General features: G+C 42.1%; 2 protein-coding genes across 3 annotated transcripts; one reads left to right on the top strand and one right to left on the bottom strand.

Annotated features, from left to right (window-relative positions):
* Positions 1-17,316: 17,316 nt before the first annotated feature.
* Positions 17,317-84,033, bottom strand: Trappc3l (trafficking protein particle complex subunit 3L). Its single transcript, XM_063253866.1, has 6 exons — positions 83,731-84,033; positions 82,582-83,050; positions 78,739-78,836; positions 75,586-75,685; positions 20,530-20,715; positions 17,317-18,252 (listed from the first exon to the last, which is right to left on the bottom strand). The coding sequence occupies exons 2-6, from the start codon at positions 82,621-82,623 to the stop codon at positions 18,133-18,135; spliced, it is 546 nt and encodes a 181-aa protein (XP_063109936.1). The 5' UTR covers positions 82,624-83,050; positions 83,731-84,033; the 3' UTR covers positions 17,317-18,132.
* On the top strand, positions 22,830-78,212 carry Calhm5 (calcium homeostasis modulator family member 5). 2 transcript variants are annotated; one of them, XM_063253864.1, is made up of 2 exons: positions 22,830-23,486; positions 76,734-78,212. In XM_063253864.1, exons 1-2 carry the CDS (start codon positions 22,830-22,832, stop codon positions 76,752-76,754), a joined length of 678 nt encoding a protein of 225 aa, XP_063109934.1. In that variant the 3' UTR covers positions 76,755-78,212. The 2 variants fall into 2 exon arrangements, with proteins under 2 accessions (XP_063109934.1, XP_003466537.2); XM_003466489.5 differs by lacking the exon at positions 76,734-78,212 and adding an exon at positions 26,871-30,597 and having other exon boundaries at positions 22,840-23,486.
* Positions 84,034-110,938: the final 26,905 nt, after the last annotated feature.

Genomic DNA, 110,938 nt, shown 5'->3' with positions numbered 1-110,938 from the left:
ATTTTTACCTTCCCACTAACAACAGCTCACAGGAGTTCAGTTTCTTCATGTCCTTACCAACCCTGGTTATATTCTTTATTTTTCTTTATTTTTGATGGGCAGCCATCCTAATGAGTGTGACAAGTATCTCACTGTGGTTTGGTTTGCATGTCTGTCATGATCAGCAATGCCAAACATCCTTTGCTTATGTTTATTTTGGGGGGTAGCTTCTCACTACATCAGCAAGGCTGGCCTCTCTCTGGTGATCCGCCTCAGTTTCTGGAGTGGCTGGGGTCACAGGTGTGCACCACCATCCCCAATCCTGCCTTTTAAATATTGAATTGCTCCAGTTCTTCATAGATGCTGTGCATATTAACTCTTGCTATGTGTCCAATTTGCAAATATTTTATTCTACTCTTCTGTTGATTGTGCCCTTTGGTGCACACAAGTTTTCAATTTTAATGTAGTCCAGCTTGTTCCTGTCATCAGTCTCTATGCTTTGGTGTCATATATAGAATCATTTAAAATCACAAATATATTAAAGATTTATACAAACAGTCTCCAATTCAAATTGTGTACTGCACACCTTTTATAGCTTAATTTTATTAAACTTAACTTTTTATCTCTTTTTTTCTTGTGACAAAATCTCCAGCCCTGATAATACCAACACAATTACCATTTCTTCTTATTTGTACCAATATATATTTTGAAAAGACTCAGAATAATGCTGTCAAAACTACCATACCAATCTGATTACTGAGGGAAATTTGGTACTGTACTTTTTATGTTTTGTTGTTTCTTTTTGTCTTAAAAGTGTATCAGCTGAAACTGTGCCATCAAATCACTGAGCTTAAAATCCTTTGCATTCCTTCTTCTTATACAGTGCCACGAGATCAATATGCAGTCAGGTTCATTTCATTTCTCTCTCATCTGTTAGGAATTACTTTGTTTTGTTCTTTTTTTTTTTTTTTTTTTTTTTTTTTTTTTTGCCTTTTTCCTTTTTATTGGTACCAGGGATTGAACTCACAACTGCCTGCTTACAAGGCAGGTGCTTATGCTGCTGAGCTAAATCCCCAGCCTCAGGAATTAATTTCAACTTACAATGTTTAGATACTGTGAAATGATTATACAGTTACAAAATCAAACCACTTAGTTTATATTTTGAGAAGTCTACCTTTTTTCCCTTATTGCTTCTGCTAACCTTTTAAAATTGTGTTTGTAATATATAGTAGTATATATATTTGTATATATAGTATATATAGGTACATATATATTTGTATGTATAGTATATATAGTTGTATATATATTTGTACATATAGTATATATAGTTGTATATATAGTATAATTAGTTGTATATATATTTGTATATATAGTATACATAGTTATATATAGTATAATTAGTTATATATATATATATTTGTATATATAGTATATATAGTTGTATATATATTTGTATGTATAGTATATATAGTGGTATATATTTGTATTTATAGAATATATAGTTGTATATATAGTTGTAATATATAGTTCATAATATGTTTGCAATTAAATACATATATATACTATAGTTTATTCAATCAATCCTCTATTGATACACATTTTGTTACATTTACTTCTCAGCTCATACAAATAGTCTAATGCATATATCTACAATTATTATTTTGCATATTTTATTAATGTTTTGTGAACAAGTTCAAAGAAAAATGAAGGTTTTATTTCTTCACAAAGTTATTTGATATATATACTAAAATATTGTAATACACTAAAAATGCAATACTATTATACTAATATAACTAACAAATGATAGCTCATGCTCCAGAAGGACAAGAAGAGAAAGCCATTGTTGGGGTGCTAAGGCAGTGGTGTTGTACAGGGAAAGCAAGTTGATTCATGGGAGCTTTAGTGATGGAGCCAGACAGTGGCAGAGGTCAGATATTTAGCATTAGATCAAATTACACCACCAAGCTTGATGGCATAATAGACATTTTTGTCGTAGCTATTTTAAGATGCCTCTAATTTATCTATGAGGGTCTACAAAGCCTCTTTTAGTAATATACCCACACCCATCCTACTGTACTCCCCATGGCTTTTAATTTTAAAGCTTCTGCCCTCGGGAGAGGAAGCCTCTGGGATAAAGGATGAGTAGAATGAAGAGCACTCACCTTATTTCTTATAGAAACCCCGTCGCACTGGAAAATTAAAGCTTAACTCAGAAATCGTGTGGCAGAATGGTGTTCACTGGCCTGGTCCTCGCTGTCTCTGGCACAGTCCGCAGTCCTGTGTCTGTCCAGCCATTCTGCATAGTCCCCGGGGCGGTGAGTCTGCAGTTACAAAGACACCTTCCATCTGTCTGTCTGTCTTTATTTTAGCTCAGAATTTCACAGGGAACTCACTGCACAGGTTTATGGACAGAGGGGCAGGAATCGGTGGGAGCCAGGAGGAGTGGAGCTGGGACCTGGGACTGGAGGAAGGAGATAAAACAGCAGGCCCAGCGGGATCCAAAGCAGATCCGGAGAGGTCACTGGGTCTGGCACAGAAAGTATCTTTACTGACACTGGCGGGCAAAGGCTGGTGAAGTAAGCACTCAGCGTAGGAGATAATGGAGGTTCACTCTGGGCCTTCAGCTCCCTCAGGAATGTTCAAGGTTGCTTTTTCCCAGAGTGCAGGTTTCGTTTATCTGGGGCACAGAATCAGAACGACTGAACTGCTTAGCACACACTCTGAAAGTCCTCTGCAGTTCTATGCCATGGTCCAGGGGGTCTTCCTGTCCGTTCCAGCTGAGCGCAATTCGCGAAGGCTGGATAGGTGAGGGGTACCACCCACTCGGGACTTGCTGGGTACTGCCTCAAGGCCAACGAGGGCTGAGGAGCCAGAGACAGAGGGGCCGAGTTCACAGAGCTTTCAGGGAGCCGCTGTCTCCTGGGAAGCTGCAAACTGAGGCCAGTTTGCCTTTTGTCCTTTTCTAAATTTGCTTTGTAGCTTGTTATTGCATCAGCGCATTTCCCTTTGTCTAGCAAGAGAGCTTCAGGCACTTATACTCCCGGTGAAAGCAGGGACCAGACACCCAGGCTTTTAAGGATGTCACTGCATCTGGCCTTAGAATGGAGGTGACTATCGGTTCATGGGTTTAGAAACACTAGCCCGGCAGAGCACGCTGTAAATGTCAGTCCTGCTAGTGAAGATGCAGCTGCTCATCTCCGAGACGGGCGGGGCGTTCACAGGAAAGCTGAGAACCAGGCGAAGCTACCTGTGGCAGAAGCCTCCTGAGCCTGAGGACTCCCGCACCTCTGCCTCTTGGCGGCTTCCAGGACCACTAAGACAGAAGTGCTAGGGGGCCTGGTTCTGGACTGAGCTGATCAAGCGGCAACATGCAAGTAATTATCTCAACACCTTTCACTTCTTTTTGTTCCACCAGCTCTCACTAGACTCTTAGTACCTAGAAAAGACAAAAAAAAAAAAAAAAAACACCAAAAAACACTCAGAGATAGAAACAAGTCTTACTGTTCATTTGTTTACAGTACAGGGAATTGAACCCAGAAACTCACACGCCAGACTAATTCTCTACCACTGAGTGAACACTCCTGTCCCTGAACACGCATGGGTGCTGTAGATGGAAGGGGATGATGAAAGCTGTATCAGAATTAAACGTTAAACATAATGGGAATATATGTGTACATTAATTACATTTATTTATAGTCTTCATTTTATCAGCTGTACAGCCTAAAGCTGCCATTATCCTGTTTAATCAATAGTAAAATACATAATCATGCCCATCTATATATTCCTCAAGTTGAGATACCTATTGTGTATTGATCAGGCCTGTAACTTCCCAAATGAGTGGATGGTGAAGGTTTAAATAAAGGAGACAAGCCTCATGATTTTAGAGCTCCAGGAGGATCAAAGCCCTCTAGCAGAATTTGAGATTATCTGGGGGCTGAGGGAAAGAACTTCTCTGGGTAACCTGTATTTATTTAGTTTTCAAACAAACAAAGGGGATATTGAGGAAAGTGCAGGGAAACTGAGCAGGACCTTGGGAATCAGTGCAAAGAGTTTCCCAAGTAGTAATTATGCTGATTAGGAGAATTATCTTATCTCAAGATTGACATTCACAGCAGGAGTGAGACACAGCTGTGAATGTCAGACTGCAGCTATCCTCTCTATCTAGTTATTTGGGGTTAAACCAGGCATCTTCAATTGTGGCCTTATCTTGTCATTTGAGGCATCACTGCTGTCAAAGGCCACTACAAGCCTCAGCCAGGACCAGTGATCCACAGAGGTTTACTTACTATGAATCCACTGCACATCTCTAGACAAGGGGCCCAGGCCTGGTACAGACTCACAAGTAAGCACAGAAAGCCAATTGATTAATGTTAATTCCTGCTCAGAGCTGCTTTGTAGTGGTCTCCATCACCTATCAATCAGATAGTAATTGTGATGGAATTTCAAGGAAGTTTTTAAGACCAAAGCAGCAACAGCAGCAGCAGCAGCAGCACACAGGCCAGGAAGGCTGGTGAGCAGCTGCAAGGCGATGCTGGTAGTGTGAGTGTGCTGGGGGTGTGCAGGGCTTCCCCATCAACAGGAGCCAGGGACCTCAGTTGTGCACGTGTGTTGGAAGGGTTAGTAACAGTAAATCAGGAGCTTAAGCTAAAGCTGCCTTGTGTCCACTGCACTTCATAGCACCAAACCCACCAGATCTGCATCCTCTTGTTATCTTTGCATCATGGCTCAATCTTTCATTTGCCTTCCCTAATGTCACCGTCACTGTCACTGCTGCTGTCACCATCACTGTCACTGGCCAATGCAGTTAGCTGCCCAGGGCTTCCTTTTGCTCTGGGTCCATTGCACAGTCTGTCTTGCTCTCTAGGTGAGACTCTCACAGACAGGTGAGCTGAGGCACTCACAGGCTTCACAGCCTCCATGGCCTGGGCAGGACTTCTAGGGGTTCGATTGTACTTCATGAAAAGTCCCAGTGTTTTCTAGGTTTCCTGGAATCTTCCAGCCCTTAAAAAGAGGACAGCTGTGCAGCTGGCAACACTGGCTGGGAGCAGCCTGTGCAGTTCTTGGCTCTCGTACGTAGATTTGGTGTCAGTGGCACAGTCAGCAAATACCACCTGAAGCTGTGGTGGATGTTTAGCACTTGCTGTGAGCCTCAGGATTTTTTCTCTTTGGTCACTGTGAAATGTGTGGCCATATGCTTTCCTATCTTTCCCACTCTGAGGAATCATTTCTAACCAGTTGGCCACATCCAAGGCTTGGAGATCTTTCAATACTTGGAAGCGGGAAAAGAACATCAAAGGTACCAAGTCCTTATTACACTTTAAGATGACATCAATTTAGACAAAGCAAACTGAAGAATTTGGAATAATAGAAATTACACTGAGCTGGGCATGTGGGCACATGCCTGTAATCCCAGCACTCTAGAGGCCAAGGTAGGAGGATTTCCATGAGTTTCAAGGTCAGGCTGGCCCACATAATGAGTCGAAGACCAGCCTGAAATAAATAAGGCCTTGTCTAAAAAACAGTAAAATAAAATTAAGAAATTACATTGATAATCATATCTGATGAATTCTCTGTGTCTCTTGTGTTTAAAATGCAATGTACTCGGTAAGCAAGATCTCTGAAGGACGAGCAAACATTCACAGCCAGCTGAAAAACTTTTCATTACCCAGGTCCATTGGAGAAAATTGCTTTCCTACTAATTCGTTCATTATATGCTAGATGGTGAGAGGTGTCCTTTTGAAGAGCTTGCATGCCATAAAACGCCTGAATAAGAAGATGACATGTTGTAAGCGAGGGTTCTGTTCCATTGGCTTTTGTTTCACCTAGGTCTGTAAGGCTGGCAATTTTCCAGATGCATAAAGCCTTTGTAGAAACTTCAGAATTATATTAAAAGTCTGTAGATTTGGCCTCAACTTCTGTGAGGCCATGTGTTTCGGCAGACAGTGTATTATTCCACTTTTACTCCAATCTTGCATTGACTATCAGTACTATTGCTTCAGTCAATGCATTGAGAGTGTGAGCATCAGCATGGAGTCTGTTTTAACAGGTCTGTGTGTAGAGCTAATGCCTGTCTATGAGCTTGATCCTTCACCGTTACGTGGATCACTATACAGCAGGAATGAATATTTTTTCTGGATTTGGTCAGTATTGTCCTTTGATCAAGCTCATGACCTTGTGCTTGCTAGACAGGAGTGGTCCACTGAGCTACATCCCCAGCCCAGCGTTGTCATTTCTCAACCAAGTAGCAGACAATGAACGACCATTCTTCCCCTTAGATTTTCTTATTTTCCTCTGTGGCCTCTTCCAATTCTTCTGGCCATTCAGTCTGTTGAGAATGATATTTGGCAGGGGGCTGTTGATCACCACAGTAACCCAATACATGCAATGGATTGGCTCCTGCTTGCAGGATCTGATCAGGCATGTCCACAAAAGCTTTGACTCATCTAAGCCTGATTCCTTGAGGGCAGGTTTGCTTGTAATCTTTTATTTGGGGTTCAGAGTACTCAGGCATTAACTATAGTACATGAAATTCAACGATTTCCTTCTGGAAGTGTTTGTGACGTGAATACTAAACTTTGCTGCATTTTCCCTGGAGTTCTTTGCCAAGACTGCACGCAGGATGCTGGTGTGACATAAAGATCATCTTGAAATCCATAAGCCGCGGGATTGATAATGAGAAGCCTCTCTTGAATTCTAGGAAGATCCAGGGCCACTACCGGTGTGGAACTGAGAACGGGATGTGGAGGCCCCTTTACAGTGGATGCAAGCAAGCAGCTGAAGAACAGTCGCTTTATCCATTGCATCAGTTCCTTCAGTCTTGGAGACCTTTATTTCCAGTACAAAATCTGCAATTGTATGACCATTTACAGCCACCTGCCCCCTGACCCATAAGTAGTGAGCAGATGTGATCACTGCCATCTTTCAGTTCTTTGCAAAGCATGCTGGGAGAACATGACCTCATCTTTTTCCATCACACTGTAAGCAGAGGGTCACTAGCCCTAGGGTTGGATAACACTCACACCTCTTCATCCTAAGCAGAACCCTGCCAAACCAATCAGTGAACTGATTCACTAACCGCAGGCTCTTAATCCCAGCCTCATGTATTCACCTCTGAAAATAGCCAATGACTGCATGAGGCTTGGGGGGACATCTAGACACAAACCTTAACAACTATCAAGTGCACCAGACCGTGCACCAGAGACTGAGTAGGTGCTGGGATATGAATGAGATATCTTTTAGTCAAAAGAGCATTTACAGACTAATTGGGGAGAAAGACGTATAAAAAAACTCACAAGGTTGAGATATGTGGGAGGAACTATCAGAGTCCAAACAAGTGGTCCTGAATTGTAAAGCTACAGAGCTTTTAAACAGAGAACCACAAAAAGACATCCGGCTGGAAACAAGAGATGAGGAGGAAAACCTCTCAGTCTAGAGATGGAGTGAGGATTAGACTGGGGTGGATAAGGAACAGGGTCTGGAGATGATACCCTGTGGCCCTCTGAGAGGTCTGGGGCCTGGATGTCTCGCTGTCTAGTTGATGCATTATAGAGATCACTTGATGCCAGTGTGGAGAATGTGGAGAATAAAACAGGGCAGAAAGAACTTGCTGGGAGAAACCAACGAGGAAGCAAGGTTAGAATACAAACAAGGCCCCCAGACTATGAGAAAATGAAAGATGCAGAACAGTTCAGCGTGGAGAAATGAAAGAACTTGGTGATGACTTGAATGCAAGTGGTAAGAAAGGAGGGGGTCGGAGATGAAGATGAAGGTTTTAGTTATGACAATGGGGTCACTAACTGGGAATACTGGAGGAAAGAAACAGGTCGAATGGGTGGCAAAGGCAGTAATTCACTGGATAGATAAGGTGTTTCTGAGATATCTGGAGTGACAGTAGGGAATGAGAGAAGGTAGACAGGCAGGGTAGGAAAGGAAGTTACCATCCAGGAGAATTTTACACCTTGGAAAAATGTCAACCATGGTTTCCTTAGTATAACAGTTAGTGAAGGAGAGAAATTGGAGGGTGACAAAAGCCACTGAGAGTCATTTGCCACTGAAGTGCGGCAGAAGAATCAGGAGGAAGGAAAGTCTCTGAGGAGCAACGGGAGAAAAGTACCAGGAAGGGAGAGCTCAGGATGTCAGGCCATGCAGACAGAGGGAGGGACACTAGGAATAAAATGCTGGCTTTATCTGGCAAGTGAGGATGAACTTGTGATGGTGAGTAAAACTCAGTAGCATGTGGGATCAAAACCAGACTGCAGTGAAGAGAGGAATGAATGACAAGAGAGAAGAGGAATTAACAAGCATAAGACCAACGGGTGCCGTTCATAAAATACCTAATCTTCCAAGAAGATGTTATCATCATCCATTTTCTCTGAAGGGAGGGGACGTACCCAAGCTGCTTAGCGGTGTCAAAGCTGGTGAGCATTCGGCCACACCATTTTTAAAGAAAGTTTTCCAGTGATCCAGCATGGTGGCACGGGCCTGTAATCCTAGCCCTCAGAGGCTGAGGCAGGAGGGTGGCTGTGAGTTTGAGGTAGCCTGGGCTACAAATAAGTTCAAGGACAGTGAGAACTGCATAGTGAAATGCTGCCTCTAACACAATGCGCACGCGCGCGCGCGCACACACACACACACACACACACACACGTTGCCAGTGGTAGGAGGCTTTGTGGACTGTTAGGGAGGAGGAATCGAGGGGCTATTCTTTCCAGGATGGTGGATGTGAAAACACTTTTAGGCTTGTGAGTAGGAGCCACTGACAGACAAAGAGAAACACCTGATACAGCAAGGTCCCTGATGAGGTGACAGCACCTGGGGACCTCTTGCTGTGTTGCTCAGTCGCCCAGGCTGCCTCTACTTTGTGATCCTCCTGTCTCAGCCTCCCAGAGCGCTTAGGTTACAGGCCTGTGTCTCCATCCCCAGCTGTGCTAATAATTATTAATTCTTTTGCTCTTTCCTAGAATCCTCTCCATGGCTTCAGATCAGATTTTCAAGAATCAATTTATCAATTAAAAATTATATCATCTCCTGAAATTTTCACACTGAACATTTATCTTTGTAGCTTTTTCCATATCATTAATGCACCTTCAACTCCTCTGGAATCCAGAGGACGAATCTCTGCCAAGAGTGAGCTGCCCAAGGTCCTGCGTAGAAATACAACCTTAATTGTCCACTGAGTCTGGAGAAGTTGGATTCTTGGTGCAGAATCCCCCCAACAGCAGCCAGTCTGGCGACTGTTTACCCTCACGCATTCACTGTGATCTCCCTCCATCCTGAAGAACGCTACTCAGCAGGTCCTCAGAGAAACATCAGAAAATTTTTTTTCGAGCTTTCTAATGGGTTGAAAAGTGCATTGTTTTGACCTGGAGCTCTTCCAGACTGTCTGAAATGTGAAATGATATAGGCGGCTATAAAGTAGTTACAGACTGTAGTTTTTTGAGGGGGACAAATGCCAATAGGGGTGACAAATTCTTTTTGTCGGTTTTTAGCATTCTTGCGGCAGTAAAAATTGTCTCTGGGATATTTTATTTATTAGTCTAGATTTTATGCCACTTTTCCTTAGATCACTTTTTATTAATGGCTTTAGCCAGCTTTCCCCGTTTCTTTGTCATCCCTGGGACAGGCACCATGTAAGTCTTGACTGACTCAGCTTTGCTGGATTTTCAGGATGAAAGCTTCTTGTGGAAACTGCACTGCATAACACAGCACACCGTCCAGCTGCCCTGCTGCCTGTGGAGACGGAGAAAAGCTTTATTCCTGACCCACAGGGAGCCTGAGTCAAGGCACCCATCAGGATACGGCCCCCTTTGTGTTGCTGCCTCCATGGGGAATCACTCATTACCGCACGGGAAGTAAAGGTCACTGGGTGCCTGTGTGATCGTTCAGTCTGAAGCTGGGTTATTTGCTGCTTTGGGGCCATAGGAGTACAGATTGTGTCCCGCAGCAGACAGTGTGTTCATGTAGCCTCTGCTCACCTCCACCTCTTGGAAGACCCTGAATCTTGCTTCGTAGTTGAAAATTAAGGCCAGTGATGATGAGAGTCAAGTATTCTCCTAAGCCCCGCGAAGGTGACTCAGCTTCATTCTGTGTTTCTCAGGGGACAGTGTCATCTTTCTGCTGTTTGGCGTTAGACCTGTCTTCTGTGACTGGGACCCTCCCCTGCCCTCCTCATAACCCTGCTTCACCATCTCCTCCCTCTCTCCTCTGTTTTCAGTGCCTGACTTCTGAAAACATGGAAAAGCAAACCGCACAGCTCCGCACTGGGATCTCAGCCTGTTTCCATCCGTGGTCCAGGGCCCTAGAGGAATCGTCTTGGGGTAGTGTCATGGCTCGTGCTGACTCCGCAGCCCACCCAGGAGGCTCTGCCTTCGCCCTGCCCGGAAATTGCTCTGACACAGAGACCTTCTCTACACCAGTCCCGGGGTCCCTGCTGGCTTAACTTTCCTGGCTTTTCTGGATCACCTAGCATTTCCAGACACTAACAGCTCCTTGGCTTCCTGGTGCCATTTTCCACCTTTATGTACTTTATGTACTCCCAATAAGGGAGGTGATGGTGGTGGTTGTGGTGCTGAACCAAATCCTCTCAGTATAGTTTAGGCTGACCTTGAACTCACCATGTAGCCCAGGCTGGCCTCGAACTTGGAATAATCCTCTTGCCTTGGTCTCCCGAGTGCTGGGATTACAAGTTTATGTCATATAGCCAGCCTGCTTCTTTGCTGCTGACTGAAACACTGGCTTCCCTGTGTTTTTCCCTATTGTCTCTCGAGTGGTGGTAATTCTCAGGATTTTGTCTTTTTCCCCCGTAAGATTTCTCAAGTCCTTACTGTCTCTGGGTGTTGCCTTCTGTATCTACTGCTCTTACTAGGATTCTTTTTGGATCCTTCTTGCTGGTTTTTTTTTTTTTTTTTAAGACAGGGTCTCACTATGCATTCCAGGCTGGGTTTGAACTCACTACGTAGCCCAGGTTGGCTCTAATTGCAGTGATCCTCCTGCCTCAGCCTCTCGTGTAATGTGATTACAGGTGTGTGCCACCATCCCTGGACTGACCCCTCTTCTGAGTCCCTGGTCTCTCTGAATCTGGCTTACTGATCTCTTTCCTAGGCTGGTCCTCCTCCCCTGCTCCCTCCACTCACTGGGCCCTGTACTTGGGAGTCATCACCAACTCCCTTTGTCTACCAGCCTCCTACTTTAATGCACTTAAAACACTGGCAGATTTAGTTCCTTTGTAGTTTCACAGCTAAGGTCTTCTTTCTCTTTCTACTAACTTACATAGACTGCTGTTTTAGCACCTGACGAAAATGTTAATTAAATCTAAATTCAAGCAATCAGCCTCTCCAGGTGTTATAATGTTGGGTACACACATATCACTAGAAACTGGCATTTCCTCTTCAAAGTCATCAAAATCTATGTGATTCGTCTGCTCAGCTAAAGTCGCTGAACTCAGTCTGCTGGTTTGAAAGATTTGTATCTTGGGTCAGTTTTTGAAATCAGAAGATTGTTCTGATCTTGGAATTCTCAAGAGACTCCTGATAAAAGTTTTGAGTGGAAATAATTGTAACAAAAACATGAGTTTTTCTTTTCTTTTGTGTTAAGTACCACCGAATCCACACTGTACCTGTGGATTTTCTGCCTGTGGTATTTTCCTTTCTGGGTCTTGGTTGTTAAGTAGATGCCTACAGGAGCTTTTTCCTCACAGAGAGGAAGAGAGCTTACAGATCAAAATTTAAGTCCAAATGAGCATTGAAAAATATAACAAGGAGTGATCTATTTCATTTGCTATTATCCAATATGTTGCAAATTGTCTAACCTATCACCTATTGATCATGAAATGTACTTCAATACATTACTATTAATAGGGATTTGAGATTTAGAAAATGCATTATTTTGGATCCAACTTATTGGAAGTAACAAAAATGCTACTCTTGTAAAGAATATTGTATTTACTGGGTCACAGAAGCTTCCAGAGGCAGGACAGATTTGCTCCCTCCCTCCTTCCCATTCTCGTTCTCTATACACTGGTGATTGAAACCAGAGGCTTTGCACTGAGCACTTTTTTTATTTTGAGACAGGGGTTCTTGCAAAGTTGCCCAGGTAGAACTCAAACTTGGTGACCCTCCTGCTTCAGCTCCCCAAAGTGCCAGATTAACAATATGTGCTATCAGCTCCCAATTTATTCATGGTTGTCCTTTTTCTTATGTCAGCAGCAACCAAAGCTGAGAGAGAGAGAGAGAGAGAGAGAGAGAGAGAGAGAGAGAGAATGAGAATTTTCCAATCTCAAAGAATGAAATTATAAGGACAGAACCAATGATTGCCGTCTGAGGAGTGTCTTGAGTGGATTGGCTTAGATTTGGCTGGCAAAGGGGTGGATTTAAGCTGAAATTAGCCGCTGTGTTTAAGTAATGGAAACAAAGCCATGAACACAGCTGATTTTCCTTCAGGTTTGTGTGTTGCCCTGTTTTAGGGTTGGCACCTAAACAGGAAAATGCCAGTTTGTCAGGAGGGGAGGGATAGAGCAGGTCAGTACCAGTCCAGAGCACAAGAGTATTTAAAAGAAAGGAAATGGAAGGCGCTTTAAGGGAGAAGTCAAGGGTGGCAGGAGAATTCCTTAAAAGCAAAGAGAAACGTAAGTAGTGGTGACAGGGGCTGCTAGAAGACAAATGGAGGATGAAAGAGAAGAAGAGCACAAGAAGTTTGAATTACAGAAGACAGAGTCTGAGGTTAGGGGATGAACAGGAACACCCTCAGGACATCTGTGTCTTGGCAGTTTGTAGTGAAGACTTTTCAACTTTTCATTTGCTTTATCTCCTCTCTAGTGAAATGCTTGAAAAATAAAATTTTGCTGATGATGTTGGTGGGTTGGCCTTATTTTTAGTTCCGGGGTTATTGAGGTGCTTCTTTCTGTCCTCTTCACAGTCCAGGACGTTTATATTTGTAATCCCGTGGAAAAGTTATCAGAGTCCTGGGGAGTTAATTCCAGTCTATGACCTCCAGTGCAACCCATGGCGAGAAACGGGCAGAGAGCTCGACCCAGCGCCTAACTCAGATTTTATTAATTTGTGAAGAAGGGGGTGGCTAGAGGATGAGTAATGGCGAGAATGGCTTACATGAGTATAGAGAGCTCAGCTAGCTGGGAGGCCAGTAAACACTTCCTCAATAAGCAGAAAGAAGGATATGCAGAAAGACCAATCGGAGGTAGCATTTAATGTTAAGGGGGCGGTGCTTCAGCTCTGAGGTGCAAGCTTTTCTGCCCTGGGAAGTCATGGTCTCTTATCTTGAGACTCAACCCAGGGACAGTCCTGGAGCAGTACCTCTGCCAACCCATGTGCTCACCCATTCAAAGGGAGACACTGAAAGCCAGGAAACAGTGAGTTGGCTCCCAAGATCACACAGCAGCACTTCAGCCAGCCCTTTTACATTGTTTAGAGCCAACTGAAGGGAAAAGAAAATACCTTAGCCAGCTCTGTACATATCAGCACACAGAGACAGGGCCAGGCTTAGCTAAAGTGGAGGGAATTTACAAAAGTTTGAATATTTTCTCACTTCAAGCACTTGATTTTCCACATTTCTGCTTGGTTGGGTCTTTGGTAATCAGGGAGAACAGTGCCCTTCTCCACAACAGGCCTCAGCAAGTGCTAAAGAGATCCTAACACGTGAGACTGAGAGGTCTGAAGGGTCAGTCAACAAGCACACAGGACACTGTGGGAAGTGGTTCTGATTCCTGGCAGCTGGACTCAGTGAGTGGCATACAGCTTTGGTGGCAATCTGGTGGCTTCATTTGAACAACACTAAACTATCTGTCTGCCCCAAACATTGCCAAAATGATAAAGTGAAATGTCTGTTTTGATCAAGATTTGGGGTTTTTATGAAATAAAAATATAATGTGATCTTATAGTCATGTAGAACATATGTTTGCAGCTAAGAATGAGGGGCGATCTTTGCTTATTGATTATTTGGGTCATGGTTCAGTTGGAGAGAACACATTTCATGGACTCTGACAAGTCTCCTTCCACTGGTTTCCCTTAGCTTGCTTGCTTTCTTTCTTTCTTTCTTTCTTTCTTTCTTTCTTTCTTTCTTTCTTTCTTTCTCCTTCTCTCCCTCCCCCTCTTCTCATTCTCTTTCTTTCTTTTTTAAAAAATTTTTCCTTCCTGTTATGGTTTGTGTCTAGATGTCCCCCCAAAGCCTCATGCAGCTATGGGGATGGACTTTTGGGGGGATGGATTTTTCAGAGGTGGCTGGATCTGGAGTGTGTGATGCTGGGCTTGGAGGTGTATGATCATTCTACTGATTGGTTTGGCACCATGCTAATCCTCACAGCTTGGATAGAGGAGGAAAGGGGCAGAAAGGCGCTATGACAGTCAATGATTGATTTTGCTGTCTTCTTCCTGCCATGAACTTTTCTCTGCCATGTGTTGCCCTGCCTTGAAGCCAGCCCATTATAGACTGAAGCTTCTTCAAATTGTATTTTATCTCAGCAAGGAGAAAAGTAACTGCAGTCTCCTCTCTTCCTCTCCGTGGTGTTAGGTCCTCTTTGTTCTCTTTTTCTGTGTGTGTCACAGGTGAAGAAGGTACAATTGTTCACTGGGACTTCTAGGCCAGGCCAGTGATGACCATTGTATTGTTAGACATAGTAATTACCTCAAATGTCACCAATGTGACTAAATTTTCGACTTAGTTTAATTTAAACTGACTTAGATTTTAAAATGAAAACTGTAAACATCACTATTCACAGTTTTACTGCTTTAGAAAGACTACATTTTACTACATACTGAAAGTTTACCAGTGAATTGTGATGTGCTAAAAGTGTAAAATGCATGCTAGTATCAAAAATTTCGTATAAAGCATCCATGATGAAATAATGCTTTAAATAATTGATACAAATGAAATAAATTATTCAAATTAATACTACCTGTTTACAGTCATTTAATGTGGCTACTAGAACATTTAAAGTAATATATATGGCTCTAATGAATTCTAGTGAACTGCACCTTTTAGATTCTCAACATTCCTCAGGATGGAGAACACAGTATTGTTATTATTATTATTATTATTAATTATTATTATTAGGTACCAGGGATCAAACTCACAATGTCCTGCCTGCCAGGTAGGTGCTGTGCCACTGAGCTCTCTCCCTGGCCCAATGGAGAACATATTAAATATGAACAAGTCATTCTTTTAGATCTATAGGTCATCTTTCATGGCATCATCAAAGCCAAGATAACCCCTCCCTCCAGGCAGAGATAACAAAGGACAGGGAAGACTCCATCTTGAGCCATCACTAAGAATATCATCAGATTAAGGTGCCTTTAGGTGGGCAGGCGTTGATAGTTGGAAAACAAAGCAGGGATGAGCAGACTGGCGAATGCCTCGGGTAACAGAACATTTTCAAGAGAGCTACTTGAGTGCTGATTTAAGGAGGTACTTCAACGTGGGTCTCTATTTGTTCCTGGAAAGGTAAGAGCACTATAGACAAAAGGCAAGTTGATTAGATGGTAGAAAACGAGTTTTTGGATGGATTGAAAGTGAGCCCTCTGCTGGAGGTACCTGTTTAAAACAATGACACCACGATATCTCATCCAGTACCAGGTATCTTCTTCCAGATCCTGTTCATGTCTGTGTCACAGACCTGAAGATCCTTTCTTTGGTGCTGCAGCTGCTCCAGGCCCCCTCTGGCCTGTGAGGGCGACCTCAGTGGCCCAGAGATAGCTAGGTAGAGGGGAACATCTCCTGTGGCCTTCTAGCGTCCCCAAGTGTAGAATTTTTGTGCTCATCCATGTCATTTAAACACACTGATACTGTTTTAGATATTTATCGTGTCTGATCTTCTCATTTTGAGAGAGAGACAGAGACAGAGACAGAGGGACAGAGATAGAGAAAGGGGCTTTATACAGGGTCAGCCACCAGTCAGAGTGAGCCAAAAGACTAGAAACAGAACCCACAATGGGAATCCTGTTCAATTGTTATCCAAATCACTTCACTAGCAACTTGGTTGCTTTCTGGTTGTTTTTGCAGTGTTATGAGTCAAGTTCAGGGTATTACGCATGCAAGACAAGGGCTGTGCCACCAAACACCCTCAGTTCCGGTTACATCATTTCTAATTTATGGTGCCAGAGTAATTCTAACTTTCACTTTTGAGTTTCTGCTTTGTAATGGTGATCTGATTATTGTTTAGTTAATCCACGATGTCTGTCTTTCTTTCTTTCTTTCTTTGTTCCTTCCTTCCTTCCTTCCTTCCTTCTTTTCATTCTTCTTTCTTTTTCTTTCCTTTTTTTATGTTATTGGAGATTGAACCCAGGGCCTTCATGCTAAACTACAGCCCTCCCCTCTCCCCCATGCTTCTCTTTTTTTTAAGACTAAATCTTGCTATGTAGTTTAGGCTGTCTTTCAATTATTATCTAGCCCAGACTGGCCTTGAACTTGCAGTGATCCTCCTGCCTCAGCCTCTCGAGTGCTGGGATCACAGGCATACACCGCTACACCTGGCCATAGTCCCTCCTTTCATTTCTTATTGAGTCCGAGCCTTCCCAAGGCTGGGTTCAAATATGAGGTCCTCCGCCTCAGTATCCCAAAGCATTAGAACTGAAGGTGGAGGCACCTACCCAGGAGCATTTTCAACTTTGTTTTATTTTATTTAGTTAGTTTTTTTTGAGGGCAACTGAGGGCAAGAATGCCCAGTGGGCCTCTGCCCAGCTCCACAAATGAAGCATTTTAATCACAGGCTCTCCAGGTTCCAGGCCCTGGCAGCCTTGTCCCAGCCTAGGGGAGAGGAGGGCCGACTCCAGGGGAGCCACAGAGGCTGGTCCTGGGCACTCTTGGGTTCTGAGTGGCCGGGCCAGGCAGACAGCAAATTCATGAGGCCCTGGCCCACTGGAGAAGGCAGCATGGGTCACTCTGGAGGTCCAGCTCCCAGCGATCAGGATGGGGTCAGCATTACCACAGCTCTGTTCATAGAACAGCAGAGCCTCTGGGGTGTCAGACTGGGGTGTGCACGGGCCTTGTAGATCATCCTCCCCTCTACCCAGTTTCTGGCCTTTGCACTCACTCGGGAAGGATCAAGGCACTGGTGATGTGTCTCAAAGTAGGGGGCAGCGGCACCTATAGGGATGGCACAAAAAGAAAGGTGCAGAGAGCTGGGGGCAGGGTTGCTAACCTGAGCACAGGGCTCCGGGCGCCAGGTGCAGAGTGCAAGCCAGCAGGTCCCACCTGCTGCTGCAAGTGGCTTTTGGTACGGAGAGAGATCAGGTGGGGGAAGTGCTGGCTGCCAGCCTTGAGTTTTAAGTATGTCCTTGTCACAGACAAAATGCACTTTGGAAGAGTTTTAGGGCTAAAAATGACAGCCAATTTTCACTTTTGTTCCCATTTTTTATTAGTGCATATTTTTGATGCATAATAGATACATTCTTCCTGGGGAATGGCATATATACATATCACCTGTTGAACCTTTTCAGTAAAATTTCTCAGTTCTTGCAAACTGTGAGGTAAGGAAGTCTTCACACAGAACATTATTTACCCCTCGCCTGAAAAGAGTTCCCAGCTGACCGTCAGCAATGTTCCTTGGCAAAAGAAAGAGGTAGATAACACTATTGTAAAAAATAAATTTAAAATTAAATGAATGAAAATTAAATGCTATTTTTAAATTCTTCAGAATTGATATCCAAATAAATACCTTGTCTTGATTGTCAGAACTGATATCCAAATAAATACCTTACAAACCAAACTTTTGTCTCCTAAAATTATAAAATGAAATATTACTTGCGAACAATTGTTCATACTTTCTTAAAAACAAAAAAGTGTCATGAACGGAAGTGTTTCTACAGAGCATGTCATAGGTAGTATCTAAAAACTGTGGCTATTTCATGAACTTATGCTGTATCATTTCACTCATTTTTCCAGCGAAGAGAGACCCCAGGGTGGGCTGTGACATGCGTGGTGTTCATGCTTGTCATCTACACGGGGTTATTTGCACATGAAATCTTGTGGATGGGAGATGAAACTGTGTGATTTATAAGCAAAATAAAATCCTCATGCTCTGCACGTCAGATGTCTGGCTGATTTATAAGCCATTCGAAGCCCATGCTGTAAGGCAAGGAGACAATTCTGTGGCTGTGTGCGTCAGCTCTGCAGCCAGCCTCCCTGCGGTGCTCAGGGTGCTGACCTTCATTTTCTCCGCTGGGACTTCCTCTCCTTTGGCTGTTTTAAAAACGTTATTCCTATTTCCGTCACACGGTCGCCTTTTAGTCTGTCTTGCAAGAAGGTGACATCAGCAGCCAAGTGAACCTAGGGGAGAAAGTCAGACCTTTAAAAGAAAAGAAAAGAAAACCTCTCAAGCTTTCTCAGTCTCTTTTCACACCCTTTAGCATGCTCTGCGTGCACAGGTATACAGGAAAGCCTCGTGCAGATGAGGGCCTGGCAGGACGACCAAAGACTGTTAAAGGGTTGCTCTCAAGGTGATTTGCCATAGGTCATTGTCATTAGCTAAACAACACAGCCACTTACTTGAGCGGCACTTAGCAATCACTTATGGCTTTAGGGATCTACGAAAAAACATCAACTATGTAAATTACAAATACAAATTAAAGACTGAAATTATAGATGTGCATATTTAACATCCGGGCCTTCTCTCTCTTCATGAAGCATTTCCCACGTCTTTCAGGGTTTTCTTCTCTAGTCATTAAGATGTGTCCACATAAGGCTGGCAGGATATTGCTGACCCACCCTAACAGGGTATTTATTCAGTTATTTCAACTCAATAAATAAGATAAATAAATGAAAGTACCTACTAGAGACAAAGAATAAATGTTCTGTAAACTCTGTAGCTCTCAAAATCATCTAGTAACAAATGCTGGTGGGGCTTTGGGGAAAAATGAACACTTTTGCACTGTTGGTGGGAGTACAGACTGATGCAACCACTGTGGAAATCAGTGTGGCGATTACTCAAAAACTAGGATTGGAAGTCCCATTTGGCACAGCTATCCCATTCTGGGCATTTTTTCAGAAGAATTGAAAACATCATGACACAGTGATATACATGCACCTGTGTTTATAGTAGTTATTTGTAATAGCTAAATCTTGGAAATAGCCCAAATGCCCATCAACTGAAGAGTGGAGAAAAAAAATATGGTCTTCTCATACAATGGAATACTACTCAACTATAAATAAAGATAAACTTGAGGCTGTATAGGTAAATGGATGCAATTAGAGAGCATACTCATTGTGAAATAAATCAAACTTCCATGGTTGTCTCCCTAGTGTAAGAAACTGAAAGAGTAAATAAGATCCAAAAGGTACAACAGATATTTTGTAAAATGGAAAGAGACTGCTCAACTGGGATAGAGGAAAGGAGAAAAGAAGGAAGGGAAATATGTATATATGATATATATCTATATCTATATATAATAGCTAAGCAAATTGTACTGCTCATTCTATTAATTCATTGAGAGGAACAGTTAGTGCTTATATTGTTTGATCAATTTAGCATGCCTATATCTGCTAATCTGAGCAACTATTTTGAAGATAATATGCAATATAATAAACATTGTTAATTTCCTACTATCTTGTTTTGAAATTCTATATGATTTTTATTGTTTTTTTCTTTTATTTTTTTAAATAAAAAATTAAGGCAAACAAAGTGAAAAATGCCTAGATCTAGCAGATGATGAATTAGTATTTATTGATGCTTATCTTACGCATTTCCTTCCTTCATGAAAGAATTCTAATCTAGAATTTGATAAAACAGATCTACATAGGCCAAATTATCCAGCTCCCATGGTTTGCAAAACCAATTGGTTCTATCAACCAATAGAAGGACGCAGATTGCAAGGGGACAATATTTAAGTTAAATTTATCCTCTACTTTATCTCCCATAATGTTTTTTATGTCTTTGTCGAAACCTGACAGAAAATTAAAATAACAAGGAAACTGTTGAAGCTTTTTGGATTCTTAGGTCCCTGTGAGGTCTGACACCTGCTTGTCATTCAATATATATAATAATAATCCACTGCTGTCTGTAAACCCTGGAAACTTCTTTACCTGTTTTTCATTTAGTTTTATGGTTTCTCCCTTTGCCTGTGAGCTCCCAGAATTCTCTTTCCTTTCCTCAATATTATGCTCATTGGTGTAGACAAGCTTCAAAAAAATGTTAGGATCAAAGCATGGAGGGATGTGTGAGGAATATATCATTTCTATAGCTTCACGCTTTTGGATTGATTGTGACTTTATCTTTCCCCTAATTACCATGAATAATTTAAAGCTATAAGCACAGGGGATCGTTATCAAGTAGCTTAATACATGTCTAGGGTTTGTCTACCACCCGGCATCTTAATAGTGAAGATTTTGAAAATAAGAATGTTAGCCCAGTCTGACAACTTGGCCGCATGTGTCTTAAGCTGTGAAAGATTCTGCACCACCATGTCCCAGCTGAGCTGCTCCCAGGCTTCTGATTCTCTGCAAGCATGAGAGATAATAAATGTTCGCTATCTTCAGTTGCTATATTCTGAAGTAGTTCCTTACACTGCACCGAGCAGCTGTGCACCTGGTAAAAGAAACACATGTTACCATTTCCAGGGCCCCTCTGATGATCCCGCAGAGTAAGTTGCAGTAGCACAGAGAAGATCGTCCAGCAGGGAGCTCTTCCACAAACTCTGATAGAGGGTTCTTGTCTAGAATCAGTGAAAATGCATTTTTGCTTGAATTGTTACAGGTGACACTTGGCGTAACTCCCAAGTACATCTTGAAAGCAACCTGATAAAGATTAAAAAAAAAAACAATTACTGTCACTTGATCTAATACAAACATCTATTAACAGGACAACCAAATACCCTGTTCCAGGTATCTCAGCCTAACTATTAAGCAGATAAGAGTGTGCAATCAGCACTTCTGGGGTCACATCTAACTTTGCAACTTATCATGTAAAAGAAAATGCCCCCCCCCCACCAAAGCTAGTGTCCTTCAGTTTATGGTTGCCCAGGTAACAGTTCCTGTTCCACTTCTGGTTGCTTCTGGTCTCTTAGATACAGCTGGTGACTCACTGCGATGCACTTTGTATAAACCAATCCCCAATTGACAAGCCATTCTGCTTCTGTACTTCCTGCTTGCCTATCCTACATACGCCCTAGACCACCAGAGCTCAGGTGTGATGTTCTGGGGGTAATACCGATCAGTGTCTGTCATGTAAAATAAATCTGCCTCTAAATCCTGGGTGCAGTTTTGGTGTTTCTGTCTGTCATTGCATCCAACTCTATGCCATGGAAGAGTCTGAAATCTATCTAGGTTTTTGGAAGATCCTCCTAGTGCCTAGGAAGAGGCTGAAGTAAGAAAGAAGAAAAGGACTGCAAGATAGAACCTAGGACTGCCAAGTGTAATGAGCAAGTTAAACAGAGATCATGGTCATATTCCTGCAATGACAGGTCTCTGAGGAGGCACAAAGCGTGAACATAAAGAGCCATAGTGTGATTCCTGTTTTTGTGAAACTAGATGTTTAAAAGAAATAATGTCCAATAATGTGAGCTCCCAGTGAAGTGATGGAAACCCATTACTGCCTGTTTTTCCTAGGACTTGGAAAGATCTACAAATATAGAAATGAACATTATTGGACATTATTTCTTTTAAACATCTAGTTTCACAATGAGTAAACTGGTCCTCCGAGAAGTAAAAGAACACAATCAAGACCATAAATTGGTCCCTTGGCTCCCAGTTTAAATCCTGGATTTTTCACACAGCTCTGGACATTAAAAATTATCAATTAACAGAAATTTATCAGTTTAGGATATCACCTTTCAAATGCCTAAATTAATTTTAAAATTAAAAGCAGTGGATAGCAGAGAAATGGAAACTATTTTCTTAAATTATTTGTAATTTGAAGTACTAAGAATGATCTTTCTCTTTTTTTTCTTTCATTCTTTGCACAGATACTCACTGTACACTGGCTGATTAGCAAGTCCCTGGCAGATGGTGGGAGTTCAGTAGCCATTTATAGAGCAAATTATTGAATGAATATCTAATCTATTTTTGATAACATGCTGAGACCCAGAATACTTGGGTACTGAGTGAGCCTTGCTAGGGAGGCAAGCTGAAGAAGCAATAGAGCAAAGACGTCCTACACAGTAGGGACCTGTCACAGCAGGACACTCCACCTCCACGGGAGGCTCACGGGATGTCTGTATCAGTCAGCTTGTGGACGATGGGGAACCCTAAAGATGTGAACTGGCAAAGGCAGAATTAGATTTCTGTTTTAGAGGACTCTCCTTCATGTTGCATGGAAGAAGAATTTAGGGTTAGAGGAGGTGAGCACGAGGTCAGGGGGAGATAAACCAGTCAAGAGCTCACCATGATAGTCTAGGAAGGAAATCATGAGGACTCGTTTTGTTTTTTCTTGAAACCTCAATCTTTCCTTAAACATTCCCATATAAATTTCAAATATCACCAATACTCAAATGGTTTAATTTTCTAATACTACCCAGTTTTTAAAACTTGGAATCCCTGCTCCCAAATCTGAAATCTTGTAGCAAGAGAAAAAACTTTCATTGTGAAACTCTGGGTTTGGAGATCACATTGAGCTCCCAGTGAAGTGATGGAAACCCATTACTGCTCTGTTGATTTATCTTGCTGTAAAAGTTCCAGGCTATTACTTGTACAAGAGAGAATTTCTTTCTGATTTTTTAGCTTAAGCCACATGGAAATAATACATAAAAGGAGGCTGTGCATTTTGATTTGCTCCACTCCTCAGGGTTTAGACGGCGGGGACACAGCCCAGTATCCACCAGTAGGAGGCATTATCTGAACACAGTTGGGAAATGTGCATTCCTGGGGAATGACATTGTTTTCTTATCTGGCTGAATTTAGCCTGAGACTTGAGGATGTTTTTTCTAATGAACAAAGAGCTCCACCCTCATCGCTGCCACAGCCACAGCCACGGCCTCTGCGTCAAAGGCAAAGGTAAAGCATTTTCCAGGAACTCTCTGTGCACCTCCAGCATGGATGCTTTTCAGCCCATCGTCAAATTCTTTCTTAACCAGAGAACTGCAATTGGCTACAGCTTCATGGCTCTGCTGACTCTGGGCAGCGAGAGGCTCTTCTCCCTCGTGGCTTTTAAGTGCCCCTGCAGCAATGAGAACATGGCTTACGGGCTGGTGTTCCTTTTTGCGCCTGCCTGGGTGTTACTGATCCTAGGGTTCTTTCTGAACAACCAGGCATGGAGGCTTTTCACAGGCTGCTGTGTAAACCCCAGGAAAATCTTCCCCAAGGGCCACGGCGGTCGCTTCTTCTATGTCCTTGGCCAGATCACTCTGAGTTCACTAGTGGCTCCAGTGATGTGGCTTTCTGTGACTTTGCTTAATGGAACTTTCTATGAGTGTGCCATGAGCGGGACGAAAAGTTCCAGGATCCTGGATCTGATCTGCAAGGGCAAGCCCAAAGAGTGCTGGGAGGAACTTCACAAGGTGTCTTGTGGCAAAACCAGCATGCTGCCTGCCGACAACGAAGAAGTCAGACTATCCCTGCAAGCCCAGTCTCAGGTGAGTGCAAACTTGCCCTGGCCCAAGAGTGAACTTTTCCACCTGTCCTACTTTCAGCCAGGGCTGAGCCTGAATATGCCAGGGTATTTTGAAACTAAGTGCAAATAACGTGATGTTCCAGTAACATTAGGACAATCTCGGGGAGGGTTTTCTGGACTCTGGCTGGCTCAGTAGAATTGCTGATTGGACTGTATCTTTCCGTTTCCAGAAAGAAAGTATCCTTTGGGTTATGCACATGTAAATACTTAGGTACTTTAAAACTGTCTCTCTGGATTGACTTTTGTAAATAATGCATAGCATTAAATCATGAACTGAGTGTTAATGGCTGACTGTACTTAAAAATTACTACTTTCTATTATTCATTTAAACCGGTTCCTCAGAGAAACACAAACAAATGTGTGCCTATTAAAATACAGCTGAAAGAAATAAACTAATATTTTTAAAAGCTGCATGAAATATAATTAGTGTAGCAATTCCCTTGAATGGTTTTGAGTCACTGCTGTTTCTATGGACAGACACTGTGGAGATTGAGAATTCCCCATTTAAGCTCTGACTTAGGATCTTTAAATAGCTGTCAGGGAAAAGTGGCCGTATTCTCCAGAGAGATTAGGTCTTTTATTCAATGTGCTGTTGAACTAAAGAAGTTCTTACGTTACTTGAGACTCTCAAAATTCAGGCTTATTTAGCAGGAGGAAATCATAGCTTCACCTAATTGGTGTAGAGAAGTAGGTTGTCAGCTCTCCAGATAACCTGAACACAAATCCAATGAATAAGCCTTGGATTTAGGAAAAGACAGACATCCTACATGCATTCCCCAAACCAAAACAAGCAGTCCCTGAAAATAAACAGATTTGCATTTGTCAGGAATAATATTTGTTTCAAGGTAAATGAACCAAAGTGGTATACTTTTAATTTTTCAATAAGGCGTTGGATTTATAACATATCAAGCAAAGTCTGTTCTTAAAATCATATATTCTAAAGCCGTTGACAGTGAAGTCATATTCTCTCCATGGACCAATAGGCCAAAATGTCTTTTCTTCAGTGTGCAAAGCACATTCTAGATAAAACATATAAGGGTCCCTTTTGTGGAAGGAAGGTATTAATTACAAATGTTATGACAAAATGAATAATTTGTCATAGTCATCAGGCATCCAGGTCCAATCAGGCAGTGCCACACACACACACTTATCACTGTGTAAGCTTTTCTTCTCTAAACACAGACACAAGACTTTAAATCATGCTCATTCTGTCATAGCAGTCACCTGTTGACTTTTCAGCAGAATGAGAAAGACCTGGGGCTGATTCCTATGGGAGGAGACCTGAGAGAGCTGTGACAACAGCAGGTGCTGACCGTGACGCTCAGATAGGCGGCAAGTAACACACAGTCTGGGCCAGTACCTGGGCGTGTGGGTGGGGAAAAGTACATTCACCTGTGGGTGGAGTAGGAGCACGGGAAACTCAGCTGGATGAATCTCCATTCTTATGGGTGCTAGACTGGAGCTGTAGAGAGAGCTCAGCTGTGGAGGTGAGCTTGGGATAGTGTGGCGTACCATCCTATAGTCCTGTAGGTCCTTGGAGTACTGGAAGGTTTACAGCCAATGGACATAAATGGACATAAGACTTATAACAGGTATTTCAAGTTGATGAGAAAAATTTTAGGGTTTGGGGAAGGAGGCTGATGCGAAATGGGGTACAACTGAGCACTCCCTTGAGGGGGCACCCATCACACTCTTGTTGGGCCTGGGGTATAGTGATGGGGGTAGTAGGATGGCAGATGTAGTTTTTTTTTTTTTTTTTTTTTTTTGTCTTTTTCCTTTTTATCGGTACCGGGGATGGAACTCACGACTGCCTGCTTGCAAGGCAGGCGATTATGTCGCTGAGCTAAACCTCCAGACCCTTCAGATGAAGTTTCAATCAGGACTCCAATGGCCCGATGCTAAGGTCATGCAGAGGCGGAAAGGCATCAGAAGTCGATCACATAGTTTTGTAACTCAACTACAGTTAGCTCAGATTCTGAGAAAAGATAGCCAAGAAGAGGACCAGCTGTGGAGATCAAGGAAGGCAGGTGATGAAATAGAAAGGAAGACCTGAGGTAGACAACTACAAGTCCAGGAATGATGTAAGCTAAAGACGAACACTTTCCCATGACAGTAGCTGTACCTAACTCACAAATCGTAGGAACAGAAGGAGATTTTGAATTCAGCAATGCTTTTACACAAATGAATATACATTTGAAAGATGGCAGCAGGTGATAGTAACTGCCCTCACTGACGGCACTTGTGTGTCCAGCATTATTTGCTAGATTCCCCCAAATACCCTCCGAGATGGGGCACCCTCATCTTACATTTGAGAAACAGAGACATAGTAAGGGGAAAAGAAGGTTTACAGCCAGCTAACACCCATCCAAGGTAAGTGTTCACACGAAGTATAAGAGCCTTCCCTGCAGCCTCACGTCTGAGCCAGATTTTGGAGCCCTTGACCTGGATGGAGCACATTTGCAGTTCTGCTAGGGTCTAAATGGATTCATTCACAGTTTACTGTTTCTATTCTCAAATGAGCCCATCTATTAAAGAATACTAAGGTCATTCGATGTTTTCAAAGAGATCTGTTAGTTGGGCAAATATAAATTTAATACCATCTATAAAAAATAAGCTGAACCACAAAAAATATGTAGAAGATGTGATGAGCTATGGAGCCTTTCTTTTTAAAATTAACAGCAAAACAAAACAGAAGCATAGGTACATTTGTATTATGAAAAGAGTTTGTTTTTTAATTGCTAAACTTCAGAACAAATAATCTTCATGGTTTGGAGTGATGTTTTTTTCTTAGCATCTACACAGACTTTAAATTCTGAGAGCTTTGCCCTCCTTTGTGCTGGGTTTGTCTCTCTTTGCCACAGTGAGGAGTGGCCTTTGTCCCAGAAGGTGCTACTCTGTCACCAGCGTCACATGGGAAAACTGAGCCGCTAGCCTTATATGCGTTTGTCACTGCCTGAGAATATATGGCTAATAAATTGGTCAGGTGTGCTCAGAAGGCCACAGTGACTCCTACAGAATTCACTTCTCTAAAGGATAACACTATTTGGGAATTAAATTTATCCAATTCCTGAACGATTCACATATTTTTTTTTTTACTGTTTTCCATTTGCTGGCTTTCTGCTTATTTATGGTTGTCATAGCAACTGTATTGGATAAGAGAATAAATATTAGATCAACTTTATTTTGGTTGACTAAAAAGTACTTTCCAATCACCATAAATGATTTCAAATGACGTAAGATAAGGACTGTGGTGTTGATTTAGCTATACACTTTCCAGTAATACTGCCTCAGTGCCCTGAGATGTGATTTTGCTTTCACATGTCCTCAATATCTGTTTCTTCCTAAGATTTTAGGATGGTTCCTGATTTGTTCAGCATCTTTCTTCTCTCTGCTCACCACTTGCTATGCGCGCTGCCGGTCTAAAGTTAGCTATCTGCAGCTGAGTTTTTGGAAGACGTATGAACAAAAGGAAAAGGAGCATTTGGAAAACACATTTGTGGACTACGCTGACAAGCTGAGTGAGAGGAACCTGAAATGCTTTTTTGAAAACAAGAGGCCAGATGCCTTTCCCCTGCCCACCTTTGCCGCCTGGGAGGCTGCTTCGGAGCTGCATTCTTTCCACACAAGCAAGCAGCATTACAGCACCCTCCACAAGGTGGTGGATGATGGTCTGGAGCCCTGCCCCCAGGATGCTGAGACTTCGATGATTCTCGTAGGCACTGCCCAGGATCTGTAGCTGCTACCCTGCCACGGACTCACAGCGCTCAGCAGTGCATCTGTTCTGACAGCCTCCAGGGGAACCCACACCAGGCTCACATCTCTGTATTTTTTTCTGTGACAAAAAGGGAAACGTCTTTGAAGTTCTCAAGCACAGTAAATGTCAGGATGTGATCAAGCTGACGCAGATAATGAGCCTGCCTGGATGAAGGACTGGGTGCAGGAGGGGCAACCATTGGTCCAACTTCTAAGATTTTACGATTTAACAAATAGCTTTATGCAAGACGCTCTGCCACTCTGTAAATATGATTCACGCATTCTGGAGGCTGAAGCAGTCACTTTGGAGGGAGCTAGATACTCTGACTGTGGATGACAGGATGCAGTGACATCTGAGGCATTGTCAGTGGGAGTCCTGGAGTTGTACAAATCCAGCCTGATGTGACCTGTGCCTTTTAAGGCATGTGAAATTCTCCCATTTAAAATTCTTTCCCTTAGAGTCAAAAGGCCCCAGTTCTCAAGAATAACCAGCTACAAGAACATGATGTGTGAAATCCGAAGGTCTCTCTATGCACTCACTGTGTGCTGGAAGACCATCCCTGGAGGGGAGACATATCATAGTGTTGTGGACCCTGGACACCACTGCCTTCACAGAGAAGTTTCAGTTTCTACACACATATATGACTGCACCGATATAAATACAAATAATATACATTTAAACACTTTGCTCAACCTAAAGGTTCATTTATTATCTTCTAATTTAAATTAAAAACATTCTCATGGGCCCTCATGTGGCACACTGCCTAGTATGCTACAAGTATGTCTCAGTCAGTCTGAGTTACTATAACACAATGCCACAGCCTGGGAAGCTTATAAACAACCCAGATGCATTTCTCACAGTTCTACAGATTGGGAATTCTGAGATCAGGTCACTGCATGTTTGTGTTCTAGTGAGGGCCCCCTTCAATTTGCAGATTGCTGGATCCTTGCTGAATCCACCCACAGTGGGAAGAACCATAAGTTCCCTGGGATAGGACACTGATCCCATGTCTGAAGGCTCTTCCCATATGATATAATTACCACTCAAGCCTTGGAGTTTAAGGTCTCGACACATGAGTGGGGTGGAGTGTTACAAATATTAATACTGTAGCAGGGTAAACTGTTCTGACTCAAGTATTACTAGCACCAAACTATTTTGCAGTTTTGCATTTATCAAAAATGATGCAAATTTTGCACTCTACTATGTGATATACATTCACACTGGTGAGTGTGTGTCTGTGTCCACATGCCTGTATGCAAAGTTCTCCTTGAGTGGAATTACGCTTCAGTAAGGACAGGCCCGGTTTTTTACTGTGGCTCACCCCTGGCATCACTGGAAGCCATAGCTGCAGGTTTGAGAAAGCTGGATATTAGCCCCTTATTACCATAAACCATGATGACAAACTGGGGCTCCGACCCTATAGAGCCAATCTATGACACTGTGTCTTATTAGAAGAAACTTGTGCTCTGTCTTCATGCTCACTCCTGTCACGGAATTTCTACCAGCCTTGGGGTCACCACGATGTGCCTTTTTGTATACCAATGAGATGACAGCTGTGGGATGGGAACTGGTTGCCGGAGGAATTGCCATGTGATTACAAGGTTGAAACTTTTAGCCCTATCCTCAAACCTCCAGGGAATAGAGAGGGGCTGATCATTGAGTTGGTCACCTTGGCCATTATGGTAATCAATCATGCCAACGTAAGGAAGCCTCCACAAAAACTCTCCAAAGGTCAGGATTCTGAGAGCTCTAACACATGGAGGGTAGGATCTGCAGAGGAGGCACAGAAACCCTCTGACCCTTCTGCCCACACTTGGCTCTAAGCATTGCTGCCATTAGGCTGTGCCTGACTTGTGTGGTATGTGAAGCAAGTAACAGTAAGCTAAGCACTTTCCTGAGAGCTGAGAGACACCCTTGCATATAATGGAGCCTGAGGAAGGGCTCATGAGAAACTGATTCACAGGGGAAGGAGGGAGGGAGAAGATTAGATACGAGAGGGGCAGAAGAGATGCAATAAAGAAAGAAAAAATTCATCAGAGAGAAATGCTTCTTTTTAGCCCTTCTTGGCTTGGAGCTCCTCTTCCCTTGAGTGTCTGCCAACTTGGAAAAAAGCAGATGGGAACCAGCCTCACTCTGTCCATCTCCTGGGCTGGGTGAAAGGTTAGAGAGGCAGTTCTACGAAAGTGGCTTAGTTACAGCAAGCTGCCAGTGATGGAGCTGGCTCTGAGCACCCGAACCCCAGAGGCTTTCTGCAGTTAGATAGTGCACACTCATGGCAATCACTGCCTCATTCAGGAAGATTCATGCTGATTAAAAAGAAGCCAGCAGCCTCGGGTACTTTTTAACTGCAGCTTAGTAAGCAGCAGAGTAGCTCACCCTCCTATTCCGAGCATGACTCATCCTAGCATGAGTTGGGTGCTTCTCCTGACTCCTGGTCTTAATTCCTCCAGAACACTGCTTAAACTCAGAAAGGAAAGCAGGTGCAAGGAATTGTATCTGTCAGGGCTAACTATGGAGGCAATGGATGGAGACAGGGTGGACCAGTTGGTGTCTGCCCTTGATGTCCCTAGGAACAGGTACCCACCAAGAGGCATGAAAGCCAGCTGGTTTTGGTAGGGGAAATTTCAGAAGAGTGGACAGTTGGTTGCCTTAGGTTGGGCAAGCGATGTTTAATACAGGAAGCCATGCATAAGTGACTTATTAGTAAGGAATGTGCTCAAGAGAAACCTGCTAGCAGGATGGACACAAGGAAGAGTGAGGTTTCAAGTGAAGGCTCAGTCTGCTGGGGAATTAAGGGTCACTGGCACCTTTCCCTGGGGTCTATAGACTGCTAACTAGGGCTTCTTCCCCAAGGGGAACTGGGAGTTTTGGTGTGCCTGTGAGTCATTCCTGAGTAGCGGTGGTCCAGGGGGTGACCCTCCAGAAAGGCTTGCACCACAGTAACTGAATGATGGACATCCTGAAATTAAGTATCTGGAGAGGATGTGGAAGGGTCCCATTCAAATCTGCTATTCCGGCCTCCTTTAGGTCTAGAAGCGAAGCATACAGCAACAACCCTGGACTACAGCCAATCAGAGTCCAGGTCGACTTGCTTTTTAAACTTCTAATTTCCTTTAAAACCCAAAGACAATAAATGTGGGTACCATGTCTTCTTGTATGGCCATTGTTCTAATACATAAAGGAAAAGGGGAGGAGAATGCTCAGTGGTATACCTTGATGTATTTGCATACAAGGAATATATACAAAGAAAAAAATTCAATGACATTTAACACCTATTTCATGAAAATTATCCTATGAATAAACTGTGTATAAATGTAAAGGATTCTTTTTTTTTTTTTCCTGTGAAGTTCTTACTTGCTTGGTCAGACTGTGCTGATAGACAGCAGGTTTTCAACACACTCAGCCTTATTCATATCCAGTGGAGAAAGGGAAAAAAAGTTTTTATCAAAGAATATAAAAATAGACATTGATAGAGAAATTGTTACATAATTCAGTGCATTGTTGCTTTAAGAAATACTTTGATGTGTGTATTGTGTGTGTGTCCAAGATAATGTTTCAAAAATATGTAAGTTTTCTACTTGGGACCTTTGAAACGTTACTGAAATGTGTACATTTAACAGGAAAATGATGATGTTACTGATTTCAAGTATGGTACTTAATTTCAATTAAACATAGTACCCTATTTCAGATTTACTGTAAACATTGGTTAAGATTCTAGAGTTTCCAGGAAACTGCCATCTCTCCTCTCTTCTCAGCTGGTCTATTTTAACTAACTTGAGACAAATTCCCGTATAGAGGATAAGGTTTGTTTTCGTTCACGGTATTGAAAGTTGCAGTCCATGGCCACTTGGGCACCTTGTTCTGAGCTTGTGAGAAGGCAGGATCGCATGGCAGGATTGCACAGCGGAGCAGAAGCACCCACCTCATGATCAGGAAGTAAAAGAGAGGAAAAACAAGGAGCTGGGGTCCCAATGTCCCCTTCAAGATACACCCTAGTAATCTCAGACACCCCACTGTGCCTACTATTCCTAACATTCCCTCCAATAGCAACTGGAAACAAGTTCTTTATCCTATGGGCCTTCGAAGGGCCTTCTAACAGATGCAAGCTATTCTGTTTAGACTTTGGTGGTTCTGAATTCTCTAAGGCTTGTATCTCAGTTTCTGATGATTCTCTCTCAGTTTTCTCTGTTCTAAAAGACAGATAATAGTTTCTTTTATGAATTTACTAGTTTTTGAATTAATTAAGAAGAATCTAGATGGTTCATAGAAGAGGTTAGAAGGGAAAAGCTTGTATCACTGGCTCTCAGTATTGGCTGTGTTTTGGAATTTGGGGCAATCTCATTGCTAATCTCAATGTCTGGTACCACCCTGAAGATCCTGATATAATTATTCTGGCTTGGGACATGGACGTTGGCATTTTTTAAATCTAAAGCGATTCTAATGTGCAGGCACAAGAGAGAGCTCTACAAGACTCTACGTGAGAAGTTCATGGAGGTAGGAAGTTGTGTGAAGCTGCAGTATTTGAAATGTTACCTGATTTTCAAACAGTGATGTGTAATAAAGGTTTAACAATTAGTTCTCTGGGAAAAAATCCTAATTTTTCCAACTGCCACATTGCAATCACAAGTTACCAAGGTGATATTCCTGTATGCCCAGGTAGAAAGAGATACTAACTATAGTCTTCATAGAACACATATGAGCTTCAAAGAAGGTTTTACAATGGGTTTCTTTCTATTTTGGGGGTGATATTGGTTCTAGCCAAACCAACTTTGGAGCATTTTTGGTACATCCATGTGTTATTTTAACAAAGCTTACCTAGTATGTTAGGCATGGTTCTCCAGAAAGAATCAACACTAGGTGAACCCAGCAGAAAGGAATTCTGGGAATTAACTCACATAGTTATGGAGCATAAGGCATCCCAATATGCCATCTGCAAGAGGAGAAACGCAAGAGTGGGTAGCCTAGTTCATTCCAAGATCTGAGAATCGGGAGAATCAGTGCAAGTCTGAGTCTGAGGCCAAAGGCCAGAATATCTGGAGTTGTGATGTTCAGAAGCATAAGCTAGTCAGAGAAAGAAAGAGACAGAAAGACAGACAGAAAGAAAGAAAGAAAGAGAGAGAGAGAGAGAGAGAGAGAGAGAGAGAGAGAATCTCACAGCTCCAATTGTTTAACTTACTTTAGCGCAGGCATAAGACACAGGAGTAAAGAGCCCAATTTGGAAATTCTTAGACCCAGTACACATGGTGTGGAAAAGAATGGGAGCACAATCCCTAGCCAGAGCCAAAGGCCCCAGACTTAAGGTCTTAGTAGCACCGTTCCAGCCAACTCCAGATGTTTAAGACAACCAGGGTGAGGCTGCAGGCTTTCTAGAACAGTGTCCACTATGTCCTATGCAAATCCTTGAGGCAGAAAACCATGAGCTTAATAAATGTCTGCTAGATTAAATTGCAAAATTCGGGGGCAATAGGAAATAATACATAGCCAAACTTTAATAAATAGAATTCAGAACTTATACAAAAAGAAAATCTAGATGCAAGTTTTATTTATACATAGATTATACAAAGACTGCATAGTTTTTCCCCCCAATGTTTTCTTTTTCTTTAGGATCCAATTAGCTGAATTCTGTCATGATTTAATAAATGCTGACCATGTGCCTTTTCAAAATTAGCTCCACCAAAGCCTGAGATGCTCTTTTAATTATTTTTGCTTAAATTTTGTTTGAAAGAAGCACATTGCTGTGGGCTAGATCCTATTTAAAATAAGTATGTATAGTGTTGGGAGGAGTAAGAAATTGAGCTATTATTTGTCATTATGACTTAGGACAAAAATAGCAGAGGGGTAGGTTGCAGAGTGGGTTGGCCTTGAGGAACCTGGAGACAGACTGGCCTCCAAGTCTCGTTCTTCCTACTGTTATCTTCAGATCACCAGCATCAGCATCCTGAAGCAGCTTGCCAGAGATGCTGAATCAGACTCTGCCCCGGACGTGCTGGTTCAAGCCTGTATTTTCACAAGAGCTTAGCGGATTCCTATGCAATTTAAATTTAAGAAACACAAGTGCAGTAGTCCTCAAACTGAGCACATGTCAACATCACCTGGAGAGTGTATTAAGGTGTAGATCGCTGAGCTCTCATCTCCAGGCTGTCTGATTCGGTAGGTCTGGAGTAAAGCCAGGTGATTCGCATTTCTAGCAAATCTCTGGTGATACCAACATGCCAGCGTTGGTGCAGAGACCATACCTTAAGAACGGTGGCTCAAAAGCATAGAGTAGGCCACTCCAGGGGGAGCATCCTAGTAGAAATTCAGAATTTTGGTCTCTGTTCCAGAACCATTCAAACGGACATCTTTGCTATGATGTATCAATCTGTTCAAGACCTGGGGTATCTCTCTATTGGCTTAAGAATACTTTTTACATTTTAGGAATATTTTAAAGTTTATTTCACAGAAATTTTACATATGCCTCATACATTTATTTGTATTTTTTGCCATTATAAATGGTTTTGATTTTCCATGTTAGCTTCTTTTTAATTGCTAGCTGAACATAAGAAAAGCTATTGTTTGTGTATTATCATTTTATGCTTATCACCTGCTCATTTTATTATTTGTAGAGTTTTTGCAGAATTGGAAAAATATACATTCTGCAGCCCTTCTGAGCTGTGATGAGGTGAATGGCTTTGCTCTCCATGTGTTCCTGACATGAATTCTGCCTTCCAGAGGCTCAAAGTGATGGAGCCAAACAATCCTGGACTGAACCACCGAAACCATAAACCCACATAAACCTTTCTTCCTTAGAATGCTTTTCTCAAAATCTTATCTCAGCCCCAGAAAGCTGACTAACATATTGGTGACTTGGTTTTTCATGGATCAATGACAAAAAAACAGGAGTATAGATGTGATATAAAACTTAATACCTAAACATCACATGTGAACTTTAATTATGTCTGATTTGCAATAATGAACTATAGGAAGAGATGTTTGAAATGTTTAGGGAAATATGAATGAGAATTAGATCTATCACCTGACTATGCTGGATTTTCTTTAAAACATTCCATCAAAAAAGGAGAGAGTTGCACAATGAGGCAAGCCTGGAAAAATATTGATACTTTTGATCCTAGAAGGTAAGTATATAGGATTCATTGCATTATTAGGTTTACACTGTATAAATCTGAAAATTTTCATAGCAGTCATATAACACAATAAATGATATGCTCTCCTCAGTTCTTTTGCTGAAATGGTGCTGATTACTTCCCGCTTGGCTAGAGTTTAGTCTCTGGTATCATTCTCAAAAAAGGGTTCATGGGAATGGTACACCCTGAACCCTTACATCTTCAAACTGTTGACCTCTTTTATATGTGCGGAAAGCTTGGCTGTTCCACTCTTTCTCTCTTCGAATGTGCCCTATGTTATTGTGAGCAGTCTGACTCCATCTCTGTTTTGATTACTAGTATGATCCTTTTGCCTGTGTCCCCAGTGTTTTTTCTTTGTTATTTACTCTTTAGCCGATAGATTTGTAATATATGGTGATTAGATTCAGTCAGGGGTGGTGCACACAGGGGTAACATCTAGCTCAGTTTTATTCCCCACCTTAGCACCCTCTTCTCTCCCTCCTTCCATGCATCCCCTTCCCGTCTCCACAGAGTTCACCTCCCTGCCTCTTAGCACGTTTCTTTTATTTTTCTCTTCATGACATTTGTGTTCTGATTCTCTCATATTACAGAACCAGGTGACAGTCAACCTTCTGTGACTGACTTGTTCCAACTAGAAGTATGGTCTTGAGGTGAATCATTTTCCCACAAATAACTCAAATGTATTCTTTTTCACAACTGAGTAGTACTCCCTTTTGTATAGATGCCACATTTTCTTAATCCATATATCTGTTGAGGTGCAATTTCTATGATTCAGCCATTGTGAGTTGTGCTGCTAAAAATATGAGAATGCATTTATCAACGTAATATGGTGATTTTGACTGCCTTTGGGAAGATATCAAGAAGAGTTATATCCAGGACAAGTTGAATTTTTAGCTTTTTGAGGAATCTTCATGCTGATTTCCATCACGGTGGTTCTAGTTTACATTCCCACCTATAATGCTGAAGGTTTCTTTTTCTGTATCACATTGCCAGCCCTTATTTTTTTTTTTGAGTCCTTGATAACAGCCATTCTTATTGGAGTTAAGTAGAATCTCAATGTTGCTTGGTTTGCATTTTAATTAATGGTCAGTGATGCTGGACATTTCCTCACTTGTTTATTGACCATTTGTTTTTCATGTTCTGAAAACTGTCTATTCATTTCAATTCCTCATTATTGATTGGATGTTTTGTTTTGGGGCATCAATTTCTTTCGAGTTTTATATCTATTCTAGATTATTAACCTTCCCCATGAGGAGTAGCTTGCAAAAAATCTTTCTATTCTGTAGGGTGTCTCTTCACATTGTTGATTGTTTACTTCACTGTGGAGAAGTTTTAAATTTGATATAATCCCACTTCAGTTGTTATTATTTTTTGTGCAGTTGGGCCCTGTTCATGAATTTCTTGCCTATGTATATGTCTGCAAGCAGATTCTGTGTTTGTTTTTATATATAGGTCTGTGACCCATTTTGACTTGATTTTAGTGCAGCCTGAGAAATAAAGATTAAAATTCATTCCTCTGAACGTGGAGAAGCAGTTTTTTCAGCATAATTTCTTGAAGAAGCTATCCCTGGCTTATATTTTTGGCCCATTTGTTAAAAATAAGATGGGTGAAGGTCTTTGGAGTTTTTTCTGAATCCTGTATTCTATGCCATTGGTAAAATGACAGTTTTTGTGCCAGGACTACACTGTTTTAACTGTAGTACCATTTAAAATTTGAGATGATAATTAATGCCCTCTGCCCTGCTCTTTTTTGCTCAGAATTTTATCAGCCTTTTTGGCTCTCTTCTGATTTCATGTGAATTTTAAAATTGTTTTGTCTTATTCTGTGAAAAAGACAATGATATTTTGATTGTAATGTATTGTTTATATATAATTTCTGGAAATAAGGCTATTTTGATGATGTTGGTTCTACCTATCTAGAAATAGGGAGGTGTTTCCACTTTTTTTTTTTTTTTTGTCTTTTTCCTCGAACTCACGACCACCTGCTTGCAAGGCAGGTGCTTATGCCGCTGAGCTAAATCCCCAGTCCCTGTTTCCACTTTCTAATGACCTCTTCAATCTCTATTTTTGGAGGATATATATATATTTTTTCAGCAGTCTTTCACTTTCTTGGCTAGGTTACCTTCTGTGCGTTTAATTTTGTTGAAAGCTATTATAAACAGGATTGCTTCTCTGATATTTCAGTGGGTTCACTCTTGGGATATAGAAATGTCATCAATTTATTTTATTTGTGCCATATCCTCCCACTTTGCCGAATTTGTTTTCTTTTTTCTTTCTTTCTTTCTTTGTTTATTATTCGAGGAGTCATCTGGTAGAGATATTTAGATTTTCTAAGTAAAGAATCTGGGAACAAGGATAGTTTGATTTCTTCCTTTCTTCCTTGAATCTATCTTATCTCTTTCTCTTGCTTGATTGCTCTAGCTAACATTTCAAGTATCAAGTTGAACAGAAGTGGTGAGAGTGGAAAGTCTTGCTTTGTTCCTTATTTTAGAGGGAATGTTTTAGCTTTCCCCAGTTCAGTATGATTTTGGCAGTGGATTGGCAGTGATAAAACGGCTTTTATCAGTTTAAAATAAGGTCATTCTCTACTATTTTAGTCAAGGTTTTTGCATGGAAAATGCTGGATTTTGCCAAAGGCCTTTTCTGCAGTTACTGTGAATATGACATAATTTTTCTTACTTTTGTTTTCATACTGTATTGTGTTTATCAATTTCCATGGTTTTCTTTTCTTTTTTAGTTTTCGAGACAGGCCTGTACTATGTAGTTCAGATTGGCCTTGACTCACTGCAGTCCTCCTGCCTCAGCTGGGATTACCGGCATGCGCCACATGCTGGGCTCGATTTACATTGTATCTTGAACCATCCTTGCATACCTGGGATGAAGCCAACATGGTCACGATATATAATATTTTCAACAATTGACCGTATTGTTTGCAAGAATCTTGTTGAGGATTTTTGTGTCTATACTCACTAAGAAAGTATAGTTCTGTATTGTTCTGTAGTTTTCTTTCTTTTTTGAATTCTTGTTGGTTGTAATAGATAATGCTGGCTCCAGGAATGTGTTTGTCAGTGTTTTTTTCTATCTGTGTCACAGACAGTCCTGAGGGGTATGCCCTCACAGCATTTTTACTTGATATGTGTCCAAAAATTTTGCTAACTATTCTTTCAAATAGGTCACTCAGATAAATTTTTCTGCTACAGCATACACCCTTTCACTGTGGAGAGTCATTTTGTTTTATTTGCAGAAAATTGAGTGAGGCTTCCCCCTTCTTCTTCTTCTTGCTCTGTATGATTCTCAAGAAACTGCAGTAATACTGTACCTTGGTTTATGAATGCTTCTATCTGCAGATAATTCAGTCACAAATAAAAGGATTCTGCAAAACTTTGCTTGTGTTGCTCAAACTCTATGTTGGGTGACAAACTCAACCACAATCCTCTTTCCCACACAAACACAAATGCAGCTATCTTCTCCAAGATCATACAACAAATTAAGTTTGTAAACTGAGACACCGCTATATACGGTTTTGGTTTCTGAACTAGACCACTCCACTCTTCCTACTGGAACTTTATTGATTTAACGTCAAAAAATATACGTGTAGCTGTGAGTGTTGATTTATCTAAATTTCACAAGCACACCAGGAGGAAAGTTTTATGGTTTCCGCTCTTGTAAATCACACTGAAGTTCAAAAGGTTTAAAGCAGCAGCGAAGACCCTGCTAAGTTACAGAACCTAAATTTAAGCTGTGTTTTCCAATTCTTAACTTCTGTCCCACAAAGTCTTGATTGGTCCTTTAACCTTTGAAAGGCCATTTCCTCGTTTGTAAATAAGGATGCTGAATCAGTGTCTCAAAGATTCTTTCCACTCTGTCACCTTAAATCTGACACCCTGTGGCAGGTAAACTCCTGGTCAGTTGGCTTGCTTCAGGTCCTCCTGGGAAGGCCCTCCTGTCCTTTCTCTCATCCCTCAAGCTCTTTCCAATGCTATACAGCTTTTTCACATTGAATTTTATACATTCAGGACACTTCTGCTCAAACTGTGCATGTCTTGGATGGATGAGGCCAATTTCCCAGTTTATTTTTATTTCTTTAGATAAAATGACAGTCGATTAAAGGAGGGATTTTCAGCAATGGAAGGTCATGAAAGATTGCGAATATTCCTCCCTCAAACTTAATTTTTATGTAATTTAGAGCTCATCTTTCTTTTTGTCTGACCAAATATCTCTTATACCAATGCCAGAAAGAAATTATTTTTCTTTTATGTTTATCAGTATCCATTTGAAGTATATAAACTTTCACAAATTTTAAAATGTAATGAAAATTGAGATTGAAATGGGGAAAATGAATTACTTAATTTACCTCATCATGTTCACTGGGTCATTTCAAGGAACAGAATAAACACAGCAAAGTCAGTTCAGGAACCGAATAACGCGAAGAACAGACTTCAAAATGTGTGCACACTTTGGGAGGGGATGTAACCCACAGAATCACAACTGTCATGGTTTATGTCTGTGGCCCCCACGCCTTATGAGTTTGCATTGTGTATTTGATTGGTTCATTGTCTAGTGCTTAGATTGATGGTGTCAGTGCTCCACCCACATAGGGGTGGAGCCAGGATGTAATGTAATGGCAGGAAGAAGGTGGGTCTTGCTCTTTTGCGGGTTTCTGCCTTGCTGTTTGCAGCCACAATGAACGGTGGCCCAGCCATGCCACCTGTCTTGGAGCCAACTGAGTGTGGACTAAAACCTCCAAAAACCATAAGAAATAAACCTTTCCTTTCCCAACTTTGGGCTTCAGGTATTTTGTCTTAGTGACGAGTAAAAAGTAACTAAGATAATGACCAATTGCGTGGTAAAAACAATCTAGATTTTAACATACAAGAGTGTGTGTCTGCAGGAATATGGCTGCTGATGATTTCAACAGAACCATTATTTCTTCCAGTGCTTTCGCTGATATTTGTGTTACGGGAGGAAACATGAGGGATAGTTATCAGGGTTTTAAACATTTGCTTCCTTAAACACTTGGCCAAATGTGAGTCTTACTGGCTTTCTGTATGAAGCAAAGCATTTACACTGGCTATAGAACAATGACCATATTCTTTAGAGCCAAGGTTAAAAACACAGCATTTCTCTGCCCTCTTTCTCCAGAGATAAGCTGGTCCTCCCAACCACAATGGGGTGGGTTTTATTTCAATCAAAACTCTTCAGCCTTTGTTCTGTCTTTAGAGTGTTTTCTACTTTTCCAAGTGACACTTATTTCACTTGAAACATTCTACGGCATGCACCTAGAGGCCCTGGGCAGTATGATACCCCTACTCTAAACATGCATGGTATCTGTTTGGTACAATGAATACTTGGGGCAACATTAAAAAAGGCTAATGCCCTGGCTGATTCACAAAGAACATTATTTAATAGGTCAAATGTAAGCCTTGAGCATAAGAATTAGTTTTGCAAAGCTCCAGGAGATTCTATAGAACAAATAGAGACTGACAACCATGATTCTGGACATGCCAAGAAGGTCAGGGAAATTCTGGACCAAAACTTATTTGTGGCATGGCCTGAAAGAGTGACTCCAATCTAGCCAGCCTTCCTGGGGTGTGTCAGGCACAGAGATCTATGGAGGTTTTCCCTTCAGAGTATGTGCTCCGTAGTTTTCATTTTCTGGTAGGAATTTTATATTGAACAGTTAAATCAGGGCAACTCATTTGGGGCCCTTCAGGAGCTATTCCTCAACACATTTTCCTACTCCAAATAGATAATTAAATAGTTACATCAAGGAGGTGCTTCCAAAGCTATTGCTATTTCTACTTCCCATGTTTAAAATTGTTTCAAAAGAGTTGGGTTATGCCACATCATCTTGACATAAGGCCCTTGTTTTGAGTTAAAGTCACTTGAAAAACAGCAGGTGGAAGGTTACTCTCAACTTCATGCTATTTAGTCAGGAGATCAGATTCCCATGTGAGCAAGTGCCTTCCTTATATTACAAGGAAAGCATCATCTTATCATCAAGGGCTTGAAGTTGAGCTGAGTGAATTCTGTATAAACTTTTATTAGAATAATTTATCTTATATAACTATATTTTCTTTATGCTCATTGGAGTACTATTCTGCCTTGAAGACGTATAAATGAGTCATTGGATGGGTGGATCGCAAGAATATAATGTTAAGTGAAATACAGTGGGCCTAAGTTACAAGCAGCCTGACATACGAACAACTTGGGTTATTATCGGGTCCTGACTTAGATCCCCAATTTCCCAAATGAATGTATGGTGGAGGTTTAAATAAAATGAGACAAACTGCATGATTTTAGGGCTCCAAAAGGGTCAAAAACCCTTTAGCTGAGCCAAGACTTTAAGGGCTAAGTCAAAGACGTCTCTGGATCAGCCCATTTTTATTAGGACAAAGGACAAAAGGCAAGGAAATGGAGAAAAGCACAGGAAATGAGCACTTGGGAGTAACTTCAAACACTTCTCCAAGTAGTAAATTATGCCAATTTAGGAGAACCCTCTTATCTCCAGGATGACATTTATGGTAGGAGTGCGAATGCAGGAGTGAGATTCCTTCAGCTGCTGTTTCTATTTACATAATTAGTGCTGGAGCCAAGGTGTCTTCAGCTGTGGCCTTATCTTGCCCTTTGAGGTATCTCTGGCCTCACAAGCCACTCCAGGCCTCAGCCAGGACCAGTGATTCATAGAGGTTCACTTACTATGAGTCAGCTCCCATCACCAGGCAAGGGCCCAAGGCCTAGGACAGACTCACAGATAAACATAGAAAGCCAATTAGTAAAATTGAAATCCTGCTCAGAGCCGCTTAGTAGTGGTCTCTACCAGGTTGTGAACGGAATTTTGGTATTAACTTATGCCCAAAGTCTTTAGTTATGACCCAAATGTCAGTCTCTTGTGTTTCTAGATGGTTTCAGGTACAGATCTAACCCTTGGAGAGTTCTGGAAGAAACATTACAACATCCTGTATGGGGTTAATTGAGACATTCTGGGCAATATCTCACTAGGACACTGAGATCTGCCTGTTTACAAGAGAGAGGCTTTGAAGGCTGTGCAGAGGAGCTGGAGCCTTCAGTAGACAACCTGCATTACAAGCAGCCCTTGGGAACAGACTGAGTTCATAATGTTGAAACTTGGCATAACTGATGCCATCTTGAGCCCTGCATTTGACTAGTGCCCTGTATTTGATCTAGGCAAATGGAAAATTACTCAGGTGTATAAGTGCCATGGGAAAAGCAGAATGAGCTGCACCCACAGAAGAAAAATTAACCTGCTCAACAAAGAAGCAGGATAGAGGTGTCACCCAAAACTAATGTAAGATTCTAGCTAAATTGTTTCCAGCAGGATGTCTTTTTGTGGTTCTCTGTTGTAAAAGCTGTGTAACCTTCCAGGTTGAGGCCACTCGGTGAGACTGTGAAACGGGGGGAGGGGGGTCTGTATACGAGTGGTCCTGAGCTCAGTTAATTAATTTTCAAATTTATCAGTTTGGCTGCTTGAACTCCTATAGTGCTCACAAACCCACTTCAGTAAGTCAAGGGTCCACTATAAATCAGACACAGAAATTTAAATATTGCCTGGTTTTCTTATATGAGAAACCCAAAATACAAGCAAATTAAACAGCAAAATGTAAGACAGAACATAGGAAACAAGATAAATGTTTTAAAATAGAGAATTGGAAGATGGCGGAACAGTAAGCAACAAAGTAAAAAACCTCTCTGAGAAAAACAGCCCAGAACCTGGAATAGAGCATTCTGGAGAAGGAAAAGCAGGAAAGACATAGGTCCCCTTGACCAAGGAAGAAACTAAAGTGAGAATTGAAGCCCACAGATAGAATTTTAAAAAAGAAAAACTTGAACAGAAGAAGGTGGTAGCTGGTGCCGCTCTCATCAGAGCCAGTCCCACTGGGCCAGAAGCACTGTTGGAACCCAGAGATGCACGGGCACAGTGAAGCTGGTGGCAGGCAAGCCTGAAGGCTTTGGTGAGGAGATGTAAGGGAAGAAGAGAGCAGCAAACCAAAGAACTGCACTGGCTGATGTTTCCGAACTCATGCAACTGCAACTCAGCAAACTTCTCAGGTTCCCACTGCTTTGACTTGCCACCGGAGCCACAGTAACACTGGGGTGTGGGAGGTTGGGGATTGGTGAGACTAATGGAGAGTGGAGCCGGTAGGGGACATGCATTGACCTGCGGTGTGTCGGAAAAAAAACCCTTCCATGGGAAAGGGAATGACATCTTGGAACCAGGCAGGACTGGCAGAAATAAGGTACTGAAGAGACTTCAGTCAGCTATTCCTTTCCCAGATGGGATTGGTGAGATGTGCTTGGCCTGGGTCACACCCCTGGCTGGGAGCCAGTAGGGTGTCCCAGACCAGTTCCCTACGGAGCTGCACACACTAAGGTGTGGTGAAGGCCTCGGTGGGCTGGCTGACCCGGAGAGGAGAGTCCAACATATGCCATCCCTATTTGTACTTCAATAGCACACTGGAGTAGGTAGGGTCATCCAACCAGCATGCTTCAGACTCAACAAAAACAAAGGGACTGGGGCCTTCTTTATGTGCCTGTATGGAAGAAAGAAAAAATATGAAAAGAGGAAACAATAAGAAAAAGCCTCCAGCCCCAACCCAGAGAACATTGATCCAAGAAAGGTAAATACAAAAGAGATTGAGGACAGCAAACATGCAATATCAGACATGGCATCAGTGGACATAAGGCAATATCTTTGGAATCTCATAGACGAGTTCAAAAGTGAAATATTTAACCAAGTAAAGCATGATTTAAATAGATTAATAAAAGAAATGCTAAGCACATCCCAAGAAGTCACAGAAGGAAGAATGGAGGAGCACAAACAAAGGGAAGAACCATTTAATGAAGAATATAAAGAAAATATAGAATATATGAAGCAGATTCAAAGAGATTAACAGGAAATTTAAAAAACTCCATTGAAATCTGGTAAAACTGTTTGAAAGAAACTAAAGATAGATTATCCAAACTGGAGGACAGTTTTGCAATGTGGGATTATGAAGGGAAAAACTTTTTAAAGATAATAAGGAAATAAGCAGTAACAATACAAAGGCTAGATGATGACAAGAGGATCTATAACTTAAGAATAAAGAACGTGAATCAAGAACCAGGGGTACAAACAAAGGAACTACAAAGGCTATTCACAGAAATAATTAAGGAAAACTTCCCAAACATAGGAAAAGGAAATGGTATTCAGATGTATGAGGTATATAGAACTCTAGTCACCTACAACCAGAACAGAGCCACACCCAGGCATATATAATCAAGATCCCAGAAATTCAATATAAGAACAGAATATTAAAAGCTGTTAGAGACAAGAAACAGATCACCTATAAATGAAGGCCCATCAGAATTATGACAGACTTCTTGATACAAACCATCAAGTCAAGAAGGGCTTGGAGCGAAATATTCCAAGCCCTACAAGAGAATAACCTCCAGCCCAGATTGATGTACCCTGAAAAACTGTCTCTGGAAAGTAATGGAGAAACAAGATGCTTCCAAGGCAAAGAGGAGCTGGGGAAATTTGCAACCACCAATCCAAGTCTACAGAAAACACTGAAGGACATTCTAGAGAGAGAGAGAAAAGTACCAGGATTCCAGAAACAGTGGAAGAGAGACCTCAATGAATGGAGCAGAAAGTAGAATGAAGAAGATAAGTAGTCAACTAATGGCAAACAAAGAGCATAACAGAAATGAGGCAGAGAAGGTTGGCTATAATCTCTAATCTAGATGGCCTTGATATACTAAGAAAAAGAGAAACACAGGAAGAGTAGATCAGGAGGTAGGGTCCACTGAGATGCTCTTCATAGGGAATATAATTAACCTGAAAAAGGATATATGGACTGAAAATCAAATATGAGAAAGCAATGCTCTATGTGACAGGAAACCAGAGAGTAAAAGGAGCAACTAGACCAGCATTTGTGGATAGGTTGAGACACACTTTAATAAGTAAAGGAATATAATTAGAGATCAAGTCCAAGAGGGAGAAGGTTTGGAACCACTTAGGTAAACAGCAGATTCTGCCCCCCTCCAATTTGAAACTGAGGGTCTAGGTGAGACCCAAAAATGCACAGAGCACCTTGGGGAAGTGAAAAGGGAGGAATGGTCTTTAAAAAGATGGCAGGAGATATTGTTAATAGTGTATCAAGAATTAAAACCCATATTATTCACATCATTCTGCTTAGATAGATTTTATTCTGTCCCAGTTTGTCTACTTGCATTAGATTTGAGGGCACAGACAGCAATACCCAAAACATCAGGATATGGCAGAGTAATCATCTTTAATTTCCTATTAACTTAATTTGGAACCCAGTATAAGTCATATAAGTATGACTTATACTGGTTTATCATGACTGATCTTAGTTAAATCTGGTTTGATTGCTGTTTGGTATCAACAGATTTTATTCAAAACTGATATGATTGATAGTATCAAGTCTGAGAGTATAGGCAACTACATTGAAGATGACAAAATTCACTACCATACCCATTCTGGTTTGATTACTATCTGCTTTTGAAGTTTTATACTATATATAAAGTTGTGTTTTTATTAATGCTGTTATGTACTGAATATTCAATTATACTATGATGATATGGCCAATTCTATCGAAGATAACAAGAGACAACACAATAACCATGGTAGAACTCCTTGTACTGTGGTTTTATGTCTTTTTTGTTTCATGTGTTTATAGGAATATGTTTTGTTTTGCCTTGCTTTGTTTCTCCCTCTAATTTAGAAAGGTTAGAAATACATGTTAAGACTCATGCATGCATAGAACAGTTTATGAGAACTGATCTTATGACACATGATGAAATGAACAAATACTATGAAGAAAAAGAGACACTAAAGTACCCAGTGCTGATTCCGGAGTGTCTTAATGTGAAACACAGCAATATTATTATTCTTTGTTCAGAGTGATATTAGCCTGCTTGGGTTTGTTCAATCTCAGCATAAATGAAGATATGGATAACTACATGTATGTTTAAGTGTATAGGACTGATAACCATATTACTAAGTTTTTGTTGGATAATTAAACAGAACTGGTTGCAGTCTCACTGTTTGAATCCCCACTTTGTATGCTCCACTTTTGTATCTTGAATAACTATTTGTAGGAGGACAATCTGTAATCATCATCTAGTGATTTCTTACTGTTTATTCTTTCTTTGAAGCTATATATTATTTCTAGCCATTTTCTGTTTTTAGTCTTTATTTAAATAAAATTGAAAAAAAGAGAATTGGGGAGAGATAGTGCGGGTAGAGGAGGGAGGGGAAAGGAAGAGAAAGAAAAGAGTTAACCTGTGCTATGTACACATACCAACTCGTAACTATGCGCTGCTAACATGTACTTATAGAAATAGAATTAATGAGTAACTCTTACCCTCCAGCCTGCCCTGATATTTTCGTTGCCTTCTGGCAGTGTCCTATTCTCTATCCAATTCCTTGGCTCTCTGTTTCCTTATGAAGGTTTTCAAAGCCAGTTAAAGCTATTCAGTAACTTCATTCGCCTTCCTCCTGTTGCCCTATCTTATGTCCACAGTTCTCAGGCCCAGCACAAAACACACAAACAAAAAAATAGCAGAGGTAAGGTTTGCCTCCCCCACAGTTTCATACCATTCTCTCATGATCTTTATCCAGCAAAGTTAAGCAATAATGATTAAACCAGGAATTGCAAACTTAGGGCAGCCTGGTTTCACTGCTGAGATGGAAAGTCAAGTCTCCCCAGGGGCTTTCTCGGGAATGGTGTCAAACAGTGGGGTGTCTAGGAAGAAGATGTTCCAGGTAAGTCCTGGTCACAAACAGGAGGGTGAGCTGTGTATTCATGAGCGAGGGGAGAGGAACGCTGAGTTTAGAAGCTTGTAGATTTCTCTGCCAATGAAACAGTAAGAGATACTTGTCTGTGACTAAGGGGGAAATATTTTTACTTAAACGCAACTGCAACTAAAGTTTAGGAGTAATTTTCCTGCTCGTCTTCTCCTTGGATCCCTTCCATAAGCAGTCCAATTATTTGGCAGACTTGTGGCTGAACATACACACACACACACACACACAGAGAGAGAGAGAGAGAGAGAGAGAGAGAGAGAGAGAGAGAGGAAAACTTCCTTTTTGATTCTCCAGCCCTGCCAAAGTATAACAGAGAACAGACGCACAATAAGTGTGTGTGTATGGGGGGGGGCTAGTATGGCCCTGGTTGCCTACTCAACTGGGAGAATCAAGCCGAAGCAGTTATTTTTGTTTTAAAAGTTTCCTGTTTTTTAGTAAAAAATCTGCCACAACCCCACCTCCAATGGAAAAAATTCTCAAACTATTTTTTGGGATGCTTTTGCTGTTAATATTGTCATTTTTCAAATACTGAAAATATGACCACAGAGAATACTTTCATTTGTTTCCATTTCTCTTGGCTCAAAAAAAGCTCCCAAGTAGAAACCTGGCCTGGCAGTCAGCTGTGATGCTTGCTAGCTCTGGAATGCTGGGTTGTGTTGAGCTGACTTCCATGGAATTTGATTCCTGTTTACCAAGGGCTCCCACTTATTTTAATATATGGGAGAAAACGTGGGGAAAAAGGAATTCAGTGGGCTTCTATGATTAGGTTGTGAGTCACCCTTTGAAAAAGAGGGCTAACAAAGAAAGATTTTTATGTTTAGGCTTAATCTGGTTAGCTTCCAGTTCTCCAGTGGAGGATTAAGGGAGGAAGGCTGAGGTAGCATTGCCACTAAAGCATCCTGGGTCCCTAGTAGCAGTCCTGGGTCGCTCCAACAGGGAGACTGCACTGAGCGGGCGCTCTGTGGCCTGATTTCCGGTCTCCACCCCTGGGACTGGAAACCTGGATTCTCCACTCTTGTCGAGACCCTTCTCACTACCAGTGGAGCTTTTCACCCGGCTTCTCCTCAGCCCTCAGTTCCTAGCCTGGTGGTGATGCCTGGGTCTCGCTCCTCACCTAGACCCTGAGGGCTCTTGGCTGGGGAAGGGAGCACATGCAATAATGATTAAACCTGCAGGAATTATTTTGGCATGAGATAGTGTCCTAATTAGTGCTGTGCATAGGGGTCGTTTTTCCCGGCAGAGTGATAATTCCTGACTGTCTGATTGGGGTGAAGTAAGTGGTGACCACTCGCACCGTGTCCCTCCCTGCATAGTGGGGCTCCTGCAGGCCGTCTAGGTCTCCTCTCTAGGGTGGAGGAGATTTGGGCTGAGCAGAAGTTTTCCCACCTCATCATTGCCCGCAGGAGGTATGTGGACAACACAGAGCCTCCTCTCCTGTCCTGGACAGCCGGGGTGCCCTAACCTAGTGGGGCCACATCCTTGTGCTCCCAGCTGGATAGGGTGAAAGCTCAGCATTAGGGTCTCCTTTGCAGGATCATCAGCAAAATGCAGTGTAAGATGCTAACAGAAAGAAGGGCGAAGGCCGTGCAGGAATTAAGAGGCGCCTGGTTCCCTTCGCTCTGGGAGCTACTGGCTGCATCTCAGCCTCTCTTAAGCAGGCTGCATCGGAGAAAAAGGGTGGGGTGGACCAAAGAAGGAATGGACCGCAACTGTAAAACCGAAATTTGTATTTTCATCTCAATAAAAAAAAAAATTGGACAGGACAGACACTTAGCTCCCATTGCATGCAGAGCACTGTGGGGGCCCACGATGCAGCCTTGGGCAGTGCTGGTTGTGTTACACTGAGGTTTATACCAAGAATTGTGAAGCACGGAGGATTTTCAGGAAAGTATTTGTGTTACCCATGCACATTATCTAGGAAATGAAGGAAGTCAAGTATTAACCAGCAATAAAAGAAAGGAGAGTAAGTAAAATATAGCAGCATAAATTACAATGCAATGCTGGTTTTTTTAATTTTTAAAAGAGAAAGATGAAAATAATCTTAAGAATACTGATACTTGTGACTGAAATAAGCCAGCCTGGTTCAAATTCATTTTATTTGGGCAGTTCTCCTATTCACATTTAAAAAAAAAAAGGGGGTATCTCTGGTTTTGTTTGAAAACAAAGCCAAAAAAAGACACTTTGGGCTGGGGATTTAGCTCAGCGGCATAAGCACCTGCCTTGCAAGCAGGCAATCGTGAGTTCGATCCCTGGTACCGATAAAAAGGAAAAAGAAAGAAAGAAAAAAAAAAGAATTGGAGAAACATATAGAAAAAAAAGTATCAGGGAAAGAAAGCATGCCATAGGATTAGAGAATCAGAGAAAACTTATCTTTTATGATTGTACCTTCCTAAACTCAAAATAAAGAAACCTGATACTATTCTCTTAGGAGAATTTGTTTACCTCTCTGTACCAAAGCTCATTGTTCTGAGAAATATCTGCACCACATTGCTAATGGTCTGAAATATTCACATTCAGCTGACAGTGTGGTTTCAGTTAGGACTGTTCCTAAGGGAAGCATTTTAATAAATTGTTTATGTGATTATCATCTGCAAAATGTACAACACAGACAGTTCTTTCTACTTAAGAACTTTCTAGATAGCACACCAAGTACAGCCTGCGACACTGGTTTTTTCCCCCCAAATTCCAACGTCTGGAACAAAGGAAAGCAAAAGCAGTCTCAGCAAGATAAATTAAATAAAATTCCTCTATTGCTGTTATTAATTTCCTATAAAAGAGGAGTAAGGTATTTGAAAATGACTTGGTTCATTTTGGAAATCTCAGAATGTCTTTCATCCCCAGGTCTCCTTCCCGCCCCTATAATGGTGTTCTCTGAGCTGTCATCCCGCCATCCGGCCACAAGTAATGGGTCAGAGTGGGGACCTGACAGCCCAGCAGTAGTCCGTAGTTTGGCTACAGGTATACAAATGACCTGGCAGGAAAACCCTACCCAAGGGAGGCTAGTGATCGGAAGGAGAGAGGCTCTTTTAGGGCTGTCAACTTGATATGCATGGGGAAAGGCACTTAATATCTGGAGGAAAGAGTAGGTAGGAGCCACGAGGCAGAAAAGTCGGTGCAGACCACAGCTGCTGGGACAGAGACAGTAAGATGAGCCAGCGGTGAGTGAATCAACAAGATGGTAGAAGAGGAAAGCAGGAAACCCGCATGGCAAGCTGCTGCAGCACACAATGGGCTGCAGGGGTTTTCAGTTTTGTTTATTTTTGAAGCTTATTACATCTGCAAATATCCTTCCGTTAACTCCTCTGACACACACCCAATTGCTGGCTCTCTAAAGCAGTCTGTCTCGTAGGAGATGGTTCTACAATGAGTTTTAGGACACTTTGAAACATTTTTTTCATAATAATGTGAAATGCAATGTGAGCAATTTGATTAACCCCTTGATGTTTGTAATTTGTAAGCACAACTTACTTCAGAATAGACGAATGAATCTCTTCTGAAACATTCTGTCTATTTCAGGTAGACAGTGGAAAAATAAATATTTCAATCAAGTTACTAAGATGAGGTCATGGTCTATTATTATTTAAAGAGAACTGGCAACTTTCCTGTCTAAGATCCTGCTGAAGTTCAAATCCTGTTGCAGATTTGTTTTTGTGAACCCTGACACTCCTGGAGCTCTGGGTTTTCAATTTAGTGAATCCAAACCTTGGAACTATGAGGAGACCTATTCTGGACCGGTGCTGGAAAGTAAAGGATAAAAGGCAGATGCCTTTAACATAGAGCTACAGTTAATATGAATCACTGCTTTCATCTGGACTGCACAGAAGAGGAAGCTGTATAGATGTGTGAAATGATCAAGTATTTTTAAAAGTCACTTCAACAACATTTAACAAGAGTCTGTAGTGTGTGGCAGCTTCTTAAACTCCACAATCCCTGAACTGTCCCTCCCCTTACAGATGTGGCAGGGAAATGAAGTGACAGAGAAATGCAAGATAATTTCGGCAGATGATAGAATTAAGTATCAAATTGAAGTTTGCATGTACTAGTGTCACTTAGGGACAGTGCGTTTTCCAGTTTTTCTGACAGGGTTTTGCTGTGTTGCACAGGCTGGCCCTGAACTCAAATGACCTTGTCAAATTGGGGCTACAGGCACATGCAATCATCCCCAGCTCTTTTTCTAGGCTTTGTGAGACACTTCTGCTTTAGTCAGATGGGGAACAGAAACATATATGGCAGCTCCAGTCTCATTCCATGCAAACCAACTTCTGTTTGGCGCAGACAAGTCCTGTAAATGTTTTAGAGAGTGAATTTGGTGAAATTAAAGTCTATGTGTTCCTCATATAGGTGATGAGTCAAAGTCTTGAGCTCCTACTGTGGTGACATCTGAGGTGCCAATCTGCAACTGTACCCTGTGTGCCACTGCCTAGAGAGTACTATGCCAGAAAGGCCAGCCATCTTCTAGGATTCTTGGCTATAGTATCATGTAATAGCATTTATACCAGTAATAAAATAGAGAACTTATAATCATGAGACTGAGAGAGAATATAGATTTGATTATCAGAGTTAAGAAATTTGTAGAAGAGATGTGGCAACTGGCAGATTTCAGTGTGCAGCAGAAACTCCTTACTTCAAAAGAACAGTTTATAGATGGAAGATGGTGGTATCATCTATTTTTTATTCTTATGTGCAGGATGTTAACACTATCCTGTCAAGAGAAGGTGGATTCTTCTTTCATCCACCCAGCTAGAGTTGCACTGAGAGACAGGATGGGAAAGCTGGTGGGCTGGGGTCAAACACAAGTGTGCAGATGTAAAAAAAAGTTTACAGAAATAAGCAATAGTCACAATACCTCGTGTTTCTATGCTGGTTTTCAAAAAACTGGCTCAATATAACAGCGATTCTTCACAGCCCTGTTTGAAATGCTCGAGTTAGATCCTACAAACATTCTTCCCTTGCCAGTAGAAGGTGATGTAGGGCCAGTGCTCCAGATCTGGCTCTATTGTGTCTTTTCTTACTTTGCCCCCAATCAGGTGACAGGCAGTGTGCAGGGTGCCCGGTGGCTTTCCTTTCTGATCTGCTACTGATGGTTCCGTAAAGGAAACTGTAAATGTAAAGAGAATTTTAAACTTGTAAGTCTGCCACTATACTAAAGGATGAGAAAGGCAGGCCGGCCTGTTCCCATAGTTAGAGAGTAGAAAACCCAGTTAAACTTGGCTCTCATTTTCAGTGATGAATAGGACAGAGCGGGCTGCATGAGACTGAGCCTACAGGAACCCATGGTCACTGCTACAGTCAGGGGAAAGCCAGTGACTTTGATGGTGGACAGAGGAGTAGAGCATTCTGTTGTGACTCAGCCTTTTGCACCTTTGATCTCCTGTCAGGTGCACATAATGGTGCCATTTTCTCAGTGACACCACTCAGGAAAGGTTCTGCTGGAGCAGCACCTCTGAGACTGGTGAACATTTTGTTAAACATGAATTCCTGTAAATGCCCGAATGCCCTATTCCTCTCTTGAGACAAGATTTCCTCTCCAAACTTGTGGCAGCGATTTCCTTTGCTCCAAAGCAGCTAGCATCTCTCATGCTTAAGCCCGCAGCTCCAGACTTGCTACTGACTCTGTGCCCCAAGAGGAGGAATGGCAAATACACCAGAAAAAACACCCAGAGACTATAACCCTGAGATTTTAAAAACCATCTTTTCAGATGTGTGGGCAAAGACTTATCAGTGGGGCTAGCCATTAACTATGCACCTCTGATAGTTGGATTCGAAGTTATACCAGTCCTGTGGTTGTCAGACAATACCCAATGTCATCGGAAGTTGCTCGGGATCCTGCTCTATGTCTCCAGGTTAAAGCAAGCAAAAATTCTAACAGACTGTCAATCACCATGGAATATTACCCTGCTCCCAGTAAAGAAGTCATCTGTTCCATCCCGTGGCCCAATTGTGAAAGGAAACTTAGAGAACTCCTTGGAGCAGCTGGATTTTGTAGGACATAGGTGCCTGGGTTTACTGAAAAGGCAGGGCCACTGTCTAATATGTTAGAGAATCCCACAACAGAAAGAGAGGTAAGCCCTTCATGAACCGGAGGTAGAGAAGAAGGGCACACCAGGAAGCAAGCCCAGTCTGTGAATTAGCACCATGAATGGGCCGCCAGAGGACTGGGACAGACAGACCCCAGCCCCTTCCAGTGCATGGGCTGGCAAACAAGAGGAACCAAGCCCTCACCCCACTCCTGTAAGCGACCAGTTTATCTGGAGAAACTCAGGCTGTGATGATAGCTGTGGAGGTGAACTGCAATTGGATGCCTGTGTTGCTTTGGTGTTTCACTAACACTGCAGGTTCAGGGCCAGAGGTCTGATGATAGGCTCAGAGAATAGCGGTATATAGCATGGCATCTCAGGGGGATCTCCTTCTGAGGGGTGCACATTGTTGATTCCCTATGGTCTTGTTTTGGAAGTCCTATATCATTTCCATTGTTTGTTGGAAATTTTTGTTTTCTTTTTTTTTGTTTATGTCAAATCCGATGGCAGGAGCAGCTATTTCAAAGATAGCAAGAAATATTATGGTAGCAATTTTATTATTTGCTATTGGATTATTTTGAAATCCTTTATGGCATTCATTGTTTTGTTTTTATTGTTTCTATTCTATTTGTTCTGTTTGATTTTTACTATGTCTGAAGTCATCTGCGGCTATTTTGAAGACATCAAGAAGCATTATGGTAACTATTGTTGATTTTGTAATGTTTTGAAATTCTGTATCTCTTACACCTGTTTCTTTTGATTGGTTTTATTCTGTTTTATCCCTTTAAAATAAAAATTTTTAAAAAGAGAGAGGTGATGGGCTGGAGGTTTAGCTCAGCGGCATAAGCACCTGCCTTACAAGCAGGCGGTCGTGAGTTCGATCCCTGGTACCGATAAAAATGAAAAAAAGACCAAAAAAAAAAAAAAAAGAGAGAGAGAGAGGTGATTAATTGGACTTTAGAAGAAACTGAAGCCTTCAAAAAGATCAAGAGGGCTTTAGCATTGGCTCCAGCCTTAAGAATTCCAAATGTGACCCACCCATTCATCCTGTTTATTGGTGAAAGACAGCAAATTGCTTCAGGAGTCCTGACTCCAATGGTAAGATGCTGGGAAAGGCCAGTTGCTTCCCTGTCTAAGACTCTAGACTCGGTATCAAAAGCATGGCATCCCTATTTGCGAGTGCTTGCTGCTACCACTTCTTTGGTTAAGGAGGCAAACTAATTGAATGTGGGGTAGAACCTAACTGTCCAGGTGCCACGCATTGTTTTTGACACCATTGGGGCAGGGTCACCACTGGATCCTGAACAGCCACACCGCCCAGCACCAGGACTGCTTGTTGGAAATCCCTGGCTCACTTTCCAGCCAGTTAAAGCTCTGAACCCAGCCACCTATTTGCCCACAGAGCTCACAGAATCAGACCACAGCTGCCTTATGCTGACAGGAGAGCTTTTTGTGAGCCAATATGATCTTAAAAGGGAGCCTTCCACCCTGTTCACAGATGGAAGCAACTCAGTTAAGAATGGACAATGTAGGGCTGGCTATGCTGTCGTCACCACCAAAGAAATACTTCTGGCAGGCCCTCTTTCCCAATATTGGGCTGCTCTGACTCTGGGCATTCATACAAGTCTTCAGCTGGGCAAAAGATAAAAAGATACAGATTCCAGATATGCCTTTGCCATAATTCATGTTCACGGGATGCTTCACAAGGAGCATGACATTCTGACAGCTGAAAGAAAACAAATTCAGAATAAAGATGAAATCCTCCAGCTTTTGGCTGCTATATGGAAACCCAAGAAGGTGTCTGTCACACATCTAAAGGTAAAAGGCACCGTTGCCCTTGGAAATCCGAAGGCAGATGTGGCTGCCAAAATGATTGCAGAAGGCTCAACATGTGTGGACAATGACTGGGTTCAAAACTTAGTGGTGGGGCATGAGCTCTCACCAAAGATTGTTCTCAGTCTATGCTGAGGCCCCCTGTGTTATACTAAAAAGGAAATAAGATGGGCTCAACAGGAAGGAAGAAATGTAAGTCCAAAAGGAGTCTGGGCTCTTCCAGATGATTGAATGATCATACCAAAAGAGTTAGCTTACTCCTGGGTAAAATATCATCACGACATTGTCCCTGGAGGTAAGACTGCTTTGGCCAGCTTCTGAGTCACTTCTACTCTTACGGTTGATGTATAGTGTCAACCTGAGAAGTTTAGAGATTTAAGAGACTCAACAGGGAGCCAGGATCCTTACTCGTTAGCTATCCTTAGCCTGTGCAGGAGGAGAGCACAGAGGTGGTGGGAGTGTTACACCCACCCTGGGTGAGCATAGCTTGCTTACAATATAAGGGAGAAGAAGAGGCTTGTTCTCCTCCTCCTTTTGCTCTGGCTTCTGTTGCTGGCTGCTGTTTTGAAGTGTTGCCCCTGTGCTGTGCCACCCTGCCTGGGATCCAGCTGATTATGGGCTGAAACCTGGGTATCAGGTATTTTGTCTCAGCAGTGAGAGAAAAGTAACCAAGACAACTATTATATCCCAAAATTGAAGTCAATTTGTGCAGCCATCTGTCAAAGATGCCAAATTTCTGCAAGGAAAGAAGTCCCAATAGGTCCACTATCACCACCTTGAACTCGGCACATGGGGCTCTTTTCAGGACCTCTGAGTAGTCTTTACTGAAGTTAGAGCATGTCAAGGGTGCGAATACATATTCACCCTTTTTTGTACTTATTTTCTGTGGATTGAAGCATTTGCCACTGGGACTGAAAAAGCCTCTGAAGTATGCAGAGTGCTATTCAGAAAAAATATTTCTAGATACAGTCTGCCCTTGACTCTAAACAATGACAGTGGGTCCTCGTTTGTAAAAGAAATGACCCAGAAGCTGGCCAAAAGATAAAATCAAATGGGATCTCCACACTACCAATAGATCCCAAAGTTCTGGCAAACTAAAACCAGTAAGCCAAATTCTGAACACAATACTAACTAAATATGACCAAGAGACTCAGGCACCATGGATAGTGTTGCTATCCTTGCCCTCCTGGCGGTCAGGACACCACCAGGACCCACTGGATCTGCCCCTTTTGAAGTCCTTCTTGGGAGATCCCCACCTTTAATCAAGGACCTTCAGGGAGACTTACACTAGTTGAGAAATATCACCTGGCAGGAGTAACTTATTCAGTTGGAAAAAGCTTTCTTCCAGATAGATAAAACACAGCAGAAAAGGCACTTCTTCCCATTGATACACTGGCTCATACTCGTAGCCTGGGTGACATGGTCTAGTTCTAGATTAGAAAAAAGACCCTTTGTCTCCAGGGTGGAGGGGCCCATATCTAGTAATTCTGACCACTCCCACTGCAGCAAAGGTAGCAGAAATCTGCCCCTGGATTCATCACAATAGTCCCTGCTGACAATTGTCAGAAAGCCTACCCAGATGAGTCAGCCCCCATGACTACCCTGAAGAGACAATGCACTCAAATCCCTGCCCTCGTCACCCTCACCCATGCATGTGAGTCAATGCATGGCTGAAGACTGAATGGAACTGTACACTGGAATATATGTAGCCTAGATGTTATGTTATTCAATTGAACTTTTAGTCTTTTCCTCCCATTAGTCTTGATATTTGCTGTTATATAATTTGCACTGTGTCTCTAGTCCAAATGGAGGGGAATCCCACAGAAAGTTACCTTTGTTCTTTTCTATCTTGTTGTAGTTATTGAACTAAGTGTCCTTAAGTGTTTAAAATGATTCTCCAATGGATAACATGCCTAAACATCATAGAAGCATATGACATTCAGAATGTCAAATTCAAATTTATGACTGGAGCCCTGTCATAACTCTTAATCAGACAAACTGAGACTCGTCTCAACCTAAAGTGTATGTTTTTTCTAATGCTTGCCGGGATCAAGCTGACACTCCAAATTTGGAAGTCTGTCACTACTCCTCAGGGTGTGGAGGATTAAATTGGCCATGAGAATGTCACTCTAATAATAAGTATGTCTGTCCAGAATGGTGACAGACCCCAAAGTTTTGTAACACCCTTTTTTCTTTTATGGTCTGCCTGAGATGACACTCTGTCATAGATTGGGTGGAACAGAAAGCAACCTTCTAACTAAGCTCTCCTCCAGTCCGACTTGTCTACTGGCAACCCTTATAGCACATTATTTCAGATCCTTCCCTTCGAAACTCTTCATCAGGTTGCTGAATAAGAGTCTAGGTGGATGGTGGGTACAAAACCCATGGCTTGTTTTAAAGATAATAAATCTGGGTGCCGCATTGCCTCCATCTCACATTAAAATTCCTTCCCCACAACCACCACTGTTCCCACTGGCCCTGCCCGTTACAAATCACACAAGACTTCCAGATCCTGATCTGTGGTGCCACATCAACAGCGCCCATCGGGTCCTCCACGCTGTAAACCCAAAGTTGGGTGATGACTACTGGCTCTGGGTTCCCCTTTCAGGTCTTTCCTATCGAGCTCTAGGCCTAATCCAGAATAACTGTAAACTCAGTTCTATGAGTGTGCCTGGTCACTTTCTCCAGTCTCACCCTAGGTTAGTGGGGGAAGCACCTCTTGCTTCCCGGATTCCTCTAAGTGCCAAACTGTCTCTACTGGCTGAATAGACGTTTCAGTTGTTGCTTCAGTTTTCCTGGCAGCTCCTCATGGAGCTTTCTTTGTTTCGATCGGGTTCACCAAATGTTTGATAGTGCTACAGTGAGTCTTGTGCACTTGCTTTTCTGGTACCTGACTCCTTCCTCGTTTATTCTGGCCAACAAGGTCCTGCACATGCGCGCCAGTCACGTCGGAAGCATGACTCTGTCACACTGCCCATTCTCAGTGGAACAGCAATAACAGGAATTTAGCCCTCAGCGGGCCAACAACAATATTCACAGCTAAGTGCCCAGATAGCAGGAGATTTTTGCCAACACGAAAAGCTCAATAAACACACTGCAAGGCCAAACACATTCTTTAGCTGCAGTGATTTTCCAATATCACAGGGCTTTGGAGCTCCTGACAGCCCAATATGGGGACACTTGTCTTATTAAGCATAATCAAATAGTGTGATTACTATGTCACAAGTCAGGGATAGAACAGAAGACTCCTGAGATCTGTGGGAATGTCTCAAATGCAGGACTCAAAATACCATGGGAGGGTCTTCATGTTGGAGCTCTCTGCACTTTCTCTCTTCCTGGACAGGAGCCTTGCTCAGGCTGCTAATAACCTTCATGTCGGTTCTTATTTTAGGCCCCTGCATGATTCAATTTCTGATGTGTTTTCTGTCTAAATGATTTGAGACCACACATCAACTTCTTTTAAAGGCCACTTCCTCCTGTCAGCTTCTTAAAACTGGGGAAGAGAAGTCTTCTCTTTAAAATAAGAGGGAGGGTGATGAGATATAAAGTAAATTGTAAATGTAAAGAAATTTGAAAGCTTTTGAAAATTTGAAAGCTTTTTGTAAGTCCCACTATATTCAAGGTAAAGAAAGGCATGTTCTCATATCTAGAGAGCAGCAAAACTCAGTTAACCAATGCCATTCCAATGCCAGATACAGAATAGAAGATAACTCAGACCAAATTGCAGCCTGTTATGCTAGACCATTCCAAGGCTTCGGGGAGATATTCAGAGACAGCTCAACCCAGTCTAAGACGGTGATTAATTCCTCCTGCTCACCCTGTCTTAACCTTTCAACTATGGAATAGAAAACCCCCAATTAACTTGTCAGATCCAAACCTGCCTAGCAAGATGTGTGAAAAACCAACCAAATTTAGAAAGTCCTGTTATCAGCCATCCTAATCTTCCTGCTAGTGTTTTGTATTTCCTGTTAGCCACATACGCAAGTGTTTTATTAACCCAAGATGGGACTGATGATTTGGAACTGAGGTTCCTTTCCAGTCTTGGCCCCTATTTCATTGCCCATCAGTCTGGCTTAGAAACCCAGTGACCTTCTCCACTATCCATGGTCTGCCACCCCACCTTCCTCTCTTGAATTTGGACCTTGGGAAGAAGAACCTCCTTAACCCTCCTTCCATCTCTGTGTTGCCTTCCTATTTGCAAAAGATCTACCCCCTTGTTTCCCATCATCTATATTTTATTTTGTTATTTAATTTATTGATATTTTGGATTTCTCATATAAAATAAACCATAAGCTGGGTCTTATTTATTACACTTAACATTATAGTGTCAGGGTGTATCAGTTTTCCTACAAATGATTCCAGTTTATCCTTTTTTATGTCTAAGTCCTCCCTTCTATTTGAATACCATATTTTCTTTATCCATTTGTTTGTTGATGGACTTATAGGCAACTTCCAGGTGCAGCTATTATGAATTATGTTGGTATAAACATGGGTATGCAAATATCATTAATGCTCTTAACTATTTCATGAACATACCGAGAAGAACATACCTAGCTCTGTTGGACAGAATTTCTAACTTTAGTTTTCTGAGGAATCTCCATACTGATTTCCTCAGTGACTGTAGTAGTTTATTCTCAAACCAATAATATACAAGGGTTCCACAAAGGTATACTTAAAAAAAGAATTAACCTGTGAAATAATCACTGGTATAAGTTCAAAAGAATTAAATTCTAAGGGGTTTTGTTTTATGTGTGTCTGACAATAATACAAGTCTCAATGACCTTATCAGTAAAATGGAACTAACAATAGATGTCCTTTTAATTTCACAAAGTTCTTGAATTATAGATAGCTAAGTTATTTAGGAATACCTTAGGCAGTGAGATGGGGTTGGGCCCTTGAGAGGTCAGTGCAAAGACAATTGTGGCTGGAGGGGGGATTCTTTAGAGATCAGGCAAAGGACAGAGAAATGACTACATCCAAGTAATTTTCCTAGGGGTGAACAGCGGTGATTGATATTCTAAGCAGGCATCAATCACCTTGGGGTAGAGGATTAAACCTCCTTAACCTAACCCTTCCAGGACAGTCCTTGTCTGCTCCATCTTTTTGTATGTGACCTGCTTCCCCATTTGACCCCATTTAAATATTACCTAAGTGACTATAATCTTATTGGTCCATCATGGTTTTGTCTCACTTCATACCCACCCTGTGATTTTCTATTGGACCAATGCTACCTAAGCCACTATGTTAGTATTTTTTTTTTTCTTGGTACTGAGAATTGAACTCATGACCTTGTACTTGCCTGGCAGGCATTGTGCCACTGTGCTATATCCCTGGCCCTATCCTTATAATTTTGTTGGTTGATTATAGTTTTGTTCAGCCTTAGACACAGCTCACCTCATGGTTTTACTCTATAAAACTCCCTCGAGAAGTGGGGTCCTTGGCCATCTACTCCTGTCTCTCTTAGAAAGAAAAGATTCTTTCTCCCAATAAATTCCTCCTATTCCTGTTATTCCTACAATTCACTCTTCAATTTTAGAGAATTCAAACTCAGTGTATTGGACATCTAATGGGTTAGGAGTTTCCTTACATTATTGGAGGTCCTATTATTGTTGGGGAATTCCGAAGTCAAACAGAAAGGAAGACTCTGCACCAAGGAGAAAAGAAGGCAGTGTTTAGGCAGTGTTTACACTAGCAGACTGTTTCAGGATCACTCCCAAAGGCAGCAGCCCTGAGTTAACAAAGAGTTTAGTTTATATACCATTTAGAAGCGGGACATACTAAGCAAATAACATGCATTGAGTCATACATTGACAGGCAGGGTAGTTTTAAGCAAATTTGTTGAAACAAAGTAATTATGTATCATAATATAGAGCCACTCTGGGAACAAGTGTTCTGGGGACCCTTACAGAGTGAGCATAGTTAAAGGTGTCCTTAACTTGCCCAAGGTGTGTTAAGGCATAGACAATTACTCTGACTCAGTGCTTATCAGAGGTACACAGCTTGGAATGATCCCAAAAGAGTCTGCTGGGTTAGGGTTAGGGTTAGGGTTAAGGTTAGGTTTAGGGTTAGGGATAGAGATAGGGGTAAGGTTAAGGTTAGGGTTAGGGTTATCTCTGTAGTGCAGATTCTTTCTTTGTTTGACTTAGTAATTTTTCTGCAGCAATAAGACCTCCAAATCATACAAGGAAACTGTAACTTCCAGCCTACCATATGTCTGATACACTGTCAAGGTCAATTGAAGTGAGCAGTAGAAAGTTGGTCAGAGAACTCCAATTGCTAATTTGTATCATGAAATACCTATGAGTTTTCTATTTTACAAGTATGTTCTTACATTATAATTGTGCACCAACACTCTATCATCCCTGTGTCACTTATAATGAAAGTAGAGATGATACATAAGAAATATTTTCAATTCTTGTGAACAAAGCCCCTGTATCATTAATGTTTCTCAATACTGTGTTATATTACAGCTAATAAATCAGTTATTCTTCGGTATTCACAGAGAATTGCCACAGGAAAGTGCCAAGATAACCGGTAGATACCAAGACCTCTTGCTATTCAAATCCTTTATACAAAATGGTAATAAGATGTGCATGTAACTGTGAGTGACCTCTAGTTTATGACACCTAATTCAATGTGCATGCTACCTAAATATTTGTTATACTGTATTACTCAGAAAATAATGACATGAAAAAGACCATTCATGCTCTGTCTCAATTTTCTCTTCAAGTTCTTTTTCTTTTGGTCTGTGGTTAGTTGGTTTGGAGACGTGGACCCATAGATATGGAAGGCACCTATGGTACCTCTTACTAACATTTGTAGGCATACTTGTGGGCAACATCACAAGATATAAGACATGTGACAACATCACATCTTATAACTGGATCTTTATTTTTCAGGAATTGGAAAGTAGAGTCAGCCTATCATCCCTTTTTTACGTGTAAAATATAATCCAGACTAAAGATGGTCTGATCAGTGATTTGGCTTGGGTCATGACATATCTTTTTCAACCACCAGATGGCAAAATCTGAGGATGAACGCACATTAGAAGAATGTGCAGGCGGCCTAGTGACATAGTGACCTTCCCTTTGAACAAGGTGCAGTGAGGGAGAGGGGATGATATTAGTACCAGAAGTTACACAAGCTTCATCTTCCAAAGCAGAGGAACAGAGTGAAATGTGGGCTACTTGCAGTCTTTTGTGAACGCACGCAGGGGTATCACTCCTGGTAATACATTTCTTAGCCAGTTCTCCTCAAATGCAGGTTTGTTCTTTGCTTCTCTGCAAGTAGGACAGAGATCGTGAGTTCTGTGAAGGCGCAGTTCTGGAGAAGGATGGATGCTGACAGTGTCTGCCCAAAGAGATCAGCCGGACAAAACTTACAGCTATGGGATTCTATTCCTCACTCTGCTCTGCTCCAAGGGCAGCAAGTGACCACACTGCCTCTGGTTTTGCCCTAGTTCTTTATAAAACAGATGCAGTTGTTACTTGCTACCTGCATCTTCTGCGAGTGTTTTCAAGGATGAATGACATAATGTTGTCAAAAACCAGATCTTTGCATAGAAGCTGCTAAGTATAAGCAAAGCACCCTGGGTGGATCATGGCCCTTCACCTGCATTACAGCGCTGCTCAAATGGACAGTGTCTGCCGTATGCAAAGGACCATTTTTCCAGAGACGTGAAAATCATCAGAAGGAAGATAATCAGGCTTCTGAAGGAAGCTGCAAAGGCCAGGAGATGAGTGGCCTGCAGCAGAGCGGGTTGCAGGGGATGGGACTGATCTCATGGAGCAGTAGAAGTGAACCTATTGCCCAGAATTTTATCTGACGCCACAGTGCCTAACAAGACGTGGAAGGATTAGAGAAGATGCACATGTTTTTAACTTCATGTAAAACAAACTCATTTCTAGTCCACTAAAATTTTGCAGTTAGGAGAGCAGATATCTTTAAAAGGTACTTTATTTCTTTCAAAAGCAAAATATGCTTTCTGAAATGGTGTACATTCTTTGGGAATTTTTGTTTCTTTTTGTCTGAGACAGGAATCTGTGGTCTTTCTTGTATACTTCATATAATATTTCTAGATTCCCCTTCAGCCTTTTCTTCTTTAATGTTACACATATACAAGGCTCTGGTTCTGCTTCCATTCTGAAGAGTTTATTGTCAAGTCAAAATGCGTAGTGGCTCCTGAGAGGGGTTCAAGGAGCCCTTAAACATGCTGGGTACCTGAGAAATAACCTCAAACTCCTCCTTCTGAAGAAAACTCTCTTCCCAAGGAACCTGAACAAAAGAGGGCTTTTCATTCATTCTTTCTCCTTTTCTCTTCTTTCCTTTTACTCCTCTTCTTTTTTGTCCTTCTTCTTTTCTTATGTCTAAACTAACCTTCATTGATTATTACTGAGTAAAAATTCCTGGTTAGGCCTCTAATAATCCTATACTATTCTTGACATAATTCCTTGGGATTTCGGTTTGTGCTTTTCCTGTGTCTGATACACACGAAGGATACCTGAGAGAGGACCATGGATAACAAGGAAGTTTTGTGTGACTTCCACCATCTTAGCCACCTCTGAAAGTAGCTTTTATAAGTGTTTGTTAGCAGCCATGTGAGGATAATAATATTTGTAGGCAATTATTTCTTTTTTACGTTTAATTCTTTTTTCACTAGTACATGTTTGCGGTACATAAAGTTTATATTCTTTGTGGAAAACTGGCATATGGACACAACACAATTGAACTGAATGATTCAAATTGTATTAGTTTACATTCCCACAAAGAAGGTAGAAATTAGTTCAGTGGAGCACCTGCCTTGTATGCATGAGGTCCTGAGACTGATTCCAGATACCCCCAAAAATGTAGAAAGGTTTTTCCCCCAGATTTTTAATTTAATCTTCATTCCTTTTTAGATGACTTGATGATGGTCATTTTTTCTGGGTTTGGGTGAAATCTCAGAGTTAATTTTAATTTGCATTTCTTCAGTGGTCAGTAAAGCTGAACATTTCCTCATATATTTATTGGCCACTTGGCTTCTGTGAGTGGCTACTCACTTGCTCAGTTTTTTACTGGACCTTTTATTTAGGGAGTCTAATTTCTAAAATTTCTTAATATTAGATATTAATCCTCTGTATGAGGAAGGTGGCACTGTATTTTAGCATTCTGTGTGCTGTCTGGGCACTCTGCTGGTTATTTCTTTCACTGTACAAAATCTTTTTAATTTGATACAATCTGACTGGTGACCAGACTTCTTTTAGAAGCTCCTTGACTATGGCTTCAAGGGCTTTTCCTATTTCATCACCTCACAGGCTAAATATATCTTTTTATACATTTAACTATTTGATCTATCTTAATTTTAGTTTAGTGCATGGTGAGAAATACTGATCTACATTCAGTCTCCTGCAAGTGGAGAGCCAGTTTTCCTATCACCATGCATTAAAGACACTGTCTGTCTTCCAGTGTAAGTTTTTGGCCCCTTTGTTAAAGATCAAAAGTCGAAGGTTGGCCCCTATCTTCTATCCTGCGCCATTGATCCATATGTCTGATTTTGTACAGTACCATTGTATGTTCATCACCGAGCGTGTGTAAAAGAACTTCAAGTCCAGAATTCTGATGGCTCCTTCTTTGCTCTTGTCACCCAGCATGGTGTTTTATTCTGGGTCCTCTGATTCCAATGGAGTTTTAAGATTGTTTTCTTCTGTTCTGTTGGCATTTTGATTGGGAGCCTATCAAATCTGTATATGAATTTTGGAAACATGACCATTTTGATTGTATTTGTCCTGCCTATTCAGGAATAGAGGATGACTTTCCATCTTCCAATGGCCTCTTTGATTTCCTTTTGCAGGATATTGTAGTTTTCTCTGTAGAGGCCTTTCACTTTCTTATTTAGGTTAATTAGAAAGTATTTAATTTTTATTGGTGGTGATGTGAATCATATTTTTCCTAATTTTTTTCTTAGTGGATTCATTATTGGTGTACAGGCACGCTACTATTTCCATGTTAATTTTATCCTGTTTCATTACTGAATTTGGTTATTAATTTTAGGGGTCTTTTGGTGGAATTTTTTGAGTTTTTTATGGAGGGGATCATGTCTGTAAAAATTAATTTGACTCCTTCCCTTCCTACTCATGCCCCTTTTATATCTTTTTCTTGCTTAATTGCTCAGGCTGACGTTTTGATAACAAGTTGAGTAGGTATGGTGACAGTGGACATCTTTGTCTTGTTCCTGATTTTTGAGGGAAAGCTTTCAGTGTTTTCCCATTTAATGTAAGTTTGTCATAAATGGTTTTTACCTATAGCTGTTTTTTCAATGTATTTATTATGAAAGGATATTGGATTGTATCAAGGGCTTTTTTGAGTCTATTGAGATGATTGTGAGATTTTTGTTCCTTCTTTTGTGCATATTTAATCATCTTTGCATACTTGGGATGAAACCTACTTGTTCACGACGTATGCTCGTTTTATGATTTGTTGTATCTTGTTTGCTAATATGTTGTTGAGGATTTTTGCATTCTTATTCAGTAAAGAGATTGGTGCATAGTTCTATTTTGTTTGAATCCTTGTCTGGTTTTGGAATCAGGGAAAATCAGTTTCTAGGAGTGACTTGGGGAGAATTTCTTCTCTTTCAAATTCATTAAAAAGTTTGAAGAGCCAAACATTGTGGCACACATCTGTAATTCCAGCACTTAGGAGGCTGAGGCAGGAGTTTTCCCATGGGTTCAGGGCCAGGCAAGGCTACAAAGTGAGTTCAAGGTCAGCCTGAACTGTATAGTGAAACCCTGTCTCAAAAAAAAAAAGCTTGAGGAGTTTGATATTAGATCTTTCCTTAAGTTTTATAAAATTCAGTGTCAAAAGAGCCCTGGCTCTTCTCTTATTGGTAGAATTTTTAGTGTTGGTTCAATATCACACCTGCTATTGGATTATTTGGAATTTTAAAATATTTTTGGTTCAGTTTTGGTAATTAATATGTACTAGAAATCTATCCATTTCTTCTAAATTCTCCAATTTTTTAATATGCGTTGAAAAAGTAATTGTCAAGGATTTTCTTGATTTTTGGCAGTACCCAATGGGATTTTACTTCTTTCATTTCTAATTGCTTTCATTTGGGTTTTTTCTTTTTTTGGTTAGATTGGTTAGAATTTGTTTATCGTATTTATTTGTGTAAAGAACAAACTCTTTGATTCATTGATCCTTTCTTTTTTGTCTCAATTTTGTTGATTTCTTCTCTGGTCTTTATAATTATCTTTCTCCTACTATTTCTGACCACATATTTCATAAAGTGACTTCTTCCTTACTAGAGAAAACTCTTATGTTTCTCTAATTAAAATAAATATGTGAAATCATCTCTAGCAAATTCACACAAACCTTTCAGCGACTGGACTGTACTCAGAGCCAAGAACAGTAAGGGAACCGGAGAGTCCTCAGGTGTCACTGAACTGCTCTAACTGGAACCCAGTTAGGTCAACAGCCAGCTTTGTCTGGGTCAAAGACGTGAGCTCTACTTTTCCAGAGCAGGTCAGAAAGTTATTCCAAATGCTCAGAAATGAGAATGTACAGGACTCTGCTCCAATCTGGTTTATAGATTAAAAAAATCTTAAACATCTATTTTTAAACATAACCAAATTTATCTTTAGATGGGAAAATATCTGTCTCACAAATATACAAACAGTTCCAGAGAAAAATATTACAACTGGTTCCTGTAACATATCTTTAGAAAGGAGCTCCCCCCTCATCAGTTTTTAAAATAATTTTGTTTTTCAGGCACCAAAGAATAAATAGCAATCTTTAATGTCTGAGTCAAGTTTCATTGTTCACTATGTGATCACTATGTGATTTTCAATCAGTCAATGTTCTGTTTAAGTATCTGCAAGCTAAGCTTTTTAAGATGTTCATCATTACACAGTTTTATGCAGACAATGGGACGGGTTGGACAAATGTCAAGGGTCAGTCATTCATAAACAACCTGACCACCACTGCTGGAAGACTGGGACTTACTAACAGAAAGGGCAAGGAAATTCAGGGAGACCGGAGCATGCCTGTAACCCAGCACACAGGGAAGTGAGGCAGAAGAACCAGCACGTCCAAATGTAGTCTGGCTAACTTAGGGCTGGGGATGAAGCTTGGTATAAAGGCCCTGAGTTCAAGATCTAGGACCACACACACACACACACACACACACACACACAGCTCAGGGGAACTACCAAGTAGGATGAACCAAAACAGCTATCTACCTTTATGTGAGTGGAGAGTAACATGTTTTTGACCTTAGAATATAATTTTGACCATAGAATGGGTTTAGTGAAAAGTTATCTTATTTTTCAAACCATTGCTTCACTATCTTATGTTCTGCCAACATATATGGAAAAGATGCTCAAAATATGCTTAAGAAAAAAGGCCAGGCACATTCCATCATGTGATCTTTGACAAAGGCTCAAACAACATTTGCTTGCGGAAAGAGAGGCTCTCAATAAACAGGCTGGAAAAGTGCTTATGCACAGGCAGAAGGTTGAATGTAAGCTCCTATCTCTTGCCATGAACTAAAGTAAGATCAAAATGCATCAGAGACCTAGCTATTAAAGCAGAAACAGACTTCTGGGGAGATGGCAGAACAGTAATGTTAGATCCCCCTGACCCTCATCTGAGAGACAGCACAATCGTCACGGCAGCAATTCAAAACTGTACCCAGTTCAAAATGCATCCCTCCTTCTTCCCAGAAGCCCCTATGGCTTATTCCTCCCAAAAGTCTTTGCCAAAGCTCATGCTTGTAAAGATTTACCCAATGTCCTGCACTCTCATGAAATAAATCAGCTCACATCAGCTCCCAGAGCTCTTCCCCCATCAGAACCTGCCCTTTGTCTGCAGAGAGCCACCACAGCCTTCTCTGTGGTGACTCCCTCGGTGTTCCCCCTCATTAACTCTTTTCTTATCTAGTTACCTCCTCTCTTTTAACATTCTGCACTGCTCTAGACTGAATACAAACTTTCCACTCAATCAAGTAAGAATAGGAGAAAACAGCCTCTTTAAGAGAAACAGTCCAGATGCTGGAATATAGCATCAGGGGGAAGATGATAAGGAAGAAAGTGGGTCTCCTGGACCCAGGAAGAACCTAGTGACAATTGAAGCCCACAGAGAGAGTAAAAAAGAAAAACTTAAACAGTGAAGGTGGTAGTGGCAACGCCTTTACCCAGAGCTGGACCCACAGTACAAGAGGAGCTGCTGGAACCTAGGGACACTTGGTCACAGTGACGGTGGTGGCTGGCAAGTGTGAAGGCCTCTGCCAAGAGACGCTGTGGTGGAAGGGAGCAGTGGACGCTGAGGACTGCACTGGCTGGCGGTGAGTGCAGAGAGTTCATTTCTCACATGGGAGACAGCCATTGGCCAGGAGCCATTCTGGAGTAGTCCAGGGTAAACCCGGAACCAGAACTACAGTCAGCTCCCTCCAGCAGCTCCCAGCTGGGAGCAGACTGGTGGAAATTGCTTGGACTGAGCTCCACTCCTGTGTGTATTCCAACAGCCATCACAAGGCTCCCCTAGCCCTAACCCTAACCAGTTTGGCCTGGAGGTGGCAGCCAGCTCCACCCCTTGTGTACTCTTAACAACCATGGTGGAGGTTTCCCATCCTTAACCAGCTCATAGAGAGGTGGCCACCAGCCCTGCCCCCCACGGGCACTCCAGCAACCATCATTTTAGGTCCACGACAGTACCTAGCTAGGATGCAGAGACCAGCACTGTGTGCAGTCCTCCAGCCACCAGTGAGCCAAAGCAGGCTGAGAAAAACAGCAGACAGCCCTGCACCAGTGGACACAATGGTCACCATCAGATGCTCATAGCCAGCACTGGCCAGGAGAACCAAATAGTCTTGCTTCAGAGACATTGTAGCCAATGTGGGAAGTGTCTGGAGCCCCACTACCCGCTTGTCCAGAAGAACCCAGGAATATGTCAAGACAAAGATGCAAAAGGGAGACTCTTTTCTCCAACCCAAGCAGAGCTGGGCCAGGAGATGTAAGCACAGAAGAGATTGGGAGTTGCAAACCTGAGCTTTCTGAAGTAACAGCAACTAAAGTAAAGAAACAACTTCATGAGGCTATAAAAGAAATTAGAACAGAAATACCATCTCAGGTAAAAGAAGAAATAAAAAACGATAATGAAAGAATTGCCAGGCACCTCTAAAGAAGATATAGATGGAAGAATAGAGGATCATAGGAAAATGAGGGAAACCTTGAATGAAGATTATATACAAGACAGAATACATGAAACAGATTCAAAGAAACAGCTAGGAAATTAAAAACTCCATTGAAAGCTGGCAAAGCCACTCAAAAGAAACTGAAGATAGAATTTCAAACCTTGAAGACAGGTTTGCAGCTTGTGATGGTGAAAGGAAAGATCCTTTAAAAAAAAAAAACAAGGAGCCAGGAAGTAGCAATTCAGCAGCTACAACACAACCCAAAGAAACATAACTTGAGAGTAATAGGTGTGAGTAAAAAAATCAGGGGTCAACACAAATGACATTAAAAGTCTACTTGCAGAAATAATGAAAGAAAACTTCCCAAGCATAGGAAAAGGAAATGACAGTCAGCTAAATGAGGACTATAGAACTACAGCTAGCCATAACCAAAATAAATCTACACCCAGACATATAATGATCAAGATCCCAGAAATTTAACACAAGAACAGAGTATTAAAAGCTGTCAGAGCAAAGAAACAGATCACCTATAAAAGAAAACTGATTAGAATCACCGCAGACTTCTCAACACAAGCCATCAAATCAAGAAGAGCTTGGAATGAAATATTTCAAGTCCTAAAAGAAAACACCTTCCAACCCTGGTTGATGTACTTGCAAAACTATCTTTCAAAATTAATGGAGAAAGAAGATACTCCCATGACAAAGAACAACTGAAGGAATTCATGATGATCAAACCCACCCTACAAAGAAGGCTGAAGGACATTCTAGAGAGACAGAAAAAGGACCATAGTTTCAGGAATAGCAGCAGAGGGGACTCTCTGAGCAAGGCAGAGCATGGAATGGAGGGGAAAAGTAAACAGGCAACAGCAGGAAAATAGCATGACAGAGATGAGCCAGTGCATGTTGGCCATAATCACTAATACTAATGGCCTCAATTCACCAATAAAAAGAAAGGCAGAGTGGATTAAAATATAGGGTCCACCAATATGCTTTATACAAGAAACACATTTATCCCAAAAGGGGTTCATAGACTGAAAGTCAGAGGAGAGACAAAAATGTTCTATGTGACAGGGAACCAGAAAGAAGTGGGAGTAGCCTGCCTATCTGTTGCAGACTGGTTAAGGAAGTCATGGCATTTTTATACAATGTAAAACCACTCAGCTATAAAGAAAAATACCCTGGAGGTTTTTGTAGGTAAATGGGTACAACTTGAGATCGTGCTCATGGGTAAAATGGTTCAGAGTCACATGGGTGAATATCATGTTATCTCCCTAGTATAAAAACTAAAGGGGTTAGTGGGATCCAAACTGTACAGTGCACCCTGTGAAAGTGAAAGGGGAGGAATTATTTAAAAAGGGAAGGCAGTGGCCATTATTAATCTGTTATCATGATTTGAAAGCCATATTGTTTTCATTGTTCTGTTTAATTTGGTTTTATTCTGTTTTGCTTTGTCTCAGTTTATATTTGATGGCATGGACAGCTATTTCAAAAATAAAATATATTATGGTAACCATTTTTTATTTCCTATTAACTTGTTTTGAAGCCCTGTATTGCTTTCATTGTTTTTTTTGACTAGTTTTATTCTATTTTGTTTTGTTTGATAGTATTATGTCTGATGGCATAGGCAACCACTTAGAAGATAACAAGATGCATTATGGTACCCACTATGGTTTCCCTATTATTTTCTTTTGAAATCCTGTACTGCTTCCATTGTTTTGTTTTTATTGGTTTTATTCTGTACTATTTCATTTGATTTTATTATGCTTGATGATATGGAAAATTCTTTTGAAGATAACAAGAGGCATTATGGTAGCCATTATTGATTTCCTTGTATTTTGTTTTAAAATCATGTATCACATTCATCATTTTGTTTTGATTAACTCTATTCTGTTTCATTTTGTTTGGTTTTATTCTCTTCAAAATAAAAAAATAAAGCAGAAACAATCTGATGGAAGGTAAAATAAATAAAATTCATGAAACTATGTGAATAGTGTGGTTTTACGAACAGAACACCAGTTGTACAAACAATAACACCAAGGGTCCACAAATAGGATTAAAAAGCTTCTGCACGGCAAAGGAAACAAACATAGAGTAAAGAGACAAACTATACTATGGGAAGAAATTTGGTAGTGAATAATTCTCAGACAGTGGGATAATATATACAATGGACAAGAAACTAAAAAAAAAAAAAAAGAATAGACTTCTCTAAATATAAGGTCCAATCACAAAGGGAAACTGAAATGAGCATTTTTAGTAGAAGATGTGCAAGTGGCCAAACAACACATGATGCAAACATTCAACATCTTATTCCAGTAAAGATGGCAGATAGATAAGAGCAGACTACAGAGGCTCCCTGGGACAGACAATGCAGTTGTCGAAATAACACAGCATGGGGAGTCCTGGACAGAGGGAGATGGATCCTCTCAACCCAGGAAGAAAGTAAAGTGAAAATAACCACTCAAAATGCAGTCCTGGGGCTACTATTGAGGCAACTAAGATTCTGTGCTTTTATGTGCCCAAATTCCTGCTGCTTCGACTCATTGGAACTGCAGTCACACTGAAGTCACATTGAAGTTGGAGGTGGCTTAGCTCAAGGGAGAATGGAGTCAGCCAGCAGCAGACCTGCATTGACTTGCGGTGAGTGTCAGGAATAAAACCCTTCTATGGGAAAGGGGCACCAATGAGATGACATTTTGGAATTGGGCAGGATTGGCAAGAACAAGGAACAGCAGTGACTTCAATCAGTTGTTCCCTTCCCAGATGAGACTGATGGAGTGAGCTTGGCCTGGATCATACCCCTGGCTGAGACCCAATAAGTTGTCCCAAACCAATTCCCTATGTGTGGTGCACACTAACACAGTGAAGGCCTCGGCAGGTTGACTGACCCAGAGGGAAGGAGCCAGCATGTGCCACCCTGGTTTGCACCTCAATAACACACTGGAGTTGGCAGGATCACCTAGCCAGCACATTTGAGAAGAACCATAACCAACAAGGAAAGGGACTGGGACTTCCTCTATACACCTGTATGGAAGAAACCAAAAACATGAGAAGAGGAAGCAACAAGAAAAAGTCCTCAGCCCCAAACCCTGAGAACATTGATCCAGGAGAGGTAAATACAAAAGAGATTGAGGACAGCAAGCATATAATATCAGACACAGCATCAGTGGGCATAAAGAGATATCTTCAGGACCTCATAGATGAGCTCAAAAGTGAAATATTTAACCAAGTAAAGCAAGATATAAATAGATTAATAAAAGAAATGCTAAGCACCTCTCAAGAAGACACAGATGGAAGAATGGAGGAGCACAAAAAAAGGAGAGAAGTGTTTGATGAAGAATATAAAGAAAACATAAAATACATGAAGCAGGTTCAAAGAGATTACCAGGAAATAAAAATATCCATTGAAAGATGGCAAAATTACTTGAAAGAAACTAAGAATAGATTGTCCAAACTGGAAGACAGGTTTGCAATGTGTGATCATGAAAGGAAAATTTTCTTAAAAATAGCAAGGAAACAGGCAGTAAAAATACAAAGGCTAGAAGACAACAGGATGATCTATAACTTAAGAATAAAGAATGTGAATGAAGAATCAGGGGTACAAACAAAGGAACTACAAGGGCTATTCACAGAAATAATTAAGGAAAACTTCCCAAGCATAGGCAAAGGAAATGATATTCAGATGTATGAGACATACAGAAATCCAGCCACCTACAACCAAAACAGAGCTATACCCAGGCATACAATAATCAATATCTCAGAAATTCAGTATAAGAACAGAATATTAAAAGCTGTCAGAGAAGAGAAACAGATTACCTATAACAGAAAACCCATCAAAATCACAGCAGACTTCTCAACATAGACCATCAAATCAAGAAGAGCTTGGAGCAAAGTATTCCAAGCCCTGAAAGAAAATAACCTCCAGCCCATATTGATGTACCCTGAAAAAATGTCTCTAGAAATTAATAGAGAAACAAAATGCTTCCAAGACAAAGAGGAACTTGGGAAATTCACAACCACCAATCCAACCCTACAGAGAATACTGAAGGACATTCTAGAGAGAGAGAAAAGTACCAAGATTCCAGAAAGGAAGAAAGGCCTCAAGGAATGGAGCAGAAAGTGGAATGAAAAAGAAAAGCAGACAACTAATGGCAGAAAAAGAGCACAACAGAAATGAGGCAGAGAAGGTTGGCTATAATCTCTAATATAGACGGCCTTGATACACTAAAAAAAAGAAAAACACAAGCAGAGTAGATCAGGAGGTGGGGTCCACTGAGATGCTCTTTATAGGAAATATAATCTAAAAAAGGGTTTATGGACTGAAAATCAAACATGAGAAAACAATGCTCTATGTGACAGGGAACCAGAGAGTAATAGGGGCAACTAGACCACTATTTGTGGATAGCTTGAAAAGGCAGGCCTTAATAGGTAAAGTAATACAGCTAGAGATCAAGTCCAAGAAAGAGAAGGTTCAGAACCACTTAGGTAAATAGCAGGTTGCCCCCCCAATCTAAAAACTGAAGGTGTTGGTGAGACCTAAAAATGCACAGTGCACCCTGGGTGAGTGAAAGGGGAGGACTAGTCTTAAAAAAGATGGCAGAAGATATTGTTAATAGTGTATCAGGATTTAAAACCTATATTACTCGCACCATTCTGCTTAGATTTTATTCTGTCCAGTTTGTCTACTTGCACTAGATCTGAGGGTACAGATAACTACCCCAAAATAACATGATATAGTACAGTAATCATCTTTAATTTCCTATTAACTCAATCTGAGGCCTCCTATAACTTATACTGTTTTATCATGACTGATGTTAGTTAAATATGGCTTGTTTGATTAATGTTTAGTATCAACAGATTTTATTCAAAACTGTTATGATTGATAGTATGAAGTCTGAAAGTATGGGCAACTACACTGAAGATGACAAGATTCACTATGATACCCATTCTGGTTTGATTACTACCTATTTTTGAAGTTTTATGCTATCTACAAAGTTGTGTTTTTATTAATATTGTTATATACTGCTATATTCAATTATACTATGTCTGATGATATAGATAATTGTATTGAAGATAACAAGAGACAATACAGTAACTATGGTAGAACTCCTTGTACAGTAGTTTTATATGTCTTTTTCATTTCATGTGTTTATAGGAATATGTTTTGTTTTGTTTCTCCCTCTGATACAGAAAAGATAGAAATACATGTTAAGACTCATGCATACGTAGGACCTATAAACAGTTTACAAGAACTGATCTTATGACACATGATGAAATGAACACATACTTTGAAGAAAAAGAGACACTACAGTACCCAGTGCTGATCCTGGACTGTCATGATGTGAAATGCAGAAATACTATTATTCTTTGTTCAGAGTGATTTTAGCCTGCTTTGGTTTGTTTAATCTCAACATAAATGAAGATATGGATAACTGCATGTATGTTTAAGTGTATAGGATTGATAACCACATTACTAAGTTTTTGTTGGATAGTTGAACAGAGCTGCTTGCAGTCTTGCTATTTTAATCCCCACTTTGTATGTTTCACTTTTGTATATTGAACAACTATTTGTAAGTGGACAATATGTAATCATCAACTAGTGATTTCTTACAGTTTATTTTTTCTATGAAAGTAACTATTATTTCTACCTGTTTTCTGTTTTGTTTAGTCTTTCTTTAAATAAAAATTTTTAAAAAATGTTCAATATCTTTGGCCATAATAAGAATATGCAGTAAAATGACACTGAAATTCCATCTTATTCTAGGAAGAATGATTGTCATCAAAAGCTTAGGATGTAACAGATGCTAGTATAACAGTGCTACAGGGGAAAAGGGACCCTTTCACATCACGGTTAGGATTGTAAACTAGCATCTAACCATGGAAATTAAGTATGGAGAATCCTCAAAAAGCTATAACTAGAAATTCTATTTGATCAGCAATTTCACTTGCAGGCACTTTTCTGAAGGAGTTAAAGATCTCAGTACAGTGACACATACCTAGCTATGTTCAAGGAGCACAACTTACAACAGCTAGGTGGATAAAGAAAATGTTGCATATAAACACACTGAAGTACTGCTCAGCCATTAAAAACAATAGATTTGAGGAATTTGGAGAAAAATCAATGCATCTTGAGACTAAAAGCTAAGTGAAATTAATCAGAAAGTTAAATACCGTATGGTTTCCCTTATAGAAGAAACTCAAAGTATAAATAATTTAAGGTATAAAATGAAGCATGGATGATAATTCATATGCAAATTAGGATCTACAGATACAGCTACTGGAGTTAACTAAAGGTTAACTCTTCTCTTTGGAGAAGACTATGGTTTGGAATGTTTAATTTTTCATATAAACCATTATTTATTTTCATCATATTCTGTGTGGTACTCAAGGTTCTTATCTGTACAATGGGAAAAAAATCCTATTCTGCCTACTTCAGACAGTTAAAAAGAGGATTCAAGGCAAAATTTAAATAACTACAATGAGAATCGCAAAACACTATGGGATAGTACCAGAGCCCTGCATGGAAAGAGTGAATTTGTCCCTGCACAAAAAGATACAAAGATCAAGAGAGGAAAGAAACACAGGCTGATTGAATTGGTCAGCTGTGTGTACCTTTGGGCAGCATCCAAGGATCCCCTACGTATCTCATAGCCATGCACACTTCTGGGTCTCTCACATATTAAGAACGTTAATTGGCACAGATCTGAAGAATAAAGGAACACTGGCTAAGCATGCATGACACAATTTTATATCTCATTAAGTCCAGCTAGCCTTGAATGACTCTGAGGTGTCTCCAGAATCATGGCTGTGAAAGATTCCAAACCTCATACATTTACAGGAAGCTATTTTCCTTTCTTAGAAAATGGTTACAGCAATATTCTCTGTGCTGCTAAAGACTCCTTCTGCATATTAAATGACTATGTAAAGAGGCTGATGCGGGTGTGTTAGAGGGTTCCAGGTGCACCCTCCTTCTGTTTACCTTCCCGAAGCACTTTTCCCAGTGTGACACAGACACACACTGCACTCAGGAAAGCATAGGTATGTATGTGTCACTGTACTGAGATGTTTAACTCCTTCAGAAAAGTGCGTGCAAGTGAAATTGCTGATCAAATGTACTCAGGAAACCAATAGGAGCACGAAGGCCTGGAAGCATTCCACTTTCTGTTCACAACAGTTATATCTATGCGCTGAAATAAAATGCTTCTAAATCAGGAACACCTGTCTCAGCACCTAGCAACATATACAGATGGAAGGTTGCTAACTGGACCAGACAAACACCAGTCTCAGGAAGAATCAGACTTTCAAAGCATAAGGACACAGCTAAAAATGCATTTACCTCAGCAATTATGTGTGTAATTTCTGAATAATTGTGGCATCTTCTCACACAGGACCGAGCCAAGAAGTCTTCCACCAGCCGTGTTCCAATGCCATATCCCCTGTGCATGAAGGAGACAGTGGTCTGCACTCGTAGATAACAAACTAAACCAACCCAAATGGCCATGGCGAGTAGCTTTTGGCCTCTTTGTCCCCCTGAGTCCTGAAGGAGAACAACACATGCAGGAAACCAGCATGCTGCAAGCACAGGGGTCTGACTGGAGTCCAGGGCAGACTGGCCCCAATGTGAGCCTGTCAGGGAAACCTTCAGAAGGTGGGTGCCTTAGCCTAGCATCTCCCACCATGAGCTACTGATACAAACTGAAGGAGTCTAACCCTTTTGCTACAGGCACGTTGCCTGAGTACACATCTTCCTCTAGCATAATTACCACACTAAGAGGGCAAGCGTTTCCAGGTGCATTCTACAAGTCAGGGTAGAAGCAAACAAATATGTTTTTCTGGCAACAGAGATGTCAGCAGTTAGGTTTTGTAATATTCATGGTGTGTGTGTTGGGGGTATCCAAAGCCAGAAATCCCATTTTTCATTTCCAGGAGACTGAAAAATGAGTTTGGAAGCTAGTATTTCTGTTATCTCTTCATTTTACCCAAGGAAGCAGCTCTAGTGTAAAGGAAATTTCAAACCTTACAATCTGACAGTGTATTAAGAGCAGTAAAGGCAGGCCCAGCCTGTTTAGACTCAGCTAGCCTTGAGATTGCAGTGCCAGGTGTAACTTGTAAAATGGACATAACACAGCTAGAAAGCACGCCTTACTATGCTAACTTGCTTCAAGGAAAGAGTGGCTCACTTAAAGATAATGATCGATTTTTCTTGTTTACCTAGCTCCTGACCTTAAGATACCTCCTCCAGCCCAGAACGAGCTTGCCTGACAACATATGACCCAGCCTATGGAACCAATTATAAAATAACCTGCTATCAGTCTTATGTACTTCTGGCCTAAAATACACCTAAGTGTCTCTTTAACCCCAAGACAGGGCTGGTGATTTAGAACTGAGTTTCCCCCAGCCCACAAGCGGAATAAAGTGTTGCCTTCCAACTCCTTGGTACCTATGTGTCTTCCATCTCATTTGGTCCTTGTTTTTTTACAACAGGTGCCGTACTGGAAATACTGATTTTAAAGCCTCGCAAGGAGAAGTGAGATCACACAGAGAACGTGGCCCATATGACTGACTGAGCAGCTCCTTTGAATAGGCACTTTGGAAATGAATTTCAGGACAGAGTTAAAGAGATGTCAGTGTCTCTGTCTCACAGAAACATGCAGTCCAGTTGAGGGATTACAGCTTTAATCGTGGATCTAAAAATGGGCACGTATACAGTGGTGACTTGTGCATTGAAGGCAAATGGATTTGATGCAAGAGTGCTTATTATTTCACTGATGCCAGTGCAATATTCTTTGTTTATACTTCTGAGTGGATAGAAACAGTCATTTTAGCTCAATTAACTTTGAAGATAAATGGCTTATAGTTGTAGCCAGAATCTCATGCTGAAAGAATTTAAGAGACAGTATATTTACTTTGGAAGAGACAGTTGAACCTGTATGTTAAAATGTGTACAGGACTGGGGATTAGTGGGAAAGCCCACACCCAGCATGCACCAGGCTGAGTCCATCTCCAATGCCACATACCAAGTTTTCTGTAGGTGTAGGCATGGGCATTAGGCATAGACACAGTCTCTGCTACTGGGAATATTGCCGGAAAGTTGATGTATATATCTTGCGTTGGTCAAAAAAAAAAATACAGTAGATATTTATAAATCAAATTAAAACTGTATGGTCTCAGTAACTGTAAAACAAGTTCAAAGGTCAATTTTTAAAGCAAAGATCTTCCTGAAATGTTTCAGAACTATATTTTTTATTAAGTATTTGATCCTAAAATGTTAAAATCTCCATTGAATTAGATCAACAAGTATATCTTTGTCAACTAAATGATCATACATTTATTACACAAAGCAATGCACATTTACTAGAAGTCACATGAAATAACTTCTGCCAGTGCCAAGTCAGATATTAAAGTACGACCTAAGCATTTGCAGCTACTGTGATTGTAGATTGCTGCGCTGAGAAGCAACTCAAAAAGCCAGTGGGTGAGTAGTTGTCTATTTGCACCCTTGTGCTAGTCACCTTGACTAGTCACAAAACTGAACTAAAATGAAGAATAAAAGATGTGTACCAAAACTAACACATTTTTTGTAAAGAAAAATGTGAATAAAAATGTAAAGGAGGAAGACAAGGCAGAAAGTATCTTTAAGGGTTTTTGTGAGTGTTGTTGTTGTTTCTTGTATTCCAGCAGAAAACACAAGGAATGTTTTTAAAAAGCTCTAAAATGCTAGACTGAATTTCTTCTTCAATCTCCTAAGTAAAACTTTTCCCATTCATTGCTGTTACAGACTTTTTAAAGTTTGTCATTAAGAGATTGAAAAATATTGACAGATATTTTAGGGGTTGGCAAAAATCTGATGATCACCTAACAATTTTGAGGAAGATTTAAAAGATCGAATTTAGCATCAAGAATGTCCACTAAAAAGACAAAAAAAATGAGCTTATTTAAAAAAGAAATAAACGAGTTTTTTATTTAATGTTTTTAAAGTAAATTTAATGGTAAAAAACATTCAAGCAATAAAAACATGATATAGGAAAGAGAAAACCTTCCTTCAATCTGTTCTCCACCATCATCCTGTCTTCTTCTGGGCAACTATGATTAGTTTTTTGCATATCTTTTCATTGATAATACATTGACATAAACAAATATTTATTTGAAAGGAACTATGTCAGCAAAACAAATTACTGACACTAATCAGATTTGATGTTCTCTCATATTATGAAAATAATAATCTCAGGTTCACCATATCTGTTCACCACTAAGAAAAAAATGATTCCTCACTTAAACAAGAAAATGCTCCATGTTGACGATTATGGAAAAGAGTCCCTTCCTATTATTTTAGGCTCTCAACTCAGATATCGGCTGTAAGAAGTGATATCTGGCTGTGATTTGGTGGATCAGCGGAGGAGCTGGAGAATTGGAGCAAGTCATCAGGGCAGAGAAAGGCAGGAGGTGCAGGAAGCAGGTGGCAACCCCAAGAAGGAGCAGTTTTACTCACATTTTGTCTAAGTACTTGTTCACGTCTTCGTCTTTTTCATGATCCTCACACAGCTGAGCGACCAGAGCTCCATAGGTCAGGACCAAGAGGTCTTTGTTCTGGAGAGAAAGAGACAGTCTTAGGTGACAGGCAAATTGATGACAATATTCTACTCTATTTTCTTAACAAAATCTTTGGAGAAATCAGCCTCAGAGATCATCTGTTTGTTTCTTTCTATCCTCTCATTTTTGCAACAATTTTCCCTTTTGAGAACAAGCTTGACTACCTTGCTGGGGTTGAGGGGGAAACCTGTGAAATCAGTTTCTTAATGTGAGATCCTCTTTCTATGCATTTGTCATTTACTTTGCAATGTGTTTTCATAGAGGAAGGTTTTTAAAATTTGCTAATTTCTGACAGAAGTGTCTGTTGTTCTGGGATGGTCCTGACTTCGCAGTTTTCAGCTGAATGAGAATGGTTGGGTGAGCCTCCTTGTGCATCTGTACCACACCTCAGGAACCCCCATGTGCTAAGGAGATGCTCAGGGTGATCCCTACTGCCGCAGTGGTGAATTCATGGAATGTTTTTCCTTTTTCATTGAAAGAGAGAGAGAGAGAAAAAGAGAGACACACAGAGAGAGAATATGGCATGTAGCTCAGCAGCACAGAGTCTGCCTGGCAAGCATGACGTCTTGAGTTCAGTTTCCAGTACGAAAACAAACAAAAAAGAAATAAAAAAAAAAGAAAACAAAACCCCAAAAATTAAAAAAAGAGAAGAATATATGCTTTTAAAAAATAGATATCCAAAATATGTTCCATACTAGGATGTACAAAGTGCAGCTAATAACTAGTATCAATTTAAATCTTGTTTAGTATAAGATGTATTGAGAATATGTGAAATAGAAAACATAAAGTTTAATAAATCCATTTGTAAAAGACTTCTTACTTTGCTTGATAGTGAGAACTAAGAAAGGAATGGAGGTCTTTTTTTGGTACCAGGAATCAAACTCAGGACCTCATGCTTACCAAGCAGGCACTGTGCCACTGAGCGACATCCCTGGCCCAGGGACGAAAGTCTTAAAGATAATCCATCCCAATTCTGCTAGTCCTGTAGAGGGACAAACGAAGCCTCAGGAAGCCAGGGAGACTTGCGTGGCCTCTGGGCCTGTGGCCTCCTCCAAGCCAGCGGATATCACTATAGTGTGTCAAGCACGCTGGAGGAGAGGTGGTAGTAACTGGAGATGAAAGAGAGGTAAATACAGAAAATCATCTGGCTTTACACAAAATCCATATTGCAGGGGAGGTGAACCGTAGGTTCCTGTTTAGAAAGGGTATCTTTACCCATGGGCCCAGGTATTTTAGACAAACAAATCAGTCGGGTGAAATAAGACATGCTAATATTTGTGTTTACAAAAAACAAACCAACAAAAGCATGGGCAGGAATGAGTTAAAAATATTTTATTCAACCAAGTGTCCTCTACAAAGTGTTATAATGTAGATTTCAATATTTTCAGAGTTAGCTCAGCCCCACTAGTCCCTTCTGTTGTCCATGAGCTTTTACGGTGAAAAACACACTTCTTCAGTCAGATAGAATATGTATTACTGTTGTGCTAAAAAAAAAAAAAAAAAAAAAAAAGCTAAAATGCAAAGTTAAAAAGATTGTTATTAGCACAAAGAGCTTTGTCATTCTGTGCTATGCTTATTGCCCTAGTCACCATGTACCTGGAAACTGACCACATACTTATAGACTAATTGACATGTCGCCATACTGTTCCGTTTGCGTCATCACCTTAGTAACCTGTTTGCTGTGTCAACCATTGTTCCCTTTGTGAGAGACAAATGATGCTGTGTCAACCTTTGTTCATTTTGTGAGAAACAAATGTTCCCGGAATTAGCAGACCAAGGGCTGTAAATTAAGGGAAAAAAGGGCCAACCACCAATTGCAAAACGTCTCTGACCCCAAGAAAAGGAGAACAAAGACCTTCCCCATTCTTGCTCTTGTCACGTCATTGGTTTAATCGCTATAAAAACCTGTCAAAATTCTAACCTAGTTTGACAGCTGTGCCAGCTCCACCTGCACTGTGCTGCTGGTGCCAACTTAAATAAAAGTGCTGTTTTTCTTTTTAAAAAAAGACATCTTTTCTTAAATAACATCTTGGGGCCTTGTTTTTTGGGGTACAACAATTACCAGTCAAGAAATTTTCAGTGAGTAGAGGCAAAATCTCATTTGGTACATATGGGCATAATTTATGAGGAAATAAGCCAAATATTAATTGGTATTATAGTAACATTCAATTAAGGCATAGGAAAATAATGAGTATGATGATATTTTTACTAGGAAATAAAGTGATAAAATGAGAAGGGATATGAATAAAAGGATTTTAAAACATGATACTGAGAGGTTCACCATGTATTCAGTTTTAATCCTGTTCTTACTTAAAAATTCTAGGAACCCACTTATTAATCATAAGAAATTATGATACATTGAACACAAATAAATGAAATATCCACCTAACATGTAAGAAGCCACATAGAAAACAAAGAGCTGCTCTGTACTAACTCCACAGCACAAACATAAGCAAAGGTACAGGAGGGAGAGACAGCAAAGGAAGGAAAATAGGAATCACAACATGTTTCTTACTCCCGGTCTCAACAAAAGCACCTGAAGAAGAGATAAAAGGAGACAAACTTGCACCCTGCCTTCCTAGCCACTGTAGCCTGAGCACAGAGCCCATTTATAACCAAGACCAACAGCATCCCTCCGCCCCTGACATACCAGGATATTTTGAAGCATATTTTACATATAATCCAGTTTCAAAACCTGTAAAAGCCCCTGGGCATTTTTCTGCTTCAAGAGCAAGGACTGTGCCTAGAGCTCTAGGAGCAATTATGTCTCAGACTCACATCATGGCCCTGAATAAATGTCAAGCCAACTACTTCTCCATGGTTTTTAAATAACTTTTTATATGAAAATAGAACACTGTTGATTATTTTTAGAGGATAAAGCATTCTAACCTGATACACATATATCTATATTTCAGTAAAACGTGAACTGTGGATATGCAATACTATCACTTTTAGCATGGGGGATCCACAGAAAAGTCAACCCAGGTCCCAGAATGCCAGGGGTCTCCCTGCAGGCCTGTCCAATCTGGATACACCGGGTCATCACAGCATTAAGCACCCAAGGCCAAAGTGACTTAATTATATCAAATCAGTTCCCTGAAGGAACACAGTAGAAAATGAACCATGAGCTTCACAGGTGCAATATCAGAATGGCTAATACTGTGCATGAGGATTAGAGATAATTTCCCTAAATTGAACCACAAAATATAAATTTTACAAGTAACTGTGAAAGTGGAACACACAGGAAGGAAATAGCCCAGATTAAATAAAAATACTCATTTTTAAAACTGAGAAATATTCTTTTAAAGGCATTCTTCAGATGCTTAGCTTTTCTGGTGATTATATTCATCTTTGATTTCACACATAATCCACTACTCTGTCTCTCTCTCTCTCTATATATATATGTATAAATTTCATTTTCTGTTTCACTCAGTGTGCAATACAAAGAATTGTTTAATCTTTTCAGATTCTCAGCAGAGACAAATGAAACATTTCATATTTTCATACAGTTAGTTATAAAAGGAAATCCTAAAAACCTGTAAAAACAATAGATTTTTTCTAATGGGGTATGACAGGTCATTGTAACTGTTCCAGTGATGCTGTTTATGGTCAGCTCCACTAAAACCTCTCTTGTTCCACTGAGAATTCAACTTAGCAGCATCACTTTTCAAAATAAATTAAAATACCACCCAAGGAAATATTTGCTGTGAATCAGGAGAACCTGGTTTATGAAAGATCTTACTATTTTATGGCACTCTGGTCTTCTGTGCGCAGGGCGAGACATAGCGTGGTGATGGAAATTCTGGTCCTCTATTCCTTTCTCTGCTCAAGGCCTCAGCAGTGCATCAGCTGTGATTCTTCCTGAAACGCCTACTTGCTTTGACACAAGAATGCTGTTTCTGCACGTCACTGCTTCTGCTCTTTGCTGAAATGGTGAAGCAACAGAACACAAGCAACAGGACTGCCTGGTACCCCCGGCGTGGTCGCTGATCCAATAGCTGCCTCATTTATAATAAATTGTTATCTAGACCTGAACAATCTAAGAGTGTGAAGTCAGAAGCAGAGAGACACTAAAAGTTCTTTCGCCCTGGGGAGTTCGAGAGTGCTTTTTTGTTCTCGTGCCAACACATCGTTTTCAAATCACAAACAGAAACCTTCACAATCCAAGACAGAGCTCGATGTTAGCATTATTCAGGCTTGTATTGATTGTCCTGTGAATTAGAGCGACAGAATCAGCAATCAGGAGGCACTAAATCCTGGATTCAGAGCTGACTGAGGACTCAAGTGGGGACCACACCATCCTTAGCCTGCAGACTCCCATCCTTGGTGACTGCGGTATTCAAAGAGGCCTGCTGTCTCCTTTCCATACCCACCCATCAGGGATTTCAAGGAGAGACAGAATGGGCGGTAGTTTCCTACAGACCTCTAGCTCACAGCGGGTCCAGTACAGTGTAATAGTTTGCAACGATACTGGCCGAGAAAGTGAGGCCCTAGACTTCTCTTGCTAGTCCCTGAGATGTTGGGGATCCGAGCCCATCTTAGGTATGCAGAAGGATAGATATTTAAAGTTCGAAGAAGAAATCCCATCTTGACAACCTCTTGGTGCAGGTCATCAAACCCATTCCAGAAATTCAAACGTTTAAAATAGTATCCTATTTCTTACAGTTTGGGAGAATCTGCCATAGTGGCTCTGTTACATTCTTGCTATAAAGTGACACAGTGTGAATGCTTGGAAAAAGATGTGGCCTAGTGTCCAGAGTCTAGGAAGCCTGGGAAGACTCGGCTCAGTTTCAGTTCTGTCACTAGCTGGCTATGGGGTTTGGACAGGCCACCGCACTGCTCTAAGGCTCAGTGTACACATCGGCAAAGTGGTGACAAATCTGATACTGACCTGGGAGAATGATTGTCAGCAGGAAGGTGGTAATACAAGCTGTAAAACACAATATAACAAATTACAAAATATGTACATAATAAAGGATAGTCTTGTTACTGGAGATATGGGATGGAACTCTACAGTGATTAAGGAATTTCCATATGCCTGTGTCTGTGACACCATTATCTCAGGGAAACCAGTTTTGCTGATTTCTACGCAGCAGATTGATAACAGCTTATTTACAAGTTATTAACAACTTCTAAATTTGTGTAAAATTTATACCTAACATCGTTTTGCTTTCCTTTATCTCATTTTAATTAAACCACAACCTGTGAAGTAGTAAATACTGTATTCACTGACATTTTAAACTATATAAACTTAAGAGGAAAAAGGCTGAGAAATTTGTTCAAGAATATCTGGATAGTATGCCGATTCTTATAAAAGCAATTTTATGATGTGTGCAGTTGAATTATGCTGCAGCAAAATGTCACACTACATTTTTATTATTACTGGAGGTCTGCCATCCATTATGGGATGTTTTTGTCACTTGTGAGGTGGTGCCTGCACTCAACACTTATTTTTTTTACAAGTCTCTTAGTCTTTTCCCTGCCCTCTCCATCTCTTAATCTCAGTCTTACTGAGAAGATCTGTCCAGCTACCTCCTCTTCTCTATCTTTACTTTATTCTTCATTTACATTTCCAGCTTCTCATATAAAAAAACCCTGACAATATGTAAGCTTGCATGTCTGATTTATTTCACTTACCATGATGGTCTCAGGATGCGTCTTTTTACCTACAAAAGACTCAAATTTATTCTTCTGGATGGCAGAGTAGAACACCACTATTTATAAATACCACATCAATTTATCATTCATCTGATGATGGACTTATAGGCAGATTCCAAGATTTCACTATTACAAAATATGGTGCTATGAACACTGGTATGCAGGTATCATAACATCTGTGTGTAACCCTTCTGGGAGGATACCAAGCAAGAGAAGGGTTGTGTCAATACAATCTCTAGTGTTAGTTGTTTGAGGAATCCATACTGGTTTCCATCCTGGCCGTGCTAGTTTATACCCTTACCAACGACGTCAAAGCATTTTTTGTCCTCCACACCTGACCAGTGTTTGTTATTAATTTCTTGACGTTGTTTAGTCTTTCTATGGTAGAATGGAATCTCAATTTGTTTAAATTTTCATTTCTCTCATGGTTATTATGTTGATAATTTCTTCATGAATTTACTGGTCATTTCTCCTTCTAGAAGTGTCTATTCATTTGCCTATTGATTTGATTGGGCCTTTGCTTTGGAGGATGTACAGTTTACAGTTCTTTATGATTTCTAGATGTTAGTGAGTCTGTTTGAGGAATAGCTGATGGAATCACTCCCACCCCTCTGCTTTTTCCATTGTTTCTTTACTGGGCAGAAGCAGCTATGGTAGGTGACAAAACCAGGGGGAAGAATTTTGCCTCATGCAGGGCTTTTTTCTATTCCTCCTTTACTTTCTTCTCCCATTCTTTCCTCTTGGACTCATGTCTCCCACTCCTCTTCCTCCTTCTCCTCCTCTTCTCTGTCTTCTCTCTTCCCACCAAGCAGCTGGCCTTGAGCTGTACATGGCTGGCCTAGAGAGTGTTGTGTGCTTCCCAAGTCCTTTTTGGACCAGGGAGAAGCCAGTCTCTGAGGGATGGCTCATTTGTGGTCTAACTAGAGCCAACATGCTGTTGTCCTTGGTCTAGGGCCTAGAGTTGAGGTTACCAGGAACCCCGGTTCTTGGCTTATGGTGCCCTCAAGCAGCTCCCAGCACCAAGTGTTCTCAGAGAAACTTGGTGGTCAGAACGGGGTTTGAAGCTAAGCTGGAGGCTCCTGACTGTAGAGCAACCCAGGTGCTGGGCGCCTTTGTGATGCATGCTTACATGGAACACTGCAGATGTGAGGTGGTGATACTTCTGCCTGTAGGATCCAGGTGGGTACTGGGCATATGAAAAGTGATGTATCCAGGACAAGGAGAATTGGACCTCGCTAAGGAGCCTGGCATGGGTGTACATGAGTGTGTAGCTGGACCACACATTAGCAGAAAAAAGAGTAGGGGCACACCAGCCCACCTGGGTCTGAGGACACAAGCCTGCCCCATAGGACCTGTACCAGCCCCAAAGTTCTGATACAAGCTCTGTCAGGCATGGTGGCTGCAGGTTTCTGGGTCCTTTGGAGCTAGACAGTCCTTGGACAGGGTTGGGGCCCATAGAGGGTAACTGGTATACAGTGTCCCATGGGATGTGCTCAGCCCCAGCTCCTGGCCCTCAGGTGACAGGTCCCCGCCTGGGGCTGCCTTCCTTTGCTTGGGCTGAAGACCAGACAGTTGCCAGGCTGCCTCTGCTACCTCACCTGGCCTGCATGCTGGTGCCAGAGTCCAGCGGCCTAGAACACAAGACCCAGGTGGCTGTGGGGCTGACAAGGTGAGAGTGGTGGGAAGGGACATGTGTCTACAGTCAGGAAGGGGTCCTGAGAAGCTGTGTTCTGGGGTCACCATGTGTTGTCCCTCTAGGCCATCCTGACGCTGGGGGGAATGTGTATGGCAGGCTTCCTCTTAAGGTGCCTGTCACTCTTCTCTATCCCACCTCTGTCCTCCCCACAAACGCTTACTGGGAAGCTGTGTGTATTTGCCAGATGGGATATGTGTCTTTGGAAGCCCTGGCTAGCCATCTCCACCCTGACCTCTGCACACCAGCACAGTCTGCAAAGCCTCTTGGGAAAGGCGTGGGGGTGGAGAATGCCCAGGCCTTTCTTGAAGAGGCAGTTACAGAGGGGGAGGGGCATCTCCAACTGTCACTTCAGTCCCACCCTGGACCAGAGAGGGGACAGCAGTTCAGTCCCATTGCTAGAACTGGGGCTTGAGGGATCTGAGCACAGCTGTGAAGCGGGTGGGGGAGACTGAGGACTCCTTGAGAAGATTTGCCTGAGAGTTGTGTTCACATTGTCCTCTGTGACTCAGTCATCAGCACGTATTAGAGAAGGGGTTCTCTTGCCTCCGTCAAAGGCGAGCAGCTTCTGCAGGTCTCGGTCAGTCAGCACCCAGCAAACCCACAGAGTGAAGTCCTTTGAAAAGCTCGTTCCTGTCACACCAAGACTAGCCACTGTAATCCCATTGACGTGGTCTTGGCTTCGGTCAGCTGGGGCTTTGTGCATCAGACTCCAGTCCCTCAGTGAAGGACTTGGCCTGCTAGATGTGGTGTCACCGGTCTATGCAGGTTTCGCATCTCTTGGCTTCTGTTTTACTTTACATGTGTTGGAGCATCACGTCCTTTTGAAATGTTGTTCATAATTTGTCATATTTTGATTAGAATATGGTCACAGTACCTAATGATGACATTTGCGGTGAAGTTGATGCATTTAATGTGTAGAATGGAAATTAGGTCCTACCCAGGAGGAGGGACCCATAAAGCATAGATTGCTCTCCAAGTCACTTCTGTGGAGCAGCGGGCCCCACCCAGCACTGCCAGCACGAGGCTGTGCTTTTGGCAGTGCAGCGAGATGCAGGCTGCGGGTGGAGACTGATAACATGATCCCTGCAGCTTTCAGGGCACAGTTCAGGCACTGGGCCCTCAGAAGCTCTTATGCCTCCTTAGAATTCATGGAGCTACAGGGGACGGGTCTCACTAGGATGGGGGACCCTGCTATGATGGTCACTCAACTGACCCAAGTGCAGTGAGCTGCTGCCCTTTCAAGCAGAAACACCTCTCTGGTGGAGACCGCACACTTGCCACAGACATGAAATTGACCCAATCCTAAAGGGACACCCAGGCATAGAGATAAGTTTTGGAGTTTGTTTTTCAAACTTGAGTAATGAAGACCTGTCAAGTAGTGCACCTCTGAAATCCCAATACAGAGGGAGGCTGGGGCAAGAGGGTCACATGTTGGAGCTTAGGCTGGGCAACCTAGCTACTTAGTGGGACTTGACAAAATTAAAACTAAAAATTAAATGGACTGGGGATGTTGCTCAGGGAGAAGCTACTGGAATCCATCCCCAGGCTTGGAGAGAAATGTTTCCTGATTTGTAAAGTACCTCAGTCAACAGTATTCTGCAGTGTCCGGGTGACACTGCACTCATTAGCTCCAGGAAATTTCGGTCCCTGGAACCCAGGATGCTGTGAAATTTCGTATTTTAAAAATAGAATTTAATCAAGATCCTGAGAACGTGCATCCATTTCACATAGAAGGGGTGGAGCTGTGCTGTCCTGTCCATCTGTCCTCCAACATGTAACCATGTCAGGGGGGATGGACTACTCTCAGCTGACCCGAGAGCCTATAGAGGGGCATTTTCCAGAGGCCTCTGGGAGCTCTGTGTGCTGGGGACCCCGTGCTCTGGCCTGTGGACAGAACAGATCTTAGGAGCCTAAGCCCCTCTCTGTCCCCACCTCTGTGTCTGTGACTCAGAAACTCTACTGCCAGTTTCCACCATAAGAAAAAATGGGGATTCAAGGACCCCAAGTTCATAAGGTAAAAGCGTTATCATGAGTACTGACTGGGCAAGAGATGGAGATGACCAGGCTGTGTCTCCAGTGTGTGCATGAGGGCTGTGGGCAGACAAACCCCAGCCAGCAGCGATGACACACAAGTCTGAACCCTAAGATAAAGACAGAAGGAGCAGGACTTCAGGGGAGCTAGTTTCTCTTGAATGACTCTGATTGTGACCTTTTATTATTCATTCATAGTGCACTGCTCATTTAACTGATAAGTGCTTCCTGACATAATTTATTGAATAAATGAGTGAAAAACGACGAATTATTGAGGATTTTCCATTGCCCAAAAAGCTAGATTCACCAATCCCTTAAAAAATCAGATGACAAAAGAGAAATCTGATTAGTTGATAGGAAAATGTAGAAAAGGTAAATTTCAGGAATATACAGTGAGCAGGGGCCAGGGACTAGCAGCAGGGAGAGGGGAGGAACCTCTCCCAGGCACAGTACTGAGGGGAAGGCACTGACCCTGGACAGCAGTGCAGGGTGCATACACTAAGAATGCACTTCAGGCAACCATACTGATTGTTTAGAACTAAACTAAAAGCCTAACTTTTAAAAGAATTCTACTGTTTACATAGAGCCAGAAAATGAGAGCAAATACATATGCTAAGACATGAGCCACAGTAATGGGGGGAAGGGCAGGGGTGGGGCAAGAGCTGGTCCCAGGGGGAGTTCAGGAGCTGAGCCCTGCTGTGGAGCCACCAGGCACCTCTGCCCTGCAGCTGGTGCAGAGGGCTTTTCTGGTGCTGGCTCCTTCTCTGGTGTCACAGCTGGGGAGGGAGCTGCAGGTGGAGCTGGTGTGGGCTTTGCAGGTGGGACTTCAGCTTGGGCTGCAGCTGGGCCTGCGGCTGCTGTGAGAGGAGAAAAGATCAGCAACTGTCCATGTTCCTTCCTGGGGCAAAATCTTCCCACCGCTGTCAGAGACAGCTCTGTGCACAACGCCACCCCCAGGAAGCCCTTGCAGACTGTAGGTGCCACTGAGTACTGAGGGTCTCCATGCTCAGAGGACGGCTCAGCACTTACAAACTTTGTTTGTATCCAAAGGCCCATGCCGTCCCCACATGCCCACAGCCCCATAGCCCAGTCCTCACCCTTGGGCTCTGCTCAATGGGCGCAGCATACTCTCTTGGGGCCAGAAGTTCAGCTGAGTGATCCTCCTGGGAGTGCAGCTCCAGCAAGGGGTCAAGAATATGAGCCATGGACCTGGGGAAGGCAGGTTGCTGCATAGGGAGAGGCCTGGGCATGCCTGCCTCTCTCCTTGTCCAGGGCGCCTGTAGTGATGGACATTTGGCCTCCTGCCTGGTTTGTGAGTGGTCCATCCTCTTGCTTTTCACATCCCTCCAGGACAGTCCTGGCCCAGGCAACACTGAGGGCCCAATAGAAAGCTCCGTTGAAGGGAGTATTGTTCAGTGGTGTGGCCATCTCTGCCTTCTCAGGACAACCGATACATTGTCTCTCTTCCTGTCCCCTGTTAGTGCCATGGGGACAGAGCCTGGTATCTGCTATGTGGCTGCATTCAGGGCCACAGGGCTGCTGTCCCATAAATATCTGAGAGTGAGAGGACAGCAGGCGTCTGTCCCGCCCTGTCTCTCCTGAGGCTTCAGCTCATGCAGCCATGTGCTGCCCAGTTCTCTGGGCCAGGTCTGGGCACCTCTTGCACTGTCAGGACCCACATCTAGTGGGGCCAGAAAGGGTCTCATCTACTGTAGTGTAGTAGTAGCTGCTCTACTGTCCAGGGTGACTGTTGGACCTGGAATAGCACTGACACCCCAGAGGTAGGGCTGTATCTGCCCTGGCTATTGGATCACAGTCAATGTCTGGAAAAATGCGTGCACATGGTGTGTGGTTCATGTCTGTTCATGGATGCTCCCTCCTGCTCTTCTATGTGAGTCAGCAGGAACCTTTGCATGCACCAAGGATTCCTGCTTTTGCACAACCCTGAAGCCCACAGAGTGACTCTGCAATCTCCTGAGCAGAACAAGTTTCCTCATTGCAGGGGTCAGAGTGAGGGAAGCAGAGCTTCCCAGAGGGGATGGAAGGTCTTTGGGAGACAGCACAGCTGCTGCAGCAGGTCTTCCACGAGGCCCAGGCCAGGGTGGACACTTAGGACACAGACCCCATTCCTTCCTGCAGCCATGGGCTTGATTTTTCAGCATCCAATTTGCAAGACTTGGAACTTTAGGTGATGTGGCATACCCTGTGCTGCTGAGAGCAGAACTCACCTTCCCACCATCGGCTCCTGTGGGGAGCAAGTGTGGGCCCTCGAAGGATTCTGAAAGAGGGCCAGCTGTCCAAGAAGGTATGCTCCACGGGCTCCATCAGATAAGCCATGGGCCTGCCTGCTCCATCCTCACTCTGCAGACCTCTGTTCAGCTCTCGGCCACCTGATTTCCACTCTGTGATGGGACAGTGTGGGGACATGGAATTAATGTCCCACCATGACTTCTCAGGAGGGTTTGAGGATCAGGCCTTCGTCAAACTCTGAATTACCCTTTGTGGTTCATATTAGAAGATCCAAAGGAGGGCCCCAGCAGAAAAGTGACCCTTAAAATGAAAATGACAGTTGAAGGGAAACCAAGAACAGCAGTCATTTCAGGCCAGCTTGTGAGCTGAGAGGCACGTGTGTGGGAAGAGCAGTGGTCCAGAGACCCAAGACCTCCTCCCAAGGGAGACAGGAAGAAAACGGCTCCTGTGGGATCCCAGCGCCTTTTACAGGATCATCCACGTTGCTGCCCAGCTTTCTGCTGAAATGGCTGAGGAGGGTGCCAGGCCCAGCTTCCTTACCCATGGAAGGCTGAAGGGCTGTGCTCACTGCCACCCTTGGAGAAGGACATTTAGCCCAGGTGTTGTGGACCTCTGACAGGTGCCACATGGACACCTGAGTTAGGAGTGATGACAAGGTGAATGGTAGAATCACACCATGACAGGACTGAAGTAACAGTGCTCATGTCCTTTTTTGATGTTTCCTCCACCATGTGGACAGTGACCCTGCCCCTGCCAAAGTAGAGGCTGAGCAGAGTGAATGTGGATGCTGGGGACATGGGGCCCCAATTCTTTGGGAGCAGCACCCTGGGCCTGCTGTTCAGCAAGCCCTGCATGGAGGTGGTGAAGGTGTTATCTATCCCCTAGGGTCCTCTCTATCCTTCGGTGGCCTCACTGCAGTGTCCCTTCTGCGCATACAGCTAGAACCCTGTTGCTGTGGGTCCCCAGTGTGTATCACAGGCACACAGCACACAGGCCCCATGGCCAGTTCCAGGTCAGTGTCCTGGGAGCAGCTCTGCGGGGACAGTGCACAGAAGCTGGTCTAAAGTGTGAGGCCCTGCCTGACCACAGTTGGTGCTGCTTTTTCCCCAGGTGACCTTGTGCTGCTGATGTGTAAGTAGCTCTGTTACAGGCTTCTCCCCCAGGAGGACAGGAGATGGCTCTGGGGCCATGGAGAATCACTGGGCACTGCCTGAAGGCCCTGTCATGGGTGGGGGTGTGACAGGGTACAGCCTCCCACTCCTGCCCGGAAGGAACTTCACTCAGCACTCTGACCTCCCTCCTCCCCCCCCCCCCGCCCCGCACACAGTGAGGAGGGAGGACTGAGAGCAGGAGTTGTGCAGGGCACTCAGAGGTGGCCAGCCCTAAATGGACCTGTCTTGGACTTGGTGGCTCCAGGTGTCTGATGGCCAGGGCCAGGGGGACCTGTCCTGGGCTCCCTCTTATTTCAGGACCTGTGGTGGCTGCATCTGGGGAGACCTCCCCCATGCTGCCCATGGCAGTTGGGCAGTTCCTGCCTAGTGGCCTGTAGTGCCTGGGCTGAGTAATCCATCTTTGAACTCGTTCCCAAGTGCTTTCGCCGTGTGGTTTCCTGTGGCTGCGGCCTGGAGACCTGGGAGAGCAGCACAGCATGTTCACTGGTTAGTGTCCAGCCAAGTGACTGGGGAGGCAATCGTCACTGGAGTGTGCTGGCTGTGACTGTAGGGGCCAAATTCTGTTGGACATGTCTACAAGAAGTGAGGTCACCTGCTGGGTCCAGAGGCTGAGCTTCCATCTCATAAGGCCTTAGGGTGCCTTTCACTCCATAGTGAGACAATTCTGGATGCTTGTTGGAAACAGCAGTGAGAAACTAGGAAAGCGGCCTGTGTTGTTAGAGTCTGGTGACTTTGAAGTCATCTATGCAACCAATGCATAGATGCTTAAGTTGCAACAGGCACGGGGGAGTGTGCTTTTCCATCCAAAGGGTCCATTTTCTCCATACGCAGGGCTCAGGATCATCATTTAGAGAGCTGTTCGATTTTAGAAGGATCTTCTTACCTGGATTGTGTTTCATCTCAGGTCCAATAGGGCCCATGGAGATGTCCCATGAATGCCCATAGTCATTTTTCTTAATGGATGTAGAAGTTTGTAATTATAACCCCTGGATGGCCAGGAGTGAAGGGTCTGAGTGGGTTTTAACTTCACAGGTAACTATTCACACTAGACACTGAACTCAGTGCTGGGACACAGCAGCTGGTGAATGCAAGGCCAGGTTATGTGAGGCCATGGAGCTCCTTGCCCCAGGGGAGATGCAGAGCACATCACACACCACTTGGGGACTTTGCACTGCTGTCCCCTCCGGTCCTCCCATCCCATGCAGACTGCGTGTTCTGTGTTCCTGGTGGGGAGTTTGTCTTTTCTAGAAGGGATAGGGCTGTCACCACGCAGTACAGTTTGTGGTAGGTCTTCTTCAAACTGTAAAACCACACTGGGTTTCCCTGTGCTGCTTCCTGTAGTGACGGATCTGTGGCATGCCGCTGTGTGGATGGTGCAGGCATTGTTCCTGTCCATCTGCTTGATGGCTCTTTGTGCTGTGTTCAGGGCTGACCTTAAAAATGAAGCTGCTGTGGCCGTTTGTATGTATGTGATATTATGGTGTAGAGTTGTTTTGGAGGGGAAATACTTAGATTTGAAACTACTCCATTGTCCTGGTGTAAGTGTAGTTCACAAACTGTTGAAATGTATTTTGACGCAGTTGCTTGGAGCAAAACTGGCATGATTTATTTTAGTTTTGTCTCATTTCTGCTTTTGGTTATTTGGGGAGGATTGTGAAAAGGTGTCTTTGAATTTTCATTGCTTTCTGATTTGATTTTATGTAAGCATTCTGAAAACAAGCTAATTATACTCCATGAATTCAAGGATTTTGCTGCAGAGAAAATTTGTAACAGAAAATGAGAATCATCTATAACTGCAGCAACCCAAAGCTTTTTTCCCCTTGCACATGCGCCTTCCTTAACACCCATGGCATAAAGTGGATGATCACATGGACACTGGTGCACTCTCAGGCATTTTAATTTCTCAAATTTTTTATTGTTATCCTTTGGATGAAATGGCTGCAAATATGCTACCACATGTACTTTCTCAGGATCTGTATGTCTTCACAGGAAAAAAAATTATCTTTTTTTTCCCCTAAATTTTTATTTCAGTACTAGGATTTGAATCAGAGTTCTCACTGACCTATATTCCCACAGGCTTTTAAATTTGGGTTCTTCTTTTTTTTACTTGAGTAATTCACTAATTGGGCTAGGCTGAGTTTCAATTTGTGACCCTCCTTCTGCAGCCTCCCAGGGTGCTGGGATTGCAGGTATCCAGTACCCTCCTCTAGAAACTGACAGGAAGTGTGCACATTTATAGGGTAGGATGTGCTCTTTTGTTCTGACCCCTGGCTCCACTGTAGAAAGTGTCAATCCGGTTACTGTAACCACTGTCTCACTAACTGTCGTTTCTTTTACACTGAATAGAACTGTAAATCCCACTGAATAGCAATTTTGTAAGATTCACTGCTTATCCATTGTGGTCTGCGGGTGTGTAGCTGAGCTGATCACTGGCAGTTTCTCATCTGCCACACACACACACACACACACACACACACACACACACACACACTCATTCATGGCCCTGGGAGCTACCAGGTAAAATTCTACATTTATGTGAGGGGAGAGCACAGTTTTGGTCACAGAATGGGTTTTGTGAAAAGTTGTCTTATTTTTCAAACCAGTAAAACAATGAAGTCATGTAATATTCCATCAATATATATGGAAAAGGCACTAAAAGTATGCTCAGGAAACAACGCCGGGCACATGCGGTCATGTGATCTTTAAGCAGGCTTCAGCATTTGCCAAAGGAAAGACAGGCTCTTACCTAAGAGTGCAGGAAAGTGATCACACACAGACAGAAGACTGAATGAAGGTTCCTGTCTCTTGCCATGTACCAAAGTACATTCAAAACTCATTAAAGAACTAGATATTAAACCAGAAACAATCTGCTGGAAGGTAAGGTACAGAAAACTGGAGAAAATACATGAGTGGGTAGGGATTTTACGAACAAACTGCCAATTGCATGAGCAGTAACAAGGAGCAACAAATAGGATTAAAAGGCTTTTGCACAGCAAAGGAAATGAACATAGAGAAAAGAGACAAATGTCAGGACGGGAAAAAAATTTGCCAGTGACTCCTCAGACAGAAGGAAAATATGTACAATACATAAAAAAATAGACTACTCTAAATATAATGTCCAGTCACAAAGGGCAACTGAAATGAATAAACATTTTTAGTAGAAGATGTTCAATTGGCCAAAAGATGCAATATGAAACGTTCAACAACTTTGGCTGGGAGAAAAGTGCACATTAAAACGACACTGAAATTCCCTTTTGTTCTAAAAAGAATGACTGTCTTCAAAATGTAAGTTATTACAAATGCTAGTGTGACTGCAGGGCAAAAGGAATCCTTTCACAGCATTGTTATGACTTTAAGCTAGAATCCCACCACGGAAATCAGTGTGGGGATTCCTCAAAAAGCTAAGACTAGCAATTCTATGTGCTCAGCAATTTCACTTGGAGGCACCTTTCTGAAGGAGTTAGGGTCTCAGGACAGTGAAACACGCGTACCCAAGCCCAAGCAGCACAACTTACAACAGCTAAATGGTGGAAGCCACCTGTATGTTCATCATCAAATAAATGAAAGAAAAGTTTTACATGCACACTGAGGTACTACTCAGCCATTAAGAATGATAAACTTCAGTCCTCTGTAGAAAAGTGTGTGTTCCTTGAGACCATAAAGTCAAGTGACATAAATCAGACACACAAGTGTAAATGTTGCATGGTTCTCTTACACGAGAAACCCAAACTAAATCATTGGAGAGTAAAATTAGAGCTAGCTAGATCAGTCCCAGGCAAAGCAGGATCCGGAGAAGCAGGGATGGAGGAGAGAAAAGATGAAAAGAACAAAGTGAGCTGTGTTTCATGCTTGAACCAACTTCACAGGATGAATTTAATCACTGTGTACAGCAAACGTACCAATAAGTAAAAATATCTTCTCCTTTTTGAAAATTCTGCTTAAAGGTAAATTTCCTGCCATTATATTGTAAAACATTTGGATTACAATTCCAGTTCTGTGATTCGCTCAAAATTAAATAATAATAATAGTAATAAGTGGAAAATCATGTTGCTTTGAAGAGCATTTTCGAATGTGTAACTTTTGGATGTATAATGTATGCTGATCTTCAGCTGCATCATATTCAGACAGGAACTCAATTTCTTATGCACAATATGAGAATAAAACTGGAATTCTGCCTACTAGGAGAACTAAAGTGAAGATGAAAGACAAAGTATAAATCACCACAATGAGACTCTCAAAGCACCATGTGACAGTGCTAGAGCCATGCATGGGAAGAGTGAATCCGTCCATGCACAGAAAGATTAAAGATCAAGGGAGCCAAGAAGAACGGGCTGATTGAACTGGTCAGCTGTGTGCACCTTTGGGCAGCATCCGTAGATCCCCTAAGTGTCTCATAGCCATGCACGATTTCTGGGTCTCTCACATATTAAGAACGTTAAGTTAATTGGCACAGATCTGAAGAATAGAGGAACACTGGCTAAGCAGGCATGACACAATTTTATGTCTAATTACGTTCAGCTAGCCTTGAATGACTCTGAGGTATCTCCAAAATCAGGGTGATGAAAGACCCTAAAGCTCATGCATGAATAGGAAGCTCTTTTACATTTCTTGAAAATGATTACAACTATCATTACAATGATATTCACTGGTGCTGCGAAAGACTCTCCTTCTGCATGTTAAATGACTATGTAAAGAGACTGATGCGGGTGTGTTAGAGGGTTCCAGGTGCACCCTCCTTCTGTTTACCTTCCTGAAGCACTTTTCCCAGTGTGAGGCAGACACACACGGCACACACCATGTACTCAGGAAAACCAATAGGAGCATGAAGGCCTGGAAGCATTCCACTTTCTGTTCACAACAGCTTTATCTATGCGCTGAAATAAAATGCTTCTAAATCAGGAACACCTGTCTCAGCACCTGGCAACATATACAGATGGAAGGTCGCTAATTGGACCAGACAAACAGCAGTCTCAGGAAGAATCAGACTTTCAAAACATAAGGACACAGCTAAAAATGCATTTACCTCCGCAATTAAGTATATAATTTCTGAATAATTGTGGCATCTTCTCACACAGGACCGAGCCAAGAACTGTTCCACCAGCCGTGTTCCAATGCCATATCCCCTGTGCATGAAGGAGACAGTGGTTGCACTCGTAGATCACAACTAAACCAACCCAAATGGCCATGGCGAGTAGTCTTTGGCCTCTTTGTCCCCCTGAGTCCTGAAGGAGAACAACACATGCAGGAAACCAGCATGCTGCAAGCACAAGGGTCCGACTGGAGTCCAAGGCAGACTGGCCCCAATGTGAGCCTGTCAGGGAAACTTTCAGAAGGTGGGTGCCTTAGCCTAGCATCTCCCACCATGAGCTACTGATACAAACTGAAGGAGTCTAACCCTTTTGCTACAGGCACGTTGCCTGAGTACACATCTTCCTCTAGCATAATTACCACACTCTAAGGGCAAGCATTTCCAGGCGGGTTCTACAAGTTAGGTAGAACATGAACTGTTGGGAATAAAAATGTCAACTGTTAGGTTTCTAATATTCATGGTCTGTGTGTTGGGGGTATCCAAAGGCAGAAATCTCATTTTTCATTCCCAAGAGACTGAAACAATGGGGCTTAGGGAAAGTATTTCTTTTACCTGTTAGCTGTACCCGAAGCAAGCAGCTCTAGTGTGAATGAATTTTTAAACCTTACAACCTGACAGTGTATTAAGAGTTGTAAAGGCAGGCCCAGCCTGTTTAGACTCAGCTAGCCTTGAGATTGCAGTGCCAGGTGTAACTTATAAGATGGACATAACACAGCTAGAAAGCATGCCTTACTATACTAACTGGCTTCAAGAAAAGACTGGCTCACTTAAAGACAATAATTGATTCTTCTTGCTTACCTAGGCTCCTGACCTTAAGAAACCCCTTTCAGCCCAGAACAAGCCTGCCTGACAACATATTGCCCAGCCTTTGGAACCAATTATAAAATAACCTGCTATTAGCCTTTTGTACTTCCTGCCTAAAATACACCTAAGTGTCTGTTTAACCCCAAGACAGGGCTGGTGATTTAGACTGAGTTTTCCCAGTCCTCAAGCAGAATAAAGAGTTGCCTTCCAACTCCTTGGTGCCTATGTGTCTTCCATCCGATTTGGTCCTTGTTTTCCACAGCCCTAGCAGTACTGGAAGTACTCACTTGAAAACCCTACATGGTGATGTGAGATCACAACTGAGAATGTGGTCCCTATGACTGAGCAGTTCCTTTGAACATTTTGGAAGTGAATTTCAGGAGAAAAATGTCAAGGTCTCTAACTCATAAAAACTAGCAATTCACTTGAGGGACCACACCTGTTAAAAAATACTGAGATATTTCATTATTTTGTAATTATCTAATAATCAAATACTTATTTTAGGAAAATTAAAAGACTGAATTTAATGGGAATAATCTCCACTGAAAGATAGCATTTAGTATGTATTTAAGAAGGAATCAATGAATTTTTTATTTAATATGTTTACATAAAGTTATTGTAATGGCAAAAAATATTCAAGCAATAAAAACATGAATGAGAAAAAGAAAATCTTCCTTCAATCTGTTCCTCACCATCATCCAGAACTCTCTTGGACAATCATCATCAAGTTTTTGTATCTTTTCATTGATTGTACATCACACAAGCAAACATCTACTTGAATTATTTCGGCAGAACAGATTGCTAAAAAGAATGAAATCTGATGTTTTCTCATGTTATTAAAAATGATCTCAGTTTCATCACATCTTTGCTAATCAGCAAGGAAGAAAAGACGATTTCTCACTTAAAAGCAAAGCATACCACACTGATGCTTATCGAAAACTGCTCCTTCCCATCATTTTATGCTGTTTATGAGGTGTAAAAAATGCTATCCAGCTTTGGATGTGGCTTCCTAGCTGAGCAGAAGAGTTAGTCATTCGGAGCAAGGCATTAGGGCAGGGAAGATGTGTGGTGTAGGAGCAGTGGATATGACCAGGGAGCAAAGACTTCTTGCATTTAAGTATTCATTCTGGCCTTCATCTTTTTCATGACCCTCCACAGGTCAGGACCAAGAGAGTCTTTGTTCTGGAGAGAAAAGGATGGTTTTCTGAGATACCCAAATGGGTACCAATGCACTAATGGATTTTTTAACAAAAGCTTTGTGTTGAAATCAGTCTCAGAGATCATCTGTTCATTTATTTTCATTCTCCCATTTTTCCAACAATTTTTCCCTTTTGAGAACAAATTTGACTTCTATCTGGATACACTGCTGGGCCTGAGGGCAAAACCTGTGAAATCAGTTTCTTCAAGTAAGAACATCTTTCTGTGCATTTGCCTCTGTCATAGAATTTGCAATGTATTTTCATGGAGGAAAGCTTTTAAAAATTGGTAATTTACAATAGAAATGTCTGTTGTGGGATGGCCCTGACTTTTTGGTTTTCAGGTAGAAGGGAATGGCTGATGAAATCAATTTAAATTTTGTTCAGTACAGTATTTTGAAAAGAAGTGAAACAAAATAAAATTTAATCCATTTGTGAAAGGTTTTATTTTGCTTCTGCTGGTAAAAACTCAGAAAGGGATGGAGAGCTTCCAGATGATTCACCTCCAGTGCTGCTAGTGCTGCAGAGGGAGAAATGAAGCCTCAGGAAGCTTGGGTGACCTGCTTAAGTGACCAGAGGGTGCTGGAGTCAAGGACACTGGTGGTAGGAGAGGGAAATAAGAAGCAACAGAGATACAGAAGATCACCTGACTTTGCCTGTCATTTTACATTTACAGGAGAAATTATAAATGCACTCCCAATTTAGAAAAGCTACATTCACCATATGCCCAGATGAACAAATCAGGAATATCTTAAAAACAGAATTTTATACTCAACAAAGTGTCCTCTACAAAGTGTTAATAATTTTCATTTAAATACTTTCAAAGTTAGCCAAGTACCACTAGTGTCCTGTTTTATAGATAGGCTCATATTAGGAAAAATACACTTGCTTAGTTTAGTAGACTATATATTAAATAAATTACAAGTGAATAGGAGCCAAATATTTTTTGGTACATATGGGTATAACATAAAAATATAAATCAAAACATCACAAATGTTATTAAAACATACACAATACATTACTTGATATACAGTAACATACAGGTATAGAAAATACAAGTTAACATTTTTACTAAAAAATAAGCAATATGAGAAGTGATATGAACAAAACTTTTTAAACATCATATCATGTATTCAGTTTTAAACTGAATAAACTTGCATAAAATTCTAAGAACCTGGATATTATAAGAAATTATAAATTAAATTGTAAGTTAAATAAATGAAACATAATTAAATAAATGAAGTATCCACCTAACATGTAAGAAGCCACACAGAAAATAAAGAGCTGCTCTGTACTAACTCCACAGCATAAACATAAGCAAAGGTACAGGAAGGAGAGATAGCAAAGGAAAGAGATAGGAATCGCAACATGTTTCTTACTATGGGCTGCAGCAAAAGCACCTGAAGAAGAGATAAAAGGAGAAAAACTTGTACCCTGCCTTCCTACCCACCGTGGCCTGAGCACCGAGCCCATTTATAACCAAGACCAACAGCATCCCTCCGCCCCTGACATACCAGGATATTTTGAAGCATATTTTACATACAATTGAGTTTAGACTTTAAAACCAATAAAAGCTCATGAGTGTCTTTCGGCTTCATGAGCAAGAACTGTACCCAGAGCTCTACGTTTAGTTAGGTCTCAGACCCATTTCATGGGTCCCTATAAATGCCAACATAACTACTACTCCATGGTTGAAAAATAACCTTATGTATGAAAATGAAACAGTATTATTCTTTTTTTTTTTTTTTTGTCTTTTTCATTTTTATCGGTACCAGGGAACGAACTCACGACCGCCTGCTTGCAAGGCAGGTACTTATGCCGCTGAGCTAAATCCCCAGGCCCCAGTATTAATTCTTTAAGGAGAAGAAAATATTTTAATCTGATATACATATAGATATATATTTGAGTACAGTGTGAACTATTGACATACATATATTTTTTTTTAAGCAGAAGACACTGCAGAAAGTATAACCAAGGTTACAGAATGCCACAGGTCCATCTGCAGGCATTTCTGATTTCTATGTGCTGGTTAATCATACAACACTAACTACCCAAGCCAGAAATGATTTAATTATATTAAATTCGTCTCCTGAAATAACACAGCTTTAAACTGAACCATGAATTTTAATATGTATGATATTAGAATGACTAAAACTATGTGTGTGGATTAAATATTAATTCAAATTGCATCTGTAAAAATTAAATTATATAAATCTGGGGCCAGGGATACAGCTCAGTGGCACAGTGTCTGCCTGGAAAGTGCAAAGTCCTGTATTCAATTTCTGACACGAAGAAGATGAAGATGAAGAAAGAGGAGGAGGAGAAGGAGAAGAAGAGTGAGAAAGAGGAGGAGGAGGAGGAGGAGGAAGATGAGTAGGAGTAGGAGAACAAGAATCTTTCAATCTGTAAATATAGAAATGAAATCTCACAGATCAAACAGAAATACTTAAGAAATAAGACAATCTTTAAATACTTAGTTTCTTCAATGTTGTAGTCACAGTTTGAAAGGAAAATAATGTAATACAGCATACATAATTTATAGGATTGTTTTATGATAGTCATCTAAAGAGTGAAATACTAAAAACGGGCAAGAAATCTGCCCACACATTAAAAACTCAAAGTATTCAGCCAAAGGCCTACATCCCATGGCAATGTGCTTCATGTGTCCAGCTGAAGACCTAGAGCTCATGACAATGCCCCTCACAAGGCCACCTGAAGATCTAGAGACCACAGCAATAACTCAAAAAGTCTGTTTCATGGGTCTGGGCTGGGAAGGCCCAAAGGTCAGTGATAGATGCTAGAAAATCTGGGCCAGCAGGCTGAGGGATCTGCACTGGAGATAGGAAGTGATGCCCACCAAAAGCCTCAGAGGCCCCCTGAAAAGTACCACAGACATGTGGCAAAGAGGCAGTGGCAAAGAGGTCCTGAGCTCTTCCAACAATAAGAACAGTTGAGTTCACATAAGAAATGGCAGCATGACAAGCTGCTCCAGGAAGCTGAACAGCACACCATCTTCCCCTCTGGAGCAGAGGAGCACAGAGAGAAGACTCTGTTTCTGTATCTTGTAGGCTACCTATCCTTGGAGTGTAGCACTCACAGTCATAATGCCAGCATTGCACCATGAATCAATACCAGATTCTAGAAGCCGCCCACCACCCAATAACTGCATGAGGCTTTGGGGGGACATCCAGAATATCCAATGATCTTGTTCCTCTTAATCTTACATATCATCAAATGGCATGAAATGGTTTAGCATGAGAACACAGCACCAATAAAGAAAACATTTTCTATGAATCAGAAGAAACCTGGTTTATAAAAGTTGTCACTTTTTTTTTCTGTATTCTTGCTTCCTGTCCACAGGGTGAGATAGCATGAAGATAGAGATTCTGGTCCTCTATCCCTTTCTTTGCTCAATGCCTCAGCAGTGCATCAGCTGTGATTCTTCCTAAAAAGCTTACTTGCTTTAACACAAGACTGCTGCTTCTGCACGTCACTGCTTCTGCTCTTTGCTGAAATGGTGAAGCAACAGAATGCAAGCAACAGGACTGCCTGGTACCCCTGGCATGGGCACTGATCCAATAGCTGCTTCATGTATAATAACATGTAGTCTAGACCTGAGCAATCTAAGAGTGCGAAGTCAGAAGCAGAGAGACACTAAAAGTTCTTTCGCCCTGGGGAGTTCGAGAGTGCTGTTTTGTTCTCGTGCCAACACATCGTTTTCAAATCACAAACAGAAACCTTCACAATCCAAGACAGAGCTCGATGTTAGCATTATTCAGGCTTATATTGACTGTCCTGTGAATTAGAGCGACAGAATCAGCAATCAGGAGGCACTAAATCCTGGATTCAGAGCTGACTGAGGACTCAAGTGGGGACCACATCATCCTTAGCCTGCAGACTCCCATCCTTGGTGACTGCGGTATTCAAACAGGCCTGCTGTCTCCTTTCCATACCCACCCATCAGGGATTTCAAGGAGAGACAGAATGGGCGGTAGTTTCCTACAGACCTTTGGCTCACAGCGGGTCCAGTACAGTGTAATAGTGTGCAACGATACTGGCTGAGAAAGTGAGGCCCTAGACTTCTCTTGCTAGTCCAAGATGTTGGGGATCCAAGGCTGTCTTAGGATATGCAGAAGAATAGATATTTAAACTTCGAAGGAGAAATCCCATCTTGACAACCTTAGGATGGAGGTCATCAAATCATTTTGAAAAGTAAAAGTGTAAAACTCAGTTTAAGAGTGTGGTTTCTGTCCTGGTCTGTGGTGCACACCTGTAGTCCCAGCACTGAGAGGCCGAGGTAGGAGAATACCTGCAAGTTTGACGTGAGCCTGTGCTCTGCTGTGAGCCGGAATTGCCAGCCTGAATGACGCAGTGAACCCGTATCTCAATAAGATAAAAATGAATAAATGAATAAATAAAATGAACAAACACCAGTAGTTTCCTATCTCTTACTATTTGAGACAATCAGCCACAGTGGCTCTGTCACATTCTTGCTATAAAGTGACACGGTGTGAATGCTTGGAAAAAGATGTGGCCTATTGTCCAGAGTCTAGGAAGCTGGGGAAGACTCGGCGCAGTTTCAGTTCTGTCACTTGCTGGCTGTGGCTTTGCACAGGCCACCGCACTGCTGTAGGGCTCAGTGTACATATCTGAAAAGTGGTGACAAATGACCTGTGGTTTTCATCAGGAAAGCAGTAATACGAGCTGTAAAACACATTCTAGTCTACCACACAAAGGCCAATCAACATAGGTTAGTTTAGTACTGAAGATGCTCACAGGTTAGGCTTAGTACTGAAGATGCTGGCTGGAACGTCACAATAGTGGCTAAGGTATTTCCACTAGTGACTGCAGCTGTGACACCGTCATCTCAGGAAAACTAGCTTTGCGCACTTTTCAGTAGCAGATTGAGAACTTAATATTTATACAAAATTCATATCATTGTTTCCTTCCCCTTATTCATTTTAATTCAAACACAAATTTCATAAATCAAACAAATATTTAATATCAGTTGTTTATTACTAATAGTCTCAAGCATAGAAATTTCAAACTAAGAAGTCTGTTAAGCCTTGGTCAAGAATGTCTAAATAGCATGCAACAAAGAGTGATTTGGGTAGCATATGCAGACCCCAGGGACCACAGTTCCTGTGATGCGTACGTTCAAGCTATGTTAGAGCACAATGTCTTGCTACGCTTCTGTAATTAGGTTCATAGTATGTGACATTCACACCGTGTGAGGAAGGCTGGCGCACGCACTCAGCACTGACTTTTTCCCTTGCATTCCTCTTCCTTCTCTTCCTCTGCAACCCCTTAACCTCAGTCTTATGAAAAGATCTACCGTACTGCCTTCTCTTACATGTCTTTTAACTGGCTTTTCATTTATATTTCTGCTTTCTCATACAAAAGACTTTATCCTGTATTTAAACTACTGTGTCTGATGTATGTCACCATTATGGTCGCAGAGTGCATCTATCTACAAAGGCCTAAAATGTCTTCTTTATGGCAGAGTAGAAATTCATTAACACTTAACATCACATTCTCTTTATCCATTTGTGTCTAGATGGACATAGAGGGTGATTCCAAGACACACAAGACTCTAGGTTTACTCCAAAATACTGAAAGACAATTGCTGTTTGTAAAGTACCTCAGCCTAGAGGGTTCTTCAGGGTTCACAGGACAAGACAGGACCTATCACGTCCAGCAGCCTTTAGCCCCTGGCAGCCCGGATGCTCAGAGATTTCATATTTAAAACTCAAAATGGATCAAGATCCAGAGATTGTTTGTCCTTCTTTCTCAGAAGCGGGGCTGTGCTGCCCTGTCCTTCTGCCATTTTTCAGTCTCTTCCATGGTTGTGTGACTAAAGAAGAATCTGACGGCACTGATGTGAAAAATGTAGAAAATGTAGAGCGGGGTTATGCTGCAGCGGTATAAGTGCCTGCCTGGCAAGCTCAAAGTCCTGAGTGCAATTCCCAGTAACCAAAACAAACAAACAAAAAAAAGTGAGTTACAGGGATGTACAGTGAGCAGGGGCCAGCGACTAGCAGCGGGAAGAAGGGAGGAACCGCTCCTGGGCACAGCACTGAGAGAAAGCAGAGGGCACACACTGAGAATGCACTTCAGTCCATCATGCTGATTGATTGAAGCCAATCTAAAATCATAACTTGTATTTCAAAATAATCCTATTGTTTACATAAATTCAGAAAATAAGAGCAAAAGCATACTAAGAGTTGCACCATCGGTAATGGGAAGCGCAGGGGTAGGGATGGACCTGGCCCAGCGGGAGCTCAGGAGCTGAGCCCAGCTGGGGAGCCACCAGCCGCCTCTGCCATGCAGCTGGTGCAGAGAGCTTTTCTGGTGCTGGCTCCTTCTGTGGTGTCACAGCTGGGGAGGGAGCTGCAGGTGGAGCTGGTGTGGGCTCTGCAGGTAGGACTTCAGCTTAGGTTACAGCCGGGCCTATGGCTGTGAGAGGAGAAAAGATCAGCAACTGTCCATGTTCTTTCCTGGTGCAAAACCTTCCCACCGCTGTCAGAGACAGCTCTGTGCACAAAACCACTCTTGGGAAGTCCCCTCAGTCTGCAACCCACATTGACTCCTCAGGATCTCAGTATCCAAAGGTCAGTTCCCACCCCGCTTGCCCACATCCACATTTCTCAGTCCTAACCCGTAGGCTCTGCCTTATCAGGCTCAGCTTGTTTCCAGCCGTTGCAGAAGTGTGGCTGCATGATACACCTGGGAGTGCAGCTCCAGTGTGGTGTCAAGGACAAAAGACAGGGACATGGGAATGGTGAGTAGTAGCTGAGTAAATGATGCCGTTGTCTCTCACATTCACTGCAAAGAGTATCTGCAGGGACAAATACATGGTCTTCTGCCCAGTTAGTGTATGGTTCCTGAAGGACTGGTATAGTTCCAGAGGATCAAAAGCTCCACAGGAGGGAGCACTGTTCAGTGGTAGGGCCACCACTGCCTCCATCAGGACAACTGACACTCTGTCTCTCCTGTCCCCTGTCAGCGCCATGGGGACAGAGCCTGGTGTCTGCTGTATGGTTGCACTCAGGGTCACAGGGCTACTGCCCCATAAATATCTACGAAGAAGATAGGAGGCGTCTGTCCCACCCTGTCTCTCCTCAGGCTTCAGCTCATGCAGCCATGTGCTGCCCAGTTCTCTGGGCCAGGTCTGGGCTCCTCGTGCACTGTCAGGACCGACATCTAGCAGGGCCAGGAAGGGTCTCATCTATTGTAGTGCAGTAATAGCTGCTCTACTGTCCGGAGTGACTGTGTGGACCTGGAATAGCACTGACACCCCAGAGGTAGGGCTGTATCTGCCCTGGCTATTGGATCACAGTGTCTGGAAAAATGCGTGCACATGGTGTGTGGTTTATGTCTGTTCATGGATGTTCCCTCCTGCTCTTCTATGTGAGTCAGCAGGAACCTTTGCATGCACCAAGGATTCCTGCTTTTGTACAGCCCTGAAGCCCACAGAGGGACTCTATAATCTCCTGAGCAGAACAAGTTTCTTCATTGCAGGGTCAGGGTCGGGGAAGCAGAGCTTCCCAGAGTGGATGGAGGGTCTTTGAGAGTCAGCACAGCTGCTGCAGCAGGTCTTCCACGGGGCCCAGGCCAGGGTGGATACTTAGGACACAGACCCCATTCCTTCCTGCAGCCATGGCTTGATTTTTCAGCATCTGACTAAGGCTGACTTTCGAACCATGTCCTTATGTGGTGACAGTCACTGTGCTGCTGAGAGCAGAACTTTCCCACCACTAGCTCCTGTGTGGAGGAAATGGGGCTCAAAGATGCTGGGGCAGCTGTCCATGGAGGCCTACTTCAGCAGCTCGGTCAGGGTCAACCATGGGCCTGCGTGCTCTATCCTCACTGTGCAGACCTCTGCTGGCCTCTCGGCCACCTGATTTCCACTCTGTGATGGGACAGTGGGAGTACACGGAATTAGTGTTAGGAGGGCCTGAGGCTAAGACAAAGACCAAACTCTAAATGGTGCCCAGAAGCTAGTACCAAAAGGGCCACAGGAAGGCCTCAGGAGAAAAGTGGTCCCGTATTAAAAGTTACACATCAGAAGGGACACCTAGAAACACCAGCATTTTCAGGCCAGCTGTGCACTGAGGAGAGGGTGTGGGTAATCCATGTATGAAGACCAGAAACTCAGGAATCCCGAGACCTCCCAGGGAGGAGATAAGGAAACAGTTGCATGACCCTGAAATTGGATTTACAGTGAAAAAAAAAAAATGGCAGAATGAACCCATGGCAGGATTGAAGGGACAGTGTCCAGGATCCTTTCCCGGCCTCTCATTAGCAGGTAGGTAGTAACTTTGACCCTGGAAAGCATGAAGGCTGAGCAGAATGGAGGTAGATGTTGAGGATATGGGGCCCCGAGTTGCTTGGGTGCAGTGTCCCAAGTCTGTTGTTCAGCAAGCCCTGTAAGGAGGTGGTAAAGGTGTTATCTGTTCCTTAGGGTTCTCTCGGTCCTTCAGTGGCCTCAGTGCAGTGTCCCTTCTGTGCACACAGCTGGCACCCTGTTGCTGTGGGGCCCCAGTGTGTGTCACAGGCACACAGCACACAGGCTCTCATGGCCACCTCCAGGCTAGTATTCTATGTGTAGCTCTGTGGGGAGTGCCCAGTAGCTGGCCTGAAGTGTGAGGCTCTGCCTGAACAAAATTGGTGCTGCTTTTCCCCATATACGCTTGTGATGCTGATACACAATGAGCTCTGTCACGGGCTTCTCCCCCAGGAAGACATGAGATGGCTCTGGGGCTATGGATGATCATCGGGCACTCCCCTTCCCCTCCTGCCAGCCCTGTCATGGGTGGCGATGTGACAGGAATCCAGACCACAGCCTTCTAGATCCCACTCCTGTTCAGAAGGAACTTCGCTCAGCACTCTGACCTCTCCCCAACACACAGCCACACACACACACACACACACACACACAGAGAGAGAGAGAGAGAGAGAGAGAGAGAGAGAGAGAGAGAGAGAGTGGAGATGAAGGGCAAGAGTTCTGCAGGGCACTCACAGAGGTGGCCAGCCCTAAATGAACCTGTCCTGGACTTGGTGGCTCTGAGTGTCTGATGGCCAGGCCCAGGGAGACCTTCCCTGGGCATGCTCTCATTTGGGGGCCTGAAGTAGATGTGTTTAGGCAGACCAGCCCTGTGCTGCCCAGGACACTTGGGCGGTTCCTGCCCAGTGGTCCATAGCGCCTGGGGCTAGAGATCCATTGTCACACTCGTTCCCAAGTGCTTTCTCTGCATGGATTTCTGTGGCTATGGCCTGGATACTAGGAAAACAGTACAGCATGTTTGCTGCTGACTTTTCAAGCCAAGTGACTGGTGAAGCAGACATCGTTAGACTGTGCTGCCGGATGACTGTAAGGTGTCAAATTCTGTTGGACATGTCACCAAGAAGTGTCACCTGCTGGGGTCCAGAGGCTGAGCTCGTCCTCTGATAAGACCCTAGGGTGCCTTTCACTCCATAGTGAGACAATTCTGGGTGCTTGTTGGAAACAGCAGTGAGAAACTAGGAAAGCTGCCTGTGTTGTTAGAGTCTGGTGACTTTGAAGTCATCTATGCAACCAATGCATAGATGCTTAATTTGCAGCAGGCACAGGGGAGTGTAATTTTCCACCCAAAGAGTCCATTCTCTCCATACGCAGGGCTCAGGGTCGTCATTTAGAGCTGCTGGATTTTAGAAGGACCTTCTTCCCTGGATTGCATTTCATCTCAGGTCCAATAGGGCCCATGGAGATATCTCATGAATGCCCATAGTCATTTTCGTTAATGGATGTAGAAGTTTGTAATTATAACCCCTGGATGGCCAGGAGTGAAGGGTCTGAGTGGGTTTTAACTTCACAGTTAACTATTCACACTAGACACTGAACTCAGTGCTGGGACACAGTGAAGGGACAGCAGCAGGTGACTGCGAGACCAGGCTATGTGAGGCCATGGAGCTCCTTGCCCCAGGGGAGATGCAGAGCACATCACACGCCACTTGGGGACTTTGCACTACTGTCCCCTCTGGTCCTCCCATCCCGTGCAGACTTGTGCTCTGTGTCCATGGTGGGGAGTTTGTCTTTCCTAGAAAGGACGGGGCTGTCACCGCTCAGTACAGATGTTCGTGGTAGGTCTTCTTCAAGCTGTAAAATCACACTGGGTTTCCCTGTGCTGCTTTTTGGAGCGGTGGAGCCATAGCACACCATTGCATGCATGGAGCAGGCATTGTTCCATCCATCTTCTGATGGCCATTTGTGCTGTGTCCAGTTCTGAGCTTGAAAAAGTACGTGCTATGTCTATTCTTATAGAGGTATTTGCATTATACTTGTATTTCTTGAGGGAAATACTTAGATGTGAAATTTCTTGATAGCGATAAAGGTTTGTTTAATTTAGACCTTGCTAAAGTTTGTTTTGAAGCAGTTTTTTTTAAGTAAATCATGAAGGTTTTTATTTTAGTTTCTTGGCCTTCTTTGGTGCTTGTCAGAAATATCAAACTACATCCTCAGATTCTCTGGTTTTTCTGATTTGATGTTACATAGTAAGTCTGAGAACAAGGTATTGATATTACATAAATCAGTATGTTTCTCATAGAGAAAATTTAAAAAGAAAAATAGGAGAATCACTTGTAGTTTTACGAACCCAAAGCTTTACCAGTTTCTTTTGCATATACACATGGCACAAGGTTTATGTTCACATATCAATCTACTGATGTTTGTATCAGTTAAAATTTTACTTTTTATGTTTTGAAAGAAATAGCAGTAGATATGGTGCTAAATATACTTTCTCAGGATCTGGATATCTTAATGTAAAATATTTGATTATTTTTTTCTGAAAAGTTTATTTCAGTAGTAGAATTGGAACCAGGGACTTTTTCAAGGAGCTGTATTTCTGGATGATTTTCAGTTTTGTTTCTTGTTTATTTAGAGTAATTTACTATTTGGGCCAGGCTGGGCTTAAATGTGTGATCCTCCTTCTTCAATCCCCTGGGTGCCGGGGGACTTCAGGTATATAGTAATTTCATTTGGTAAATGACAGGAAGTGTGCACATTTACAGGGTAGGATGTGTTCTTTTCACGGCTGACTCGACTGCAGAAAGAGTCAATTCAGTTAATGTAACCTCTGCCTTACTAACTGCCATTTCCTTCACAGTGAAGAGGATAAAAACCGCATTGTCCAGCAGTTCTGGAAGGTTCTCTGCTTACCCACTGTGGTCACTGTGCATGGAGCTGAGCAGATTACTGGCAGTGTCCTGTCTGCTGTAACTGAGAGTTTGTAGCCCTCACGGAACAGCCTCCTGTCCCATCCCTCTTGGGATTTAATCATCTTTTATGTCACATCACCCAATAAGTTAGGAAGGGGTGACTTACTCGGGGGACAGTGCCCTTTAGAGAGATAAGAGCAAGATTTACACAGAGCTGCCTGCCACACACACTCCCCAGATTCTTTCTAATGTCTGGGGTTTGAATTCAGAACCTTTGATCTCAGATAAAATCTAAAATATTTTTAAGTTTTACCTGTATTCTGAGAAGCGTTCTCGATAACTGGTTAGCTTATGCAGGCTGTCCTTGAACTTGGGGTCCTCCTGCCCCAGCCTCCCAGAGGGCTGGGGTTGCAAGCATACCAGCACAACTCGTTTCTGCATATCGCTGTCAACACCTCATTGGGTGAGCAAGGCTTGGAGGTGAAAGCCTGTAACCCCTGCACTCAGCAGGAGAAGACAGCAGGTTCACTTCGAGTTCCAATTTCAGCCCAGCCCAGGACGTACGCTGAGTTCAAATCCAGCCAGATTCAAAGGAAGATCCTGTCACAAAAACCAACCAACCAAAAAAATCACTAAATAAAAGAGATCCCCCAGCAAAAGTCGGCTTTGGTTTGTACTGGTATCTGGGCTATCAAATTACTCTGTGTGTAAGAGACTCTTTTGATAACGTCACTTTATAATATACGTTAAAAGCAGGTACAGTGAGGCATCTACTTTGGATCTTCTTTCTGTAGATATGGAACGGCTCTTTGTAGCGTTCTGTAGTTCCTATGAACAGTCTGCTCCCTTTTTGTTTACAGGAAAATGTCACAGATTGATGAAAACGGCACTGACTCCGGCATTTACTTTGTGTAGCCTGGACACCATAACAAATTACACCTCCCAGTCTAAAATGACAATATCTCTTTCCTCCTCCTTGTGGCTTTCACTCATCAATGTTCCACAAT

This window comes from Cavia porcellus, unplaced genomic scaffold (genome assembly GCF_034190915.1).
Source record: "Cavia porcellus strain 051 isolate PalLab524CR breed Dunkin Hartley unplaced genomic scaffold, mCavPor4.1 scaffold_7, whole genome shotgun sequence".
Taxonomy (NCBI): domain Eukaryota; kingdom Metazoa; phylum Chordata; class Mammalia; order Rodentia; family Caviidae; genus Cavia; species Cavia porcellus.
This window is presented reverse-complemented; position numbering and strand designations above follow the sequence as displayed.

Coding starts and splice junctions, on each gene's coding strand:
- Calhm5 (XM_003466489.5), top strand. CDS start 22,842: ATGAACAAAGAGCTCCACCCTCATCGCTGCCACAGCCACAGCCACGGC. Junction 23,487..26,870: donor CCCTGCAAGCCCAGTCTCAG/GTGAGTGCAAAC, acceptor TTTCTTCCTAAG/ATTTTAGGATGGTTCCTGAT.
- Trappc3l (XM_063253866.1), bottom strand. CDS start 82,623: ATGTCTCGCCCTGCGCACAGAAGACCAGAGTGCCATAAAATA. Junction 78,837..82,581: donor GACCAGAGTGCCATAAAATA/GTAAGATCTTTC, acceptor CTTTCTCTCCAG/AACAAAGACCTCTTGGTCCT. Junction 20,716..75,585: donor TTACACACATAATTGCTGAG/GTAAATGCATTT, acceptor AATCTTTATCAG/GTTGCTTTCAAGATGTACTT.